This window comes from Mauremys reevesii, linkage group 1 (genome assembly GCF_016161935.1).
Source record: "Mauremys reevesii isolate NIE-2019 linkage group 1, ASM1616193v1, whole genome shotgun sequence".
NCBI classification, from domain to species: Eukaryota; Metazoa; Chordata; order Testudines; family Geoemydidae; genus Mauremys; species Mauremys reevesii.
This window is the reverse complement of record NC_052623.1, coordinates 357416096-357553256: the sequence shown is the minus strand read 5'-3', so window position 1 is coordinate 357553256 and position 137161 is coordinate 357416096. Positions and strand designations below refer to the sequence as shown.

Below are 137161 nucleotides of genomic sequence, written 5' to 3'. Positions count from 1 at the left end.
CGGGTGGGTACTGTATCTGGGTGAGTCCTAGTACAAAGTCAGCACTGCTGCTTCTGAATCATTCCCCACTCCCGTCCTATCTCCCGTGCACCAGCTTCCCAGCCGTATCTGAATGCAGTTCTGTTTGCACTGCTCTACCCAGCAACCTCCCGCACTCCTCCAGCCCTGGCCTGCTCTTGCATCTCCAGGGCTGACAGCTGCTCTGACTCTGGGGCATCCCCTTCTCAGGAGATCTCTCTTCCTTCCTGCTCCAAACCACGGAGTCACTCTACCTGTCGCCTAGTGATAGCGATCCTCACAAAGGTCCCAGTGCTCTGCTGGGCTTGGAGAAGGTCTAGGGTGACCAGATGTCCCAATTTTATAGGGACAGTCCCGATTTTTGGGTCTTTTTCTTATATAGGCTCCTATTACCCCCCACCCCCTGTCCCGATTTTTCACATTTGCTGTCTGGTCACCCCAAGAAGGTCCCCAAAGTCTGAACATTTCCCTGACCTCTAGATTCTGCAAACAGAGTGCAGCCTTACCCTCACGAGGTCTGGTGATTCCTGCTTGGGCAGGGCTGGGTTCTAGGTGACACTTTGGGTCTCTTTTCATTCTGTCTGGAGTGCTCCCAGTAGCTGTCCTTTCCTTTTCTCTTTAGTTGATGGGTCCCACTCTCTTCCTATCACTCTCTGCAGTGTTTTGTGACCCTGGGTGTGAAGGACGCTGTAGAGCAATGAATGGGATCACACTGTGTTGTGTGTGCTAGTTGGTGGCTGGAGTTCTCAGCCCCGGGGGAGGGAGGCGTCTTTTAATATACGTAAATAGGAACAATATTTGCATGAATTGAGCCTCTGTTCACCTAATTTTGTTGGCAGCCTCACTATGAAACTAAAATAGGACGACTCGGTGAGGGTGAACTTTTGTCCTGACCTGATCTTCATGGGATTTAGGTTTTCAATTGTTCTCAAAGGCCAGACGCTGATGTTTAAAAACATTAAACTAAATTAGCTCTGGTACAAGGTTCTGGGACGCACTGGTCTGTTTATACCCACAGCTGGTACAGCGATGCCAGCTACACAAACCCCGCCAGCCCGCCCTCCGACAAACGTGTCAGCCCCGACTGAAAGGGCCGGGAGCTCAGTCGCCCTGGCCCGTTCAGTGAGTGGCATCTCTGCTGAGCCTACCCGGCCCGGGGAAAATTAGTTCATCCGCTCATTTTAAGACACAGTATGTCAGCCACCCAGAGGGGAACAGCTCTCCGCCGTAACAGACCGAGGGCTGAACAAGGACAGGTGACCTACAGGTGAATGGCTCCACAAACCAAGCTCCCTGCCCCCCGCCAGCCCAACCACCTGGATTTAGCTTTTAAAAAACGGGCAAAATAGAGCGCTGAAAGTTGGGGCTGCGGGTGTGACATTCGCCAGCCCTTCCAGCTCCGTTATCATGGGCTCCCCGGGGGCGAGCGCGAGCCCCCCCTTTTGCACTGTCTGACGAGGGCACGCAGGCCGAGGCAGGCAAGAGAGGAGAGTGGGTACCTCTGGGGTGAAGGACAGAGGAGTGCGGGCAGTGAGGAGGAGGATGAGCTGGGATCAGGTATTTGGGGGGAGTGCAGGAAGAACAGGAGACCAGGGAGGAAGGCCAGAGGCAAGAGTCCCAGGGTGGAACTGCCCTCACCTGGACGGTAGAGGTACTGCAAGGCAGGCAGGCCAGTAAGATGAGAGAAGGGTATGAGAATGGAGGAGGAAGAGCAGGAGTGTGGAAGAGAGGAATCTCTCTCTCTTTCTCTCTCTCCACACATCTATCTATCTATCTATCTATCTATCTATCTATCTATCTATCTATCTATCTATCCCCAGCTACCCCCTCTATCTATCTATCCCCACACACCCCATCTATCTATCTACCCCCAGCCACACCCTCTATCTATCCCCACCCACCCCATCATCTATCTATCTATCTACCCCCAGCTACCCTCTCTATCTATCTACCCCCAGCCACCCCCTCTATCTATCTATCTATCTACCCCCAGCTACCCCCTCTATCTATCTATCCCCACACACCCCATCTATCTATCGACCCCCAGCCACCCCCTCTATCTATCCCCACCCACCCCATCATCTATCTATCTATCTATCTATCTATCTATCTATCTATCTATCTATCTATCCCCAAACAACCCATCATCTATCTATCTATCTATCCCCCCCCACCCCCGCATCAATCTATCTATCTACCCCCAGCTACCCTCTCTATCTATCCCCACCCACCCCATCATCTATCTATCTATCTATCTATCTATCCCCACCCACCCCCTCTATCTATCTATCTATCTATCTATCCCCACCCACCCCATCTATCTATCTATCTAATCTCCACACACCCCATCTCTCCCTCTCCCTGTACCCCCCCCCAATGCCCCTGCGGAGGAGCTGTCGGAGGAGGAAGGCTGGGGTCTCTGGGCTGCTCTCGCCGGCCTGTGTCTGGGGCAGGGGATTCCTGGGGGGGCCGGTCCGGTCTGTGGCGGGTCCGGGGCAGGTGTTCTGGGCCGGGGCCAGGCCGGGCCGGGGCAGGGGCTGGGCCGCAGGAATTCCAGGCAGGGGCCGGGCCGGCTGGGCTGCTGTCCCTCCCCCGGCGCAGAGGCTGGGCTGGACCGGGAAGCCCAGCCCAGTTCCTCCCGGCTAACAGGACGCCAAGGGAATATTTAACCTGGGAGCCTGGCCGAGCGACACAGACTCCGACAGACCGAGCCAGATTGAGCCCAGCCACAGGGGTCCTCAGCCGTTCCCGTCCCCAGCGGTTCGGGCCAGAATCCAGGCGCAGAACCTCACCGGGGCCAGGACGAGAAAGCCGGGGCAGATCCGAACCTCACCAGGGCCAGGACGAGAAAGCCGGGGAAGGTCCGAACCACACCCGGGGCAGGACCAGCCAGACCCCGAATACTGGGGCAAACCCGAATCTCTCCAGAAGGAGACCCAGGGCGGAACACAGCCCCTCCCGGAACCGTCCGGACAAGGCATCAGGGACAGGACCAGGCAGGTACCAGAGAGAATCCACCGGTAAAACCGAACCGAGGCCACGCACAGACTTAGGGAGGCGGCTGAACGCTTGCCGCTGACCGGGCACAGAACCGACCCCCCTCGGGCGCCAGCCCCAGGCACCTTGCTGAACCCGGGACCGGGACCAGGACTCCGAGCTCAGGTACAGAACCGCCCGCCCCGGGCATGAAATAAGGACTGGAATTGGGAAAGGCGTCGGGTATCCGCCAGCTGGCGGAGAATCCGGGGCTGGACCGACCGGGGCTCCAGAACGGGGGCATCGGATACTTCTCGGCAGCCCGGTTCTCTGCTGAGTTAGGGAAAGAGGCTCCAGTGCAGAGGAGCCCGGAGCGCTCCAGGAAAACGGGATCTCAGAGCGCTCTTGGGGCAGGGGGGCGCGGGAGCGCGGGGAGCCCGGAGCGGTCCAGGACAGGGGGTTCGGGGAGCCCGGAGCGCTCCAGGGGAAGGGGGCGCGGGGAGCCCGGCGCGCTCCAGGGAAAGGGGGCGCGGGGAGCCCGGAGCGGTCCAGGACAGGGGGTTCGGGGAGCCCGGAGCGCTCCAGGGGCAGGAGGCGCGGGGAGCCCGGCGCGCTCCAGGACAAGGGGCGCGGGGAGCCCGGAGCGCTCCAGGGACAGAGGGGCGCGGAGCGCTCCAGGGGAAGGGGGGCGAGGGAAGCCCGGGCGCTCCAGGACAGGGGGGCGCGGGGAGACCGGCGCGCTCAAGGGGCGGGAGCCCGGCGCGCTCGAGGGACTGGGGGCGCGGGGAGCCGGGAGCGCGGGGAGCCCGGAGCGCTCCAGGACGGGGGGCGCGGGGAGCCCGGTGCGCTCCGGGACAGGGAAGCCCGGAGCGCTCCAGGACAGGGGGCGCGGGGAGCCCGGTGCGCTTCGGGACAGGAGGGCGCGGGGAGACCGGCGCGCTCAAGGGGCGGGAGCCCGGAGCGCTCCGGGACAGGGGAGCTCGGAGCGCTCCAGGAAGGGGGCGCGGGAGCCCGGCGCGCTCCGGGACGGGGAGCCCGGCGCGCTCCGGGACAGGGGAGCTCGGAGCGCTCCAGGACGGGGGGCGCGGGGAGCTCGGAGCGCTCCAGGGGCGGCGGGCAGGCGCGCTCGCGGTCGAACGAAGGGAGGTTTCCGAGAGCCGGGCGCTCTCCCGGGTCTGGCTCCAGGGAGCCGGCTGCCCGGGGGATCCAGCGAACCCCCATGGGACTGGCTCCCCACTGGTGCCCCCCGCCCCGCCCCGGGCCCCTCTGTGCAGCGCGCTGAGTGCTTCTCGCTCTCCTTTTCCAGCCTCCGGAGCCGCGTCACCTGCAGTCCCCGGGCACCCGGGGTTCCCCGCCCGCTCCCAGGATCTCCCTGTCCGGCCCGGCATGAAATCTCTGCCTTCGGTTGCGCTGGGTTGCATCAGCTTGACGCTGTGTCTGCTGCAGCTGCCGGCCTCCCTGCCCCTGCCCGTGGGGCACACCCTGCTGCTGCCTAAACACAGGTGAGCACCGACCGCTGCTGCCCGTCTCCTGCTCCCCCGGCCTCGGCCACGCCTCACACCGCCCCGACCGTCCCCATCCCACCGCCACCTGCTGCAAGGGAGCCGGGGCCAGCCTCCAAATCCAGCGGCCCTGCAGATCAAGGGTCTGTGGGAGCCTCCCGGGGGAGAGAGGCTGAGCTGGGCTGCGCTCCTGGCTGCCATGGGGCTCTGTCTCCCCTTGGAGCTGTGGGTGTGACAGTCTGGGCCAGGGCTCCCAAGCTGGGCCCCCAAAATTGGTGCCTCTTTGTCCGGGAAAGTTCTGGCCGCTGTGCTGGCTGCCTGGTCCCCTGTGGATTTAATCAGGGGAGGTTCAGATCCTTCTCCTTTGGCTCTGACACTAGATTAGCCAAGCCTGTGTTGGGGGAGGCGGGAGAGGAGAGAAGGCGCAGCATAGGTGGGGCCACAAGGCGCTGCTGCCCTGTCTCCCTCTCAGGCGGGCTGCCACACGAAGCTGGGGGCTGTAGCAGGCGGGGCCTTTGCATAGGGCCCTCGGGGTTAGTGAGAAGCCAAGGAGATGTTACCAAGATGCCCACCAACGTCACCAGGCGCATTCTGGGGTCTCTCTCTCTCTCTCCCTTTGGCTGGCTCCTTGGAGACCTCCCTTCGTAAGGCCTGGGCATGGCCCGGGGGGCATCCCGTTTGGAGCAGAGCCCTGGCTAGCTTAGCAAACCCACCGTCACCAGGTGAGCCCAGGACATGCTCTGCAACCTGCAGCCAGCGTGTCCTGATTGCCCTGAGCACTGGTGCATGGGATGGGGTGAGGAGGGATTCCCCTTCGCTGGAACAGAAGGGCCTTTGTGTTCACAGCAGGTTGGCTACATGGTCTCCTGGCCAGGGAGTCTCAGAGACACTGCGGCCTTGTCATGCAGCTCCGCTGCGGAGTCAGTGTTCTGGGGGGGAGGGAGTGTGCTGGCGGGGGCTTGGTGGTGGGGACCGGCGTGTGCCTGTGTCCTGGATGCAGGCTGCCATTACACCATGGCCGTGTGGTTGTAGCTGTGGGAGTCCCAGGAAATTAGAGACAAGATGGGCAGTTCTCATTACCTGGTTGGGTGCAACAGCACTTATGGGGACTGGCAGGTTCTCTGTGTGTGCCCAGCCCTGCTGGGCAGCTAGGGAGGGAGAATGGTCTAGTGGTTAGATCCTGGGACTGGGACTCCTGGGTTCTATTCTGGACTCTGCCACACCTTGGCTGTGTGACCTGAAGCAAGTTGTTATGCCTCCATCCTGCAGTTTTCCCAGGCACGACATAGGACAAAGGTGCTTAGTAAACTCCCCCAGGTGTTGAGCGGTCAAATAAGGAATGTTTATGAAGGAGCTGGGAGCGCTCATGTAAGCACAGCGAGCTCGCAGACCGTGCTGCTCATCAGTGGATCTCAAAGCACTTTCTGAACAGAAGCTGCTAGTGATGATGAGCTGGGCGAACAGCTGGTGTGTGCCAGCCCCTGGGAGATTCACGGTGTGCTGGTCACAGAGGTCAGCAGCCCAGCCTGGGGGGCTGGGGGGCTGGGAGTGGGGGGCGTCTGTGCTGGGCTCACTTGCAATATTTGCCATCTGGGATCTGTGCAGCTCCCGTTACTCTGTGGCTGCACCCCTGTACTAGGGTCATAATGGCTAGTGGGGCTGGGGGAGCCATGGGGAGAGGGTGGGGGCTGCAGTGCAGAGGGGCTTGGCTGGGCTCCTTGGCTTGATTCATCTGCAGTTGGCTCAGCGTGAGTGTCTGTTTCTGATGGGGCGGGACAGAGCACCTGTTGGGGGCGAAGGCTGAGCCAGCCCCGTGTGTCCTGGGGGGGGGTGTCGGGCAGGTGACCCACGGAAGGGGCCAGCAGGGGTGTGACGCTGTCTCGTGTGAGCACAGGGGGTGCTGGGACAGGCGCAGTCTGGGGGCTCCGCGCCAGGAGGAACGGGACAAGGGGCCGTGGCCTAGGGAAGTTTCTCAAGGAGGAGGCGGCCCTGAACATAGTGGGAATGTTTGGAGCATGACGGTGAAACGCTGCCCTGCCCTGCTGCAGTGGAGCAGACAACGCTGTGCATCCTGCACAGGGAGGGAGCGCCAGGCCGTGGCACAGCGTCCTCTGCCCGCCAGCTTCTCCTGCAAGTGTCGCACTGACGCCTCACCCAGAGCCCCTCAGGTGGCCCTGCTGCCAGGTGCTGCCCTGTATCTGCTGCCCCCAGCCCAGCGTAGGAGCAAGGCGGGGCTGCAAGGGGGGATGGACGGTCCAAGCTGCCCTGGAACCCCAGGCAGTGCAGACTTTCAGGGTTACAGGTGGACTGGTAGCTCCAGCTCCCGCGTGTGCCATGATCCAGGAGCGCTGCAGCCTACACACACGAGGCACCACAAGTTCTCAGCCTGCCTGTGGGCAGTGCCCGCTCTGGTGCAGTTGCAGTACAAATCCTTTCTCTGTGGCAAAGCAAGTCAGGCCCTTTGCAGAGGAGTAGGTGGTCTGGGCCAGCAGGCCGGGCCCTGCCCTGGTTGCAGTGAGCGTCACACTGAGGCTTAGGGTGCTGCGTGCATTCAGCCTGCTAAACCATCAGCAATGACAGGCCGCAGTAAACCTGCTTTCCCTAGGCTGGCTGTGGGCGCTGACGCAGCCGGCGCGCACCTAACAGCACTAGGAACGAGAGACTCAGCCACACACAGCGCTGGCTCCCATGCCCTTGAGTCTAATCAAGCTAATCCGCCAGGCGAGACATTCACAAAGTGCCGGGAGAGCCAGGCGTGGGGAGGGCAGAAGAGAAGCCAGCCCAGGGGCAGAAGGGGAACCGCACAGTCAGTACGAATCTTATGGAAATCCAGCCCAGGGCGTTTTTCATTTTTATGTTAATCAGACGGTGGCATATGCAGCCACGGTGCTGCCAGCAGGGGGCGCTGTGCCTGACAGAGCCTGTGGCCTGAGGACATGGTCCAGTGCCCCGAGTTGTCCGTACATCAGCGGGGGCCAGGTGCTGCCGTCTAAGCCCCAGGCAGCATCCGGGAGAAGCCGAAGAGCAATGCTGAGGATCTGGCCCAGGGCGAGAGTTTCTGTCTCCGGGGCTGTAGGAATTTGTCCGGTTGCTCCTTGCCCCCGGGGGCCGTTGGTGGGGGAAGCCTAACAGGGAAGGCCTGTCTGACACTCGTCTGGACGCTGTCAGTGTCCCGCAACTGGCATTCCATAGCCAGGGCTCTGCTCCCCCGCCTGCCCCACCTCATATCACAGCCTCTGCCTCGGGACTGACCCCTCCTACCCTCGGCCAAAGGGCCCTCTGGGCTGCGGCAGTGGCAGGGGGCTCATGGCAGTTCCTGGGCGGGGTCTCTTCCGGGTGGTCCTATCTGCATGTTGTGCACGGCCCCGACCCGACACGCTGTGATGGAGCTGGGGGTGTGCCGTGCCCAACTCCGCACCATGCCCGGAGGGCTGTGCGAGTCAGCATCTCCCCCCTTCCGAAATGCTCCGCCCCAGACGCACAGAGTCAGGCGAGGCGCCAGTGTGCGTACAGAGGAGTTAGAGGGAGCTGCAGAGGCACATATACGAGGGGGCGGGGGTGCACAGGCGGGTGTGTGCATGTTATGGGGTGTGTTGGCACACATGGAGGTGGTGGTGGTGGGGATGAACAGATGAGGCCAGGGCAGGTTGGAGTGTGGGGATGTGAATGTAGGTGTGGGTGTATGTGGGTGGGCAGGTGGGCCCAGGGAGGTTGGCATGAGGGATTGTGCGTGCAGACATGGGTGGGTGGGGGCCTGAGAGGGTGCACGTAGGTGTGTGTATGCAGGTGTGGGTGCACGAGAGGTGCACATGGTGTGTGCATGCAGGTGTGGGTGCACATGGCTGTGTGTGTGCAGGGATGGATGCATGTGGGTGTGTGCATGCAGGCATGGGTGCACATGGGTGTGTGCATGTAGGTGTGGGTGCACATGGGTGTGTGCATGTAGGTGCGAGTGCATGTGGTGTGTGCATGTAGGCGTGGATGCATGTAGGTGTGTGTGGGTGCATGTGGGTGTGTCAATGCAGGCATGTATGTGCATGCAAGCGTGGGTGCACGAGAGGGTGCACAGGGTGTGTGCATGTAGATGTGGGTGCACGTGGGTGTGAGTGCACGTGGGTGTGTGCATGTAGGTGTGAGTGCACATGGGTGTGTGCATGTAGATGTGGATGCACATGGAACCCTACACCCTTGTGGGAAAGGCAGAACTATTGGCACGTCCCCTGAGTCAGCACCCGCTGGGAGGTTCCTCTGGAGAAGTGACCCTGAAACTGGCTGTGGGCCGTGTCCTGGGGGGACGAGGGGGGCCATCAGGGCAGGGCCCAGCCCAGACAGCCTGGCCTTGGGGTTAAGGCCCTGGCCTGGGAGGCAGCTGAGCCAGGCTCTGTTCGCAGATCTGCCACCGTCTCCCCTGTTTGATGTGAGCTTCCCTGAGCCTGTCTCCAGTCCCCCTGGCTTGTGATCATAGGGTTTGGGGTGAGCTCTGCCCCCGAATCCCCAAGTCTGCCCGCTCACGCCCGCACTCGTAGCTTCCCCAAGCTAAGCCAGTGCCGGGGCGAGGGCCTGACCTCGGTGGGCACTGGAGATCCCCAGACCCTTTCCATAAGGCTCAGGACTGGTTCGGCCCAGTACAGCAATCGGGGTTGAGGACCCCCCTAGCTAAGAGCCATCTCCTGCTGCAGCTGTGGTCGCTGGGGCCCCCAGGGCCATACAGGAGGGAGCCCCCCACTTTGGAACACTCTCCCCTGTGGGGCAGGCTGGCGAGGGCTGGGGATTTGGGGTGAGGGGGTGGGTTTTAGGGCTGTTGGGGGGGATTAGGGTTTGGCAGGAGCTGGGGGAGCATTCAGGAGCTCCGTGTGCATCGGGGAAGCTGGAGGGCCCCGTGTTGTGGCCTGTGGTTTTCGGGAGGCCCAGAGCCCGGGAGAGGGGGACGCCTGGGAGAGGTTTTCCGGAGGTAAAGGCTGGGACGAGCCCATCTAGCACTGCACGGCTCCATGCTGCGTGTGGCACGTAGCATGGGGCTCCCAGGGGAGCGGGGGCCCGGCGGGCAGGTACGTGGCAGGGCGGCCCTGGCAGAGGCAGGCAGCACCCTGAGTCGCCAGCTGCGGGCCGGTGTTTGCAGAGGCAGAGAGTGGGCGCCCTTTCCCCTGCGGCTCCCAACCGCCGGTGGGATCGTGACGCTTCGGAGGCGAGGCTCTGGCGTGGCTTGTTTGGAGGAGCCAGAACTGGCATGTCTGTGGGATAAGGGCCTTTGATGCAGTGCGTGCACCTCCCTGCCGGCCCTAAGTGACTCCGGAGAGTACGTGTGCCGCAGCAGGTAGCTGCTCCTCGGCCCGGCTCCCACACTGCTGCGGCCTCACGTGCCTACCCCTCCAGCCCATTCGCTCCGCTCCCTCCTGCTCCGGATTCCTTCCCTCCCCTCCCCTCCTCCTCCTCTCAGCTGCCTTCCTTCCAGCAGTGCCTAGTTCTGGTCCCGGCGCTGGGAGCTTCCCTGCAGCAGTGCCCAGCTAGTTCTGATCCAAGCGCTGCGAGCTTCCCTGCAGCAGTGCCCTGCCACTTCTGTGCCTGTTGCTGGTGCTGTGAGCTTCTTTGCAGCAGTGCCCTGGCAGTTCGCTCTATAATTTCACAGCCTGCATTTTCTCTCCCTTTTGCCTGGAATCCCATCTCCGTCCCCTCCCACCCCCGTGAAGGACGTCCCCGCGTAGGCTGGGGAGCGCTGTAGGCCAGGCTGGCTCATCTGCTCCTTGGAAAGCTGGGGGCTGGTTCCAGCAGCCGCTGTCCACTGCAGGATCTAGCTCAAAGGGCTCGTTGTGCCACTGCCAGACCTCAGTCGGGTTCTGCTGCGGGAGGGAGTATCTGGGCGGCATCTGCGGCCTGGGCAAAGGCAGAACATCTCTCATTGCGGCTGGGCAGGGCATTCGCCCTATGGCCAGGCAGTGCGCCGCTGGCCGTGCCTCCCGGAGCCACTGCGAGACAGGCAGAGCCCTTGGGACACGGGCCGTGCCGCTGGGCCCAGCTGAGAACGAGGTCCCAGCCACGGCCCCTCCTGTCTAGTCTTCAGGGTTCGGTCCCGTCTGATCCAAACTGCACCAAGCAACGGGGCTTCTGGATCAGGGGCTCGGTCCCTGGGCCTCAGCCTATTAACTCCATGCCATGGCTCCGCTCCCGGCTCCCTCGGCCTCTCCACCCTGGCCGGGTTTTCAGGCTGTTATCATCAGCCGGGAACCCGCTCACCCAGGGGTACATTCACAGACTGGCAGCAGGCCTGGGAGGTGGGGAAGGGGGGTTCTCAGGGGCTGCCGCTCAGAGCGTCTGAAGGCCAATGCTGCCAGACCGACTGGCCTGTTTCACACAGACGCTGAGCCCTGAAGGTGCCAGGCGCTGCAGGGAGAGAGGGGCCGGAGCGGGGCCCATGCACCAGCCTTGCTCCGACCCTCTTGCACACGTGAGGGGATATAGGTGGGCCGAGCCAGGCCGTCATCCTGACCTTTGTGCTTTTCTGGCGCAGGGAGCCCCCGGACAGGAGAGCCGCTGCGCTGCTGGGGAATCGGCCCCTGAAGAGGAGGACAGTGGAGCTGCTCTGGGTTGGCACTGCAAGAGCTCAGCTGGACTGGGAGCAGCCCGGGGGGACCCCAGCCTCCCTGGCCGGCCCCAAAGGCAGAGCACGACGCTCACTGACTGGCCCCTGGCGTGCCAAGCGCCACGCGGCCCCACGCCGCCACCACGCCCACCTGATGCGCGTGGGCTGCGTCCTGGGCACCTGCCAGGTACAGAACCTCGGGCACCGCCTCTGGCAGCTGATGGGCCAGTCGGGCCGCCAGGACTCATCACCCATGAACCCCAACAGCCCCCACAGCTACGGATGAAGGAGGGGGCAATCGTGGGGCACGAGCACGTGGGACTGGATTGCTTCGGGCGGAGACCTCGCCCCATGTGCTGCCGGGGGTGGCCACCCCCCCGTACATTGTGTAGGAGCCTTTACTAAAGCGCTTCCAGAGCCAACCCCACATTTGCTGTGTCTTCTGGTCCCATGCAGCGCCGGCTGGGACCTCGGGCTCCCAGCACAAGGGGGCAGCTGCCCCCCAGAGCATTGATTGCAGCCCCCATGGCTGCAGGGGTGGCCTAGCCCAGTGCATAGACGCGGGGAGGGGCAGTGGCTTTCCAGCCCGCCAGACATGCACAGAGGATTCCGGTGGCTGTGCCCTAAGGGAAGGGCATGGGGTTGTGGGGCAGGGCACTGCCGGTCTGGCAGGTGTCAAGAGGGTAGAGATGCCGAGTCCTGAGGGAAGAGGGGAGCAGTGGGGGCCAGTGGGGAGGAGCAGACCCTGCCCCACTGCGGATCAGAAGAAGGGCAATGAGGATGTAGGAGAGGAAGGAGATGTTGGCTGTCTCTGCCCATATGCCCCCCCCCCCAAATCTGGATGGGGGAGGCCATGTGGCTAGCAGGGTATTTGGGGTGGGCTATTTCCCAGGGGCCCAGCAGCCAAACGTTTCCCAAACGGAGCGAGGTGAAGCTGAAGGCCTGACGCCCTGGCGAAGGAAGATTCCCCGACACCCTTTTCATAATGCTCCGGGCGTCCTGGGCATGTGCCGGCTCTGGGAATTACTTTCCACCTCCCCAAATTCCCTTCTGTTGATTGGATCTGTGCTTCCCCCTTCACGGCCGCTCCTAAACTCTGCTGTCGCATTGCTGGACGCTGTCAGGCAGCTGCTGTGCTCCACCTCAGAGGTGGCTGCACGTCAGTGCTGGGTGGAGAGGTCTCTGTGGCGTAACCCAGGGCAGCACTTAGCCTGCAGTGCATGAAATGCTTTGGGATCCCTCGGGTCGGCATGCAGGAGAATGCAGGCTGCAGGGTCCCAGCTGTGCCTTGCCAGATGCCCCCCGCCGTGTGGCCTGCTCCACTGGCCTGCCGGGATCCATCACGAGGCCAGGCTGGCTGCCAGAGCGCAGCCACCTCCCGCTAATGGGTAACTAGCGCCTGCCGCGTCCCGCTCCCAGGCCCCGGGGGAGCCCTGAGCCCAGGTCAGAGCAGAGCAGGGGCTGGGGGCTGGGCCAGTTCCTCCACAGGCCAGAGAGAGAGCGGCCATGGGAAAGGACTGGGGCACAGCTGGCGCCAGGTGCCTAGAGTCACCTCCAGGGGGCAGCACTAGCCAGAGAGGCCCCTGGCCTGCGGTGGGGTGAACTCTGGGGTGCCCCAACCCCTCCTAAGAGTCAGGAGCTTGGGTGGGGCTTGTGGTCCTGGTGCAGCGCCGTGGTGGGTGCCACCGTGGGCACAAGGGGTGCCCGGGGGCAGAGCTGCCATAGGTCCCCCAGGCTCCTGGCATATCTAGGGCTACAGAATAAGCAGCAGCCCCCAGGAGGGAATCACTGCGGTGGGTGGGGGATCCAGGGAGAGGGGTCCCCAAGCCCCAGCCTGACCCCAAGGGGCTGGGGGCTCGGGATGGGTGGAGAGGACGTGCCCCTGGCAGGTCCAGGGCCAGTGCTGGCGGGCAGTGGCACCGGCTGGGGCCTGGTCCCCTGAGCAGAGAGCAGGACGGCGACCCTGGGTCCAAGGGGCACCCGGGCCGTGACTCGTCCTGCTGACTGAAGCAGCAGTGGGGACTTGTGCAAGTGCTCAGCAGAGCAGACAGCGCAGGGCCGAGCCCCTGCCCGTGCTCAGCCTCTGAGTCAGCAGCTTCCCTGCACAACAGGCGAGGGCAAGGACCTGGGGCCGCCCTGCTGGGTCCCCAGTCCCCAGCGCCGCTGCATCAGGGCCCGTGGTACCCCCCGTCCAGGCTTACAATGGCCCTTCCCCGGCTCCCACGGCCAGCAGCACCCCAGGCCCTGCGCCACACACGACAGCCTGCGGCCCAGCACCAGGAGGCGTCTCCCCGAACCCCGCCAGCCCCCAGTGGGCGTGGGGGCCCCGGGGAGCAGGGCAGGCCGCTTGGAGCAGGACGGTGGGTGCTGCTGGCCGGGGCAGGGGCTGAGCGCCACCTCCCCCCCCGTGCCCCGCATTGCGCAGCCTGGCGCAGTCTCCCTCAGCCCGTGGCCATGGGCCGCCGGCGCCGGCCTTGCAGTGGGGGGTGTTTCTGGGGCACGGATGGCGCTGACTTGAGACAGGCGGGTGTCCTGCTAGGACAAAGCTCTGCTGCCTTTCCTGGGAGCCAGGGCTCTCCTTGGGGATTAGCCCTGGACACACCACGGATTACAGGCCAGTGCAGAATTGCTCTGCAAACACGGGGAGCTGGGCCCGGGCAACACGGCCCCTCGTCGCTGCTGCTTCGTTTGCTTTTCCTCTTGCTTTGTCACTCGGCCTGTCACGCCATCGCCCGCCCTGGCCCTGTCTCCCCTGGACTCCCCTTCCACGCTCAGGGTGGGGGATCTGGGTATCGAGGGTGGTGGGGGGTGTCAGGGGCCTCGCGGGTCAGCCCACAGCCAGCACTGGAAGTAGGTGGAGTTTGAAGCACGTTACGGGCGAGGGACTTGTCCTCGTGGGGTCTGGGCCAAGCGCACGCTGTAGGGCTGCCCTGGGAGACGGGTCGCGTATCTCGTGTGCCTAAGTGTCTGCCTGGCTGGCCTCAACCCCAGGCACCGGGCTCGGGCTACGTTGGGGGAGCAGGCCCAGGCCTGCTGGGGGGCTGAGGTGCCTGGCAGTTGTTAATGCACCCCCAAGGCTGCGTTTAGGGGGCACTAGCTGCTCTGGAGCCAGGCCAGACCCCTGCGGAGTTTGCCAAGAACCGCCCAGAGGCAGCGTCACTACCCCGCGTGCGGAGCCCCCCAGAGGGCACAGCCCTGTCTGCTATCGGCTGGCCCCTGCCGGGCGGCTCCCCTGGCCAGCGGCTCCTTGAGAGAACTGTGAGGCTCTGATTATTAAACACGGTGGGAAACACCACTCCCCTGGTCTGAGTTCATAACAAGAGCGCGGTGGTTACAGCCCTGCATGGCCCCCTCTCTCCGACCGTCTGCACCTCACCCTGCCCTGCGACCTCTCTGCTCCCGGCCCCGGGGGAGCGCCCGGCCCACACGGCTCGGCCCCCCCCAGCCCAGGGAATCTGCCTGGCCCTGGTCCCTCTGCGGTGGGCCAGGCGGGGAACGTACTTTGCTTCTCACCCGGCCCCTGGGGGCCCCCCTCCCTCGCAGGACATAGGGCTGGGATCTCCCTCCCAGCAGAGCCAGGTCAGCCAAGCCCATGGCTGCAGGGGGCCCTGGAAAGAGGCCCTGGACCCCAACGGAGGGACTGTGTGTGGGCGCGGGGGCCCTGGCTGGGCCCACCCGTGTGCGCCAAGCCGGAGCTGCCCAGGGCCCATGCCAGGGGAGGAGGGATATTGCTGGACTCCCCTCAGCAGGAGCGAGGCTGCAGGACTCCCCTGGCTGTGAGCACAGAGCCCCACAGGAGGCAAATCTAGGGGGCTCGTGCCGCCCATGAGCGAGTCTCCCCCCGCCCCCGGGAGCTCGGCAGCTGGATGCCCACCCCTGCCAGAGCCCGGCTGCAGCCCATTGAGATGGGACCTCCCGGGAGGGTTGTCAACTTTCTAGTTGCACAAAACCGAACACCCCTTCCCCGAAGCCCCATCTGACCCCGCCCCTTCTCTGAGGCCCCGCCCCCTCCCTCCAGCCCCCTCCCCCGTCGCTCACTCTCCCCCACCCTCATTCACTTTCCCTGGGCTGGGCAAGGGGTTGGGGTGCGGGAGGGGGTGAGGGCTCCAGCTGGGTGTGTGGCCTCCGGGATGGGGCCAGAAATGAGGGGTTCAGGGTGCGGGAGGGGGCTCCATGTGCTGCCCACACCTTCAGGTGCTGCCCTGCAGCTCCCATTGGCCGTGGTTCCCGGCCAATGGGAGCTGCGGAGCTGGTGCTCGGGGCGGGGCCAGCGCGTGAAGCACCCCAGCTCCTGCACGTAGGGGCTGCAGGGACATGTTGCTGCTTCTGGGAGCTGAGCGAAGCCAGGGCAGGCAGGGAACCTGCCTTAGCGCCGCTGTGCCACCGACCGGACTTTCAACGGCCCAGTCGGTGGTGCTGTCCGGAGCCACCAGGGTCCCTTTTCGAGCCGGTGTTCTGGTTGAAAACCGCACTCCTGGCAAGCCTCCCCCCTGGCCCTGCTAGCGGCTCTGCGCAGCGAGAGGGACTTGTGCAATGGGGTGCCTGCACTGGCCCAGAGCTGCTGCTCATACACGGGGCAGCAGCCCACAGGAGGGACCACCCGGGGCAAAGACCAGCCTCTGGTGGCAGGCGCTGAGGGTCGCTTCCCCCTCCGGCATGGGGGTGCAGCCACGCCTGGATTTGCCTTCTGGGGCGGGCGCAACTCACACAGAACAGCCACGGTTTCCGTCTGGGCTGGTGGAAGCGCGGAGGTTGGCAATGGGCAGAGCAGAGGTTACGCCCCAGCTCGCAGGGAGGGAGTTCGGGGGGGGCTCTTCTGAGCTGTTTGTCAGCCCAACATCACTCTATTGACTCAGGTAATCGATACACCACGGTGATCAAGAAACCCGCTCCCGCAGCTGCTCTCAGCTAACAGGGCAGGGCAAGGCCGGGCTAGCTCAGAGCACAGACAGCCCAGTGGAAGCCTTGTCGGGGGCCCGGTGGTTTCGTGATTAAGGCCCAGACCTGGGTGTGAGGGTAGCTGGGTTCTGTTCCTGGAGCTGCCGCTGAGCTGGGGCAGCCCACTTCGCCATGCACTGCCTCAGTTTCCCTCTAGCAGTACTAGGATCGTGATCCTGATCCCAAGGAGTGTAGGGGGGCTGAGCCAGTCACTTGTGCAAAGTGTCTTGGGGGGTCCCTGGGCCTGATTCTGCCGGGCCCGGGGCCTTGGCTTGTCATTTACGCTGGTGCAAGGTAGCGTGTGGCCATTCCAACCAGCTGGTGTTGCACCCTCACTTTGCACAGGTGTTCACGATGAGTCCAGGCGCTGCGCAGGAGAGACTCAGCCCCTGGGCTGTGAACACCGGAGGCCAAGGGATGGTCGCGAGCCTGCCGCGGGGGTTGATGGGGGCACGCGGGGGGGGGGGGGGTGAGTCTAGCAGCAGGCCAACGTCTGTGTTGCTCTTTAGTCCTTTTGCTTTGAGCCACGCTGGAGGGACGAAGGGGCCGGGCCCAAGAGACGCCAACGCTCAGACATCCAAAGTAACAGAGCCGCACACGGGAGCAGCGGGCAGCTAAAGAGCCAACCAGCCCCTGCAAACAGTGGGGAAGCCAGGAGATCTTGCCGTGAAGACTCCCTAGGAAGGAGCGTGTGTGGGGCGCGGAGTCCAGAACGGAGCCGTGCAAGGGGGCCAGGCCTCGGGAAAGCAAACATGGAGGGACTTTAGAAATCTCATGAGTAAGGCGCAGTGGGAGGGAGTATCAAGGTGCCCCAGTGCACGAGAAGGCCGGGGGGCGACAATGGAGACAAATGGTGGCAAAGGGCGAAGAAGGGGCCCTCACTGAGAGGGAAGGGAGCGCCTCCTTTGGTAGCCAAGGTAAGAAATCCAAATCCAGCTAGACCGTTCCCCCCGTCACTGGGCTGTGACTACTTAGACCTCCCAGCAACAGCAGGGCTAGAGCTTGGATCCATCTGCTCCAAGAGCACAGCCTCCCGCTGCTGAATTAAAGGGGAATCACCATGACCTGCTAGCAGTGTAGGGCCAATGACACACAGAGGAGCAGCATGGATTCCAGCCAGGAGAGGGCAGTGGCGTGCAGACACCTGAGGCTGCTCACAGACGCTGGCATGTGAAAGTGCTGGTAGCGAGTTACCGTCCTGCTGGGGCGAGTGGTCAAGCCAAGCGAAGGATCCCGTGTGCCTGCAGCGGTGCGCCTCGGGAGAAGAGCCAGCCAGCACTTCCTTGGGTTTACCCAGCAAGCCTCTTGCTTTGGGATGTGTCAGCTCAGGTGGAGCTGGGTCTCACCTCCACGCTGCCTGGGGAGGAGTCCCTGCTGGAGAAGCCCGGCTGCTCAAGGGGCAGACAAAATGCTGGAGACAGAGCGATAAATAACGAGGAGGGTGGAAATCAAGAGGCCTCTGAAATGGCTGAGGAGCTGGACTTCTTTCCAGTGGGACGTGACAGGTCAAATGAGGAGAAAGGGGTAAAACTGTTAAGACCTTTTGTGACACAGCCCTAGTCTCCCCCCGCGCCCCATCCGCCTTCTCAGTATTTCACCCTGGGGGGGCGTGTGGGGTCTCTGCCCAAGGCTGGGCGTCACGGTTAGTGTGAGCTGTTTGTACAGGAAACAGCCCCCGCGCGATGTCACGAGCAGGGTGGTGGGTTCTAAAACCGCTGGACGTGAGACCCCTCACCTGAGGCGGGGGAGTCTGAGAATTGACACCGAGACCCAGGCCCGTCCGTGGGGCCAGTCCCGTGTTTACTGGCTGGCCCAGGTGCAGGCTGGAGCCTTGACAAAGACGAAAGAGCCCCAAGAAAAGTCTTGGAAGAGGGGACCCGCTTGGGGCTAAGGGCTGATCTACCCTACAACGATAGCACAGTGAAAAACACCAGGCCCTGTGCGGTGTACGTCAGCCCACCAACGCCTGGGGCGAGAATTTATTCCTCGACTTACCACTGCCTCCCAGGGGTGGAGTCCAGTGAGGGAAGCCCCCTTTCGTTGCTCCAGGCTGCAGCGGAGAGGACCTCGTTAAGCCGTGCAGCCTATAGCTGGGCTCTTACGCTTTCCTTTGATTTGTGACCTATTTCCAAACCCTTCTCCTTGCTCGGCTTTGAATCGCTCGCTCAAGCTCTGTTCAAAGCACTGCCGCTGGGTTTTACTGGCGACACATCTAAGGGCCTGGTGCAACGGAGGTGATACTGCTACTCTGGGGGTGGCTTTGGTGGAGGCAGCGGATGGGAGCCCACTGGGGGGTCCAGAAGACAAGGGGCTGGGCACAGGCAGGGCGCTCGTGCTGTAAGCAGGGGGTGATTCGCCCCAGGCATCTCAGGTAACCCCGAAATGTGTGGCACCTTTCAGAGCCAAGTCTCGATAGGGAAACACTGAATACAGGTTGATCGGCACCCTGGAGTGTAAAGGGAATGATGAGTCACGACATTTTCTGACTGTAAAAGGGTTGCTGATTCCTGAACACCCCCTCGTGGCCGGGGGTGGGGGGAGGGGCTCGCAGCAGCCCTGCCTCAGTTTCCCTCCAGGGCTCCCAGAAATAATCCACAAAGGCTTTCTTGTGTCTGATATCCCCCTTCCTGGGGCAGGTTTAATAACCAAATCAGTTCAAAGCACCTCTCAGAGAGCCCAGATAGAGTCTATCCCCCCAGCACAAAAGCTTATACTCAGCTCTGGCATCTTCTTCCGGTCCTGAGGCCCCTCTCAGTCCCAGTCCAATCTTCATCCAGCAGCTGCTTCCAGGTCTACATCCCTGGAGTCTTTCCTTCCCCCCAGGGAAGGAACCGAAACTCTCCCTGGGTTAGAGACGGCCACAGGGAACCCCCGGCTGCTCTCCTGGCCCTGGCCTGGCATCTCAGCGGCTCTGCGGGAACTTTTGCAGCCCCCGGGAGCCTTCCCCAGGCCTTGCGGAAGTTCCTCTCCATCCACTCAGGCCTGTCCCTTATTTGTCTGAGGGGCCTGACTGAATCAGGCGACTGCCCCTCCATTTGCCCCACCGGAGAAGGAGAGTTATTAGTGTCACACGGGAAGCAGAGACCCGTAAAGGGCCAGTGACCCTGTGAGACTGACGCTGACCAAGGAGAAGTCCTGGAAGAAGGCAAACGTTGTGCTAATGTTCATAAAGAGACTTGGGGCAAAGCCTAGCGGTTATTGCTCAATAAATACAGCTCCACTTCCCGGTGAAAAACGTGCCGCCAATAGTAAGAGGAAAAGTTTAACAGCTGGAGGACAAAGGATCCATGAGAAATAAAGAGCAGTAATTTATGTCTTTTGTCACTCACAAGGGTGACACCCTCTTCTGCCGGGCAGCCAAGCAACACATAAATAATAGAAATTAATTAAAGCTTAAAAAGACCCCATCAAGGCCAGGGGCGGCTCTACAAATTTGGCTGCCCCAAGCAGTCATGCCCGGGAGGCGCCCCCGAGCCGCGGGAGCAGCGGACCTGCCGCGGGCATGACTGCAGAGGGTCCGCTGGTCGCGCGGCTCAGCTGGACCTCCCGCAGCTGCGGCCGGTTCGCTGGTCCGGCGGCTCCGGTTGAGCTGCCGCAGTCATGCCTGCGGGAGGTTCAGCCGAGCCGCGGGACCAGCGAACCGTCCGCAGTCATGCCTGCGGCAGGTCCGGTCGTCCCGGGGCTCCGGTGGACCTCCCGCAGGCATGACTGCAGCAGGTCCACTGGGCCAGCCTGCTGCCCCCCTGGGAAAGGGCCACCCCAGGCGGGTGCTTGCCCCGCTGGGCTCTAGAGCCGCCCCTGATCAAGGCCCACTGCAAACAGAGTGAAGCGCAGAGACTTCCCGAAGTCCATTAGGGATTTAGCTGTTGCTATCGATTGTACGTGGCAGGTGCTCAGATAATACGGCAATGGGCTGAGATAAGAAAAAAAACAAGTTCTGCTTGGCCAACGTGACGGGTGCTTCTTTGAAATCAAATTACAAGCTCCGTGCATGGAAAGATGCCAGTAAGTGTAACAGGCCTTCAGCTGGAATGAACTGACACACAACGATTTATACCAGATGGGAATCTGGCCTGAATCTGGAATTTAATGACGTGTTTGGGACAGTTTCTCCTGAGATATTTGTTTGGCCGATGGCAGTGCTGGGATGCCGCAGCTAGCGCTCAAGACCCTGCTGTGTGAGGTGGTGTGAACACACGCAGTATGCACACCGTCTAGGTCAGTGGTTCTCAACCAGGGGTACACAGAGCTCTTCCAGGGGTTACATCAACTCAGCTAGAGATTTGCCTAGTTTTACAGCAGGCTACATAAAAAGCACTAGCGAAGTCAGAACCAACTAAAATTTCATCCAGACAATTACTTGTTTATACTGCTCTGTCTACTATACACTGAAAAGTAAGTACAATATTTACATTCCAACTGATTTATTTTATGATTATATGGTAAAAAGTCAGCAATATTTCCATAGTAGTGTGCCAGGACACTTTTATATTTTTATGTCTGATTTTGTCAGCAAGTAGTTTATAAGTGAGGTGCAGTTTGAGGATACACAAGACAAATCAGCCTCCTGAAAGGGGAACAGTCGTCTGGAAAGGTTGCGAGCCCCTGGTCTAGGTGAATGACAAGTTGCAACCGGCAGATGCGACGCAAAGGAGTGGGAGAATGAATGAGGGACCCACAACCCAGCCTGATTTCACGGAGACGGGCTGGGTGCACAGGATGGCTCACTGCCCGTCTAAAGTTCATGCAAACTGGAGCAGAGTCCTGCCACTTGGGCTGAAAACTAGCATAAGGGCCACAAGGGAGGGGTGATGATCATTGCCATATACTGACATGCCCCAGCAGCCCCTCTGAGCCGTCCTCAGACCTCGCCTCTTCCGGAGTATTCTGGGAGGGGGCCCTTTGGGGTTGCGTAACATGGGTGGGGGCAGGGGATAGCCCAGTGAGATTCAGGCAGGACCCACCTGGGGGGATATAATCCACCCCCCTCCCCAGACTGAGCAGGAATTCACACCACAAACGTACATACACTGGGCTGGACGGTAAGTGCTCCGGCCCAGCAAGCACGGGAATCCCGGCTGTTAAAGGCGCAAGGTGGGGGCACTGTACCATGCAAAATAGGATGAGCGGAGAGCCTGGGGGGTGGGGTCTGCACAGAGCAGCAAAAAGACCTGGCCCAGCTCTGAGCTGGCATTGCAGAGGCTGCCCACCCCGGATCAGGGAGAGGGCAGCCCCTCTCGGCCCAGTTCTGGGGAGAAGCTCCCCACCCTCCCGGGGATCCTGCACTCGGCTCTGCCCCCCGCAGACGTATACTGGCAAACTCTTCAGAGAAGAGCCACACTAAAGCGCCAGGCGATGGCAGGGCTGATTTACGGTGAGAACCGCACGACAGCGTCTGAGCCGAAGACCGGGGTAGTCAACGGCGCGGGCGCTGGGTCACACCCTTGCTCAGGTCAGACCGAGCGGGACAAAACCCTGAAGAACAGAGCGTGGGGAACAATTCCAAACACCCCCCTCCCCGGAAGGGGCTAATGAGTCTTTCTCCGATCCCGTCAGCCCTACCAAGGAGACATGGAGGGTCAGTTCCCCGTCCTAGGGCCCAGCCTGCTGCTGAATCACATGGGCAGGCGCCTGCTCTGGAATCCTCTGGGGGGGTGGGGAATCTGCCCCCCCTTCAGATTCCACTCTTAATCTGGCAGGAGACAAGCTCCCAGAGCTAGGCCGGGGCTGGCTCCGTTCCCCATGCACCCCTGGCAATTCTTTCGCTGTGTTCCCGCCGGCCAGACCGCAGGCTGGAGAGACGGGCCCGTCAATCATGCTCCCGCCGCAGCAAAGCCGTGGAGACATCAAAGATCTCCTGCTTGCGGGGCCCTGAACCCTTCCAGCCGAGGCTGACAGCCTTCGAAACTGCCAGTCCCAGAGAAGGGGGAGGGTGATTGCTCCTCATTGCCTTTATTTCTGCAGGCCCTGTTTTCCAAGTCGCCTGCCTGGATTAATTCATCTTTGCTGAGAGCTTGGAAGAAGAAAAGCACCACGGAGCTACTGAGGGGTCTTATTGTGTTATTCTCTCTCCTGCTCCTGGGTCCACTCAGGGTATGTCTACACTGCACACTAAGCCCAGGGTTTGACTCTGGATTGAGACCCAGCCCCGCTTCCGTCCACACACAAATCGGACTTGGGTCAGCAAGCACTCAGGACCCGGGTCCTAGGCCCCTGCTAGCATAAGCACTGACTCCATGGGTGCTCCAGGTCTCCTCCCCCAGCCCTCCCGCAGGTCTCCTCCCCCAGCCCGCCTGCTCATCGGCGACTCCGCCAATCAGCTCCTCCCCCTGCCCCCCAGCCCTCCTGCTCATCAGTGGTTCCGCCAATCAGCTTCTTCCCCTCCCTCCCAGTGCCTTCTGCTTGTGGCACTCAGCTGTTCAGCGCCATTCGGGGGGTGCTTTGAGGGGGAGGGGCGGAGCGGGGGGCAGGAAGAGGTGGGGGGAGGGGGCAGAACAGGGCACGGGTGGGAAGGGGTGGGGGGGATGGGAGTGGGGCCTGGAGTGGAGCGGGGGTCGAGCACCCCCAGGAACTGGGGAAGTCAGTGCCTCTGGCTGCTAGTCCTGCTGTGACTAGGGTCCAACCCCTGTCATTTGCAGTGTGGACGCAGCTCAAGACACAGCCCCAAGTCAGAAGGGCCGACTAGTACAGCAGGGCGGCATTAGCGAGACCTGGTGCAGCAACTGTGAGCCCAGGTTTACAAGACAGTGTAGACACTGAATCACGGGCCTGGAAACACAGGGTATATCTACACTATAAAAAACCCGCTGCACCCATTGGCAGAGCCCGGGTCAGCTGACTTGGGCTTGGGCTGCTGGGCTAAAAACTGCGGTGTCGACATTTGGGCTCAGGCTGGACCGGGGCTCTGAGACCCCAAGAAGGGGGAGGGGTGCAGAGCCAGGCTCCAGCCCCCAAGCCCCAGTGTCGACACTGCGATGTTATAGCCCCGTGGTGCCGCCCAATGAGCGCAAGTCAGCTGACCCGGGCCAGCCACAGTGGGCGGCGGGTCTTTCATTGCAGTGTAGACGTACCCACAGAGTCTACAAGTCCAGGTCCAGGCTTAGCACACAGTGTAGACGTAGCCTCAGCTGCTGCCAGCCACCCTTGACTATCTGGCTCCTCTGTCCTCAGCACCCATTTTGTTAGACCCTACGCTGCGGCAGCACGCAGAGGGGCCAGCCGAGCTGGGGAATCCATAGCCCTGGCTGTCGATTTTACATGGACGCTGTGACAGGTTTACTTGGGACTGTCACCTGATGTGCTGAGACTACCTCTGAGCCCATTTTCCCTGCCAGCTTGGGACTTCAGAACCCTGCCTTGTTGAGCCAGACACGCCAGCCTGCTGCAACCCAGACCCAGGGTCTGACCCACACCCCCAAAGCTGCAAACTTAACTGAAAACAGCTCAGCAAGTGCTCCTGTCTCCAGCACCCAGACACCCAGCTTCCAATGGGATCCAAACCCCAAATAAATCTGTTTTACCCTGTATAAAGCTTATACAGGGTAAACTCATAAATTGTTCACCCTCTATAACACTGATAGAGAGATATGCACGGCTGTTTGCTCCCCCAGCTATTAATCATTTCCTCTGGGTTAATTAATAAATAAAAGTGATTTTATTAAGTATAAAAAGTAGGATTTAAGTGGTTTCAAGTAATAACAGACAGAACAAAGTAAGTTACCAAGCAAAATAAAACAAAACACGCAAGTCTAAGCCTAATACATTAAGAAACTGAGTACAGGTAAATCTCACCCTTAGAGATGTTCCAATAAGCTTCTTTCACAGACTAGACTCCTCCCTAGTCTGGGTCCAATCCTTTCCCCCAGTACAATCCTTGTTAGTTCCAGCTCAGGTGGTAACTAGGGGATCTCTCATGACTGGCAGCCTCCTCTGCTCTGTTCCACTCCCTTTTATAACTTTGGCACAAGGCGGGAATCCTTTGTCTCTCTCTGGGTTCCAACCCGTCTTCTAAATGGAAAAGCCCCCAGATCGATTCCTGTTCAGGTGACATGATTACACGTCTCTGTAAGACCTCTTAGTAACTGGAAGATCCGTACACAGAAAGGCCTGCAGGTAAACAAACCCATTCACAATTCATTGATTCTGAAGCACCCTGTGACGTTATTGATATAAATGGGAACCATATAGAACATGGGTTGCAACCAAGGTCCTGTAGTGACACCAAATCCTAAGTAAAGGGGGTCATATAAGGTGTCTAAGACCAGGTTCTGGGTTGCTGGTTATGATTATGCTGTCTGTATGTCTGTGTATCATTTTGTAGTTGAAGTTATAAGTATTGGCTCTGTACTGTCTGTATTTTGTATTATGCTCTGCCTCTGGGAAGTGTCCCAGACAAAGCTGATGTTAGCCCTGCCTAGCTGGCTTGATGGCCCATTAAGGGCCATCAGCTACACAATTGACCCATGGAGAGAAGGCAGACATGCCTTGTGACTCAGCAAAGTATGCAGAAACTTGTCCATGTGACTGCAAACTCCATTTTTGCTGTAATTTTCCACCGTGAGGACAAAGGGATTCTTACACCTGGAAAAGTCTATATAAGGCTGATGCATCATCTCCATCTTGTCTTCAATCCTGCTTCTGACCTCTGGAAGGACTTTGCTACAAACTGAAGCTCTGCACGAAGGACTGTTGACCCATCCCAGCGGGGGATGTTCCAGAGACTTAATCTGAACCTGCAGTTTACTCCAGCACTGCTGCAAGCCTGAACTAAGAACTTTGCCATTACTGTATGTAATTGATTCCATTTAACCAATTCTACCTCTCATCTCTACCTTTTTCCCTTTGTAAATAAACCTTTAGATTTTAGATTCTAAAGGATTGGCAACAGCGTGATTTGTGGGTAAGATCTGATGTGTATATTGACCTGGGTCTGGGGCTTGGTCCTTTGGGATTGAGGGAACCTTTTTCTTTTATTGGGGTGTTGGTTTTCATAACCATTCATCCCCAGGACGAGTGCACTGGTGGTGATGCTGGGAGACTGGAGTGTCTAAGGAAATTGCTTGTGTGACTTGTGGTTAGCCAGTGGGGTGAGACCAAAGTCCTTTTGTCTGGCTGGTTTGGTTTGCCTTAGAGGTGGAAAAACCCCAGCCTAGGGCTGTGACTGCCCTGTTTGAGCAATTGGTCCTGATTTGGCACTCTCAGTTGGGTCCCGCCAGAATCGCTCCGTCACAGTGGCGTAGTCGGCAGGATCCACAGAACCAGGTCAATTAAGCTTTGGGTCAGAACCCCACGCTATCCAAATTTTAACTTTGGGATTGAGAGTTTGGTTGGTTAAAGATCAGTGACCATGAGACAGAAAGCATCAGGAAAAGCAAGGAAACTGCAAGCCTTGAGAGACAGCCTGCAGTTTGATTATGAGCAAAAACTGGCAGAAATTCGAATGGAAGAGAAGCAAGTCTTGGCCCAGCTGGAGAAAGAGGCGGCCGAGAGAGAGAAAGAGGCAGCGGAGAGAAAGAGAGAGGCTGCTAAGAGAGAAGAAAAAGATCGTAAGGGACGTCTGGAGCTGCTGGCTGCTGAGGAGGAGACTCACAAGATGCAACAAGAAACTGCTAGACTCCAGCTCCAAGTCAAAAAAGCAATGGAAGAACGGCAGAGACTGTATCCTCTAGAAAATCCAGTTTATAACTGGGTTGATATGTGGTATTACTCTGGGCAGTTCTCTGTGTTTAACCCGTTTTGCTATGGCTATGGAGAGGGGGATTCTAACCTGGTGGGAAATAGCTGTTGGTCTGTGCAAATAAGCAGTGTGTCTGGGAATGAAGTTTCTGAATGTCTGTCTAATGTCTCAGAAGTGAATCTGAAGTTAGATCAAGAGCAGAAAAATCTCATTGGGGAGGAAAATGTTTCTCAGGTTAAATCCCTAACTGAGGAGGGAGAGGGTAAATTTGTAATGGGTAATGGATTGGTGGCTAGTGCAGCTTGGGAAGTGAACCTGAAATGGGTAACTGTGATTTGCTAAAAGTAGCTCAGTGTAGTGAAAAGAGCAGCAGCTTATCTGTTGGGAGAGGCAATGTGCCTGGTAGGGAAAGTTTGGAGGAGCCTAGGCAGCCTTGTGAGCTGATGGCTTTGTCTAATCAGCAGTTTGGGAAGGGAGGGATAGTGAAAGATGAGTGTCCATATCCCTTACCTGTTTCCTGTGTGGAGAAATGTGACAGTGAAGGGAATGTGCCTGTGTCTGTCAGGGGTATTGACTTGCCTATGAAGGGAGCTACCTCGGTCTCCAAGCAGTTGTCTGTGAACAGCCCTGTGTGCTGGGACAAGGGAAATGAGATCCCAAGCTGTGTGTCTGGTGAAGGAGAATGTGTCTCCGGCTCTTCTGTGTCTGTGGAGCAGACAGAAGGGGCCTTTCGGCCTGTGATGGTTGAGGGTGATTCAGTTGTCTCGGAGTTGGTTGTAAATACAGCTAAAGTCCAGGAAGGGAATAGTCCTGAGTTTGTGTCTGCTGGGGAGAATGGCCCTGTGACTAGGTTGCATCCAGTTAGTGTCATAGCAAGGTCCCAAAGACCAGACAGTTCTGGTGCTTGTAGTTTGCCAGTTGCTAATGTGTGGTTGGAAAAGGATGCAGCAACTCTGTCTGATCAGGGTGATATCCTAGCCAGGGCACAAGGAGAGCATGAAGGTGATTTAAGTGTGTTACCTACTGACAGTTTGACAACTTGTAGCAAGAAGGAAAAGATTCCTGAACTTGTTCATGGCCAAGGGAAGGAGACTGCTTCTGACCTGTTATCTAGAAAGTCTGTAGGTGTGCCTAAAAGGGGATGGTGTAGGAATCCGCCTGTTGGGCCTGAAGTGATTCTAAATGTAAGTGAGACCCAGAAAGCGTCTGTGGTTGCTCAGGGAAGTGTTCCTTTAGAGCAAGCCCTAGGTGGAGAGGGGAAGGGCAGAATTTCTGAGAGGGGTGAATTGCTGCTTAGAGAAGCTCCTAGGGAAAGGAATCCTCATGGTAGCCTGTGCAAGCAGTTTACTGCAACTAAAGGGTGTAAAAGTGATTTAATCAAGAAAGTTTCAGTTCCTAACAGCCAGAACTTTTCTGTTGTGAATGGATCCACTGACTTTCCTTTTGAGAGATCCAGTGTGGGCAGCTTTGAAAAGGTCTCAGGTGGAGTAGAAGCTGTTAAGGAAGTTGAGCGGCCCTATAACCACGAGGCTGTGTGTGGCCAGCTTGTTGGGGAGACAATGGTGTTGGGACAGGAATGTCTCCATGCTAATTCTGGAAGTGAGCAGTCTGTGCTTCAGGATCTGAGGACAGATTCGGTTACTGGTGTTTCAAAGCAGAACAGTTTTAGGGCTGAATGCTTGAGGAGGCAGGGGAGAGCAAGCCAGCTCTCTCCCTCAGACCCTTTAAATTGGTGTGGTATCTCTGTAAGACAAAGTCCAGCCTTGGAATCCATAGCAGCTAAGAAGTTAAAAGCTAGTGTCTGTGTTGATGCGAATTACTTGGCTGGCAGGGGGAAGAAAGACTTGCTAATAGCTGTTAGCACAGAGGGCCCACCCCATCCGCCAGTGAATTCTGTTAAGCAAGAGAAATCAGGGTCTCATCCTGCAGGACAAGGAGGAAAGAGAGAACTGATTTTTGCAAAGGGAACCCACAGGTTAACCCTAAAAGGCCCAAACTCCAATGGTATTGAGCCAAGGGTGTGGCATGACAAACATAATTGCAAATGGACACTTGCAATGAATTTGTTGTTATTGCTAATGCTAATTTTTGTAACTAATGTGTTGCTATTGCCAAGAACTGTAACACTGTACAATGGGCCTAATCTTTTGGAAAATCCCTGGAACATGTTGAAAGGAATACATGAAAACACACTTTATGTTAAAGGGCCTTGCTATACTGAAGTTTCACAGTTAATGCCTGTAAACAGTGTTGGAACTTTTCACAGGGGAAAATACATTCCAGACCTGATGGGCTGTATGAAAGGGGAAACTGAGGCACACTACCATATTGCTTTCATGGCTAAATGCCAAGAGTCCTGTACTATGAACAACATCAATATCTACATTGGTTTAATGTTAATTGGGTTCAAAACATTGGCCAAAGCTGGTATGGATAAAGTAGCTGTTTTCTTTAGCTCTTGGCAAGATCACATGAAACATACAGGAACCATGCTGCAAAAGCTAACCCAGTTATACCTTAAGTTTGTAAAAAGATTCATTCATGTTATTGAACATGACTTTGATAAACCATTTCGGTTATACACTGGTACGGCCTCTAGCCCAACACTAGCTGTAGTGAGACAGACCCAAGGAAAGGGGGCTCTTGGGATGCAGTCAGCGATGTTTTGTCATCCCTTCCTGCATCAATTTTGCGTTGGGGTGACGTTATTGATATAAATGGGAACCATATAGAACATGGGTTGCAACCAAGGTCCTGTAGTGGCACCAAATCCTAAGTAAAGGGGGTCATATAAGGTGTCTAAGACCAGGTTCTGGGTTGCTGGTTATGATTATGCTGTCTGTATGTCTGTGTATCATTTTGTAGTTGAAGTTATAAGTATTGGCTCTGTACTGTCTGTATTTTGTATTATGCTCTGCCTCTGGGAAGTGTCCCAGACAAGCTGATGTTAGCCCTGCCTAGCTGGCTTGATGGCCCATTAAGGGCCATCAGCTACACAATTGACCCATGGAGAGAAGGCAGACACGCCTTGTGACTCAGCAAAGTATGCAGAAACTTGTCCATGTGACTGCAAACTCCATTTTTGCTGTAATTTTCCACCGTGAGGACAAAGGGATTCTTACACCTGGAAAAGTCTATATAAGGCTGATGCATCATCTCCATCTTGACTTCAATCCTGCTTCTGACCTCTGGAAGGACTTTGCTACAAACTGAAGCTCTGCACGAAGGACTGTTGACCCATCCCAGCGGGGGATGTTCCAGAGACTTAATCTGAACCTGCAGTTTACTCCAGCACTGCTGCAAGCCTGAACTAAGAACTTTGCCATTACTGTATGTAATTGATTCCATTTAACCAATTCTACCTCTCATCTCTACCTTTTTCCCTTTGTAAATAAACCTTTAGATTTTAGATTCTAAAGGATTGGCAACAGCGTGATTTGTGGGTAAGATCTGATGTGTATATTGACCTGGGTCTGGGGCTTGGTCTTTTGGGATCGAGAGAACCTTTTTCTTTTATTGGGGTGTTGGTTTTCATAACCATTCATCCCCAGGACGAGTGCACTGGTGGTGATGCTGGGAGACTGGAGTGTCTAAGGAAATTGCTTGTGTGACTTGTGGTTAGCCAGTGGGGTGAGACCAGAGTCCTTTTTGTCTGGCTGGTTTGGTTTGCCTTAGAGGTGGAAAAACCCCAGCCTAGGGCTGTAACTGCCCAGTTTAAGCAATTGGTCCTGATTTGGCACTCTCAGTTGGGTCCCGCCAGAATCGCTCTGTCACACACCCTTAATGGCTTTCACTTAACATGTTTACATTAGTAATACAAGTTTATATCTTATTCTCCTAACTTCAGACATGGAAATAAAACATGCAAACATATAGGATGACCACACTCAGTAGATCATAAGCATTGTAATGATACCTTACAAGAGACCTTTTGCATGAAGCATATTCCAGTTACATTATAGTCACACTTATTAACATGTTTCCATAGAGTGCAACATTGCCCAGATAACCCGGTGATGGGCAGCGGGCTAGAGCCCTCTACTAGACAGGTTGTGCTCGATGCTGACCATACACTTGGTTCAGGCTGGGCTTAGTGAACACAAGCTAGCTAAACCCAGCCACTTTTCCTAGGGTAGGATCAAGTTTTAGTCTACAGAAAGGAAGTGTCACTGCACAGCTGGGAAACTGAGGCATAGTGCTATTAAGCGATGGCCCTGGGTCACATGGGCAGGCTGTGGTGGCTGATCAGGGAGGCTCCCTCGCTCCCCTGAGACCCAGTGCGGTGCTTTCACCACCAGGCCAGCCTTCCCTTTCGCAGGCTGTACGCGGACGCAAAGAATTCAGAGCCAGAGCCCTATGTTTTCCACAGGACCCCTGCCTCTTCCCCAGCTCCCTCCCCAAGTCATCCCACCTGCATGCACCCTTGGCTCCTCACCCCAGTCCCTATCCACCCCCCATCACCTCCATGTCCCAGCCTCCCCCTCCCCCCAGCTCAGCATCCCAGTCCCCTACCCAGTCCTCCTAGTCCCTGTCTCCTATGGCTTCTCATCCCAGCGCACGCCCCCATTCCCATGTTCCATTCTGCCCTCCAGAATCTCCCCCGGCCAGGGCCCTCAGCCCTCCGCATTTCACTCCGACTGTTCCCCTGGCCTAGCCCCTAGCAGAGCAGCACATGAGACGTGAGGCTCCCAGTTCTTGGCCCCTGCACCCGCGAGGTGCAATTGCCAGGAAAGTCCTGCTCAGGCTCTGCAGCCCTGAGACGGCACATGCTCAGGGTGGACGCGTGTGAGAGCCGGGGCCGGGCCATGCTCACAGGGCATCGGGCATCTCCAGTGACTCGAACTGCTAGACTCTAGCAAGTCTCTGCTGAGCTTGTGCGAACGGACATTTTTCAGAGGCTCCTGACTTGGCCCCAGTTGGGTGGGTTTTCATGGGAATGGCAAAAGGCACCTTCCTGATGCCAAGGGGACAACCCTGCACATTTCAGGCCCCCATCTCCAGAGCAGGGAGTCACTAAAACTTCTCAGCAAAATGGTTGAGAGAAGGTGGGTTTTTTAAAAAACATGGGCAAAACACGGTATTTTCCCCTGACCTCATTCTCACAATGGCTGAGCCGTTTTAGCTGAACTTTCCCAGAGCACATCAGCCCGAGGCAGACACCCAGCGTGGGCAATTTGTGTTCTCTGCTGTGGAGTTTCACTGCGGAGGAGCAACTGCTGATATGGCTCTGTCCCAAGAGTTTTGCCCTCAGATCAATCAGTTGAATTATTACTTACTGTATTAGCAAGCCAAGGCCTCCGGAGGTTTAAGTTTGGCAAAGTGATAAGCAGCTGTAAAGCGGATCGTAACATCAGAAGTGGCCGGTAACCTTAACTAGAGTAAGTCCCAATCTGTCCCCACAACCCGTTCGCTGGCTGGACTCATGGGCGGCGGGTAAGGGAGGCTGGGGGAGGCGGGGCTCAGAGCTCCACTCTGGGCTGCCAGGCTCAGGACTTGGCCCTGGCTGGCTGTGGGCTGCTCTGGTCACCGTGGGCTGGTGGGCTGGCTGGCTGGAAGGGGTGGGGTAAGGGTGGGGCCTCAGTCAGAAGGGGTGGGGGCGGGGCCTTGGGCGGAAGAGGTGGGGCAGGGGGCTAGCCTCCCCAAACGGGGGTGCATGTGCTGCCCGTGGCCGTTCCTAGCCTTGGTGTCAGGGTAGGGCTGATAACGCCTGAAGCAGGTGAAGGGCATTGCTGGCATATGATGGCGTATATTACATTGGTGGATGTGCAGGTGAATCATTCACCTGCACATCCACCAATGTAATATACGCCATCATATGCCAGCAATGCCCTTCTGCTATGTACATCGGCCAAACTGGACAGTCCCTTTGGAAAAGGATAAATGGACACAAATCAGACATTAGGAATGGCAATATACAAAAACCTGTAGGAGAACACTTCAACCTCCCTGGCCACACAATAGCAGATCTTAAGGTGGCCATCCTGCAGCAAAAAAACTTTAGGACCAGACTTCAAAGAGAAACTGCTGAGCTCCAGTTCATCTGCAAATTTGACACCATCAGCTCAGGATTAAATAAAGACTGTGAATGGCTTGCCAATTACAGAACCAGTTTCTCCTCCCTTGGTTTTCACACCTCGACTGCTAGAACAGGGCCTCATCCTCCCTGATTGATCTAACCTCGTTATCTCTAGCTTGCTTCTTGCTTGCATATATATACCTGCCCCTGGAAATTTCCACTACTTGCATCCGAAGAAGTGGGTATTCACCCACGAAAGCTCATGCTGCAAAACGTCTGTTAGTCTATAAGGTGCCACAGGATTCTTTGCTGCTTTTACAGATCCAGTCTAACATGGCTACCTCTCTGATACAGGGTTTTTTTGATTTTCTAAAGCCAAACTTATTTTTTTTAAACCAAATCCCAGTTTTGGAGAACCCATTTGTTTATTTAACCAAAACAGTTTGCTGGATTTTCTTTTTTAATTCCTACTAGAAAATTCCCATTGCCCAACCAGCTCCAGTAGCAGGATTTCTAGGGTGCCTTTCACTGTCCTAAACAGGCACCTTTATCTCGGGAACAGCCTTCTAGAACCTCCATGTGACGGTTCTCGGGGCAACCAGGATTTTGAGTGTCCTTGTTACCCTCCTGCCACCCACATGAGAGCGTCTTGCCTGGCCGTCAGCTCCTTGACCCCATCTGCATGGACTCTCCTCTGGGTATGCCAGCCCTGTCCTCGCCAGGCAGGCTAAAGATAGGGGCACCCCAGGCCCTGAGCCCCTTTGAATTGTTCCCCTGAGATCTCCAGCCCGACACTGGCTCCTGACAGGAATCCCAGATCCTCTGCCCTAAAAGGAGCCCGGTGCCTCAGTTTACCAGTTTTACCTTAACCTGCCGCTCCCGTAAACAACTCCGCATTCGTGAGCACTGGGCATAAAACGAAAGGAGGAGTATTTAAGGAAGGCTAAAGATTGCAAGATTTTTTAACCTGGGCTCGCTCAGCCTGTGGGGTCCCCACAGATCAAAGCTGCCATGAGCAAGAAGTGAATGGGCTCTGGAGACTGAGCTGCCTTAAGGAGGTGAGGCACGCTGGTGGGGGGCATCGTGTCAGGGAAGCTCTTACTGCCGCTTCCCAGGCTGGGCCTGGTCAGGGGGCGGAGGATCCAGGGCTGTCAACCAGTGCCTGGTGCGTTTCATAAAGTCTAAGACCAAGAGATCATCTCTTCTGACTGTCTGTCTAGCACAGGCCGCGACATTCCACCCGAATCCCCCTCCGCTGAGCCCTGTGACGTCAGCTAAACTAAAGCGTTTCAGTCCCCACGAAACTAAACTGTTGTGTGCTACAGGCAGGGCTGGGATTGTTATTATTCAGGCAGAGTCTCACCGCAACACTAATTTAACCAGAAAGTCTTTGATTAAACCAAAGGCCAAATGGTATTTATACAATTGCTCCACACGCGTCTGACTGTCTAAAACCCAGCAGTCACCACACCCTGCACAGTAACAAAGTGTTCACAAGCATGTGATCAGTGTACTTACAAACGGGCCAGACCTGGGGATGACCGTCTCAGCCTGCTGTGCCCCGGCGTGATCAGGTCGGGTCTGACAAAGCACCTTCACATTCACCGCTCTCTTTAGACACCCCAGCTAACTCGCTAGCTTTAGCAAATCCCAGTTTGAAGCAGTTCAGCCTTGCTCCTTCCCTTCTGCCAAGGCCTTTCCTTTCTTATCTCCTCCCGCCATCCACCTGGCTTACCAGGAGAGCCGTGGGAAGGTTTACGCTTGTTTCTTTTAAGACAGTTTTTTTCCTTTGTCTTATTACTGCAGCTTTTCACTTGAGCAGTTCCTTTTTGGCCCAATCATTTTCCCACACTACAAGCAATATTACTTCTTATTCTCAGGATCTTCTTTTACGTGTTGATTGGGGCCTTTTCCATACTAGCCACAGACCATAAAGCAGATATTATTTTCTTAACCAAACTTAAACTAACCTTAAGTAATTATCCCTACATTTCCCTCCTTAAAACCCTCCATACCATATGGACTTTATTATATTAAGCATTTCAAACATACTTCTGTTTTTGATTTTGCAACATTTTGTACAACCAATAAACTCGACAATACCAAGTCAGAAGAACATTTACCACAATCACCTTGCTAACTGCTGAAGCTTTGATTGAAATCTTCACCGTGGATGTAGTCTCACTTTGTACACTTGTTCCCACCAGGAAGGGCTAGGTAACTACTAAATTCCCTGTTCCTGCCTATTAAGCTTTTACAAACCAAGTTCAAGGGAGGAATAAGAACATAAGAATGGCCAGACTGGGTCAGACCAAAGGTCCATCCAGCCCAGTCTTCTGTCTGCTGACAGTAGCCAATGCCAGGTGCCCCAGAGGGAATGAACAGAACAGGGAATCACCAAGTGATCCAGCCCCTGTCGCCCATTCCCGGCTTCTGGCAAACAGAGGCTGGGGACACCATCCCTGCCCATCCTGGCTAATAGCCATTGATGGACCTGTCCTCCATGAACGTATCTAGATTGAGCCCCCAGATTGATTCCTGTTCAGGTGACATGATTACATGTCTCTGTAAGACCTCCTTCTTCATTACTTAGTAACTGGAAGCTCCGTACACAGGAAGGCCTGCAGGTAAACAAACCCATTCACAATTCATTGATTCTGATGCACCCTTAATGGCTTTCACTTAACATGTTTACATTAGTAATTCAAGTTTATATCTTATTCTCCTAACTTCAGACATGGAAATAAAACATGCAAACATATAGGATGACCACATAAGCATTGTAGATCATAAGCATTGTAATGATCAGTAGATCATAAGCATTGTAATGATACCTTACAAGAGACCTTTTGCATGAAGCATATTTCAGTTACATTATAGTCACACTTATTAACATATTTCCATAGAGTGCAACATTGGAGACGGTGCCCAGATAACCCGGTGATGGGCAGCGGGCTAGAGCCCTCTACTAGACAGGTTGTGCTCGATGCTGACCATACACTCGGGTCAGGCTGGGCTTAGTGAACACAAGCTCGCTAAACCCAGCCACTTTTCCTAGGGTAGGATCAAGTTTTAGTCTACAGAAAGGAAGTGTCACTGCACAGCTGGGAAACTGAGGCACAGCGCTATTAAGGGATGGCCCTGGGTCACATGGGCAGGCTGTGGTGGCGGAGCAGGGAGACTCCCTCGCTCCCCCGAGACCCAGTGCGGTGCTTTCACCACCAGGCCAGCCTTCTCTTTCGCAGGTTGTACGCGGACGCAAAGAATTCAGAGCCAGAGCCCTATGTTTTCCACAGGACCCCTGCCTCTTCCCCAGCTCCCTCCCCAAGTCGTCCCACCTACATGCACCCTTGGCTCCTCACCCCAGTCCCTATCCACCCCCCATCACCTCCATGTCCCAGCCTCCCCCTCCCCCCAGCTCAGCATCCCAGTCCCCTACCCAGTCCTCCTAGTCCCTGTCTCCTCTGGCTTCTCATCCCAGCGCCCGCCCCCCATTCCCATGTTCCATTCTGCCCTCCAGAATCCCCCCCGGCCAGGGCCCTCAGCCCTCCGCATTTCACTCCGACTGTTCCCCCGGCCTAGCCCCTAGCAGAGACGTGAGGCTCCCAGTTCTTGGCCCCTGCACCCGCGAGGTGCAATTGCCAGGAAAGTCCTGCTCAGGCTCTGCAGCCCTGAGACGGCACATGCTCAGGGTGGACGCGTGTGAGATCCGGGGCCGGGCCATGCTCACAGGGCATCGGGCATCTCCAGTGACTCGAACTGCTAGACTCTAGCAAGTCTCTGCTGAGCTTGTGCAAACTGACATTTTTCAGAGGCTCCTGACTTGGCCCCAGTTGGGTGGGTTTTCATGGGAATGGCAAAAGGCACCTTCCTGATGCCAAGGGGACAACCCTGCACATTTCAGGCCCCCGTCTCCAGAGCAGGGAGTCACTAAAACTTCTCAGCAAAATGGTTGAGAGAAGGTGGGTTTTTTAAAAAACATGGGCAAAACACGGTATTTTCCCCTGACCTCGTTCTCACAATGGCTGAGCCGTTTTAGCTGAACTTTCCCAGAGCACATCAGCCCGAGGCAGACACCCAGCGTGGGCAATTTGTGATCTCTGCTGTGGAGTTTCACTGCGGAGGAGCAACTGCTGATATGGCTCTGTCCCAAGAGTTTTGCCCTCAGATCAATCAGTTGAATTATTACTTACTGTATTAGCAAGCCAAGGCCTCCGGAGGTTTAAGTTTGGCAAAGTGATAAGCAGCTGTAAAGCGGATCGTAACATCAGAAGTGGCCGGTAACCTTAACTAGAGTAAGTCCCAATCTGTCCCCACAACCCGTTCGCTGGCTGGACTCATGGGCGGCGGGTAAGGGAGGCTGGGGGAGGCGGGGCTCAGAGCTCCACTCTGGGCTGCCAGGCTCAGGACTTGGCCCTGGCCTGCTCTGGGCTGCTCTGGCCACCGTGGGCTGGTGGGCTGGCTGGCTGGAAGGGGTGGGGTAAGGGTGGGGCCTCAGTCAGAAGGGGTGGGGGCGGGGCCTTGGGCGGAAGAGGTGGGGCAGGGGGCTAGCCTCCCCAAACGGGGGTGCATGTGCTGCCCGTGGCCGTTCCTAGCCTTGGTGTCAGGGTAGGGCTGATAACGCCTGAAGCAAAGAGACATGGACATGGGAAATGGCCTGCTCTCCACCTGGATATTAACAACCCTTTGAAGACCAAGTCTATGGTATCTCCAGCAACGCCTCCCTAGCATTCGGGTTTGGCTGGCAGCCAGGGTCTGCAGGGCTACAAGGAAATATTCCCAATTCCCGTCTGCTTTTTGTTCTGCTGAATAGCTCCCAGTCAGCCGACTGTAGTGCAATTAATTCAGTCTCCCCCAATCACGGGAGCTCCAGGCAGCTCAGAGTGACAGCTCTGGTGGCAGCCGTCCAAGGGAGCTCCCATGCTCGGCACTGGCTCAAGCCCCTCCCAGGTGCTGGGGAGCCACTGGGCCCACACTTACCCGCAGCAGGAGCTGGAGCTAAGGCACTTTCCTTGTCGGATGGAAAATGGGTTTTGGCCAAGGTAACATTTTTGCAGAAAATTTTCACTTTTGTCAAAGTTCTTCCATTTTTCCCAATAAAAAAAATAAATATTTGAGTAAAAATGTTTAGTTTGGGATTAAAATGTTCAGGGTTTTTTTGATTTTCTGAAGCCAAACTTATTTTTTTTTAAACCAAAACCCAGTTTTGGAGAACCCATTTGTTTATTTAACCAAAACAGTTTGCTGGATTTTCTTTTTTAATTCCTACTAGAAAATTCCCATTGCCCAACCAGCTCCAGTAGCAGGATTTCTAGGGTGCCTTTCACTGTCCTAAACAGGCACCTTTACCCCGGGAACAGCCTTCTAGCAGGGAACCCATGTGACGGTTCTCGGGGCAACCAGGATTTTGAGTGTCCTTGTTACCCTCCTGCCACCCACATGAGAGCGTCTTGCCTGGCCGTCAGCTCCTTGACCCCATCTGCATACACTCTCCTCTGGGTATGCCAGCCCTGTCCTCGCCAGGCAGGCTAAAGATAGGGGCACCCCAGACCCTGAGCCCCTTTGAATTGTTCCCCTGAGATCTCCAGCCCGACACTGGCTCCTGACAGGAATCCCAGATCCTCTGCCCTAAAAGGAGCCCTGTGCCTCAGTTTACCAGTTTTACCTTAACTTGCCGCTGCCGTAAACAACGCCGCACTCGTGCGCACTGGGCATAAAACGAAAGGAGGAGTATTTAAGGAAGGCTAAAGATTGCAAATTTTTTTAACCTGGGCTCGCTCAGCCTGTGGGGTCCCCACAGATCAAAGCTGCCATGAGCAAGAAGTGAGTGGGCTCTGGAGACTGAACTGCCTTAAGGAGGTGAGGCACGCTGGTGGGGGGCATCGTGTCAGGGAAGCTCTTACTGCCGCTTCCCAGGCTGGGCCTGGTCAGGGGGCGGAGGATCCAGGGCTGTCAACCAGTGCCTGGTGCGTTTCATAAAGTCTAAGACCAAGAGATCATCTCTTCTGACTGTCTGTCTAGCACAGGCCGCGACATTCCACCCGAATCCCCCTCCGCTGAGCCCTGTGACGTCAGCTAAACTAAAGCGTTTCAGTCCCCACGAAACTAAACTGTTGTGTGCTACAGGCAGGGCTGGGATTGTTATTATTCAGGCAGAGTCTCACCGCAACACTAATTTAACCAGAAAGTCTTTGATTAAACCAAAGGCCAAATGGTATTTATACAATTGCTCCACACGCGTCTGACTGTCTAAAACCCAGCAGCCACCACACCCAGTACAGTAACAAAGTGTTCACAAGCATGTGATCAGTGTACTTACAAACGGGCCAGACCTGGGGATGACCGTCTCAGCCTGCTGTGCCCGGCGTGATCAGGTCGGGTCTGACAAAGCACCTTCACATTCACCGCTCTCTTTAGACACCCCAGCTAACTCGCTAGCTTTAGCAAAACCCGGTTTGAAGCAGTTCAGCCTTGCTCCTTCCCTTCTGCCAAGGCCTTCCCTTCTTATCTCCTCCCGCCATCCACCTGGCTTACCAGGAGAGCCGTGGGAAGGTTTACGCTTGTTTCTTTTAAGACAGTTTTTTTCCTTTGTCTTATTACTGCAGCTTTTCACTTGAGCAGTTCCTTTTTGGCCCAATCATTTTCCCACACTACGAGCAATATTACTTCTTATTCTCAGGATCTTCTTTTACGTGTTGATTGGGGCCTTTTCCATACTAGCCACAAACCATAAAGCAGATATTATTTTCTTAACCAAACTTAAACTAACCTTAAGTAATTATCCCTACATTTCCCTCCTTAAAACCCTCCATACCATATAGACTTTATTACATTAAGCATTTCAAACATACTTCTGTTTTTGATTTTGCAACATTTTGTACAACCAATAAACTCGACAATACCAAGTCAGAAGAACATTTACCACAATCACCTTGCTAACTGCTGAAGCTTTGATTGAAATCTTCACCGTGGATGTAGTCTCACTTTGTACACTTGTTCCCACCAGGAAGGGCTAGTTTACTACCAAATTCCCTGTTCCTGCCTATTAAGCTTTTACAAACCAAGTTCAAGGGAGGAATAAGAACATAAGCATGGCCAGACTGGGTCAGACCAAAGGTCCATCCAGCCCAGTCTTCTGTCTGCTGACAGTGGCCAATGCCAGGTGCCCCAGAGGGAATGAACAGAACAGGGAATCGCCAAGTGATCCATCCCCTGTCACCCACTCCCAGCTTCTGGCAAACAGAGGCTGGGGACACCATCCCTGCCCATCCTGGCTAATAGCCATTGATGGACCTGTCCTCCAGGAACTTCTCTAGTTCTTTTTTGAACCCTGTTATAGTCTTGGCCTTCACAACATCCTCTGGCAAAGAGTTCCACAGGTTGAGGAATAGGATGCCCAGACTTGGGTACTGCTTTTAAAGCATCCTCCTGTAATCTGAATTCAGCCTGTAATTCAGTTCCATTATGAAAAATGTGTCTGGGATGTAAGATCTTTCCACCTATCAGTGCAGTGAATGGCAGTGACATCGGCCAGTCAGAATAACCATCTTTGGCTCTGCACCGAAAGTGGCTACTTCCAGCCACCCCCCTCTATTTACCAGTCCCACAATAGGCGGTTTGCCTTTCCCCACTTCCACAGCCTCTCAGCCACACTGGGCAGTTTGGAGATCGAACCCACATGTCTGCAACTGTCTGCAAGACATTTTACCTGCACCTGTCGGTGTCCCCCAGGTGGCCAACGGGACAAGTCTATAAAATCATGGCTGCTGTGGAGAAAGTAAATAAGGAAAAGTTATTTACTCCTTCTCATAACACAAGAACTAGGGGTCAGCAAAAGAAATGAATAGGCAGCAGGTTTAAAACAAACAAAAGGCAGTATTTCTTCACACAACACACAGTCAACCTGTGGAACTCTTTGCCAGAGGATGTTGTGAAGGCCAAGACTATATAACTGGGTTCAAAAAAGAACTAGATAAGTGCATGGAGGACAGGTCCATCAATGGCTATTAGCCAGGATGGGCAGGGATGGTGTCCCCAGCCTCTGTTTGCCAGAAGCTGGGATTGGGCAACAGGGGATGGATCCCTGTTCTGTTCATTCCCTCTGGGGCACCTGGCACTGGGCATTGTCGGAAGATAGGATATTGGGCAAGATGGACCTTTGGTCTGACCCACTATGGCTGTTCTTATGTTCTTAAGTGAGGGGCTTTCCAGACCTTATCTGGCAACAGTATGGAGGAGAAACTAAATCTTTCCAAGCTTTATGGATTGCAGAGGGTGATTTACTGTGTTCTATATCAGAAAGAGTGGCTTTGATTTTGTCTAGTGCATACCCCCTGAAGGAGTAAAATCCATGTGCATTTTATATAACAACCTGGTGTATGGATTGTGCCAGCTCTTTTCCAGACCCAAAGTCCAGAGTTTGGTCAAGAGACCAGAGGCCTAGCAAATAGTGATCAGCTAAGAGAAAGCTGGGGGGAAACAGATAATCTTGTTTTGCTAAAATAAGACTAGTCAGCAAATTGCCAGGTGTTGGAGCTAAGAACTAAATAATTGTGTCTTATTCAGAGTTGCAGATTGAACAAAGAATCCCTGTTCCTATTGTGTTAGTCTCTTCTGTAGGGAGATGTTCTTCCCACAGATCCAACCTTGATTTTATGAAAAGTTGGCACATGTCAGTATAAGAAATGGCATCATAAGAACGGCTGTACCAGGTCAGACCAAAGGTCCATCTAGCCCAGTATCTGTCTACTGACAGTGGCCAATGCCAGGTGCCCCTGAGGGAGTGAACCTAACAGGCAATGATCAAGTGATCTCTCTCCTGCCATCCATCTCCACCCTCTGACAAACAGAGGCTAGGGACACCATTCCTTACCCATCCTGGCTAATAGCCATTTATGGACTTAGCCACCATGAATTTATCCAGTTCTCTTTTAAACCCTGTTATAGTCCTGGCCTTCACAACCTCCTCAGACAAGGAATTCCACAGGTTGACTGCGCTGTGTGAAGAAGAACTTCCTTTTATTTGTTTTAAACCTGGTTCCCATTAATTTCATTTAGTGACCCCTAGTTCTTGTATTATGGGAATAAGTAAATAACTTTTCTTTATTCACTTTCTCTACATCACTCATGATTTTATAGACCTCTATCAAATCCCCCCTTAGTCTCCTCTTTTCCAAGCTGAAAAGTCCTAGCCTCTTTAATCTCTCCTCATATGGGACCTGTTCCAAACCCCTAATCATTTTAGTTGCCCTTTTCTGAACCTTTTCTAGTGCCAGTATATCTTTTTTGAGATGAGGAGACCACATCTGTACACAGTATTCGAGATGTGGGCGTACCATGGATTTATATAAGGGCAATAATATATTCTCAGTCTTATTCTCTATCCCCTTTTTAATGATTCCTAATGCATCCTCCCACCTCCCTTCCAAGGGACCAATGCCTGCCTTAAGACATAAAGGAGACAATCTTTATTGCCATATACACCTCTACCTCAATATAACGCGACCAGATATAACACGAATTCGGATATAATGCAGTAAAGCAGTGCTCCGGGGTGGGGGCGGGGCTGCGCACTCTGGCGGATCAAAGCAAGTTCGATATAACGCGGTTCCACCTATAACACGGTAAGATTTTTTGGCTCCCGAGGACAGCGTTATATCGAGGTAGAGGTGTACTTTCACTGTTTCTTTGCTTTAACCCCTAGGAATGTATCTGCTGGACAATCAGAGGAGCTACCCATTCCTATGGACCCCATATCAGAATTCAACATATATATTTTATACTAATAACAGTTTATCAAAGTATTAATTAAATGTTAACTTGCTAACTTGAGACCATGGGAGGAGACATTATGTAACCTTTTAACCATTGGCTAACGTGCATATCTTGTCTTGCTGCAAAACCTATCCCGGGGTGTGGAACTGCCTACCCCGTCACTTCCCCCCTCCATGGAAAATTCATATATTCCATTGTAATCAATTAATTGGCAGTGTCTCTGAGCCTAATAAACAAGGTGACACGCCGCCAGCGCTGTGTGTAATAAGCTCCTATGCTTGACCTCTACACGGTGTGGATTTATGTCCTTCACCCCCCACGCACAGAATGTGTCATGGCCCTGGCGATTGCCCTGCTTTGATGATCCTCACTGGTTTGGCTGATTATTTCATTTACTTTAGGCTGTTCTTCTTTACATGAATTAATGACATCATGCACGTTAGATACATGCAGAAGTTCTCGGTTCATGAGTTCCTTGCTTTGCTCATTCTTTGGGCTAGGTAAGCCCCAGACAGCTTGTGTTCGAAAGTTTGATCGTGCTCCCCCAGGGTCTCAGTGCCCTCCTGGTTCCAGATTAATGCTCCGGCTCCAAACCATCCTGTTATATCACTAGTGGATCGGCGCCATTGGCTTCACCTTTGAATTGATTCAGGTGCCTTTACCTATGTGTAACTCTTCTGCCAGGTGGAGCCGGCAGCAACCAGGGCCAGGTTCAATATCTGGGGGTTCCTTTCCATCGATACAACACAGAACTGGCTCGAGCCCCCACCCAGTAACCTGGGAAAATTACACACCACCCCTCGGCGCCTCTGCGAGGCCATACTTCCCTGCTCGCAAGCACAGAGTCTGAGTGTAGAAAAGAAACTTTTAATGAATGGAGGGAAGTCACCTGGCATTAATTAGGGAAAAATGCCACAAACAGGATTCATAAACATAACACTGTGAGCAGGACGCCCACCCCAGAGTGCCTGGGGCAGAGTCTTCTGCCTCATGTTCTTGAGTTCTACAACCAAAAGTTCCTTTTCTGTGCCTCTCTCCGCTTCCTCTCCATACCCCACTCACGGGGGCTGTCCTTGGTCAGAGAGGACCCAGGGTTCAGAGGTGCATCTGTGTGAGTTCACCTCCCACCCGGGGCAGAAGGCACCTTGCTTGCTCTGCATCTGAGCACTTGCTCTGGTTGGCTGCCTTGCCAGCAGCTGCTCCTCGCCGCTTGGCTGACCCACCAGCCGTGGTTCCTCTCTGCTGGCCGTCCCTCCAGCCGCGGTTCCTCACTGCCTCGCCAGCGGCCTGTTCTCCTCACTGCCTCGCCAGCGGCCTGTTCTGCTCACTGCTTCACCAGCCACTCGTCATGTCAGTCACCTTCTGCTGCCACCTGCCTCTCTGCTTTGACCTCTGCACGTCCGTCTCTTAGTGATTTTCAGCTCTTTGCAGGCTGGGCAGAAACACAGTCCCACCACAACTGATTTCAGCTCTGACTGAGCCTTTAAAATAACAAAGAGGCTCATAATGAAGCCTATTTAGCTCTTTCTTTGAGCAGTGGGGAGGAATGGCGTAAACCCGTCTGCGGGTGGAGGGGGCCCCCCAGGAAGAGTTCACACCTCCTGGCTGGGACACCTGTCCCCACCCATTTTACTTTCACAGGTTTCTGGCATTCATGTCTCTGGTTTAACAAGGTCTTTTCAACTGAGGGTGGTCCCCTCATTCGGACAGGTTAAGCACAGTTCTGCTCCCTTTCATTCATACAATAATGCCAACACGTTGGTAACAGCATTTCACGCTCCCTACATTCAGTACTAAAGTGATTTGTAACCCACCACCAGCCCAAGTTGATTACTTGAGCAACACCACTCTAGCTGCTGGGTATCTACATAAGAACATAAGAACGGCCGTACCAGGTCAGACCAAAGGTCCATCTAGCCCAGTATCTGTCTACCGACAGTGGCCAATGCCAGGTACCCCAGAGGGAGTGAACCTAACAGGCAATGATCAAGTGATCTCTCTCCTGCCATCCATCTCCATCCTCTGACGAACAGAGGCTAGGGACACCATTCCTTACCCATCCTGGCTAATAGCCATTTATGGACTTGCCACCATGAATTTATCCAGTCTCCTTTTAAACATTGTTATAGTCCTAGCCTTCACAACCTCCTCAGGTAAGGAGTTCCACAAGTTGACTGTGCGCTGCGTGAAGAAGAACTTCCTTTTATTTGTTTTAAACCTGCTGCCTATTAATTTCATTTGGTGACCCCTAGTTCTTGTATTATGGGAATAAGTAAATAACTTTTCCTTATCCACTTTCTCAACATCACTCATGATTTTATATACCTCTATCATATCCCCCCTTAATCTTCTCTTTTCCAAGCTGAAGAGTCCTAGCCTCTTTAATCTTTCCTCATATGGGACCCTCTCCAAACCCCTAATCATTTTAGTTGCCCTTTTCTGAACCTTTTCTAGTGCTAGAATATCTTTTTTGAGGTGAGGAGATCACATCTGTACACAGTATTCGAGATGTGGGCGTACCATGGATTTATATAAGGGCAATAATATATTCTCAGTCTTATTCTCTATCCCCTTTTTAATGATTCCTAACATCCTGCTTGCTTTTTTGACCGCCTCTGCACACTGTGTGGACATCTTCAGAGAACTATCCATGATGACTCCAAGATCTTTTTCCTGACTCGTTGTAGCTAAATTAGCCCCCATCATATTGTATGTATAGTTGGGGTTATTTTTTCCAATGTGCATTACTTTACATTTATCCACATTAAATGTCATTTGCCATTTTGTTGCCCAATCACTTAGTTTTGTGAGATCTTTCTGAAGTTCTTCACAATCTGCTTTGGTCTTAACTATCTTGAGCAGTTTAGTCTCATCTGCAAACTTTGCCACCTCACTGTTTACCCTTTTCTCCAGATCATTTATGAATAAATTGAATAGGATTGGTCCTAGGACTGACCCTTGGGGAACACCACTAGTTACCCCTCTCCATTCTGAGAATTTACCATTAATTCCTACCCTTTGTTCCCTGTCCTTTAACCAGTTCTCAATCCATGAAAGGACCTTCCCTTTTATCCCATGACAGCTTAATTTACATAAGAGCCTTTGGTGAGGGACCTTGTCAAAGGCTTTCTGGAAATCTAAGTACACTATGTCCACCGGATCCCCCTTGTCCACATGTTTGTTGACCCCTTCAGAGAACTCTAATAGATTAGTAAGACACAATTTCCCTTTACAGAAACCATGTTGATTATTGCTCAAGAGTTTATGTTTTTCTATGTGTCTGACAATTTTATTCTTAACTATTGTTTCGACTAATTTGCCCGGTACCAATGTTAGACTTATCGGTCTGTAATTGCTGGGATCACCTCTAGAGCCCTTTTTAAATATTGGCGTTACTTTAGCTAACTTCCAGTCATTGGGTACCGAAGCCGATTTAAAGGACAGGTTACAAACCTTAGTTAATAGTTCCGCAGCTTCACATTTGAGTTCTTTCAGAACTCTTGGGTGAATGCCATCTGGTCCTGGTGACTTGTTAATGTTGAGTTTATCAATTAATTCCAAAACCTCCTCTAGTGACACTTCAGTCTGTGACAGTTCCTCAGATTTGTCACCTACAAAAGCCAGCTCAGGTTTGGGAATCTCCCTAACATCCTCAGCTGTGAAGACTGAAGCAAAGAATCCATTTAGTTTCTCTGCAATGACTTTATCGTCTTTAAGCGCTCCTTTTGAATTTTGATCATCAAGGGGCCCCACTGGTTGTTTAGCAGGCTTCCTGCTTCTGATGTACTTAAAAAACATTTTGTTATTACCTTTGGAGTTTTGGGCTAGCCATTCTTCAAACTCCTCTTTGGCTTTTCTTATTACACTCTTGCACTTAAGTTGGCAGTGTTTGTGCTCCTTTCTATTTGCCTCACTGGGATTTGACTTCCACTTTTTAAAGGAAGTCTTTTTATCTCTCACTGCTTCTTTTACATGGTTGTTAAGCCCCGGTGGCTCTTTTTTAGTTCTTTTACTGTGTTTCTTAATTTGGGGTATACATTGAAGTTGGGCCTCTATTATGGTGTCTTTAAAAAGGGCCCAGGCAACTTGCAGGGATTTCACTTTAGTCACTGTACCTTTTAACTTTTGTTTAACTAACCCCCTCATTTTTGTATAGTTCCCTCTTTTGAAATTAAATGCCACAGTGTTGGGCAGTTGAGGTGTTCTTCCCACCACAGGGCTGTTGAATGCTAGTGTATTATGGTCACTATTTGCAAGCGGTCCTGCTATAGTTACGTCTTGGACCAGCTCCTGCGCTCCACTCAGGATTAAATCTAGAGTTGCCTCTCCCCTTGTGGGTTCCCGTACCAGCTGCTCCATGAAGCAGTCATTTAAAGTATCGAGAAATTTTATCTCTGCATTTCGTCCTGAAGTGAAATGTTCCCAGTCAATATGGGGATAATTGAAATCCCCCACTATTATTGGGTTCTTAATTTTGATAGCCTCTCTAATTTCCCTTAGCATTTCATCATCACTATTACTGTCCCGGTCAGGTGGTTGATAATAGATCCCTAATGTTATATTTTTATTAGAGCATGAAATTTCTATCCATAGAGATTCTATGGAACATGTGGATTCGCTTAAGATTTTTACTTCATTTGAATCTACACTTTCTTTCACATATAGTGCCACTCCTCCCCCTGCACGGCCTGTTCTGTCCTTCCGATATATTTTGTACCCCGGAATGATTGTGTCCCATTGATTGCTCTCAGTCCACCGGAGAGGGTGTATTCATGTAAATACAGTTTGCTCATGAAGTCTCTCCCCCTTCTAACTAGCTGTCAGGGGAGAATTCATCAGTTCTTTCAGACTCTGCTTATATCTGCATTTCTATCGACAAAGTCTTTCCAAGAGTCCTTTATCATTGTGCATTACCATTGGCCAAACCCTGGCAGACATAATCCCTTTGGCAAATGCAGTGAAGTCAAGTTGAACAACACAGGTACATGTATAAATTGAACAGCTTTTTAAGGGGCCTTAATACCCGTCCATTACTGGGTCCTGCCTCCACCGTGGGGCATTGTGGTTTTTTTTCCAATGTACGGTATTTGTGCCGCCCTTATGGCTACCTTCCCTGACGCTCCGAAGGGTGCACATTGCTAAACGCTTGTTCGATTAAATGTTACAGGAAACACAAAACGTGTAATGCCCCTCATGCCCAGCATGCACATATGGAAAACTCAAATCGTACCATTCCCTAAATAGGGACTGATGCTACAATTGTCAATTCTTATGCAATCACCTTTTTGTTTGCTTGTCTTCAGGACACTTACAGAATTGTGTGCGATATCCGGTGGCATTGTTTATTTCACACCCTGACTGAGCTGGGCTCCGGCTGTCACTTCAAGGACAGCTGCTTCCTCAGATCCCCAAACTCGTATTGTTATTTCTGCGTTTTATTGACGTGCCTTCTCCATGCACAATCACACTGGCCTCTCCGGATGCTACCAACAGCCTGAAGAACAAACTACGATTTCCCGTGCTGCCCTAGGCCACGCCTACACTAGTGCTCATGTCAGCAAAATTGTTATTGCTCAGAGGTGTGAAAAAACAACCCCCAGAGCAACATAATTTTTGCCGGCTTAAGCACTCGTGTGCCCAGCGTTATGTCGGCGGGAGACGCTCTCCTGCTGATGTCGCTAGCGCCGCTCCTTGAGCTGGTTTTATAATGTCGACGGGAGAGCACAATGCGGCGACATGAATGCGCTTGCAGCAACACAGCTGTATCGGTGGCACCGTAAGCTCGTTAGTGTAGACATGGCCTCAGTGGGAACAATTAACCAGATTCAACTGGAGTAGCATGTAGCCATCGATCCTTGCTTGTAGGTCCTGCTTCTGTTCATACCAGAGAACTGCAGAGCTGCCTTCTTTGCATTAGATAGCAGTGGCCTCACCACCTAGGTGCTGGAAATGGGGTTTTTCCGGGGTTAGGACCAGCGCTCTGCCCTCTGGATTTTGGGCTTGTTGGTAAAGCAATGCCCTCGTTTTTGGCATGATCCCATCCCTGCTACTCTGCACTACACACGCACATGACTTGTACCATTTTTTTCCAGCGGTCTGACCCATTGTTCTGTGACCAACCCTTCCTTCATTAAGCTTGGCATGGGACCAGTGAACAAATGCTCTGGGAGTTTCGTTTCTCAGCTTGTCATGGCAGTTAAAGGAGAGATCCCGCTTGGTTTATTTTGGGTTCCCCTTAAAATCATAAGAATCACAGGCAATTTTCCATCCCAGTCTTCGCCTGGTTCACATACCACCTTCTCTCGCATTGTTCTGATCGTTCAGTTTGGCCTTTCCACTGAGCCAGAAGCCTGGGGGAGATAAGGCTGGGATGATTTAGTTGGGGTTGGTCCTGCTTTGAGCAGAGGGTGGGACTAGATACCTCCTGAGCTCCCTTCCAACCCTGAGATTCTCTGATTCTATGACTCTAAGATGTGAAATTTTTACTCTAGTCCCAGCATGATGCAATCATCTTTCATCACCTTCCCTGCGAAGGTTGTTCCCCGGTTACTGTCTATGGTGTGGGGCATCCTCCAGAAAAGACATGTTCCACTCTAAGAGTTTGGCTGTAACAGGAGCCAAGGCTTTTCCAGTAGGCGAGGCATCAACGATTACCCGTAAATATTGGCTGCCTCTTCTTGTGCGGGGGCAACTCCCCTGTGGAGTTAATCTGCAATCTTTCCCATGGCTCTCAGAAGTGCTGTGCCCGGGGAAATCCACAGCCTGCTTTCCCTGGTGGATTGCTATTAGCACAAACCAGGCAATGGCTAACACGGGCCCCCCGGCTGCCTTCATCAGTCACTGCTAAGTGGCATCAGCACTTCGGTGGGCCCCCGACGGTACCTCATGCACCAATCACAACATTTCCCTTTGAAGAGGCTGTGGAGGAATTCAAAGTGGGCAGGGATGCTGGAGTAATTTGTACCGTGGGGGGGCTGAGAGCCATTGAACCAAACTGTCTGATGGAAACCACCTCCTGCTAGGGGGTAGGGCAGCACCCCAAGTTCCAGCACCCATCAGAGCGCGGAAGCTAAACCAAGGAGCGAATTGCGGTTGAACGGGTTCAGCGCCCCGTGCATGACTTTTTGTTTAAGAGCAGATCCCTGTGGAGCAGCCTCTTGGAATGTTATTAAATCAAAGTGCTGGAGTGGGACCAGCAAGGACCGGATGAGCAGGGGGTGGGACCCACACTGGAGCTCCACTGGCAGCAGCTTCATCCACCCCGTGCTGTTTTCTTGCTGCCTTCCCCATGTCTGCAGTGAACTTTTACCTTAACCACAGACTCCGCTGACTCACCCCATTGATTCGTGAGTTCCCAGGCACAGGACAAAAGGGCTCGATAGCATCAAGGATCGTGAGCTGCAGGCAAAATAAATTCGTGCTCCACCAGGGGAGACACTCACTGAGAGTCTGAACGTATCACACCTGCCGGCACTTGTCCTTTGGTACAGTGTGGGAATCCCTCTGTTACAGCAGCCAGTTCCGCGTACTGGGCGGTGTTCGTACTGCCCTGTACTGCACAGATCCTGGGCCTAGGGTGACCTGGTGTCCCGATTTTACCGGCACAGTCCCGATTTTGGAGTCTTTTTCTTATATAGGCTCCTATTACCCCCCACCCCATCCTGATTTTTCACATTTGCTGTCTGGTCACCCTAGCTGTGATAGGCCGACCCATCAACATATGCTCTCAGCCCCTCAGGGTGCAGCCCTTCAGAATTTAACTGCTCACTGCTCATGGGAGAAAAGGCGAGGGCCCCTTTTCCAGGACACTCGCGGGCGCAGACACTGTCCCACCCTTGGTTTTACCAGACCAAGGCTACTTGAAGGGAGTATGAGCAGCGTCCCAACCCCCATCTAAAATGTGTTGAGGCCACCAAACAGGCAAAAAGTGTTTTTAGCTCCATTCAGTATCCTGGATGCATACGCAATAGGTTGTCCTGTGTCCTGCATCCACGCAGCTGAAACGGCTGCGTCCCTGCTTGTTTCAAACAAGCCAAAAAGTTTTCTCTAATCTGAGGTGCCAAGACCTGGCGCTTGTGTTAAAGCCTCTTTTAATGTGAGGGTTTTTTACCCACAAAAGCTTATGCCCAAATAAATCTGTTAGTCTTTAAGGTGCCACCAGACTCCTCGTTGTTCCTGTGGATACAGACTAACACGGCTACGCTCTCCTAATGTCTGGGGGCGGGGCCATTCCTTCTTGAGCTTTTATTGCAGGAGCTGGTAGAGACGTGCAGCAATTGCCTAGGCAGGGATGAAATCCTGACTAAAGCCCGTCACACCCAGCGGCGATCGCAGCACTGGATCTGAACCAGGGAGGGGCAGCTCCACAATCACTTCACCCTTCTGTCTGTCTGCAGCTTGCTGGTTGGGCTGCAGGGGTAGTCCCAGGAAGGAAACCTCCTGCGAACAGGGTTTCCAATGCTTTTAAAGGGCTTCCTGTCAGCAGTGTGCACCAGAATATCATCTCCATATTGCACAACATTTTCTTAACAGGTTTAACCTTAAACCATTAGCTGGATTTGTTTTCAATCTAGGGCATTTCAATCTATTATTCAGTTACTTAGCTGTAATACAATTACTCTTTTTCATTTACACCACACCACCAGGTAGCGTTTCACTCCCTAACAACATTTACTTTACACCACACTTCATCATAACGTTTGGAAAAGATTTACACCGGTTAAGGGCCATTTCTGAAACGCACGGATCTTTTCTGGTGCTGGGTTGGTTTCTGCTTCCGAAGCACACGGCCACCGGAAAAAGAAGAGTTGAATTAAATAGCATGTTTTGTTCACCTTTCTTTTACCCCTTTTCCATATCCATTGCACAGTCCCGGGGGAAATGCACATTCCTCCCAGAGTTTAACTCCCATTTTTCTTCGCTATAACATTATATTAGTTACATCAATCTTCTCATGAGGGGCAACTTTATTTTGTGCTTGCAGAGTTTCCATGGCCCCATAGCAAAGTGACTGTCTGATTGCTCAGGGCCGCCTTACGGCTCTGTGTTCCTAACATTGCTTCTGTTGTGCAGCTCACCCCTGCCCTTGCTCCCGAGGGGCGCTGGCTCTGTCATTTTTCATTCTTCTCCTGCCGCTCTTTCAGCTGCTGCTTTGTTATTGGAAGAGGATCCAAGGTCTCGCCCCACTCTCCCGGTCCTGCCCGACTCTGCCACAGCTACGATCCCGTCCTCTGGTTCTTAGTTAGAAAGACGTTGAACTGTATAAAAGCAAAGGTTTACATGCTAAATAACGAACCCTACAAACACTGGCTACCTGTGCTTGGCAAAAAGTGTCTGTCAGTTCTGCAGCTTTGAATGAAAGATTTGGATAGATTTTAGTGGATTTTTTTTAAAGCCAATTTATTTCACATGGACATTTTACCTTTTCTGTTTAAATAGCTGGGGGGTTCCTAAAATTAAACTCTGCGGCTCCTCGCCGGGCTGTAAACCGTTTATTATAAGACACCAAAGAAATATTTTTAACTTGCTTGGCTTCGCCCCCAGCGGAGGCTCCGAACCTTCCTCTTTCCTAAAAATGGTTTGATGCTCCTGCCGTTTTCCCTTTGTAGATTGTGCGTTAGGAGCCGAGGACACACTGAAGTTGCTCACATTTCTAACCTGCCATTTTATTTTGATACTTAAGCTTCGAATAAGTTTTTCCACTGGCGCGAGAACTGTTCTGGTGCTGGTAACTGCTGTATCCTAGCAATGGTTGGTTTTACTGCTGTTTTTCCTCCCTTCTCTGTCTCAGCTATCGGAGCCGTCCGTGAGCTGATTGTTACACTGAGATTGGTCTTGTTCCCACAGGCAGGATTTGTAACTTACTAGATGGTTTCCCCTTTTTTCTTACAATCTGTTCTTTGGGCTGATCAATGCCCCTCTCATTGTTCTTCATAATTTGGTTCCATGACTGTACCCAGGTTACATCCCCACTGGTACACTGAGAAGCCGTCCAACCTCACAGAAATCCCTCTGTCCTTTTCAGTCATAGTCAAATGCTATTGTCCCTCTGCCGGCAGCAGCCATTTACAATTGATTCTTCACAGGGCATTTCTTTGGGCAAAGAGTCCATGTTCCTTCGGAACGGCTGTAAAGGCTCCTGGGGACAAAGGCAGAGTGGTGGTGATTTTACCACCTAACCTCCTGTTTGCATGATCTGACTGCCAGGGTTCCACCGAGCGTGACTGTCCCCGAGCTGTACTGCTATAACTGGGATTCATTATTAAACCAAGCGTTTAACCCATTAGCACCCCCAGGATGACGCCTTCCAGGTTTTTAACATGTCCACAGCCCCGGACTGGTTAGTTCCCCCTGAACTCTGAGGTGTGAATTTGTGCAAAAGCTACTTTGAACTCCGTGTGCTCGTTCTTTAAATCACTTACCTCCCACAGTGAAACACTCATCAGCTGATTTCTCTCCGCGGCCCTGTGCTGAGTTTTGTGCTTTTTGCACTTATCCATCAAGGTGGCGCACTTTGCCTGCAAAGCCTTAGCCACCACGTGCAACGCCACTGCCTTAGGTGGCTTTCTTTACCCTGGGGGGGTTAAGAAGGCAGTGTTAATATTTGTCTTCAAGGTCACCCACAGGTCTTATTCTTTAAAAGTTCAGTGGCACTCGACAGACCTCTGCCAAGCTTTGCCAAGAAGCTTTCCACACAGGTATCCAAAGCACCTTCCATCTCCCTTTTGCTACTGATTTTCTCGTTAGGAGAGAAATTATCCTGGCCCTGGAGGACACGTCTCTATGCCTTCAGTCTGGGGCTTTAGAGCAACTGAAAGTAATGCCAGTGGGGGACCCTCCCCAGAACACTGGATTTATTATCATTTAGGCAGGATACTCCCAGAACACTAATTTAACCAGAAAGTCCTTGATTAAATCCAATGGCCAAATGGCATTTATACAATTGCTCCACACACGTCTACAGTCTAAAAACCAGCCGTCACTATGCCCAGCACAGTAACAAAGTGTTCACAAGCATGTGATCAGTGTACTTACAAACGGGCCAGCCTTGGGGATGACCGTCTCAGCCTGCTGTGCCCCTGCGTGATCAGGTCGGGTCTGACAAAGCACCTTCACATTCACCGCTCTCTTTAGACACCCCAGCTAACTCGCTAGCTTTAGCAAATCCCAGTTTGAAGAAGTTCAGCCTTGCTCCTTCCCTTCTGCCAAGGCCTTTCCTTCTGATCTCCTCCCCCCGCCCCCCGTGCTTACCAGGAGAGCAGTGGGAAGGGTTTCGCTTGTTTCTTTTAAGACAGTTTCCCTTTGTCTTATTGCTGCAGCTTTTCACTTGAGCAGTTCAAACGTCTTTCCCACACTACAAGCAATATTACTTCTTATTCTCATGACCTTCTTTTATGTGTTGATTGGGGCCTTTCCCGTACTAGTCACAAACCATAGAGCGGATATTATTTTCTTAACCAAACTTAAGCTGACTTTAATTAACTGTCCCGACAGGCAGAGACCAGGAGAGTCTGAGATGCCAGAAATGTCCGAGGTGTTTGTGGTGGCAGGAACTGAGACCTGCCCGGGTATCCTGACAGGTGACCCACGCTGCAGAGGAAGGCGAAACCCCCCCAAAGTCCCTGCCACACTGACGGGAGAAATTCCTTCCTGACCCCAAATCTGGGGCTCAGTTAGAGCCTCCGCATGGAAGCAAGACCCACTAGCCAGGTATGTGAGACAGAGGCTGCTCTGCACCACCTCACAACACTGGTCCATCCCCGCCAGTACCCATTGCTCACCGGGGCCAACCTTTGATGCTTCACAGGAAGGCAACCTGCCACGCCCCACCCCACAATTATAACGGTGTATCAAGGGGGCAATTCCTTCCTGACCCCTGGAGGTAACCAGCTGAAGCCTAAAGAATGCGATTTAGACATTGTCATCGTACACAGCCGCGAGTGTTATGAGCACGCTGAGGGCTAGGGTGGCCACCCATCTAATGGTTGGTAGCTGGCCCCCCAAGGCCCTGCCCCCTGCTCTGCCTCTTCCTCCCCAGATCAGGGCTTGTCAAATGGTGCTGGGATGCACAAGCCAGAACCCGAACGGTCTGGGTGAAAACTGGACGAGTGGCAACCCTATCGGGAGGGCAATCCTGGCAACCCCATTCTCCCCATGGCCTGTGAAGGCAGGGGATGAACGGGGCATTCACAGAGTCACAGATTCCCAGGCTGGATGGGACGTCCACGTCCATCCAGGCTTACTCATAACACGCACAAGCAGCTGAATTTCTGCCAATTTCTGGATTAAAGCCTCTCTCTCCAGAAGGTCTCTAAGCTCCTTGTAAAGGCCATCACTGCCCCAGTGAACGGTTCCAACGTCTAACCACCCCCACTGCCAAGAAACGGCTGCACCTTACTGCACCGCTGAGTTGGTCTAATTCCAGCTGCCAGCCGTTGGATCTTGTTCCGTCTTTGTCAGCAAGATTGAAAAGCCGCCCAGTAGCTGTTCTCCTGTCCGTGTGTCAGACACAGCACTCAAGTCACCGCGCGACGCTTCCCTTTGATCAGCTGAATCCGTTGAGCTCCTCTACCCTCACCTGGTACAGCTTGTTTTCCAGCCCCTGGATCATTTTTGTGTCCCCCCCTTCGAATTCTCTGCATTTTTTCCTTGCAGTGAGAACCGTGGAACACTGAAATAGAGAAGGAAATAGTCCTGTCTTTGGCATCTCCTCCCACCTGAATTCCACCTTTCAGCGAGCGTCAATTTGATCACGCTGAATTTCACTCTGCCACTTTAAACGTGTATACAGAGAGAATGAATGGATTGTTCAACACTAAGGAAGCACAGGGCCAGGGTCACCCCGAGGTGTGTGTGTGTGTGTGGGGCGGGGGGGGGGCGGGGGGGTTCAGGCCTGACACCAGGGCCCTGCACGTTTGGCTGGCTGGTTATCTGGCTGGTGTTTGCGTCTGCGATCCGTGGTTCAGGTTGTTTGCAATCGACGCTGCATTTCACAACTCACATTCCTGCTACCTGCTCCGTTCCTCTCTCAGCCAGCGCTGGACAGGGAGATTGGACGGGGAGCAGGTCTGAATTGTGCACTGCGGAGGAGGGGTATCAGTCGTGGGGTGTGGTGCCCAGCTTCCTTTAGACAAAGGAATATTTATGCAAGAGCCCGGGGCAGGAGTCCTGCCAGGATGACCCACGCGCTGTCAGCAGGAGAGGCGAGCAGAATCCAGCATGGCCTGGGGAACTCTCATCCACAGCAAAACACTGTCATTTCCCATGGGGAGAATGGAGCCCTGTCACCAAAGGGTTTGACTGTATAAAGGCAGAGGAAATAAATCTCCCCGCCTCCTGGATAGACATGCCTGCCCCAGCACATACTGCTAGCACCGTGACCGAGGGCTTTCCCTGGCGTGTTCATAGGCTGCTACGGCCTCATAGGTGCTAACACAATGCCCATAAATACCGGGGCGGAGGAACCGGGTGGGGGAGGGGGACTAGCACCCCACTATGGAAATATTGTGGGGGATCCATCCCCATGTAAACTCACACATGTGGTGGTGAGTGGGGGGCAGATGCAAGAGTGGGACCTGGCAGGGCTGGAGTAGCGGCAGCAGCACCTGGGATTGGGCCATGGAACTGGCAGGAACTACCAGGACAGGAAACCCCCTTTCCAGCCTGGGGCCACCCCCCACCCCCGACTGCTCCCACTCCTATCCCTTCACCCCACCTCTCCCTTCACAGCCACCTTCCGTCCCCCAATAATAATACTAATCTCATTGGAGTCATGCCAGGCCTGCAGTGGCCTGCTTGAGGAAGAAGATCGCAGCCTTTTCTGGTCCTGTAGCTTTGTACTTAGGTAGCTTATGACTGGGAGTGGTCTCCCTTGAGACAGCTGGAGAATGGGATCGTTCCCCAGCGCTGAGTCTGCTTTGGTAGTTCAGAGCGAGAACCCAGCCGGAGCCATAGGGCAGGAGGAGCCAGGCACTAAGCTTAGCCGTAGGGCAGGGCAGCACAACCGTGCTAGCGCATGCAGAAGGCCGCCGAGAGCGTCGTCCCCTCTGCCAGCTCAGAGCATCTCAGCTGTGGTGCCACGTTCCAGCATTTGTGCACAACCAGGGCTTTTTTCGCATAGTCCAGGCCGGCTCTGTGAATCCACGTGTCAGATCTCAATTAGCCTCTGGGGATTAGCTAAACCCTTAAGCCAGACTGGAGTGGTTGGTTCTTTGTGAAAAGGCCACTAAGCAGTAAAACAAAACACACGCCTCTTTTCATGCCAATTTCAGCCCTGACTGGCTCCTCCTGCCTGCAGACACACACGGAGACCTCTAGCTAATCTAATCTGCAGTCAGTGTTTATATCGCCTGCTCAGTGCCATGGTGTCTTGAGCACCTCACAGAAATGACAGGAAGGCAATAAACAGACTTAGATAGAGCTAAGAAGATACTGCAAAAAAGTATTTGCAAACATTTGCCTGAATTAAAACAACCCATCAGGTTCTGTGGTGTCTGTTGCCTGCTTTGATTCCCTATGTACATTTGAAAGGGCTCTGTGGGTTTGGGAAACATCCAGCCTAGGAGCAAAAACAATAACGTGATCTAGCTGACCCATCACATAGCGTGAGATGTTCCACTCATTTTGCAATAGCAAATAGTTTGATGAAATACTTTCGCACTAACCATTCACTGGGCAAGTGCATATAATGAGCCCATCTGTTAGAATCAAAGTCTTCGCTGTAGATTATCCATGAGCAAAGTGCTGCAATCATCTACTAAATTGTTCCCCGCGAATAATCCAAACGCAGCTGATGTTTGCCTTTCTCACTGTTTTCACATGCAAATCTATGTAATTGCATTGTAAACAGTAACGTGTTTGCTCATGAGGGTATCCTGTAGGCAACAACTCTACACCTAAAAAATTATTTCAGCTAGAGAGTCTAAGGCAGCAAACACTTTTAACTGTGTTAAGAGTGCTTAACACTCAGTTTCCAAGAACTACACCACAACTAACCCCACAGCATTTCTCCAAGATCTAACTGCCTACACAATCATTTTAAAAGAATGTGTAACCCTACCAGCTACAGCACCATCTGGTGGCTCCCAATAATATGACAAGAATGTCTTTTCTCTCTTTTTGAATGCTGAGGAATATTCAGGTACCTGCGGCTCCCCAGGGAAGGGAAGTTTCTTCCTCGCTGTATGATGTGTAACATCATCAGTCAACCTTAGTGATTCCCTGGTGAGCTCCTCTGAGGCCAGCCTCCTTGTGAATCGTCAGCTGTGTCACGGTGGTGCCCCCGCCGAGGGCCCATGTGCTCTCGCAGCAGCAGCACAATATGGGCCTGTTCTCCTCTCTCCGACAGTGAGTCCAGACGGATTCCTCCTGGTTCACGGCAGTGAGATCGCAGGCAGGCCCAGCTGGGATGGAGAATATGTGCTGCATGGTGGTTTAGCAGATAAGAGCTCTGGCAGGATCAGAGCTGCACAGGATGCCCTGACCTGGGAGCTGCAGAAATAAACAGGCCATTTACAAAGGCCTTTCAGAGCCTGCCACTGTCTTGCTGGTAATAGCATTAGTGGCTGGGCCTGGGTGGGCAGCCCCAGGGTTGGAGCCCATAGGGGACCGGCTGGGGAAAAGAAGGTTATTCTCCTTTCTCCCCACACTGACCCTAGGCCCCCGGCAGGGCTGCTTCCTCCCTAGGGTGACCAGACTGCAAGGGTGAAAAATCGGGACGTGGGGTGGGGGGTAATAGGCACCTATATAAGACACAGGCCCAAATATCGGGACTGTCCCTATAAAATCGGGACATCTGGTCACCCTAGTGCTCCCCCTGTGGCTGCCTCGCTCCCTTCCCCCTCAGCACGGCTTTGCTGCGCTCGGTGGCGCCACGGGCCCTGCCGGATGCAGCGTGGAACCCGCCCATAAGCCAAGCAGAGCCCCAGCTCGGGGCCATCCAGCACTGGCTGCGGCGTGTGGTGCCCAGGGCAACCTGACCCGACACAAAAGACCAGAAGGAGAGAGAGGGCCAGGGTAGAAGGAGGTGGACAGAGCGAGAGAGGTGGCGCCCTGTCCATACTGGGCCCATGTTCTCTCCTTCCAGGACCCCAGTAACTTCTGCTGGCTCCTGGAGGGCGCGAGAGAGGGCTCAAGGGCTTTGAAACCTGCTTTGGGACCAGCCGGGGCTAAGGCCATTTAACCAGTGACCGGCGGCAGCACAGGGGGTGGGCGGTGACACCAGGGAAAAACTGGGCTGATTCGGATCCAGGGCCAGCAGAGGGTGGGTGGGGAAGAGACGAACAGAGCGGGGAGGTTCCCCTGCTTCGCTCCCAGCTTTCACCAGCCCAGACGTTGCTTGAGGAGTGTGTGAGTGACTCGGAGGCTGGGGAGCAAAAGGCAAAACTGCAGGGGCCGCAGGGCTATAATTAGCGCCTGTCCCATGGCTAAACGCTCCTCCAGTTGCCGTTCTGCAGCCCTTTCCCCTGAGGTCACAGTGCCCCCTGCTGACAAGTTCTTTCCTTCCCACCCGTTCCCTGTGCACAGTCATGTTTCCTGTCTGGTCGCTGGCTGCTTCAGCCCCTGTACAGAGCTGTCTGTCTGCACTGCACCGTCCGCACGTACGTTGACCTTCACCCCACCTCACCCACAGGCAGCGACTAAACATTAGCTCAGTTTTACAAGCGGGGAAACTGAGGCACGGATGGATTACGTCACTTGCTCAAGGGCACCATGTGTTGGTGTCCAAGCTGGAATTCAGGGCTCCCAGGCCTCTGCTCACACCACTGAACCTCGCTGCCTTCCTGTGCGAAGGCAAAGCAAACTGGACGCGCTGACAGCAGGAGTCTGTACTGGCCTTTAGCCTGGTGAGTCTAGGTTCAAACCCTGCTAGGCCATAAGTAAACTACATAGCAGGGGCTCACCCAGGCGTTCCAGGTGGGCACAAGCCCTCCACGCAGTTTGACACACGTCAAGGCCTGGAATAGCAGAGGGCTGTGGGCTGGGATTGAGGAGTATTAGCAGAGCTGAGCATCTGGGAAGCCCAGAACTGGAGTAGCGGAGAGTTGAAGGGGGGCAGCTGCAGTCGACAGGACGCAGAGGCCTTGGCACAGCGGTGTGTGTGGAGAACCCAGAGCTGGACTAGCAGAAGTGGCTGTGGGTTAGGAATGTGGGGCGCAGCAGATCTGGGAGGGACGGGCCTGGCATAGCAAGGGAGGCCAGAGATCAGGACTGGAGTGGCAGGAGGGGGGATCTAGGCTGGAGTAATCAATGGGGCTACGGCTCAAGATCTAGACCATTGGCAGAACAGCTCGCCTGTGCAGGGGACAGCGCTTGCGTGGGGGCCAGGCTGCGACTGGGGAACAGCCCCCCACTGGATCTGAGGAAAGGCCAGCATTAAGTTGCCTGTGCAACCTTATTTCAGCCCCCTCGTGTGTATCCCTTACGAGCCAGCCTTTAATTACGTGATCTTATGGGGTGTTTGCCCCAGGACCCGTCTCAGTCAGTTATTCGATATCGCTTTGTATCCTCCACACTCAGCATGGAGCCCCAGGCCTTATTTAACCCACACCAGCCAAGCCCTACCCTGAACACCACATTAGCGTGTATCTATGGGGCTCGCATGTATTTATCTTCACAATACCCCTGCGAGACGAGGGGCTAATTTAAGGATGTCCTGGGCGAACTTCCTTCTGGCATTGCCTAACTTTTGAGTGCTGGACTTTGCAACCTTAATCTTCGGTAACAGTTTTTTTGGACGTACGTTGCTATAGTTAAAAAAAATTAGAATTTGAAACAGGAGAAATTCCGTCATGTGGAACCATATTGACCCCCATCTTGGGTCACTGGCAGGGTGGGATAGTTAGCACAGGAGAGCAGTGTAACTAGTTGCAATAACCTTCCCCTCTACGTCGCCTGGGCCCAGCCGTAGGGGCACTGAGAGCACAGGAGAGACAGTTGCCCTGTTCTCAGTTCTGGTACCTGGTCCCCCACAGTGTCCCGTGGCAATTGCAAGGTCAAGTTTTGCTCAGCCCCTGTAGCCCTGGGATGGCGCATGGTCAGTTGCTCTGGGAGATGCCAGAGACGCGCCATCCAGCCACATGTAGGAGCTGTGCGGAGATGGACCAAGCTCACTGGAGATGGAACCTTCCGAGGATTTAGCTACCGAACGCTAACAAGTCTCTAAGGAGCACGTGCACGTCGAAATGTACACCTCGGTGACACCAGAGCAATATACCTGGCAAACTTCAAGTCCCTGCTCCAAAGCATGGGAGGTGCTAAGGCTTTGCAACTAAATGGGTGTAAAAAAAAAAAAGTAACATGGGAAAAACGACGTCTTTCCCCGTAATCCCAGTCTCAGAAATGACCGAACTGATTCAGATGAAACTTTAACAAAACACCCTTTATGCAGACACCTGGCATGGGAAACCAGCCCAACCCGTTACAGTTTGGCGAAGTTACAAGCAACTGAAAAGAGTGTTCTAATGGGAAATTCTCAGGCACCCTTATCTAGCTAGGCAGCGCTGCCACCTCTGCATAGAATAGAATAGAATGGGATGGGATGGGATGGGAGAGCAGGTCAAGATTATGCTACTCTCGGGCTCAGACCCGTAAAGCATTTTCTTTAATAAAGGACGATATATAACCAAGGTTAGGAATAACCATTGGAGACAAAAACTGGGTCAGGAAGCCAGCTGGGCAGCTGTGATCACCCACCTCCTCGGTGTATACACGCCTCTCACTGATCCAGACAGGGCTTCACTTTCTCTCCTGGGCCTATCCATCAGCTGGGGGTTGTAGCTGTAACCGCTGGGTTTTCTAGCCTCACAAGCAGTCTGTGTTGGCTCCATATCAGTTTCATCCCTGCCCCACTGCCCTTTGTCTCAGCTGGGCTGGCTGCCATTTGGAAGGGAAAGTTTATAGTGTCAAACATCCCAAGCATCCCAGCTATCCCTCGTCCGGGAAGGCAGGAAGCCTGGGACACAGAAACCCACCGGCAGCAGCTTGTGCTTCCAAAGGAATGTTTCCAACGCTGCATAAAGGCAGATCAACAACAACAGCCCCGGCGCAACCCCCAGGAGCGCTGGTACCTGCTCACACCAGGCTTCCCTTGTCCTGGGCCAAGGAACAAACTAACCTGGGGAGTGAAAGCTCACAACAAACAGTTCCCAGCCAGCTCCAGTTTCAAAAACAAAACGAAGGCTGTTCCCCGCTCACAGAAAAGGGATCAAACTCCCAGCAGTGCTCAGGGCCATGGGCAGTGGGTGAACCAGGTGCTGGGGGGTGGGGGTGGGGCTAGCCCCTGGCCTGGCCCACCCCTTCCACCTGAGGCCCTGCCCCCTCCCCCTCCAAGCTCAGAACCCCCCCCCCCAGCCGCCAGCCCTCTCTGTCCCCCCGCAGCTCCGGGTCACCCGAGTGCCTCCAGTTCCAGAGTGCCCGGCGGGCAGCATGCATCCCCCCCCCCAGCCCTGGAGCACTAGGTGGTGTGGCCCCAGTGCCGGGGGACCCCCCAGTGCTGGGCGGCCCCAGCCACCCCAATTCCCAGCTGCCCGAGCCTCAGCCCCAGCAGGCTTCCCTTCCCGGAAGAGGAGCAGCCTGCTTGGCCTGGAGCCAACCAGCAGCAGGCGGGGGCCTTGGGATGGAGGGTGGGCAGGGCCCCGCGGGGCTGTTTGGGGTGGCACCGCCCATGCTTAAGGCTAGGCCATTAAAAACCCGGACACCAGCATCTATCCGTGGAGTGTTCCTAGTCAGACAGCCAGGCAGAGAGCTAGTCGGGATGGGTGGGTCTGGGGGGAGGGGGGCGATTGGCTGGATGCAGAAGCAGAGGGAGGGGAGCATAGATGGATTAGGTAGAAGTTTTGTTTCATGTTGGGCTTTGGAAAGGGAATTTACCCCGGACGCTTCTGCGCCTTAGCCGAGGGCCAGAGTTTCAGGGTTGAACGTAGAGCTGGATTGGAAGCCCTGGGGGCAGACCTCTCACCCCATGACCACTCGCTCTCCGGAGCAGCCTCTTGAGAGGGCCCTTGTCCAAGGCTTTGTGACAATGCAGTCAGCATGGTATTGTTTAGCGCGACCAGACAGCAAGTGTGAAAAATCGGGACTGTGGGTGGCAGGGTAATAGGAGCCTACACAAGAAAAAGACCCAAATATCAGGACTGTCCCTATAAAATCAGGACCTCTGGTCACCCTAGTATGGTTATTGTTATTGTTTGTATTGTCTCTTTCTGACCCGAGCAGCTAGTCCAAAAGTCCTGGGGTCCCGGGGCCGTTCCAGCTGGCAGAGGATGGAATCGGGTATTTTCTTTGATGCGTTTTTGCTGGTCTCCAAAGAACGTACCGCGTGCTGCGGCTCCAAGTCTAGAAGGAAACCGAAAGCAGGAAACAGCATCCTTCGCGCACAGCACCAAGCGTGCTCGTCTCATTCCAGGTTTCTTCCAGCGTCAGCCACTGTGCTTGCACCTGCTCCTTCACATTCGCTCTCTCGGTCTTTCCCAGTTGGCTCCGTTCTGCCTTCCCACACGCAGCCCTACCCAGAACAATACGCAGCCAGAAGCGCCTGGGCATGGTCACACGCTCGTTTCCCCAGAGCAACGTTCCAGCCAGCTCCTAACAGTGCGATTGTAGTGCCCGGCAGGTTGCTCCAAGGACCGGGACCCCACTGTGCTAGGTGCTGTACGTACAGAGGACGAAATGATGGGCCGTGCCCCAAAGAGCTGACACTCTAATAAGACAGAGGTTCTCAACCAGGAGAGCGCGCCCCTGTCCGCATGGCAGGCAGGGGTCTCAGTGCACCGGCGGCCTCACCATCATCATGTTTCGTGTGGGCGTCATGGCAGAGGAGAGCTTTAACGAGGGCTCTGAAGGCGGCTGCTCAGGTGGCTTTGTGGATGCTTCCAGGGAGCTCCTCCCACCCATGAAGGGCAGCGTGGGAGAAAGCGCAAAGGGGCTTGTTGGCAAAGTTGACAAGGGGGCGATGGAGGCTGATGCCAGGGGCTGATTGGAGGCAGGCGTCAGATAGTGAATGAGGCCTGAGCTGCACTTGAAAGTCAGTCTGGCGGAACTATATTGCTAACCACTATAGTGATACCAGTAGTGCGGACACATTTATACCAGTATAAAGATGCCTTGTACGGGTACTGTATCACCCTTCCCAAGCAGGACTAGCTATAGAGACACTCCCTGGGTTACGCAAACCCAACTTACGCAAATCTGCACTTATGGAAAAAGTTCCGTAAGCTTTTTTTTTTGGCGTAATTGTCGGGTATTCGTTCCCAACTTATGCAGAATTCGACTTACGCAGGCATTCCGGAACAAAACCCTGTGTAAGTCGGGGAGCGTCTGTACTGGTATCAAATACCCGGCTAGCAGCATAAATGCTTCTCCCCTAAGGAGCTTCTACTGGTTTAATTACAGCAGTAGCGTTAAAGCCGAGCGCAGACAAGGCCTGAGCGATGATAAGGGGGATGAGGCTGGGCCAGGAAGAGGCTCAGAGAAGAGGGAGCCAAAAGGCAAAGGGTCTTTGCAGAGGTGCTCAGCCTGGCTGGGACGGGGCAGGGAGCGAGCCGGGGAGAGGTTTGGCCGGGTGGATGGATGGGAAAGGCTGGATCTCAGAGCTATTCCGCAGAAAGCAATGGCAGGATTCAGAGGTCCCGGGCTGGGCGAAGTGCAAGATGACCCCCAGGCTATGGGTCTGTGTGCCGGGCAGGCGGGTGGTGCTGTCCAGAGAGAATGAGAAAGGAGGCGGGGGAGGGCTTGAGGTGAAAGATTAAGTGCTCTGGGTTAGCCAGGTGGAGCTTTTACTTCCTGATCTCCCCCCAAATGCCTGGGCCTCTGACAAGGCCTCTAGCTCCGCAGGGCCCGCTCTGCTGGGTTGGCCTCTCCCCTGCCCCGGCGCAACCCCCTGCCTGGGGCATGAGACAGGCCACTGGCTTGTGCCTCTCAGGGACACAGAGCGAGTCCTCAGGATCAGCAACAAGATCCTTCTCCCCCGCCCACCCCCCCTGCAGCTGTCACCTCCCGCCCCCAGCTCTCAAAGGCTCACGCATTAATTACTTTCCCAGAAGCTACTTCCAAGCAATGAGAGTTTGGCCCAGGGCTAGTTAACTCGTGACTCATTTCGCCCTGGGGTCAGCACTTCTTCGGGCAGGTTCTGGCCAGTCCTGGGCCCTCCTTGCATAACTCACGGGGGTTTATAAACCCAGAGAGACACCTGCCCCAGCCCCAGAGACTGCAGCGCTCCCCTCCTCACACACTCTCCTCCTCCGGGGCTGCCGGGCTGAAGGTCGTACGCATGGTGAGTAGGGAGAGGCAGACTGGCCTGGGATCTGAATCCTAGAGGTGCAGAGGAAAAGCCATCGGGTCACTCCCGTCCCATCCTGCCCAGCCATCGTCCCCCCACCTCCCACCCTCCTGGTCCGGATTGTGCCCAGCGTCTATTCGCCAGGGCTAGACCCTGGCTAGTTTTCAGTGGCCCAAGAGACACTGATTCCACCGGGGACATGACTCACCAGCTGCTGGCAGGAAGGTTCCCCTGAGATTTTCCTTTGCTGGGTTTGGTCCTAGGGCTCCCCTGAGTACACACGCCGCTGTACCCCTCCCCCCCACCATGCAGAGCTTGCATCTTCCACTCAATCCCCCATATGCAGAGAGACCATTGGATCCTCTGTGTTCAGACCCTACTGGGTCCCACACACAGAGATCCTGCTGCTTCTCGTCTGATCCCCTATGCACAGACCCAACTGTCCGTGCAAAGACCCCGTCACGCCCCATCAGGTATCCTGCACGCACACACCCTGCAGGTTCCCCAGTGTGTGTGGAAGCTCCTAGTCGATCCTGTGCATATAGATCCTGCCTTCCCGCACTGGCTCCCACATGTACAGATCTGCTGGATCTGCGGTGCCCAGTTGCTAGGGGACGCACTGGGCTCAGGGTCCAGCCACTTCTCCTTGATCTCATAGCAGTGCCAGGCACACTTGCCCACCTCTCACCCTTATGCTTGGGCCCTAGAACTGTTTGCTAGAGGATAGGGGGATACATGTCCCCTCCCCTCAATAGGTCAGGGCCTAAATAAAACAGTAAACCCCATAACCATCAGTAGAACATAGACACACAGGCCGACAGATTGTTAGGGACCACCAGGAAAGGGATAGGTAGTAAGACAGAAAATATCAGAGTGGCACTAGATAAATCCATGGTCCGCCCACACCTTGAATAGTGCGTGCAGGTGTGGTCGCCTCATCTCAGAAACGACACATTGGAATTGGAAAAGCTGCAGAGAAGGGCAACAAGCTTCCATATGAGGAGAGATGAAAAAGACTGGGCCTGTTGATCTTTGAAAAGAGATGACGAAAGCGGGATATGATAAAGGGCTGTAAAATCATGACTGGTGCATGAATAAGGAAGTGTTATTTACCTGTACACAAGAACCAGGACTCACCTGATGAAATTAATAGGCAGCAGGTTTAAAACAAAAGGAAGTACTTCTTCTTACGGCACACAGTTAACCTGTGGAACTCACTGCCATGGGATGTTGTGAAGGCTAAAAGTATAACTGGGTTCAAAAAAGAATTAAATAAGTTCCTGGAGAACAGGCCCATTAATGGCTTCTAGCCAAGATATTCAGGGACACAACCCCATGCTATGGGTGTCTCTAAACCTCTGACTGCCAGAATCTGGGACTGGACAACAGGGGATGGATCACTCAGTAATTGCCCATTTCTGTTCATTCCTGCTGAAGCATCTAGCACTGATCACTGTTGGAAGACAGGATACTGGGCTAGATGGACCATTGTTCTGACCCATGGCAGTGAGTTCCACAGGTTAACTGTGTGCCGTAAGAAGTACTTCCTTTTGTTTTAAACCTGCTGCCTATTAATTTCATCAGGTGACCCCTGGTTCTTGTGTACAGGTAAATAACACTTCCTTATTCACACACCAGTCATGATTTTACAGCCCTTTATCATATCCCGTTCTTCTGTTCTTATGACATAAGTAGTGACATCTCTGTACCTTTCCTCAGCATATATTTTTGGCAGGTTTCCAACTCCCCTTCCCCCATGATATTGTCCCAATTAGATTCCAGCATTAGATTGCACGTCCCTCTTTTTGGTCCAATGAGTTGACTGTATGGTTCTGGAAGTCCCTCCTATCATGTCCTCCCTTTCCAGGACCCTATTGGGAGAAAAAACAAGATTTAAAAAAATGTTCATTAATTCATCCTTCTGGAATCATTAAAAATAAATGACTAAATATAGATTTCATGCCTTTCACTCATTTTAGAAAAAAATGTGCTTTTTATGCCAGTACTACAATGCTAAATAAAGCAGATTCAATAATTGTATGAAAGTGCTGGCAAAATTCTCAATACATATGTGCAAGAGGTTTAATAACAAAGGAATAAATGTATCTATCCCCAGACACCCCCCCACCTATTATCTATCAATCCCCAGACACCCCCTCTATCTATCTATCTATCTATCTATCTATCTATCTATCCCCAAACACCCATCTATCTATCTATCTATCTATCGCATTTTCCTTTATTTTAGAGAAAAATATGCATTTATATAATTAGTTCAATTCTAAACAAATTAAGCGCTTGCAAAAAGGGTTAGTAACAGAGGAACAAAGAAGTGTTTATATATATATATATATATATAATGCCTCATGCATCTTCCTCATTTTTAGAGAAAATATTCTTTTAAGCAGTTAGTACAATTCTAAATAAATTAAACACCTGCACAAACACACAACTGCAGAGTGCCCTGGTTTAAACTCTCCCAAAACTCTTGAGAAAAGCACCACGAGGAAAAAGTTATTTTCTTTGAAATCTTCCCGGCCGTTTTGTCATTGTGTCGCTAGGTAACCCAAAGCCCAGTAACAAGGCTATGCAGGTCCTGTGGGTTAATGTCTGATATACAGACACTCTTTGTGAAGGATCTGAGTCCTCGCCCCACTTCCTTTATCCAGAGGCTGCCTGACCTTTCCACTCTCCTGTCTGGCAGAGTCCTGCACTGGGCACCTCCCTGACCCACTGATCATTACACACAGTTCAAAGCAAATACAATTTATTAAACAGCCACCAATTAAAAACAGGGCAGTTCAGTCTGTTCCTCACACGTCCCAGGCCCCTGCCCAGTCCCTGGCTGTGCTGAGGTAGCAGGTCTCTTCTTCCCAGCGTCGCCCCAGCCCTGTCTGGCCTACAGGGCATCTTGGCCAGGGGCATCTCCCTGCGCTAGGCCCTCTGCCCAGGGTCCCCCTCGCTCTCCCCAGCTGCTCCCCGCACCTGGCTCCGGACTGCTCCCAGCTCCAGCCCCACATCCAGCCCTGGATCCAGCTCCAGCCCCAGCCTCACTCTGCCTCAGCACGGCTGCTGCTGCTGAGCCTCCGGCTCCCTGGGCTGCTTCTCTGTCCCCCCTGGTTCTGTGGCTGCAGCTCTGCTCCCAGCACTGGATCTGCTCTCCCTGGGCCGTGTCTCTGGCTGGCCCAGCCCTGCTCCCAGCACAGGGTCTGCTCTCCCTGGACCGTGTCTCTGGCTCTGTGGCTGCAGCTCTGCTCCCAGCACAGCTCTGCTCTGTGGGCTGCTTCTGTGACTCTGTTCTCAGCTCTGACCTGCTCCCTGGGCTGCGTCTCTGGCCCCTCTGGCTGGCCCAGCTCCGCTCCCCAGCTCAGCTCCAGCCCCTGCTTTCTCCTTAGCTCCGCCCCCCCAAATCTGTCTGCCCCAGGCAATTCCAGCTCACAGGGAGGACGGGACCCCCGTGGCCTCCTGACTCCCTGACTAGCCTGCCTGCCCTGTCAATCAGGCTGGCCTGGAGCATTGGCCTCTCCCCATTGGTCCTGGGGACCGTCAGTCTCAGGGTCCTGGTTTCCCATCAACCCTTCCCCTTTCTTTCGGTAGAGGGAGCCAGCCAATCAAAACACCCCCGCTGAGTTTGAGTGAGGGGCCAACAGTCCCCTTACATTTAGAAAACGATACACTCCGGGCACATGTGGACAGCCAGTGCATGGATCACAAGTGCATGTAAATAGAAACTGGACATATGCAGAGCACCATACAAAGCCTTGTTTAGCAACCAGTGTGTGCTGCCTGCATCTATCTATCTATCCCCATACACCCCCTCTATCTATCTATCTATCTATCTATCTATCTATCTATCTATCTATCTATCTATCTATCTATCTATCTATCCATCCATCCATCCATCCCCATACACCCCTCTATCTGTAAGGGTCTATAACAGTTATTTCAGAGGAATCAAGAATAAAAACCAGGCAATCCCACTGCACATCCCCCAAAGCGTACACACTCATACTTGTTTTTCAGCCCTATTTTATACAGCACGTACACAGCCCAGCTTAAAGGAACTCTGTGTAAAATTGGTCAGTACACCGAGGCAGGAGACAAAATGCAGGCCTAGATGAAACTATTCCTGCTCTATGTAAAAGAATGTGTATTTATAAAACTTGGATCTAATAAATGAAAAAACCACAATGGAGTGTTCGAGAAACCCACATTTTAATAATGGGGGGGGCAATGGATACAAACAAAATGTTCAACGTATCTGAAGCAGTTTAATAGTCAGTATTTTTGCATTATTCACTTATTTGGCCCATTTAGGAAAATACAAAAAAAGAAATGAAAAATCCTGAATCAGCCACAAACACCTACGTTTTATCTAGCTTAGAGGCAGGAATTTGGCAGCCCAATAAAACCCAGCTGCAGAATTATCACACTCTGCTCTCCCAGCACCCTGTTGAGCATCTGGTTTTGGGGCTGGCAAAAGCAGGCCGGGCCGAACCCACTCGTGCCTTCAGAGACGGTGGTGTACTGGTACTCCAAGGCATCTGAGGAAACAGTGCTCAGCTGCTGAGGGATTTAAATACGAAACACAAGCCAGGTTTGATTTTGGTTTTTACGCCACACTTTAAAACCTTAAAGTTTGTGCCAGGAAGCCTCTTTGGCCTTTACAAAAAATTCGCCTCAGGCTGGTCTTGCTCCACAGACCTTTTGGCAGGTGTGGTGGAACCAACTGCTCTAGCAAGTTCAGCAACCGTAGCCTTCTCCTCTCACCGCTACCGCGCCTTTTGCGCCAGCGCCTTAAACATTCGTACGTGCAGCTTCCTAGATTCGTAGATACCAAGGCCAGAAGGGACCGTTGTAATCATCTCATCTGGTCTGCATAACACAGGCCAGAAAACATCCCCAAATAACTTACGTGTGCCTCATCTCTTCCACCCCACTGTTTGAATGACTTGGGGTCTCCTCATTGAGTTTCAGCACCTCAAACAGCAGCGGGGCTCAGGAGCCGTCTTCTGGTTCTCCTCCTCTGCCCCATCCTTGTGATTACTTTCATTGTCAGATACCATGGCCGCCTGGCTTGGCGCCGGTGTGCCAATAATATAGCGGTTTCTTCTGTTCCCACAACTTCACCCGTATGCCATCTCTTCATGAGCCACTTCTCTCTGGGTGGCGGCGAGGCTGGATTCAAGACCTTTGGCTGTATCTCCATCTTTAGTCCACAAGCCTTTTCAGACAGCGCGTCCTCTTTCATCCAATGGTTGGACAGCGCTTTCTTAGCTAACAGGTATGGGGCCGCCCTTCCGAAGGAAGGCCTTTCAGCTGGGTCATCGGAGGGTGGGGACTGGTGACAAAAGGGGTGGCGAGAGGGTGAAGATCTTGGCATACAGGGGTGATTCTAGGGGTGTGCGAACAGGGTGGTTGTCCTGGGCACCCAATTCCAGGGGGTGGGCCATACAGCTGTGCCACTCAGCTATTTCTTTTCTCTGCACGCTGACTGGCTGGCCGTTTGTGCTCCACTGATTGGCTAGTTTTCCCCCCGCCCCTTGGCCTCTCGTGGGGTAGGGGTGGCATGTGGAAGGTTTTCCCCCTGGCTGGCAAAATGTCTAGGGCTGCTTCTGTTTGCACACTTTGTATTGCACTGTTTTTTTATTTTATACTTTGTCGGTAGGTTCCAGTTTATCAAAAACGAAGGTATGTGAGCTGTTCCTCTGTCAAGGGTCCCATGTGCTTGTACATATGGACAGGTATATGGGTGATGGGAGAACATAAGAACATAAAAATAGCCCAGTATCTTATCTCTGACATTGACCAGTGCCAGATGCATCTGGCAATCAGAGGCTAGAGACACCCAGAGCACGGGGTTGTGTCCTTGACCATCTTGGCTAGTAGCCATTGATGGACCTGTCCTCTTGGAAATTAGCTAATTCTTTTTGAACCCAGTTATACTATTGGCCTTCACAACGTCCCCTGGCAAGGAGTTCCACAGGTTGACTGCGTGTTGTGTGAAGAAGTGCTTCTGTCTCTTTGTTTTAAACCTGCTGCCTATTAATTTCACTGGGGGACTCCTGGCTCTTGCGTTATGGGAAGGGGCAAATAACACTTTCGTGTTCACTTTCTCCACAGCAGTCATGATTTTATAGACCTCTATTGTATCCCTCCTTAGCTGTCCTTTTTTCAAGCTTAACAGTCCCAGTCTTTTTAATCTCTCCTCACCTGGGAGCTGTTCCAGACCCCAATCACATTTGTTGCCCTTCTCTGCACCTTTTCCAGTTCTAATATATCTTTTGTGAGACAGGGCAATCAGAACTGCACGCACTATTCAAGGTGTGGGCGTACTATGGCTTTATATAGTGGCATAATGATATTTTCTGTTTTATTATCTGTTTCCTAATAGTTCCTAACACTCTGTTAGCCTTTTTTACCTCTGCTGCACATTGAATGGATGTTTTCAGAGAACTATCCATGGTGACTCCAAGATCTCTTTCTTGAGCGGTAACATCTAATTTAGATCCCATCATTTTGTATATATAGTTGGGATTATTTTTTCCAATGTGCATTACTTTGCACTTATCAATATTAAATTTCATCTGCTCACTTTGCCTAAGAACCTTTGGCATGGGAACTTGTCAAAGGCTTTCTGAAAGTGCAAGTACACTATATCCACTGGATCACTCTTGTCCACATGCCTGTTGGCCCCCTCAAAGAATTCTACTAGACTGGTGAGGTATGATTTCCTTTTCCAAAAGCCCTGTTTCCTCTTTCCCAACATATTGTGTTCATCTATGCATCTGATCATTTTGTTCTTTACTATAGTTTCAACCTATTTGCCTGTTCTGAAGTTTGGCTCACCAGCCTGTAATTGTGAGGATCGCCTCTGGAGCCTTTTTTAAAAACAGGTGTTACATTAGCTATCCTCGAGCCATCTGGGACTGATTTAAGCAATAGGTTACATTTAACAATTTGCAGTTCTGCAATTTCATATTTGAGTTTCATATTTGGTGCAAAATACCTCTGAGCTTTCCCGTTTTCTTCAAATCCACTCTTACATCATATCCTCTTTCACTTCAACAAAGCCTTTAATCCCTCCCAAACCCCTCTGCATTAGGGCTTTAGTCACCATGACGCCTCTGTTTTCAATGATTTCTCAGGTCTATCAAACGCTGTCTTGTGTATTTATCGCTATCAAGTACCTAGGGTCACAGTTTGTGTACAATGTGAAGTTTGATACAAGAACGGGGGAATTATTTCTTGGGACCCCTTCAATGTGAGGACAAATATGTAATTTTTTAAATGTAATTGTTGCTTTGCAGATACTGCTACAATATATCACTGAGCATTTTTCTTGCCAGTTAGAAATGACCAAGCATGGCGTTTTGGCCTGTTATATATGCCCAATGTGTCCGATGCCCTTGTTAATGTAATTTATTTATTTCTCACTGCTGATCCCCTTGGGAAAATGATTAGAAAGCCTGGCAAAAGAAAGGTGGGGAGATAACACCTCAAGAGGCAGGGGAGAGCGTTTATGTTACAAGTGTTCACTTGGGCTAAAGTATGACAACTGACAAACAATGCACATAACATTGCTTCACTAAATAAAGGCTCCGGACAGTTGTCAAAGTTTCCCATAAAAGCCAGGTCTGATGTCTTATCCTCGGGCCCTATTTCTGAATTATACTTTTCAAAGCCTGGGTTACTCTCTCTCTTTCTCTTGCTGTACGTAGCATGTAAGAAATACTTTCTAAAACATTAATTGGAGTTAATTTTTATTTCATTAGACCTTTGACTAAAAATAGTACTTTTAGCAGAAGGAGATGGAGAGGATACAATATTAGTTACCAGCTATTAGCGCGAGAAAAATGGGGAATGTGAGGTTGTGGGCACATGCTTCTTCAGATAACCACTAAAAACTCAGAAAAATGGAAGGGGCGAGGGAAGGTGTCAGACAGGGAAACCTTTATCTCTGTCCTTCAGGCAGTTAGAAAGCCATGACTTAAAATTAGGGCTGTCAAGCGATTCAAAAATTAATTGTGATTAAAAAATTAATTGTGATTAATTGTGGTGTTAATAATATAATATCATTTATGTAAATAATTATTATTAAATAATAATTTTGGATGTTTTCTACATTTTCAAATATATTGATTTTAATTACAACACAGAATATAAAGTGTACAGTTCTCACTTTATATTGATTTTTGTTTACAAATATTTGCACTGTAAAAAACAAAATAAATAGTATTTTTCAATTTAACTCATACAAGTATTGTAGTGCAATCATGAAAGCTAAACTTACAACTGTAGAATTATGTACAAAAAATAACTGCATTCAAAAATAAAACAATGAAAAACTTTAGAGCCTACGAGTCCACTCAGTCCTACTGCTTGTTCAGCCAATCGCTCAGACAAACAAGTTTGTTTACATTTGCAGGAGATAATGCTGCCCGCTTCTTGTTTACAAAGTCACCTGAAAGTGATAACATGCGTTTGCATGGCACTGTTCTAGCCAGCGTCACAAGATATTTATGTGCCGGATGCGCTAAAGAGTCATGTGTCCCTTCATGCTTCAACCACCATTCTAGGGGACATGCATCCATGCTGATGACGGGTTTTGCTTGATAACAATCCAAAGCAGTGCGGTCCAACGCATGTTCATTTTTATCATCCGAGTCAGATGCCACCAGCAGAAAGTTGATTTTCTCTTTTTGGTGGTTCGGGTTCTGTAGTTTCTGCATTGGAGTGTTGCTCTTTTAAGACTTCTGAAAGCATGTTCCACACCTCGCCCCTCTCAGATTTTGGAAGGCACTTCAGGTTCTTAAACCTTGGGTCGAGTGCTGTAGCTATCTTTAGAAGTCTCACATTGGTACCTTCTTTGCGTTGTGTCAAATCTGCAGTGAAAGGGTTCTTAAAATGAACAACATGTGCTGGGTCATCATCTGAGATTGCTATAACATGGAATATATGGCAGAATGTGGGTAAAACAGAGCAAGGGACATACAATTCTCCCCCCAAGGAATTCAGTCACAAATTTAATGAACACTTTTTTTTTTTAATGAGCGTCATCAGCATGGAAGCATGTCCTCTGGAATAGTGGCTGAAGCATGAAGGGGCATACGAATGTTTAGCATATCTGGCACAGAACGACCTAGCAGTGTCGGCTACAAAATTGCCATGTGAACACCTGTTCTCACTTTCAGCTGACATTGTAAATAAAAAGCAGGCAGCATTATCTCCTGTAAATGTAAACCAACGTGTTTGTCTGAGCGATTGGCTGAACAAGAAGTAGGACTGAGTGGACCTGTAGGCTCTAAAGTTTTACATTGTTTTGTTTTGGAGTGCAGTTATGTAACAAAAAAAAAATCTACATTTGTAAGTTGCACTTTCATGATAAAGAGACTGCACTACAGTACTTGTATGAGGTGAATTGAAAAATACTATTTCTTTTATCATTTTTAAAGTGCAAATATTTGTAATAAATAATAATAATATCAAGTGAGCACTGTACACTCTGTATCCTGTGTTGTAATTGCAATCAATATATTTGAAAACGTAGAAAAACGTCCAAAAATATTTAATAATTTCAATTGGCATTCTATTGTTTAACAGTGCGATTAAAACTGCGATTAATCTGGAACCCACATAGGGTAGCATCAAACACTTACAGTCCATACTCGATGGGGACCTCATCCTGAAATAAATCTTTCCTGAACGCCCCTTTGGCCTTCAAACAACCCCCCAACCTTGCCAAGTCATCATCAGAAACAAGCTCCCCATAGACTAGGACCCACCAACCCAAGTAGCACCAGACTCTGCCAGAACAACAGATGCAAAATGTGTAGGCAAATCTCACTGTCATGATAATCAACATCCCCCATAACACACCTTTCAAAATCCATTGGTTCTGCACATGGCTATCACAACCTGTGGGGTACCTCATCCAGGAGCGGCGGCAGCCCCCTAAAAATGGCGGGGCCCACTGTCGCCCGAACTGTGGTCCTGCCCCACCCATTCCCTCTGAGGCCCCGCCCCTCCCCAGGGTTGGGTTGAGGTTTTCATGCTGTGCAATTCATGTAGGCAAAATTTCACTAAAATAATGAGATTTCTTTATGGTGGAAGCCAGTAGGGGCTGATTGCCATTTGGGAGAAAAGGATAACGAAATACGTTACCTTGAATAGGGAAATTTGAGGGAAATGCCTGGTACAGTACCATAAAAGGCTATGCGGATCAGAAAAACTTTCTGATTGGCTCAGAAAAATGTGATGCATCCTTATATTTTATGATGTATGATTCTGCAAAAGGCCGTGTGGTTAAAGACGACTTGCTAATTGGCTCAGGCAGTGGGGTGTGGTTTGTCGCACGCTCCCAGAGCCAGGAATTTTCGGTGAGGTAAATTCATAGGTTCATAGAGTTTAAGATCAGAAGGGACCGTTGGACAGGGCGGGCCATAGGGAAATGGCATCCTGGGTGAACTTGGATTTTGGTGCTCCGGCCTCCACTGCCTCCCTGAGCTCCCCACCCATCCCCCTAGGCCTCCATTGCCCCCCACCAATCCCCCCATCACCCTGGCCCCCGCTGTCTCCTCAGGTTTCCCACCCCCTCCATCGCCCTTGACCTCCGCTGCCTCCCTCCCATTGGCCCGAGCTCCCTTCCATGGCCTCGCACCCTAGGCCCAGCAGGCTCCTTCCCTCTTGACCATGGCATCCTGGATGATTGCCCACATTGCCCACCCGTAAGGCCAGCCCTGCCATTAGATCATCTAGCCTGGCCTCCTGCATATATCACAGCCCATTCAAATTCACCCAGTTCCCCTGTATGTAGCCCAATAGCGGGTGTTTCACTACAGCATAACCTGTGGTGTGGCTAAAGTGGCTCTTCCAGAAAGACAGATAGTCCTGATCTGAAGACCTCCGAGATGGACAAACCACCCCACCCCCCCTTGGCAGAATGTGCCAATGGTTAATCACTCTCACTCACTGCGACAAAATGCGCCTTATTTCTAATCTGATGTGGTCAGTCTTCAGCTTCCAGCTGCTGGTTCGTGGGCTGCCTTCTTCAGCTAGACTACAGACCCCGTTAGTGCCCAGTCTTTTCTCTTGCCGAAGGTCCCTGTACACGGGAACCAAGAGTCACCTTTCAACATCTTGTTGGTGAGCTAAACAGGCGGCTCTTTATGTCTCTTGCTTCAAGGCATTTTCTCCCCCTCACCCCCCTTTTTGTGGCTCATTTCTGCATCTTCTTCAATTTTTAAACATCCTTCTAAAGTGTGGACCCCGGAAATGAGGATTGTGGAATCAAACATTTTATGTCATGATCACCGGGGTCTTCTAGTCCAGCGATTAATTCATCTTTGTCCATCACAATGAGGTTCAAAATATTCACTTTCTGTTGCGTAAGTGGCTTTTCTCATCTTTCTCCTGGCTCTTTCTTGGCCATCTCAGAAAGGCAGCAGTCAAACAGCTAGACCCTGTACACACATCATTAACCCTAAAGTTATATTTACACTTTCTATCAGGAATCCCTTGCAGCCTTCATGCATGTTTTTAATTTATTTAGAAATGTTCTAACTGCCCACAAAATCAGAAAAATGCATGCTATATATCATAGAAATATATATAAACATTTCTCATTTATTTCTGCGTTGTCTTTTTTTGCATACTGGTATATTTAATTTATTTAGAATTGAGCTAACTGCATAAGAGAATACATAATAAGAATACTTTAAAAATGAGGAAAAGTTATATATGTAAAACATAACACTTCTCTTTTATTCCTTTGTTATTAAGACTTTTTACATGTATTTATTACATGTATTTTACATGTATTTATACAATTATGTAATTTGACTACACTTAAATTGTACTAACAGTAAAATTGAGGATAATGCATGACTATATATAAAAATGTATTGTTCTCATATATATATTATTGCTCTGTTACTCAACTTTTGTTGCATGTTTTTAATTTATTTAGACTTGTACTACTGTAGTGGTTTCGTACAATTATTTAATCAACTTGATTTTTGCACACAAAGTATATTTTACACTAAAAAGGAAGGAACATGAGATTTATATATTTTTTTTTGTTTTGAATGATTCCAGTAAGGAAAAAACTAAAAACTAAAAAAACTTCAAAAAAAAATCTCGTTTTTTCCCCAAAATGGCTGAATGGTGCCTATGTGACCAAACCTGAAACCTAGGGGTCCTGGAAAAAGTAGGCAGGACTTCCAGAGCCATACGGCCATTTCATTGGACAGGAAGGAGGGGCATGCAGTCTAAGGCTGGAGTCTGATTGGTGGATTATAATAGCGGTGGGGGATTGGGCGGGGCATGGAAACCTGTCAGAACTATAAGAACAGGAAAGGTGTAGCTATCACTAGTGACACACAGCTGGGCATTGGAGCTGGTTGGGAATTTGCTGCTGGATCGTGATTCCATCAGAAAATGCCGATTTGTTGAAGTCGAACTGTTCTGTGGGAATGTGTCAGTTGCAACAAAACCTTTGCGGAAAGCAGGTGGGTCCCTTGCCTGCGCATGCACTCCCTGGCTCTGCGGCAGCCGGCCTGGCAGTCGGCTGGGGAGTCCGAGCTTCCAGGGTTCCCAGCGCCGGCCAGCCCGGCAGGTGGGCTGCTGGGGAACCAGGTCTCTGAGAGCTTCCAGGCTCCCTGACGTCTTCGGTGGAACTGGGAGTCCACTGTGGAACATGGACAGACAGAGTGATGGACTAAGGGACAGTTGGACATTCTGACACAGCAGACAGACAGACATACTGCCTGGACATACCGTTTAATCTACTGAGGCAATAACCTCTGTATGGGTGGCATGGCTGGGGTCGGGTGGGAGGGGGTGGCAGGGAGGGGAGCAGGAGGGCGCTACCCTCGCTGGTCCCTCATGCGAAGCTTCCCTCACCCCAGGACGCAGACCCCTCTGAAGTTTACCGGCCGGAGGCAGGGGCTGAGCATGGCAAGCTGAAAACAGACTACAGGAATTACACGGTGAGCTCCCGCCGCCCTGTCGCCTGCCACCGGCTGTCTGGGGCCTATCCCCTGGGCATGGGTGTCAGCCCCCCACGTCTAGGCAGAGATGGGTCCCGGGGCTAGGGGACTAGGTGCTCAGGCTGGAGTCACTCTGCTCTGACCAACGGGCTGGCAGTCCGGTGACCCCAGCAACTGCACTCCCTGCTGGGGCTAGCAGGGCCAAGGGAGAGGCCAGGGCTGGAATAGCCGGGAGCTCCTCCCACAGCCAGCGCTCCGGCCCCGCTCCCCACAGCGCCCCCTGCTGGGAGTGACCAGGACTGGAATAGCCGGGAGCTCCTCCCACAGCCAGCGCTCCTGCCCCGCTCCCCACAGTGCCCCCTGCTGGGAGTGACTAGGACTGGAATAGCCAGGAGCTCCTCCCACAGCCAGCGCTCCTGCCCCGCTCCCCACAGCGCCCCCTGCTGGGAGTGACCAGGACTGGAATAGCCGGGAGTCCCCCACGGCTAGCGTTCCCGCCCAACTCCCCACAGCGCCCCCTGCTGGGAGTGACCAGGACTGGAATAGCCGGGAGCTCCTCCCACAGCCAGTGCTCCTGTCCTGCTGCCCATGGCCAGAGCTCCATAGCTACCTCCTGCTGGAGAAGCTGGTGCTGGAGCAGGAGGCCTGGGCTCTCGTCTGAGTCACGGGTGTGTTGTTCCAGGCCGGGCCACTGCTAGATCGTGTGTATAACACCTACCTGCTGATGCACACGCACCAGACCGTAGACTTTGTCCAGAAGAAGGTACGTCCCCTGTGCCCCTCCAGCGCTGCTGACCCAGCCCCCCGAGATGCTCACACAGCCCCTTCCTGAGAGGGGGCTATGACTCTCCAGCGGCTGTGTCTAGGAAAGGGTTAGCCACAGCCCGGCTCCCCCGGAGCCCCCTCCCCACCCCAGAGCCCCTTAGGAAACGCTGCCCCCCCCAACAGCCCCTGGGAACCCCCGCCCACGGGATCCCCCTCCCCAGAGCCCCTTAGGGAACGCTGCCCCCTCCCGACAGCCCCTGGGGACCCCCACCCACGGGATCCCCTCCCCAGAGCCCCTTAGGGAACGCTGCCCCCGACAGCCCCTGGGGACCCCCGCCCATGGGATCCCCCACCCCACAGCCCCGTAGGGAACGCGGCCCCCCCCACAGCCCCGGGGGGCCCCCCCCCATGGGCGCCCCCTCCTCCCTCCCTCCCCAGAGCCCCTTAGGGAACGCTGCCCCCCCAACAGCCCCTGGGGACCCCCACTCACGGGAGCCCCCTCCTCCCTCCCCAGAGCCCCTTAGGGAACGCTGCCCCCCCGACAGCCCCTGGGGACCCCCGCCAAGGGAGTGGGGCTGGTGCAGACATTCTCCCGCCCCATTTCCTGCCCCAGGAGCTGGCAGTGACCCCTGTGCTCAGAGCTGGGCCTCACCAGCTCCCGTCTCCCCAGGCCGCAGAGTACGGGGCCTGTGCCCAGCGCCGAATGAGCATCATGGAGGCCTTGGATTTACTGGACAACGTGGTGGATGAATCGGACCCGGACGTGGACTTTCCCAACTCCTACCACGCGTACCAGACCGCCGAGGGCATCCGCCGGGCCCACCCGGACAAAGGTGGGGCCAGTCGGGACTGGGGAGGTTGGGGGCAGGGTCCCAGTTGGGGTCTCCGCAGAGCCGGGTAGGTAGGGACCGAGCGAGAGGCTGCTGCCTTTGCAGCTCCTTGTGGGTGCAGCCAAGAAAGCAGCGTGGGCTCAGGCTGCCCCCACCCCAGCCCCAGGCTGACCCCTCTCCGCTCGCTCTCTCACAGACTGGTTCCAGCTGGTCGGGCTGCTGCATGACATGGGCAAAATCCTGGCCCTGGCCGGGGAGCCGCAGGTGAGCAGCCACGGAGGCAGCGTGTGCTCCAGGCAGGGGAGTGGGTCGAATGCACCCAGCACGACTGGTCGCCCCCGTGTGACCCCTGGGGATCAGCCCGGGGGTGGGCAGGGAGGGGGGCAATGCCCTAGGCTAGTTGCGTGCAGGCCACCTGCCAGAGAGCACGTCAGACACAGAGCCCTTTGCAAGGGGAGCCGGGGCGGGTCGTCCCCCAGCCCCTGGCCAGCTCCTCAGCTGTGTGTTTCCAGGACAGCAGGGGCCTAGCTCAGAGCCCGACCAGCGGGACGGGCCAAGCACCCAGCAAGATTCAGGGACGGGCCGGTCCAGGGGTCCCATGGAGATCTGGAGCTACTGCAGTTAATGCTCACAAATGCAAGGCGAGGGGTGGGCTCAGGCTGACCTCTGGCTACGAGAGCCCAGGAGGGGGCTGGTGCGGGGCAGATTACCCTCCCCCACCAGCTGCCCACTGACGGGACCATGGATGGAGCCAGGACAAAACAGCTCAGCCATGGCTGGCGAGCCCTTTCCTCCCGTGCTCTCTCTGCAGTGGGCCGTGGTGGGCGACACGTTCCCCGTGGGCTGCAGGGTCCAGGAGTCTGTCGTCTTCAGCGACTCCACCTTCCACGACAACCCCGACACAAAAAACCCCCTGTACAAGTGAGTCCTACCCCTCCCCCCCGCCAGAGCGCCTGAGCCCTGGGGGTCCCGTGCCACTAGAAAGTGACCCCTAGGCACACTGCACCCTACAAGGCAGCCTCTGCTCCCCCCCGCCCCAGGGCCGCCCCTCATGGTCTGTGGGCTGCAGAAGCAGAGAGCCTGGGGTGATGAGAGCAGCTGGGCATTGGGGCGGCTGGTGGGTGAGGTGTAATCCCCCTCCAAAGGCACAGCTGCAGTCCAGAGTCCCCGCTGCACCCCTCACGGGCGGGTCTGGGTCCTGCCCTCCTTCCCCCCCAGATGGGGGGGCACGAGACTCAGTTTCCCCAACAATTAACACGCCAAGTCGGCCGATTGTTACCACGGCCCATGTTCTGCACCCGCCTGCAGGCACCTGCCCTGCCGGCTCCGAGCCAGCGCTCGTGCCCTGTAGCCCTGCGGGGCGCTCCCCCAAGAGGGGCCGAGGCGGGAGGGCTGGGGCCCAGCTGGGAGCTCCGTTGACCGGCTCTCTCTCTTGCTCAGCACGCAGTACGGGATCTACCAGCCTCACTGCGGCCTGGCCAACGTGCTGATGTCCTGGGGCCATGACGGTAAGGGCGTGCCCGGCGGAGGCTCCTGGCTGCGGCCGAGGGCTGGGCCTGGCGGAGGCGCCCGGCGGAGGCGCCCGGCAGGGGCTCCTGGCTTTGGCCGAGGGCTGGGCCCAGCGGAGGCGCCCGGCGGAGGCTCCTGGCTGCGGCCGAGGGCTGGGCCCGGCGGAGGCGCCCGGCGGAGGCTCCTGGCTGCGGCCGAGGGCTGGGCCCGGCGGAGGCTCCTGGCTGCGGCCGAGGGCTGGGCCTGGCTCTGGAAGCCCTTTGGAGAACGGAGCCGGGGAGGGGGATTTGCTTCTAGTGCCCCTTCAGGGTGAGAGTCAGTGCACCAGTGGGAGCAGATCCCTGCTCCTGGAGCTCTCGGCTGCCCTCTCCTCCCGGCTCTCCCTCGTCACGCTCCTTGGGGGCTTCCGCTGCCCCTTGCCGTCCGTGTCCCATAGGGCTCCCTTTGCACTATCCCCCTCGTCCCAGGGGCCACAGCTGCACCCCCCTTCCTACCTGCCAAACCCACCGCCCTCTCCTCCCCCGTTGTCCCCCTCCCCACTTCCTGCACATCCGGCCCTGCCTCCCTGGCCCTCGTCTCACCTTGCTGCTCCCTCAGCCCTGTGCGCCCCCCACCCCCCTCGCCACCAGCCTCCGCCAAAGAGCAGCCGGGTATCAGAGGAACAAACTGCGGTCCGGGGGCAGCTCTCCAGACACATGATGCTCGCCCCCTGCCCCGGACAACCGGGATCTCCCCCCCAGCGGCCCATCCCCGTCCACAGGGGCTTAGGGCACTATGATGGAATACCCTTGCAAAGCATCTCTCCTGTCGCTGGCTAGCGGCTGGGCCACAGCGGATAGCAGCCTACTGCCAGCTAACAGAGGTGCTTCCGTGGTCGTGCATGACCTGCGTATCCCCTGTTCGTTCACAGCTGGGGAAACAGAGGCACAGACTCGCCCAAGGTCGCATTGCAAACCACTGTCAGAGCCAGAAGCAGAACCCAGGAGTTCTGCCCTCGGGCGGCACGCCTACCCTGCTTTGCTGTCGCTTTGGCATTGTCAGCTCCTGCGATGGGTGCTGCATCCCCTGACCGATCTGCGCTGCGCCTGGCACTGGGGCTAATATTGTCAGATGTGGGCAGTGACCTTGGGTGCCCAGCCAGAGGCCCTGGGGCCTGGTTTTCTGCTAGGCGCCCATAGCTGTAGAGCTGCATGCAGTCCTGACTGCAGGTTCATTTCTGGCTGGCAGAGCCGCCAAGCTCCGAGGGGGGTAGCAGAGAGGCTGGGACTGGGCGTTGGAGCTCGTCTGGGTGCCCGAGCTCGCAGGGCTAACACTGCTCTCTCCCCAGAGTACATGTACCAAGTCATGAAATTCAACAACTTTGCTCTCCCTCAAGAGGTAAGTGGTTGGTGATTTTTGGAGGTGTTTTTTTTTGGGGTGTGTGTGCGCGAAACAGGAGTAGGTGGCTGTGAGAACTGATTCACGCCTGTCCCCTGGCTCAGACTGTCTCCTGCTGCCCCCAGGGACAGCATGCTGGGCATTTGCCCCATGGGTATTCCCCTGCTGTCCAGCTGGGTTATGCAACCCCCTGCAGCAGCAGGAAGTCTTCACAGTCCGGTTCCTCTGCCTCCAGCTGCTCCTTAATGCCTGTTGGCACAGCGCTGACACCCCCTCCTGCCGGGTCTGAGGATGAGGCACCAAAAGCCTTGGGGACACCAATGGGAGATTTGGCTCCAGGGATTGGAGAGGAGCCCCCTGGGCTGGGCTCTCTCAGAGTTGGTGGGATGGGTGGGTCCGGGCCAATGCTGCCCCTCTCACCCCTTTCTCCTCTGGCAGGCTTTCTACATGATCCGCTTCCACTCGTTCTACCCCTGGCACACAGGTGGGGATTACATGCACCTGTGCAGCAATGAGGACCTGCGCATGCTGGCCTGGGTCAAGGAGTTCAAGTGCGTGCCCCAGCCCTGGGGCGGGGGGAAGGGGGCAGGGGGCTGCTGAGCTAGGCACTGAGGTTGGGCATTGTGGCCATGCAAGCAAAGGCAGCAAATTTGAAAGTGATAAAAGGAAAGACCTCCCCCTGCACCCAAACACAGAGTACCAGGGAGCTGTGGAACTCTCTGCCACATGAAGTCAGAGGCCAAAAATTTGAGATTCACGCAGGCCTTGGACATTTTATGTGGTGAATAGGAACACACAGTTATTGATGCTAACATGTTTTCACATCGATATTAAGCTTCTGGGCTTGAGCAGCTGGTTCCTTCCCTGGGTGGAGACAGGATCCGGGGCTGGGAGGAACCTCAGGGCTGATCCAGTCTGGCAATCACAGTGTTTGAGATCAATGGAACAGAGAGGTTGGAGGCAGCAGGGAATAGGAGCAGGGCTGCAGCTGGGGGAGGCTCCCTGGCTGAGGCTGTTCTCTGAGGGTCAGTATTTGGGGACTGGCTTTGGCTAGGAGGCGTATAGAGAACAAGGTGCTGTGCTTGCCTGTGCCTACAGGGAGCTCTGGAGACCTACCCAGTTATAGACATGGGAGAGAATTGATCCCTCCCCTGCTCCATGGGCTGGGGGGCAGAGAGCAGCACGGGGGTGGATTAGTGCTGCCTGCCTGAGATGCTTGCCCCATTGCCAGAGGGTGCTAGCCTCTGGCTGCTGTAGGGGAGCAGCTGAGCTGGCCCCCCCACTGCCAGGTTCCTGGGAGGGGAGGGGGGGCAGGGACAGCAGAAGGTGAGCAGCCTAGTTCAGCCTTTGCTTTCTGCTCCCTGCAGCAAGTTTGATCTGTACACCAAGTGCGAGGACCTGCCCGACGTGACCCAGCTGAAGCCCTATTACCAGTCCCTGATTGACAAGTACTGCCCAGGCCAGCTGTGCTGGTAACCAGCCGAGCAAGCACCTGCCTGCCCCTGCTGCTGCATCCCCACCCAGTCCCCTACCCTCACCCAGCTGGATGAGCTCAATGCGTGAGCACAACAGGAGCCAGCCTCCAGGCCCCGGGGAACAGCCCCCCTCAGGCCTGGCCCTGCATTCCCCACCAGTCAGCCTGCACGGAGGTCCCCTGAGCCAGTGCAGCTGGGCTGGGCTGCGCTGCTAGGGGAGCCAGTAGCCCCACGCCAGCAAAGGCACATGCAGGTGGAAGCGGTGAGATGAGATGGTTCTGCTCGCTGCCACATTTCTCATTCTGTTCCCCACTCCGGCTCGCTGAGGCCCGGGTACTGCAGAATGGCACATGGGCAAAGAGCATGCTGCAGCCACCCCCTCCCATCTCTGGGCCAGCCAAGCTGCCCCACCCCACGCAACCACTCCCCCCACACAGCACCACTCCAGTTCGCCCCTTACTCTGCCCTTGCACAAGCCCGCATCGGCATCAGCAGGAGCAGAAAGGCCCCAGCCCAGCTCAGAGCATTAGCCCTCTGCAGCCGGGAGAGGGGGTATGGCAGATGGTGTGTGATCACCCTCTCAAGGGGAGTGCCGCTGTGCTGGGGGTCGTTCTCCGAACTCAATAAAGGGGTTGTTAGCGTATACGGTGCTGGGTCTGTTACACGCCTGCTGCAGAGCCCCACAGAACTAGCCTCACAGCAAAGGGGGTGGGGGTACTGAGGTGATGCTGGGCCTCAGCCTCTCCCCACACACATGCTGCAAGCTGGGTAACAGGCTGCAGCAGACCCCAACCTCCCCCTGCCAACTACTTTCCGCTACCCCACTAACGAGTGGCGCCTCTTCTTGCCGAGCCATTGCCTGGGCTCGACTCCTCCCTCTCCCCCTTCTGACTCTGGGGAGCAGCACTCTCACTTTTACCATCCACTCCAGCCCCAGCCCCCCTAGGCTCAGCCCAAGGCCCTCATGCAGCTCACCTCAGCACCTGCTCTCCAGGCCTGCACATGCAGCATCTCCTCCTGCACCAGCACCCCTTTGTTCTCCTCCAGGGGTGGTGCATGGGGACAGCCTGGCTTTCTAAGGGGGCAGTGAAGGGTTCCTGGCCCCAGGACACAAGCTGGGCTGCTGGAAGCCATGCAAGAGGCTAGAGCTGCCACGAAAGGCAGCTGGCACTGCCGTGGCACACGCAGCAGCCCGCAGGAGGTGGTACAGGGGAGGATGTAGGCCTGACAGAAGAGAAGCAGGTCTGAAGGCCAAAGAACATGGGGGCTCAGCCCTGAGGCCCTGGGCTGGCAGGGGAGGGGGAGAAGGAAGGATTTTTTTAAACAGCTGCTGCAGCAGCTGCCTCCAGTGAACTCTGCTCAGAGCCCAGAAGGGGTAAAACATGAGCTGGCTTCAGCACCTCCCGTTACACTAGGGCTCAGGAAGCTCTCTGGCTAGGAGGGGTAGGGGAGGGGTGGTAGCACTGTGGTGCCATGGAGACAGCTACAGCAGAAATCCTAGTCCCACAGCTGCGCGCCCAGCACTGCTAGAGGGGGCAGAGCACCCAGCTGCTAGTCCAGAGCAGCCTGAGCCAGGCAACCCCCGTGCGGCCTCCGCAGCTACATTTCCAGGGCCCAGCGGTCCAAGGATCCCAGCCTCAACAATCAGAGGGGGGAGGGAGTGTGCACACCCCCCCCCCCCCGCCCACATGGCCCTGGGGAATTCGTATTACAGCCGGGGCTGCCTGGCAGGAACCACCCGTCCATGCCCTATGCTCCCCTCCCCCCGGCTAAGGGGCTAACCACTCCCCCCACCAGGAAGGGAGGCAGGGCTGGAATGTCAAAGGCTTTATTTAGAAAGTTACAGGAAACATCTCCACTCTGTTAACAGCTGCCAGGAAGCACGTTCCAGCCACGCCCTGTGCCCAAGGGAGAGCGAGTCAGAGTGCCCGTGCCCCTGGATGTGCTGTACATGGTCATGGGACCCCAGCAACCCTGGGCAAGCACAACAGCCCCTGCACCCGCAGGTGGATACAGGAGGGGGCAGCATAAGGCAGCACTGGAAGGGGAGACGATGGAAAGGTTTCCATACAGGTGGCAGAAGGCCCAATGAGCATGTCACTGCTGGCCCTCAGCACAAGGGAAAGGGCTGGGCATAGCCGGAGCCTGCAGCTCATCCAAGCTGGGCCATGGCTCCTGGCCTGCGCGCCAGGATTCCCAGCCTGCCCCTGTTCCAGTGGCCCTAGGAGCTGGAGATCTGGCAGGTTGGGGCAATTCAGTCCTAAGAGCCACTGGGGAGATTGTGTGGCTCCTGGCCCTGGGTCTGCTGCAGGGATCGCTGTTCCCAGCAGCCCACGCCCAGCGCTCTTTGCAGCAGTAAGGGCCAGCTCGGTGGGCGGAGTAAGGCCATTGTCCAGCAGCAATAACCGGATGTACTGGCCATGGCCCTCAGGGGCAGCGAGCTCCCCGGCAGGGCCAGGAGCTGGCAGCGGGGAGGGAAGGGAGGGGACTGACCACACCGGTGTCCAGAGACCGCAGCCCTAAGGGAAGGGGGCGACAGCTGTTTCTCCTCAGCCCCTTGCCCCACCCAGAGCAGGGTGGGGGAGGGGTAGGTCAGGGCATGGCCTCTCCTTGGGCAGACTGGGGTGTAAGCGACATTCCACCCCCGTCCTGAGGGGAGGCAGAGCAGCCCCCCCCCGATCCACGGGGCTGTGGGGGGAGGAAGCCCAGGCCAACATGGAGCCGAAGGGGGTGGAGACTGATAACCAATGGGCCCCCACGCGAGGCCTGTGGGGCCATCAGAGCGGAGCCGGGCAAGGCGAGAGCGGCGAGCCCAGAGACAGGAGTTCAGAGCAGAGGTGATATCAGTCATTGCCTGGAAGAAAGGGGGGGGGGGGGTGTCCTAGGGCTGGCACCTTCGGGGCTATTTCTTCTTCCTGGTGCTCCGGAGGCTATCGGAAGGGGCGTCTCCAGCCCCTCGGGCTCTGCCCTCGGCCTTCTCCTCTGCCTCCTTCTTCCTCACCTGCCCGTTCTTCTCGGTGCCCGCTTGGTCCTTGTCTCCCTCTGCTGCATCAGGCCGCTTGGAGCCTTTGTGCCGGCCGCTGGGGGCGCTGCCCAGCGTCCTGCTGCCCAGCGCTCGCAGGAGGCAGATGGTGGCAGCAGTGAGGTAGAGCGTCCACACCACGGCAGGGCCTGTGTAGGGGCGGCTCAGCTCCCGGATGAGCTGCAGGGTTGTGGGCAGGAGGGCGTCTGTAGGGCGCTTCAGGGGTGCCTTGTCCTGCACCGAGAGGAAGAGATGTGAGTCACATAGCTGGGCTGCCAGAGCCCCTGCTGCCCCACCAAGCCTACGGGCGGTCCCTTCCTGGGCACCCCCCACCACTGGGGCTCAATTCTTCCACCACCACTTCGCTGAGGTGCACTGCTGAGCGCCTGGTCTTAGCACAGGGCCATGAAATACCCCTGTCCCCACGGCAAAGGGGCATGTGGGGCTCTGCTGCTCAGAGGCGATTCCAAGGCAGACGTACAAGGTGTGTGCGCACAAGGGGACACGCTGCAATCCAACCCCATAGCAGGCAGCCCTCCCTGCTCCAAGAACGCTGCTGTAGGGCTCCCGCTGGAAGTGCCCAGGTGTGGTATGGCTCTCAGCCCAGAGGTGGTGTTCTGACAATCCTACCTTCAGCCCGTACTGATTGAGCATGGCCTCCAGATTGGGGTCTCCCAGGAACACCATGGGGTAGAACTCCTGCACACGCTGCCGCCGCCACCACTGGCGGGGGAAGCCCCTGCAGAGAAGGGAGAAGAGGCAGGAGTTGCTCAGATCAGCCATGGTGAGCAGAAGGTCCGGTCCCAACCCCCCTCCTTGACAGCTGCCCTGCCCATACAGCAGGCCCTGCCCTGAAGGGTTATTGCATAAGGACCAGAATATTCCACCTGCAGAAGCCAGGCTGGGAGGCAGTGACCTCCGACTGACTAGGCCCTCTGCAGCCAAGAGTCTCCCCACCCCATACACAGGACAGGGGTCAGTATTTTCCCAGCTCTAGTTCCATTATTCACCAACCCAGGCCTCACCCATCCTAAGAGCTTCCGACTGCAGTTGCACTGCGTAGACAGCTGTCACCCAGTTCCATCTCAGGGGCTGACAGCTCATTTAATCACTTCACCAGACAGGGCTCTAAATGTTTCCCTCCAGCAGGCACAACTTCACATTTACCACTGAATTGCATTGGCTCTTGCCCATTCCCCCAGCTTGGCCGGGTCTCTGGAGTTCCTCACCAGTCCTGACTAATCTACAGAACAGCACCCTCCTTTTGCGTCCTCGTTACCACCCCCTTTCCAGATCGTTAGCATGTTACCCACCAAGGAATGCTGGCGGCAAAGGGCGCTGGCATCACTCACCCGTCCTTGGTGCTCTCCGTGAACCAGTACTTGTAGAGCTGGGCTCGGATGTAGGCAGGCGGCCGTGAGCTGAATGGGTATTTAGTTTCGTCAACCTGTACCAGGTGGATCACTGCCAGGAACAGAGGAGTTAGCACAGGGCCCCAGCACCCCTTTACCCAGGCTGCCCAGCTGCACTAACGCCAGGTATCAAGGCCATGCTGAGGGCCCCAGCCTGTGGGGCCTGGTGATCCCACCGGAGTCTCAGCTCTCACATTAGGGTTTCTAGCCCTCAGTGTTGCAGAGAGAAGCTTGAAGGGCAAAACTCCAGAGCAGCCCATGCAGCTGCATCTATCGGAGCCTGGGCCAAGTGCTCCAGCAGGAGTGAACTCCCACGACGATGCATGGAGCAGCTAACTCCCCACCCCGTCGCTGCGGGGACCCCAGCAGGAGGAAGAGCAGAGCATGCCTTACCACCACACCCCAGCGGCTGGCCTCACACGGGGTCGGGAGGCCCCTTGCTGACCTCCAAGAGAGCACGGCTTCCCAGGTCTGGGCAGGCCTAGGGCCAGGACTGCCTTAGCACAGGCATGCCCAGGCTGCACGGCACTGGGGAGGCGGGGCAGGAAAGCAGCAAGGGACTCAGAGTGCTGGCCAATTTGAGAAGAGGCAAGCAGGGAGTGGTATGAAAGACAGCTCTGCTCATGTCAATCCTGACCCAGAGTCCCCCCCCGCACTCCCAGCCCCAGACTTCTCACCCACACAGCTCTGCCGGTGCCCCTCAACCCCAACCCACTGAAGTGACTAGCTGTCAACCGAGCAGAGTAACACCCTCTGCCCAGGGCACCACGTGAGTTTACTGGGTGGGCAGGGTGAGGGCTCAGCTTGGGACAGAGTGCCTGGGCATGCATGGCCTCCTCACCTTCTTTCTTGCCCTGTAGCAGGCGATAGACGAAGCTCGTGAACCAGGGGCTGTGGGTGTGATCCCCCAAGGCTGCAAACCACATCTGCCAGTCGAGGCGGGGCTGGTGCGGGGCCACCACAGGAAGCCCTGCGCTGACGTTCCCTGGCTTGTACATGAACTCAATCTCCTGCAGGGACAGAGGAGAATGGGGCAAAAGGTGCCTCTGACCTGCTCTCACCCCACACACAGTGGGGCTTGAACATTCTGGACCAACATGGCTGGAATGAGGATGTCAACAGCAGTGCCCCAAAGCACTTCACAGCATCATTGCCCCACCCCTAAACGCAGCCCCCTCTGGGGTGGGACACGATGCTGTTAAACAGCTGCTAACACAATAGTTCAGGACAGGAAGTGAAGGATGCCATGTCTAGATGCATGGGGCCTTAGACCAGAAGGCCAAGCTGCAAATGGGGCTGACAGCCAGCTCTTGCTAGGAGGGATCATTGATGGCTGCATCGCACAAGCAGTCAGAGACTCAGTTTTACATCTCACTCAGCACAGCATTCCTAGCAATGCACTGGATCAGCGCTTACCCAGCGCACCACAGCACCCTGCTCTGCCTGTAGCAGGAGCACTTGTCTCGGGGCCCCAGGAAGCAGCCATACTGCCAGTCCTTCAGGATTTGTGGGGCCAGGACTGGGGGCACCAGCTGGTCCATCCCTCCCAGCAGCACCTCCAGAGCATGTCATTCCAGTCAAGCCCCAGGCTCTGGGATCCCAGGGGCGGTTTCCCTGGAGAGGAAGTGACAAGGCCAACTGGCTCTGCAAGGCATCAATGGGGCTAGCTAGTGTTGATTTCACAGCTGATGTCCATCAGAGACTGGGTCTCAAGGGTTAACCTAGGCTTCCACCCCCTTCTTCCTGCACCTCCCAGATGTATCACCTCCCTGGGGAGAAGCTACAGCAGCTGCATGACATCACCAGCAGGGTGTGGCAGCGAGTTACCGTCCATTTCTCCTTGTCATAGCTTCCTTCCACCACCACCTCTGGCCGGCCCCCGACCCCCGTCATCCTGCGGAAGAGCCCGTATGAGTTCACCAGCTGGTAGCGGTCAACAGCACCAAACATCTGGTGGATGCTGGGCCACAGCTTCCCGTTCGACTCGTACTCTATGTAGGTGAAGGGCACCTGAGAGGCAGCAGAGAACAGGCCGGCTCAGTCACCCCATGCAATAGGCACTGGGGAGGGGTGACGCAGCAGCAGGGATACAGCCAGTTCAACTGCTGGCCCTGCCCAACTCAGACCAGGAAGCAGCCCTGGCTGGTGTCTGCAGCAGTCAATAGCCAATACTGTCCACCCAAGCCATGAGGAGAGTGCCAGCCAATGCCCAGAAGATGGACTTTGACCTCAGGGCATCACTAAATTGCTCCTGCAGCTACCCAGCCAGAGTATCAGACTCCGTTACCCATGGTGGGGATTCTGTGGGCTGGCCAGATGGCCTTTCCCTAGACCCAAGCCAACCTTCCAGCACCAGTGGCCGTTAGACCAGCCTCATCAGCAGGGAGTGCCACCAGGATGCAGCCTTGGCAGCATTCACAGCTTTGCTCCCCAGCACAGGTCATTCTGCCCTGCTGCACTGCCAACGCACTCCCCCATGAGCTGGCACTGCCCTCTACTGCACCTCAGGGGGTGGGCCTGGGTCCAGTAGTCAGAACCCGAGACTGCAATGAAGCTAGAGCTGCAAGAGCTAGGTAGTATGATCCTATCACCCGGGGCTTTAACCACCCTTCTGTCCCTCCTGCACCCCGCAGGCCCACTGACCCAGAAGGCTCTAATGCCTTGAGGCAGAGCTTCAATCTGCATTGTAGCAGATGATGCTCAGTCTCCACCTGCCTTCTCTTTTCCTGAAGTGCCCACAGCAACCTGAATCCTGCCTGCCCTCTACCAGCCTGGGCTCCCTAGAGCAGGGGTTCTCAAACTGGGGGGTCAGGACCCCTCAGGGGGTCATGAGGTTATTACATGGGGGGGTCGCGAGCTGTCAGCCTCCACCCCAAACCCCGCTTTGCCTTCAGCATGTATAATGGTGTTAAATATATAACAAAAAGTGTTTTAATGCAGAAGGGGGGGTCGCAATCAGAGGTTTGCTGTGTGAAAGGGGTCACCGGTACAAAAAAAAAGTCTGAGAACCCCTGCCCTAGAGGGTGACTGCAGGAACCAGGCACCAGCCCATGCAGTGACCCTACCTGGCCTGTATTAGGTATGGAAGGGGAGTAACTAGCCAACCCTCAATCCCCAGACCACACAAGACATGATAGGCCGCTGCCCCACACCATCCCGCCCACTCACCAGGCTGATGGCAAACATCCCTGCTGCTGCGACAGCAAAAACAGCCCACTGGAGAGTAGCCCAGAGCTTCCAGGGAAAGCCCCGGACACAGGCACACCTGTGGGGGAGACAGGAGAGGGACAGGTCAGCAGACAGGGCCAAAGTCCCCTATTAGCAGAGCTGGGGGAGGGGCTGCAGACTTTGCCCCACTTTGAGCGGGCCAGGCTGCCAGACACTGCTGTACGAAGGGTTTGCCAGCAGCAGCCCGTAGCTCTGCGCCAGACTAGAGACTCTGCAGCCAAGACAACTGGAGTTTAACTTCAGTCCCATCCCCAACCCCAAAGCCCTTAACCCACAGGAGTGGGGTTTTTCACATGAGTTGCTGGCCTGGCAGGGGGTACAGGTTAAAATTCCAGTTAGCGCAACTCATCCGCTGTCAGCAAAGCCATTCTGTAGCATGCTGGAGGCTAGCTCTCCTTGAGTGCAGGTAGCCCATCAGTGCCTCTCCCCTGCCCCCCAGCATGCCCAAGGGGGCAGACAGGCTCCCCCACAATATCCTGTAAAAGAACTCAGAGCAGGGCAGCTTACTGCAGCACTAGGAACCCTGGGAAGTACCCCAAAGATCTGCACTCATGTGCTGCGCAGCGCCACGCCAGTGCCGACAGCAGCGAGCGCTCTCAGCAATGTGGCTGCTCTCACTCGAGCCAGGCTACCTGGAGAGGGGTGAGGAGAACGTAGACAACTCCAGCTAGCTCTGCAGGGAAGACTGACCCTATGGGCCCAGCCTGACAAGACTCTCCCAGGGCAGCCAGTGGCTACAGCATTAAACTCTTGATCTGAATGCAGTGATGCTGCAGACCACGCTAACAACCAGGAGCTGTGGGGATCCTGGGATCCCCCAGGCAGACAGCCTGCCCCAGTGATCTGAGGGGTGCCAATCCCCTCAGACCCCCTCTACTCTAGCTCCAAGTCATGTGCTATCCGAGCTGTGCATGGACTGGCTGCATCGTTCTACCCCTCCATACCCCATGGCTGCACCTCCAGGGCAGGTCCCCCCAGCTTCAGGAGGGGATAATCAGCGGAGAACTGATGCTTGCCGCAAAACCCCTTGTGACATTATTGATATAATCTGGGACCATGTAGAACATGGTGGCACCAAATCTTATGCAAAGGGGGTCATATAAGATGACTAAGACCTGGTTAGGGGTGGCTGGTTAAAGTTACAGTGTCTATATGTATGTATCACTTTGTAATTGCTCTATACTGTCTGTATTTTAAATTTTAAACTTGCTTCTGGGAAACATCCCAGACAAGTTGGTGTTAGCCCTGCCTAGCCTGCTTGATGGCCCATTAAGGACCATCAGCTACACAATTAACCATGGAGAGAAGGCAGATACGCCTTGTAACTCAGCAAAGTATGTAGGGACTGGCCCATGTGACTCCAGACTCCATTTTGCTGTAACTTTCCACAGTAAGGACAAAGAGGTTTTACACCTGGAAAAGACTATAAAAAGGCTAATGCCTCATCTCCATCTGGTCTTCAATCCTGCTTCTTACCTCTGGAGGGACTTTGCTACAAACTGAAGCTCTGCACAAAGGACTGATGACCCATCCCAGCGGGGGATGTTCCAGAGACTTGATTTGAACCTGCAGTTTACTCCATCACTGCTACAAGCCTGAACCAAGAGCTTTACCATCACTGTGTGTAATTGATTCCATTTAACCAATTCTAGCTCTCATCTCTACCTTTTTCCCTTTGTAAATAAACCTTTAGATTTTAGATTCTAAAGGATTGGCAACAGCCTGATTTGTGGGTAAGATCTGATGTGTATATTGACCTGGGTCTGGGGCTTGGTCCTTTGGGATCGAGAGAACCTTTTTCTTTTATTGGGGGTTGGTTTTCATAACCATTCATCCCCAGGACGAGTGGCACTGGTGGTGATACTGGGAGACTGGAGTGTCTAAGGGAATTGCTTGTGTGACTTGCGGTCAGCCAGTGGGGTGAAACCAAAGTCCTCTCTGTCTGGCTGGTTTGGTTTGCTTTAGAGGTGGAAAACCCCCCAGCCTAGGGCTGTAACTGCCCTGTTTAAGCGATTTGTCCTGAACTGGCACTCTCAGTTGGGTCCCGCCAGAACCGCATTGTCACACCCCTCCAGTTCAGAGGCACAGCAAGCAGCAGAGCCTGCCCCCGCCAGTGACCTGGCTGTCCTGGGAACAGTGGCTCACCTGTACATGGCAGAGAGGATTTCCCAGGCCAGGGAGAGGAGGCCCAACCCCACTAAAGGGAGAGTCACCGTCTTCAGCCACTGGATGAAGTCATGGTAAGTGAAAGCTAGAGAGGAGGAGTAAAACCATAGGAGTCAGTGCCTGGGCAGGGAAGGGGGGACCCACACATGACCCCCTTCCTCCAGGAAGGAGTGCAGGTCATGTGACACAGAGGCACCAAGGGGCATCACTGTTGGCAACAAGGTGGCTCGTTCTGAGTCACTCAGCCAAAGTCAACAGGCTCACCAGGACAGGGACCAACCTCTGCCATTGGGCAGAGTAAGAGGGTCGGGCAGCCAAGTTGCACCTGACCTGAGCGGGGCCTTGCTAGGATGCTGCCTGGATGGTGGCTGGGTCAGGAGCTGCTCAAGGTTGTGTCCTGCTAGTGTCACTCTCCTGGCTGAGCTGCAGGGCCCAGAGGGGATCACAGAAGAGATGGGATACCAGCCAGAGGGCACAGCAGCGCCTGGCTGTGGGCTGTGCATGCTGTCCCACCTGCAGTGAGGGGAGGAAGCACCACACCTGTTTTGGATTCAATGAGCTGCTTCTCCCAGTTGAAATGCAGGCCAAAGTCCTGGATGCTCCAGTAGATGAATAACCCATAGACAGTCAGCTCCAGCAGCGTGGAGAGGACAGACAGCAGGCTTGGAGGCCAGGCTGCAGGGTAGAGGAGGAAACAAGTGATGTTACAAGGACTGAGTGGAACTGATGCACAATGCTGTCTGCCAGAGTCTGATGAGAGCCTGAAACAGCTCCAAGGGAAGCATAATTGTGCCATGGGGGCCCGCTTAACTATTAACTCTGAAACCCAACAATGGCAGTTTGAGTGGCACTGTTAATGCTCCTCATCCTTCAAACAGCCACCTCCACTGATCCAGCAGCTACCCCAGACATAGCAAGGAACCAGTTACTTACAGCCAGGCACTCAGGTACCACAGAACATGCTCCAAGGAGGAGTAAGTCTGGGATGCACAACACACTTAAAACCACCTTCACCAAGCAAGGACTGCCCAGAGAAGTATATCGCATCATGGAACAAGCTACACTAATAACCTGAGAGAAAACTTGCTTCAATCCAGAAAAAACCCACTGACCACACCCCTCTAGTTGTCACCTACCACTCCACACTGGAACTCATACTGGCATCAAATAATTACTGCCTTGACTCGATTGGGACCCCATCCTATAAGAAACCTTTCCCAACCCTACTCTTTTAGCCTTCAGGCATGAACCCAACATCAGAAGAATCAAGTCCCCCGCAGCCAAAAATACGCCAACTCAAAGCGGCACCAGACCCTGACAGAACAGCTGCAAAACCTGCAGCGATATAGCCACTGCTACGATGATCAAGACCTTATGCAGGCCTATCACAACACATGGTGTACCGCATCCAGTGCGTCAAACGCCACAACAGCTATCACTATGCTCCTGAATGAACTCATGAAGACAAAAACATCCTATCACCTGAAGTGAACCTTTTTCACAAAGTGATCACTCCATACTTGGGCTCTCAGTCCTTGTCCTAAAAGGAAGCCTGCAAAGCACCTTCCGAAGATGAGCCTGGGAGTTTAAATTCAGAACTTTGCTGGACACCAAAAATCATGAACTCAATAGACACACTAATTTTAAGTCTCATTACAACAATCTGTGACCTACTAACTTTTGTCCTAGGACTGAAGAGGTGTTAACGGCCCACTGCACTCATCTATTACAATGTGTGTTAACTCCTTATGCTAACATTTAGCACAGACACTGGGCATGGCTACATTTTGGGTACGGCTACACATAAAACACTGCTGCAGCTGAGCTGCTGTAGTAGCTTTAGTGTAGACACCACCTACGCCGACAGGAGGGCTTCTCCTATCAGCGTAGGTAATCCACCTCCTGGAGAGCCAGTAGCTAGCTGAGTGGAAGAATTCTTCTGTTGACGAAGCGCTGTCTACCCTGGGGGTTAGGTCAGCATTGCTGTTTCTCAAGGTAGGACTTTTCTAGAGATGTAGCTATGCCAATTGAAGTTCCCGCTGTGGACCAGGCCCGAGTACCTTTCCAGACCTGAGCAGCTCGGGGCGCTCAAAAGCTTATCTTGTATTGAACCAGCTTCTGTTGTTGACAGAGCCATTACCTCACCCACCATCCTTTTAGCAGATGCACACAGCCAATGTGCTTCTCCCACAATTCCTGCCCACCCCACAGCACCACTGATTGTTTCAATGCAGCTGTGTTTATTAGACCTATCACCCCCAGAAAACTTAATTATGGGGCAGTTTAAAATAGCCCAGGTGAGTCTGCTGCAGGATCTGCTGTCTGCACCAGGGCTCAGGACAAGCTCCTTGCACAGCACATGGGATTGATCACCGAGAATTCTGCCAAGGGCTCCCCCTCTGCTACTTCTGGATCAGCCTCAGGACCTGCCCACCCCTAGAGCAGGACCCACCTCACCCTGTGCTCTGTGGAGCAGCTTGAGCCCAGGTGAGCCGAGACCACAGCAGAGCCCTAACCCATACAGACTCACCGCTGGCGGGTCTCCTCTTGCCACGCCCCAGCCACAGCCCCACATGCTCGTCATCCAGCAGCGAGAAGCACAAGACGATGGTGAGCAGGTTGAAGAAGTTGTAGTTGCCTGTGACGATGATCAGCAGCTGGAGCAGGACCTGCAGGGGAGGGCAGGAAGTCAGAGCCATGGCTAGGGTCCCATCACAGCATGAAGCACCGGCCTGGCATCCCCAGCACCTCTCTTCCTGAGACCGGGGACAAAGTGCCAAGAGAAACACCCAACATCCCTTCCCCTGCATCCCCTGCCCGAGAGGCCTCCACTCTCAACAGTCTCCCACAGAGGGGTCCTGCTCCGTGCAGGGGAGCAGCCCCACACTGGCACTGCCTGCCACTCAGCCTAGGAGGCAGCTTGTAGACTCCAGAGGGTTAACAGAGATCCACACAGCAGAATGACCATCCCTCTGGCTGGCACCAGCAGCCAAAGGGCCAGGATCATGGCACGAGAGGCAGGTGTCCAGGACAGAGGCGATGGGGACCCTCCCTGTCTGGCCTTGCAAGGGGAGGGAACCCATCTTGCTTGTAAGCTGCCCCCTTCAGTCGGAGGCTCTGCTGCCCTTTGCCTCCAGTGAGCAAGGCAGGAACACCCCCTTCTGGGCCCAGAACTTGACGGGTCCAAAGTCACTGGCATTTGACCATTGTGAGCCTGCAATGCATGATGGGAAGAGACTGCAGGGATGCCCATTTCCATTGTATCCCCCTTGGTCTCCTGTCCCCTAAGTCTTATACCCAAGCACGAGATCTGAACTCATTGCTCCCACTGGACAACATGTGAGACAAGCACCAGGCCCCAAATGCTCTTTCCAGCTCCTATTCCCAGGGATGCATCCGGAGCCTTCCAGCCCTCGCTGCTGTGGACGTACCTGACAGTAGAAGGCAAAGAGGCGGAGGCGGCGGATGGGGGAGAAGAACAGCAGGGGCACAGCGATCTCAATGATATACGTGGCCACCACGCTGAACTTCTGGAACCACACAGGGAGCTGGTGGGCGAACCAGGCGGCCGGCGTAGGGATGCACTGGGTCTCGTAGTGATAGGTCAGGGCTGGGGGGAAGAAGAGAGCAGAGTGAGGGACATGAGGGGATGCATTAGACACAGGCAGGGAAGGAGGAGCCAGTGCAGGGTAATAACTGAGTGTGGCTCAGAGCGGGTAAGGCCAGGACCACGTGGAGATAGAGGCCACTCAGGGATATGCAGAGATGCTGGAGCAAGCTGCGCACAATATTAAGTGCTGCCCTGCACAAATCACTTGGGTTGCACAGCGGTTCATTTGCCATGAGGCCTGGGGCAGGAAACCCTGCCAGTGTCTGGAAAAGGCAGCATGGCCTTGTGGACTGAGCACAGGGCTGGGAGCCAGGAACCCCTCTCTCATCCGGGCTCTATGGCCCTCCCAACCTGTAGAAAAGGGTCAGTGACACTGACCCGCCCCCATGGGTGCTGGGGAGGAGTGCTTGCAAGGGCTGACCGCAGCGATGCCATCCCCGCACTGTGGCCATGCCAGGCCCCTCACCTGTGAGCCCCCACCACGTTGGGCAGCGGCTTGTCAGCTTCACCACTCCCGAGGCAAACATGAGGCGGAAGAGCAGCCAGCGCATCAGCCAGAAGGTGATGCTGTCGTGTGGCCGCCAGGCTGTGGAGCGCCACTTCAGCAGGTGCAGGGGGGCCACCAGCACGGCCAGGAAGCCCGTCTCCAGCAGGAGGCTGTCCCTGCAGGGAGCACACCACACAAGGCATCAGAGGGGCCACAGGCTCCCTTGTTTGCTGGAGCCAGCCTGCCCTCGACTGCCCTGGCCCCATGGGTGCTGCATACAGAGGCCCCCTCCACCTGCCTCTTGGCCTGGCCTCTTGGCCTGGCAGTTTCCAAGACTGAAAGGTCACGGTCAGGCTGCTTCACTTGGCTGCAAATCGTTTCTAGCCACCTGCATGAAGATAACACACATGGCTGCATGAGAGCGCTGACCGCCCAGACTGCTCCTACAGAGCGCCCATGTCCAGGGTTCGGCAAGGCACGAGCCAGGGCTGCACTGCAACCAAGCCTCCAGAGGCAGCAATGCGGGACATGATACAGCTGAACTGCAACCTCTGCCCACATACAGCCAGGGGATCACCAGTGGCTAACTGTCACCGCGATGAGGCACCAATCCTACTCGCCGGCCACTTGTATACAACCCCCTAGGCAATCCAGAGCTCGGGCCCTGCTGGAGGATGCAGCAGTGGCCGTCGCTAGGCTAGACGCTCCAGGCTTAGCTGGTGATCCCCCTTCCCCAGAGGGGAGGTGATCTTCACCAAGCTGATGGCCTCTGGTATCACTGCAGAGGCAGTGTCTTTCCCCTGCCTTTAGCATGATACTGGCGCCGTTTCTGAAAATAGGACAAACGGTGGCCCACTCCAGACAATGCCTGTTTAAATGGCCCCAGCGAACATTCACAGGGAAATAGGAGTCCCACACACCTAGACATACAGCAGCCACCCTGAAAGAGAACGGCCACCTCCCTGTACCCCAGGAGCATATGCCAGGCGGTAACAGTTAGAACCAGTTCCTGGCACACCTGACCAAGTATGATTTACATGTTGGATAGTTCCCAGGAATGCCCAGAACAAGAGGCCCCCTGATTACAGAGTCAGGATAGCAGTGTCCAGGCAGCACGGAGCAGGATCTGTGCTTCAGCATCGCTTCCCTGGACTGATTCAGCACAGCACAAGACCTGCCACTCCGAACCCCTACAGAGCTATGGTGCAGCCATACAAGAGGTCATGTGAACACCTGCAGGATACAGCTGGGGCTTCCACAGCCCACCCCCCCGGCCAAGGAACCGAAGCTGTACTTGGAAAGGACTGAATGACCCAACAGGAGTGGCCACGTGCAGATCTGGGGAGACAGTCACTTACCACTGGAAGTACAGGAACACCTGCCCCACCTGTGGAGAGAGGGAGCACAAGGGTGTCAACAATGACCCAGGCTGCATTACGGAGACACAGGCACAAATAGGTTCTGATCACAGGATCGCCCCATTCTGGTCTTCTCCCTTCCAGACTGGGGCAGACTGGAAGGGAGAAGAGTGCAAAGGCTCATGGGAAAACAAAGTCTTCTCCTGGGCACATTTCAGGTAGCAATGCCAGCTCCCTTGTGGCAACAGGCCCTGATCCAACCCCTGGGAACTGAGACTAGGCACTGTCCCACAGCCAAGAGTTGTGGGGCCATGGTAAGGCCACAGCACAATGCCTGGACGTGGGGAGCAAAGACAGACAGGGTGGGGAGGTGGGACACACCTATGTCATGTGCACCAACAAGGCTGGGTGATGCTGGGAGCTACTGAACCAGCCTCCTCAGGAGAGTCTGCTTCAGGTCTGGCTTGTTCCAGTGGGATGGGCTGTCTGGGTCGAGCCTGGCACCCAGATGATTTTCCAAGGGAGACTCAAAGGACAAGGGGACTGTGGGTTGGGATTGAGGGGTGGTGCAGAACTGGGGGAGCCCAGGGCTGGGATAGCAGGGGGCTGCGAGTCAGGATTGATGGGCATTTGCAGGTGAATTTTGCTCCATACCAGCCTGCACTATGGCTGCCTCTAGCCCTGGTGTTATTAGCCGCTCCTGCCCACTAATGCTTTAGGCGTGCTCAGAGATAGGGCAGGAAGATCAATACTGACACTGTAACAGGCTGACGCCAGAGGCCAGCTCCTCGCTCGCCCACAGCTGTGGACATGCCAACACTATACTAGAAACGCAGGGGATTTGATTACTGCCAGATTCTGAGTCAGTGCTGTTCCAGGGGGAGGAGCCCTGGAGGCTCCAATAAGAGGAATGATGTTTCTCTCCAATGTCACCTTAAAAGGGAAGAGGCAGCAAGTGGAACATCCCCAAAGCCAAGAAGGGAGAGCTGTGGATTGTGCTACACTCCAGAGAGCAGCACAACACACAAGGTGCTGGCTTGGCTCTGGGGCCTGCGTGAGAAGGAGGCAAGACTCCCAGCAGAGGCAGAGTAAGGTCCTCCTAAGCCTCAGCCCAGAGGTCACTGTCCTGGGGACAGAGAGGGCCTCTGAGATGCTGCACCTAGCAGACCCCAAACTCCATCAGTTTGGAAGACAGAGAGCACCGCCCCTAGGCCCTGTTTCAAGGGAGCATTCACTGGCCCAGTGAAGACGACAGCCCATTTACCTTTGCTTTTCCTGGCTACACAAAGCTGCAGCCAGGGTACTTCACTCCCTCTGCACAGCTGGGGGCAGCACTCACAGCCACAGTACAAGCTCCCCACCCTGCCCCCTTTCCACACCTACCACCACAACTGGCAGGGCTGTATGAGCTGTGGGTGGTTTGGAAAAGGCACCCGCTGGTATTAGAGTACTTAGGTCAGACTGAGCCGAACTGGAGTGGAGCTCCTTGGAGAGACAGAACCACCCATCAGGCTCTCAGTGGGGAGCTGGCTGGCACGGGGCCAGAGCCCTATGTGGGAGCAAGTGTAACATCAGCACACTCTTAGTGCTGGAGCAGGCTGTCAGCACTCACTGCTTGGCGCACACAGGGATACCGGACAGGTGTATGGATTTGGAGAGAGCACCTGGGATGCAGTGATCCCAGATGGCTGGGCTGCTTAGTGTCCCGAACTGATCGAGCCAGCTCCACTCTCCTGCACCCAACCCTGCAGGAATCCCTTCTGATTGAGATCTGCCAGGAAACCACTGCTGTCTCAGCAGCTGGGAGAAGCTCTGTTCTGATCAGAGATCAGAGCCAGCAATTAAACACAACACACTAGTATTAATGCAGTGTTAAGGCCAAAATATCAAACACTCAATAGCCAGGATATTCTTGAAAGCTTAGGTAGCACTGACAGGGTTAACTCAGCCACGCTGCCTACACAAGGGAATTCAGGATATACAACACAACAAGTGCCACCTTTTGCATTTAATTCCCCTGGTGTGAGAAGGAAGAGAAACCATGCTTACAAACTGCCAGGATACCTGACTCTCACCGCAAGTTCCTCAATAAGGAGCTATTGGGCCCAGGCAGCCTGCAAGCACCACCAGCAGATTAAGATCCCTTAAGTGTGCTAAAAATGTCAGGCACCACTATGCTTGTGTGCAACATCCTGACCTTAGTGGTGGTGCGCTTAGCAAACTGATTCTCTGCAAACCTGGCTTGCTTTGGGGAGCTAAGAGATTGAGTTTATTTTTTTTTAAAGCCAGGTATAGTATGGTATCAGAGGGGTAGCCGTGTTAGTCTGGATCTGTAAAAGCAATAAAGAATCCTGTGGCACCTTATAGACTAACAGACGTTCTGCAGCATGAGCTTTCGTGGGTGAATTGCATCTGAAGAAGTGGGTATTCACCCACGAAAGCTCATGCTGCAGAACGTCTGTTAGTCTATAAGGTGCCACAGGATTCTTTATTGCTTTTACAGGTATAGTATGATGTTTCTAGTCCAAGTCATTTGAGTAAAATTCCTGCTCTGAGCAGGTGAGATGTGACATGCTCACTTCCCAAGAGGCCACTCCAAAGCCCAATCAGTAGTCACAGACCAAATATGGAGAATTTCAACCCCAGAAGGAACTGGGGGACATTGTGGAGCCACCAGGAACAGGGGCAGGGATGGAGACTTGAATTCAACCTGAGATGGCAAGACCAACACCTGCTATGGAGAGAAAAATCACCCACCCCATCCCCCTGTGCACAGGTGCGGGGAGAGGACTGACAGGAGGAGAGCTGGGCTGCTTTAAGAGCAAGAAGCTAAATAAGAACAGCAGGGAAGAGGACCAGGTGAGCAAACCCTGGCCCAAGCAGGGACTCTGATAACCCCCTGCTCTGTGAGGGGTGGGTGCAGAGCAGCAAGGAGGGCACTCCCACCATGCACCTGTCACAGATGAGAAGTCTGCCCCTCTCGCACACTTCAAGGGACTGCCTCTACCCCCCAACAATGCACTGCTCCATACACACCCCAGTGCCCACATACCTGGTAGAGCGAGAGGTAGAGCACCCAGAGTAGCAGGAAGACGAGGCTGTCCCGCAGGGGCTCAAGCACCAGGGCGCCGAAGGAGGTCAGCATGCCCAGCAGGCACAGCAGCTCCATGCCCTGTTCCGTGTCCAGCCCCAGGCGTGGGCCAAGCCACAGCAGCGTCGGGGAGTCCCGCAGCTGCTCCCAGAAGCCCTTCCCAGAGAGACGCAGCATCTTGCGGGCTGGCAGGATGCCATCTTTCCCATAGAGCCCTGTGGGGGTGGGGTGGGGGGGAAGAGACAGGAAAGGAAGTTGCAACACCCAGCAACCTCTCCCCCCAGGTAACTATCCATCTGCTAGAAAATTGCAGTCCTCCCTTCCCAAGGGACACCCAGCCTTTCTGGTGAGCAAGTTTGCCCTGGGAGAAGGACCCGCTGAGCACACTCCCACCCCCTAGGAGCCAGGATCAGAGGAATATAGCTAGGTCTAGAAGCCCAGCAGCAACATTCAACCCTCCATTGCTGGCACTGAGCCTGGGAGAGGGAATGAACATACCATGGGAAACATCCATCTGGAGCTCCCGGGGTGAACAGCTGCCTAACGATCCTGGCCATAGCTGGCAGGGCTGCCAGATTAAGCCTGCCCACGTGGAATGGTTACAAGGACTACGCTCACCAAGCAAACTAGGCATCTGCCCAGCCAACTGGGGGAGCAGAGTGATGCACAGTCCATCCAGGTGGGCCCAGCAGCATGCAGAGGTATAGCAGCCAGGACCACTTACACCTGTTGTAAGGGTCCAAGCACACTGTACTCAGCATGGCCTGGACCCAAATGTGCTCAAGGCCTTAAACACACTTGAAGCCTTTTAGTCTTTGCAGAGCAAGGGCTCTCTCTCCTTCCCCAGCCTGCAGGGGACTCTCCTTTGCAGGACATGGCTGTTTCAAGGGCGAGGGCCTAAACTGTGCCACAGCCATCGTCTTTCACTCTCTAGAGAAGCTCTGGACTCACAGGGGGCGGGAGGGGGGGGGGAAATTATCCTCCCCCTGTAGATTTTAAGGGCCACTAAGCCCCCCTGCTATGCTCCAGCACAGCCTCGAGTTAGGGAGATTAAAAGCCCTGCTTGGAGCGGCTGAGTGCTTGGCCGTGCGCTTGGCCGCTTGCCCAGCTCAGGGCCAGCAACTGGCAGGAAACAGAAAACAGGAGGAAACAGAGGAAAGACTCTCAAATAAAGTGGTTAAGCAGAGGCTGGAGGTACTGGGCAAAGGGAGGGACCAGCTGGGCAGAGCAGCAGCTACTTCCTCTGAGTCCCCAGGAAGAAGGCAGCCGCTGGAAGGCCTCAAGGAACCGCTACCTTGGTACAGAACTCCGCACCTGGGGTCAAGCACCGCCTGTGTTCGCAGGCGCAGCTCCCAGGGAGAGAGGCAGCAGCAGCAATGGTGGGATAAGGAGTAGGGGAGTGCAACTGGCAGCAGGGCAGCATTGTGGGCAGGGGTAACGTCTACAGAAAAGAAGGGCAACGGGAACAGCTATCAGGAGGAGGGCACAAGGTAAAGGCAGCACTGGGAGGGCACTAGCCTAGGACTCGGGATCCCGGTCCATGCTCAGCTCAGCCAGACTCCCTGCGCAGCGCAGGCGGTGTCTTGGAGGAGATAACGCTGTCCTACTTCAGGGTTAAATAGTAGGGTTTGAGGGGTACTGACTAGCAGAGTCGTGCAATGGGGGCCCTACGCACACCCAGATACAACCCAACCCCCTCACCCTCCACTTCCAGGCACCAGCCAGCTCCGGCCCCGGCGGAGCCCGCCCCCCCTGACTGCAGGGGAGCGACCCCTGCTCAGGCGGGGCAGGACCGAGTCCCCGCAGAGCGCCAGGCGGAGGCCCCGCGGCCGGGACCCGCTCTGCTCCCCTCACTCCGAGCGGCGGGAGTCGGGGCAGCGCGGCAGAGGTTCCCCCTCCCCCTCCGGGGCCTTCACCGCCCAGCCTCCGCCTTGGTCCGGGGGCCTCACTGCGCTGCGCCGGGGAGCCGCTGCCTCGTTCCCCACCCCCCGCCGCCCCGGGGGGCGGCAGCGTCTGACCCCGCTGCGGGCGGGGCGGCCTCTGCGTCCGCCCCCCGCCCCACGGAGCAGCCCCCCCCCTTTGCCCCACGCCCGCACAGGGGCTGGCCGGAGCCGAGGGGTGTCGCAGCTCGTCCCTTGCGCCCCAGGCAGCGCAGCCCCTTGCTCGGTACCTCCCCGCCCCGGGCACCGCCCCGGCCGCGCCCCGTACCCGGGACCTGCAGATACAGCGAGGCGAAGGCGGCGGCGTAGACGGCGGCCAGGCCGCCCAGGAGCAGCTGCCGGGCCAGGCGCGGCGGCTCCCCCATGGCGCGCGGCGGTGGCGGGAACGGGACTCAGCCTCCGAGCGCCCGACACGTCCCCGGCCCGCGCGCTCCCAAGTACCCGCCCCGCGCCCGGGGAGACCCGCCCCCTCCGCGGCGTCACCGCGCCCGCCTCGCGCGCTGACGCGCGTCACCGCTCTGAGCGGGAAAAACAAAATGGTGGCCGGGCGCCGGGGCTGAGGCGGAGCGGAGCTGTTCCCTCCTGTGCTGCGGGGTGAGTGTGGTACGGTCCTGGTGCCCCCCGCCGCGATCCCCCCCCGCCCAGCCCCGTGCCGTGGTACGGTCCGGACACCCCAATGCCTCGCCCCCCCCTCCCGGTATGGTACTAACCGGGAAGCGGGGCGGGGGGTTCTGTCAGGGTGGGACGTGTTCCGGGAGGTCCCGTCACGTGACCGAACTTTTCCCTGCTGAACTCCGGGCCGGTCCTGGAGGGTCGGTAACCCCGCGGGGTCCTGTGGGGACGGAGGGGCGCTGGGGGGCGGGGCTACAGCTGCGGGGGCAGAGCTGGGGGGTGCTGTGGGAATGGGCGGCAGGGCTGTGGGGCTGGGGATGGGGGCAGTGCTGAGATGGGGGCACAGAGCTGTGGGGATTGGGGCAGAACTGGGGGTGCTGTGGGAATGGGTGGAGGCAGAACTGGGGGTGCTGTGGGAATGGGGGCACAGAGCTGTGGAGGGCAGAGCTGTGGGGGCTGGGGTGGGGATTGGGGCAGAGCTGAGATGGGGGCACAGAGCTGTGGGGATTGGGGCAGAACTGGGGGTGCTGTGGGAATGGCGCAGAGCTGTGGGAATGGGGGCTGGGGTTTGGGAGGCAGAACTGGGGTGCTGTGGGAATGGGGGCACAGAGCTGTGGAGGGCAGAGCTGTGGGGGCTGGGGTGGGGATTGGGGCAGAGCTGAGATGGGGGCACAGAGCTGTGGGGGGATTGGGGCAGAACTGGGGGGTGCTGTGGGAATGGCGCAGAGCTGTGGGAATGGGGGGCTGGGGTTTGGGGCAGAGCTGGTGGGTGCTGTGGGAATGGGCGGAGGCAGAACTCGGGGGTGTTGAGGGGATGGGGGCAGGGCTGTGGTAGCTGGGGATTGGGGCAGAGCTGAGATGGGTGCTGTGGGGATGGGAGGCCAGAGCTTGGGGGGGGGGCGTTTGGGGGCCAGGGGGCCAGTGTGTGTGGGGGGGTGATGCTGTGGAGAAGATCCCAGTCTGGTATCAGGGTTTTCCCCAGATACACAAACCATCTTGAGTCTCATGTATCCCTGGGAAGACCCTGGTTCCTTTATCCTTGTCCCCTTTTGCACCTGCGTATCATGATCGGACTGCATCCTAGGACAGTGGTTCTCAACCGTTCCAGACGACTGTACCCCTTTCAGGAGTCTGTTCTGCTTTGCATACCCCAAGCTTTACTTCACTTCAAAACTTACAAAATCAGACTCAAAATACAGACGTGTCACAGCGCACTATTACTGAAAAATTGCTGACTTTCTCATTTGTACCATATAATTATAAAATAAATTGGAATATATGTATATTATTCTTGCATTTCAATGTAGAGTATATAGAGCCGTATAAACAAGTCATAGTGTGAAATTTTTGTTGGTACTGACTTCGCCAGTGCTTTTTATGTAGCCCGTTGTAAAACTAGGCAACTCTCTAGATGAGTAGATGTACTCCCTGGAAGACCTCTGTGTACCTCCAGAGGTTCACGTACCCCTGGCTGAGAACCACTGATCTAGAGTCTGACCCCTCCCTGAGCCCTTATCACTCCCACTTGTCACATTCCTTCCCCCCCCCCCCCCCCCGCTTCCATCTTCGCTCCTGGGTCTGACCCCTCCATTGCTCTCTGACAGCCAGATGGATACTGCAGTCCTGTATGAGGCATCAAGGCCCACAGTCTGACACCGGCTAAAAAACAGGAAGGTGAGGCGAGGCACTATCCACAGCCAGGAGGGCAGGATGGGGAGCAGGAGAGGCACATGGGGATGGGCTGGCTTTGAGGAGAACATTCAGGTGTGCAGTGAATGGCAGCTTTTTCTTCCTGTAACATTAGAAGTTCCTGTGTGATGCCCAAATTCAGAGTAGTCGGGCCATGAGTGAGCCTGCACCTGTGAAAAAACAACGAGGAGTCGTGGCACCTAGAGACTAACACATTTATTTGAGCATAAGGTTTTGTGGGCTATAACCCACTTCATCAGATGCATGGAATGAAAAATACAGTAGGCAGGTGTACATACACAGCACATGAAAAGATGGGAGTTGCCTTACCATTTGGGAGGGTCAGTGCTAACGAGGCCAGTTCAATCAGTGTGGATGTGGCCCATTCTTGACAAGAAGGTGTGAGTATCAACAGAGGGAAAATTACTTTTTGTACCAGAATGGGTCCTTAGACCCAGGAGTCGGGTCACATGTGTGCTTAACTGTTTGCAGAATTGGAGCTCAGGTTTGCAGATTAACCAGCCCAACAAGGCCATAATTCTGACCAGGTGCTGCTAATGTATAAATAATAAAATCAGTAATTTATGCTATGTGAAAGTAGAATGAATTATATTGTAAAAATAAGAATGGATTAAAGAAATGTTGTATGTACCTTTAAGCAGAAATAAGAAATGTTGAAATACAGGTGCCAGGAAAAGAAACATTAGGCATAAACAATGGTGCTAATGGCGAAACATTAACAGAAGATCGGTAATAGTTAGTAAGGAAATAAGATATGCATGCCTAGCCCAGGTAAACTTATCTGATTCTGCTTCCTTTGTTATTTTGTTAAGTTCTCACCCTTTTATCTGTATAAATAAGATAGTTTGTGTCTTGCATGGTGCTCACATTATAAGGGTGTTATTAGCAGAGCATTGTGCTAATAAAACAGAGTGGTCTGACAAACTGAGTCCTGAGTCTAACTTTGACAGCTACATGCTTCACTTTTTTTCACTGGGATTTCTAGTCAGTTTCATGGTCGGGTTTGTTTATTTACAGGCATCTGTGTAGGTCTAAAATATAAATATTTGTATTTGTAGGTTCTCAGAACTTACTGTTACCCTGTGTTGTGACCACACAGGGGAATGTTTATGTCAAAGCAAAGCCCTGTTTTTTGTTTGAATTACATCATTTTGATTGGCCTCAGGTTTTACAAAAGCTGACATTTTATAAAAACAAAATTGGAGCCAGCTTTGAGCTGACTGCATCCCATTAAATGACTACAGGCCACAAATGACATCGTTGTCAGAAAACAGATGGACCTGTGTCCTTCTTCTGTCCCCTACTGACTGTAGGCTTGTCTGCCTGGCTCCTGGATGAAATGTAACTTCTTGCACTTCTAGGGATCTGTTACAATGGAGGATGTGGAGTCACGCTTCCTGCACCTTCTGCAGCCCATCCGAGATCTCACAAAGAACTGGGAGGTGGATGTGGCAGCCCAGCTGGGGGAGTATCTGGAGGAGGTAAGGTAATCTTTCCATCCACGAAGACCAGGGTAGCGGGGAGGAATGTGCCACAGTGTGTCCATGCAGCTGGAATTCCTAGCATGTGGCGCTCGTTTCGATCCCTAATGTTCCTGTCCCTTAGGCCAGCCCTGCTACGTTGTCACTGGCCTTAAACTCTAAATATCAAGTTCTGGACCTCAGACCTTTTCCTTTTGCTCCCTGCCCTCCCTGTGAAGTGCTCCTGGATCCACAGGAGCTTTAGAAAAGATGCTCTGCACAGCACAGACCTGTTCCTTGGAGAACCATTGCCACCTGTGGAAGAGCACTAGCCCCAAAGATTATAAGAGAATATGATGGGAAAAGTCTTGCATTCTCCAGTCACCCCTCTTATGGCGCCCCCCAGGTGCCACTGCAGGTTTGCTGTGGGGCCAGGGCTTTGTCCCCTCCAAAGTCTCTCTTCCTGCTGTGTTGCCTCTCCAACCCAGTCTGTAAAATCAGCTTGTGTCTTCCCATGTGCGTGTTCTGCAGCTGGACCAGATCTGCATTTCCTTCGACGGCGGCAAAACCACCATGAATTTCATAGAGGCGGCTCTGCTGATCCAGGGTTCTGCCTGCATCTACAGCAAGAAGGTGGGGAAGCCGAGGGGAACTGCTGTACTCCTGCTGCCCCTGCAAGGCCGGGAGGAGAGCTTCTGTGGGGTTTGCCAGCTGGAGGCTTGGGCAGTGGGTGCTTTGGGGAGTTTTGTTTGACTCTGAAAGGGTTAAGCCAGCTGCACAGGTGCTGATGTATTAAATGTAGCCCTGAAATGGTAGACATCACCCAGCCCCCACTGTGGCTGCTCCCGTCTCTGTTTGTATATAGACATGCAGCCTGCAGAAGCTACCAGTCTCGCCACATAGTACTTTGTTCCTCAGGCAAAACGCTCCCCTGTGCTGGAGTTCAGGCTGAAAGTGCCAAGACCTGGTGAGAACACTGAAGTGATCAAGGGGCCTCTTCAGGGACCCCCGTTTACCCTAGACCCTAACAGAGGCAGCCTCCCTGAGATCCTTGCATCCCAGCCTCTAACCTTCTGGCCTTGTTTTGGCAGGTGGAATATCTCTACTCTCTTGTTTACCAGGCCCTCGACTTCATTTCCAACAAAAAGTAAGTCAAGATTTTCCTTCTCTGTGAGGTTGCCTCTTGCAAAGTCTGTCTGGGCTTAGTACGGGGGGCTCCCACCATGACTTCCCCCAGCCCAGCTCAGCAGGCTCATGCATCTCGCCTTTTTATCACTGTCACGCTTCTTTGCCCCTCCCTAGTCTCTTCCAAGCAAGGGTCTTGTAGCACTTTGCAAACACTAACTAATCCTTCCAACATCCCTTCCCTTAGATCAAGGGTAGGCAACCTATGGCACAGGTGCCGAAGGCGGAACACAAGCTGATTTTCAGTGGCACTCACGCTGCCCGGGTCCTGGCCCCCGGACCAGGGGGCTCTGCATTTTAATTTAATTTTAAATGAAGCTTCTTAAACATTTTGAAAACTTTATTTACTTTACATACAACAATAGTTTAGTTATATATTTATAAGCTTATAGAGAGTCCTAAAAAGCATTAAAATGTATTACAGGCACGCAAAACCTTAAATTAGAGTGAATAAATGAAGACTCAGCACACCACTTCTGAAAGGTTGCCGACCCCTGCCTTAGATATAGGTAAATTACCCCCCTTTTGCAGGTGGGAAGTGAAGTGACGTACCCAAGTCTACAGAGGAAGTCCCCCATAGAGCGGAGAATAGCTCCACGCGTCCTGACTCCCTACTCAGATCATAAGGCTCGCTCTTTATCTGGTTTTAAACTGTTGTCATCCAGGACAATCTCGGTGGTTATTTTTTGCTGGTTTTAATGCTAGGCTCCAGTCCTGCAAAAGGATCCTCCTGGGATAATGTTGAAGTCAGTGGGTGTCTGTGCAGGCACGAGGGGTCTCTGGTGGGGATCCAGCTGTAGGACTGGGGCTGAGCTGGTGTGATCACAATGCAGGCCGGTGAGTGGAGGTATTAAATAGAAGAGGATCTAGGCAGTGTGGCTGAATAGGCCTGGGACGTGGGGGGTTTTGGCACCTTGCTAGCAGGGTGATCCCATTTAGTAGCAGTTTTCAAATGTAGCATGTCGCCTCTTCAGTAACTTTTCCATCCCCATATATCCCCATTCTGACGGGCCCATGCTCAGTCCAGGTCTTCGGTTAAGAGAGGAGAGATCTGTTTAGGGTGGACAGCAGTAGCTGTTCTGAAACAGAAATCTCCCTGGACGGGTGAAGCTCTGCCAATGGGTCTGACTTTGAACAGGCACTTGGCTCCAGCCACACAAACTGACCTCTGAAATGGAATTCCCTTTGGGCTCCTCTGCTCCTCTCAGCCAGAGGCCTGGCTCAGCAAGGGCGCTTGCTAGGACAGACGTGGGCAAACTACGGCCTGCGGGCCACATCCGGCCTGTGGGACCATGCTGCCCGGCCCCTGAGATGCTGGCAGGGGAGCCTAGTCCCCGGCCCCTCCCCTGCTCTCCCCCCTCCCCCACAGCCACACCACCGTGCTGACCGCGCTCTGGCCTGCCTCTCCCACTGGGCAGCGTGAGGGGCGCAGCTGGCTCTGGCTCAGTGTTGTGGCTGCGAGCTCCTGCTGCTGGTAAGGGGGCAGGGAGTGGGGGGGTTGGGTAAGGGAGCGGGAGGTCCCGTGGGGGGAGGAGGGGGTGGTTGGATGGGGCGGAGGTTCTGGGGGGGTGGTCAGGGGATGGGGAACAGGGAGGGTTGGGAGTGGGAGTCCCGAGGGGCCTTCAGGGGGCGGGGATGTGGATAGGGGTCGGGAGGGCAGTCGGGACAGGGAGCAGGGGGGATTGGATGGGTTGGAGGTTCTGAGGGGGGCAGTCGGAGGTAGGGAGTGGGAGGGGGGCGGATGGGGGAGGGGGCCAGGCTGTTTGGGGGGGCAGAGCCTTCCCTACCCGGCCCGCCATACCGTTGTGCAACCCCGATGTGGCCCTCGGGCCAAAAAGTTTGCCCACCCGTGCTAGGGCCTTGCTGATGTGGGATGGGACAGAGCCAACAGGGCAGGGTGCTGCTGGTGTTGCAGGGAGCTGGAGCTGCTAGAAATGGAGGATGTTAAAGGTTCTCTCCAAGCTGCGGGCTGGCTGCCTCGAAGTGAAACGTGCCCTCCGCTTCCCTTCCCCGTTCCCTGACGGAAACGGAATCGACTCAACAAGCAGGGGATTTGCTGGCCAGGCCTAAGCCCCCCCTCCCCACTGCAGCCAGATCCCATTTCCTCTGAGCCACTTGCGCCCCTGCACAGGAGTGGTGGGCTCCAGCCCTGAGCCAGGCCTGCATATAGGAACCAAGTGCACGTTAGCTGGCTCCCATCAGAAGAATAACATATTGACGTGGCTGTCTCCCCACTGGGCTATTCAACGCTGGGTCCTTCTATAGCACTTCACAAGGACCAAAGAGGCCCCGGTAGCTTTATCTGCCGCCCACTCCTGGGCTGGAGGGGACCTGTTACATCCCTGTGTCTTTTGTCAGAGTAGCTGTTGCCCCAGCACACCCACCAGTGACTCGGACATCCCCGGCTGTGCCCCAGGAAACTGCCCAGCTGACAATAATGGTTTTAGAAAACTCCAGTGCCCTCTTGTGTTTTTTCCCTCCCTGACCCAGGCGGGACAAACAGCCTACGTCCGTGGGGGAGGACGGCACCGACGCTGACGTGAGCGCTGGGCCCAGGACGGAGGAGGAAGAGGTAAGACAGCAGGTGTGGTGTGCGTCCTCCTGTGTGCAGTCCCTCTGTGTGCCAGCAGGGGGAGTGCGGGCAGTATCCCAGCAGCCTCTGCCTGGCAGGTGCTAGGTACCGGGCTGGTAGGTTAAATGGTGGTGGTGACCTTAGGCTGCAGGCTCAGGCACCAAGTCTAATTGTGCCCTGCCTGATTAGCTGCTATGATCACTTGCCAGCAGGCCAGTCCCAAACTGCTCTTCTCTGGCTACGGGGTATTTAGCTTCCACAGCACTTGCCCCTGCCCCTGGCCCAAACACCCTGCGCCTGAGTGCACTTATGATGGTGAGTCGAGTACAGACACACCTGTAGCTACACACCAGCGGGAAAGGCTCCTGCAGTGGGGAGGCAGCAGGCCCCTGCCGGGGCTTTTCCCCGCTGGCAGAACCTGTCACCGCAGTGGGGAAAGGCTCCTGCAGTGGGGAGGCAGCAGGCCCCTGCCGGGGCTTTTCCCCGCTGGCAGAACCTGTCACCGCGGCGGGGAAAGGCTCCTGCAGTGGGGAGGCAGTGGGGACCTGCCGGGGCTTTTCCCTGCTGGCAGAACCGTTCACCGCGGTGGGGAAAGGCTCCTGCAGTGGGGAGGCAGCGGGGACCTGCCGGGGCTTTTCCCTGCTGGCAGAACCTGTCACCGCGGCGGGGAAAGGCTCCTGCAGTGGGGAGGCAGTGGGACACTGCTCTGCTAAAAGTAGCATTGTGGACGTGGGAGGCCCTGCTTGGGCGTGTTTATACTCAGGGCTCAGGCCTGTGGGGGACTGTATTCTACTTGCCTAAGACGTGCTACGCTGCTAGCTGGGCGTGCAGTATCTGTACTCTACACGCCACCGTAAGTGTAGCCTCATAGCATTCCCGCCTTCACCTCGTGGGACAGAGCCCTCAGCCTCTGCAGTCCTCCAGCTCCACCCCAGAGACTGAACGCTTGACCTCCACGGCTCTCTCCCTCCCAGGAGGTGGAGGGCTGCCAGCTGAAGGGGGTGTGAATGCTTGCCTGGCTGGGAGAGCCTTTAGCAGGTGCCCCATACAGCTGTAATGGCTAACCAGCAGCGCTGCTTGGGGGAGCCTGGCGTGCCGCCCTCGGCGGAGCAGTGGCTGCCCTGTGGTGTCTGTGGAGATGAAAGGTTCCCAGCTCCAAGGCCCCTGGGAGCGAGGGACATTTCTCAGGGCCTGTTGAGGCTCCCAGGCTCAGTGCACTGTGTGTGTGTCACACTGCCTCTATACAGATCCCAGTGTATCAGTGAATTCTGCGGCTATCCCCAAACTCACTGGCCACCATGTTCTAAGGCATTTCTGCTAAGAGGCCAGCTTGCATTGGAAGGAGTTTGCCACCAAGTATCTGGGAGCCCACAGTCCCTGTGCACCGCTTGGAGAGCTCCCACTGGCTCTCTGCCTCCTCTCAGTCCCGGGTTCAGGTGCAGATCTGCAGAACTGTTCTCGTTTGGATCAGGGTAGACTGGGCCTGGGGCAAGGAGTCAGGAGTCACTCCATGACCTTGGACGTGTCACGTCCCTGCCCCGTGGCCCAGAGACCCCGACCTGCCTTCGGGGGCGCTGTGGGGATCAGCAGAGTGTCTGTACGGCATGTCAGAGAGAGACAGCTCTCTGTGCGAAGTGCTCCATCTTACTGCTCTCGCTCTGCAGTTCCTCTCGTTGGATGACATCAAGGACACCAACGTGGCGAGCGTGGACATGAAGAAAGATCACCAGCCTAATGTAAGTGACGTGGTCCCCGTCCTTCATGCCCCTCTCATGTCCCTTCTGCCTCCTGATCTGGGGGTTTCCGAGACTAGAGTCTGCCGTGTCCAATGTGCCAGCTTGCGCAGCCCAGCACCCCCTCTAACTGAGCAGTGCTGTTAGGGGAGACCTCTGCCAGCGAGGGAGTAGTTCCAGGCATTCCTGCAGCCAGAACCCTCCTCGGCAGCAAGTGGTGACACATGGTGGGTACCAATGGCTCCATCTGGCTGTTTGTACCCTGGCAGGAGGGTGCTCCCCAGCACCCAGCCTGCCCTGATAGCCCTGAGAAGCAGATGAAAACACTCTCTGTATGTGTGAACGCTTCTTCCCGGCTGCAAGGGCCCTGTCTGTGGAGTGCAGCCGGGCCCCTCTCTTCCCGCGATGGGCAGCTGGGATCATGCTGTCCTGTCTTTGCAGACTGTGAACATTGTCCCCTTGACTCCGATGGCCCTGGTACCCCCAGAGGAGACAGAAAAGAAGGACAACCCCCTGTTCAGGTAACGGCTTCCCTCGTAACGCCTTTCAGTCACTCCTCTCCTGCCATCTGCTTTCTGTCTCGCTTGGATTTTCTCACCACTGGTGGTAGGGGCCGGCCCTGCTCAACATCTTCATTAACGAGCTAGAGGAGGGAGAACAGCACGGGGAGGGAAATAATCCAGAGGGCTCCAGCGAGTTCAGAGATGTGGGCAGGACATCGCATGAGATTCCTCATGGGAGACGCAACTGGGGGAAGAACAATCATGGAAGGACAAGCCTGGGGATCAGCCAGGGACCGTCAGGAACGGAGGCGGGAGAGTGAGAAGCCAATCCGACGTGAGATTGCCAGGCGAGATGGGCCACCATGAGCCTGGGCTGATAGAGGCCTTGTGTCCTGGAGCAGGGAGGGGATAGCTCCCTTCTGCCTGGCTCCGGGGAGATCCTAGCTGGGATTCTGGCCCCATTGTATTGGAAACGGGGGGGGGGGGGGTCTATGCAGGGGTGGGGGCAGTTCAGAGAGTAACAAAGCGTTTGGGGTGCAGAGGGAGAGATGAGCGGAGCTAAACCTGTCCTGTCTGGCTAAACAACAGGAGGATGTGACACCAGCCTGTGCTGCTTAGAAGAGCGTGGGCAGCCTGGAGACAAGGAGATCTTGGTCTCCCTTGTGTAGCCCCCCCGCTAGGATCTGAGCCAACAAGAAGTCCCGTTCTATGCTGGCTTGGGGATGTGACTGGGCTCAATGGGACCCAGCGGGTCTCTTCCAGGTCTGTCTCTTTCCCTTCTTCCTGGCACCCCATGCGACCTTTTACGAACCCATGCTCTGGCTGCACCCTGGAAACCAGCGATGGTGCTGGGTCAGAGCCGTTCTAACGCCCTCATTCTCCTCTCAGCCGGAAGGGGGAGATCCTGGCCAGCCGGAAGGATTTCCGCATGAACACGTGCACCCCTCACGCCAGCGGAGCCTTCATGCTGGAGCTGGCTGGCCTCTCACCCACGCAGTGCTTCCAAGCAAGACACCAGGCTGGGGACCTTGGCAGTGCTACAGGTGCAGGATTGGGCTGGGGATCTCCCCTTACCCTCCCATAGCCACTCCAAAGACCTCCTGGGAGGGGATGTGGGAGGTGCAGAGTCCATGGGAGAGGCCGACCTGAGGGGTATGGGGGAAGCTGGCTAAACAAGCCAGCCTTGGTCACCAACCCAGCAGCTATTCAAGGGGGGTCCTCAGGGATCCAAGGGCTGAGACCCCAGTGGGGTGATGCTTGGGGGACATCATTAACAAGTCTCTCCCTCGCCCCCGATTCTGCCTCATCCCTGCCAGGAGGGCAGACTGCCGCCCCGGGATCTGGAAACGCGCCTATGGAGGTCAGTGCCTGTGAGACTCCTATCGCAGTCTTGAACTTCTCTGAAAATGAAGGTGAGAGATGCAGCCAGTTTGCTGTGTGAGATCCGGGGTGCTGGCGGGCTTTGGGTGGGGTGGCACCCCCATAGCATGGGCCTGGCAGGCTGGTTCCTAACCACAGGGGTCACTGGGGCTGCTCGAGTTCTGCCTGGCCTATGTTATGAACGAAACCAAGTCTTGTTCTCTCAAGAGCTGCAGCCTTCAAAGGGGGCTGGTTTTCAGAATGGAAGGAGAGGTTCCCTCTCGGGAGCAGGGAGGGTGGAAGATGGGTGGCTTTCCAGGGGCTGTTCCTACGCTGGTTGTGGCCCCATGGATGGAAAGGGAACCAGGAGTGACTGTGCTCCTCTCTGGTAGGCGCTGTGGCACCAGACGGGGGTGGTGGTGGTGACGACGATGATGATGCAGGAGGAGGAGGTGATTTCTTGCCTGATGCCCCAGAAGGGGGCGTGGAGACCAGTCCTGCTGCTGTCGAGCAAATTCAGCAGCAGAAGGTAGGAGAAGGGCCGTCGTCGTGGGGGCGGCATGGGGAGGTGGGGCTGCCGCACTCACTCCTGTCCGGCAGCCTGGGGTCCCCACAGGCCCAGCTGATCACTCTCGCCTCTGTACAATGCTTCAGGAAACTAACTGCCTTGTTCTCTGCCTGCTAGAGTGCGCCCGAGGGCAAGGGGTACATGCTGCGGGAACGGGCCCCGGCCGTGGAGCCCAGTGTCCACATCAAGGTGAGAGAGGTCCGTAGGGACACATCCGGAGGGGCAGCAGAGTCCCTTTGGCAGTGAGAGCAGTTCCCAGATAGTAACTCAGGTGGAGGCTGGTGATCTGGGAGCTTCCCTACGGCACCGTGTTTGCCAGGGAGCAGCTCCCAATGGGCACAGGCCCTAGAGCTCATCGCTGTGGGTCCTGAACTGGCTGCCTAAGCCATGCTTTGGTGAGACAGGGTGCTCCCTGCCTGCTCAGGGAGGGGGACTGCCGTGGGGAATCGAGTGGGAACTGGCAGCCCGGCCACCGAGCTGTCCCATTCACCGTTCACTCACGTTCTGTGCCAGGAGATGCTGGATCCGTGGCGAAGCCTTGACCCCTTTGATGACTCTGAGGATAAGCCCTTTAAGAAAGGTAACGAGGGGCCAGCTGACGGGCGGCTTGGCCTGGCTGCTCTCCGGGTTTAGCAGCTGCTTGACCATAGCAGGGCCTGGGATGATATCCTAGCCTGGGTGTTTAGCCCCAGGAAGCAGGAACCACTGGAAGGGCGCCTGTGCTGTGAGCAGGGGCGCCTCCTGCTGTCCATGGAGCAAACTTCCTTCCCCCTAGATGGGGGTGGCTGGTGGAGTGAATGTGGCTGCCCCCATCCTGAGCTGAGCCGTGTGACCCGGAGAGTGTGTCCCTGGCTGCCTGGACCGGAGCACCCAGCCAGAGAGCGGCTGCAGCCCAGGCTGTCAGATATCGTGGGCTGCACTTTGACACCCTGATGCTGTAAAGCAAAGGGGCCTTCCTCCTTCCTGGCCAGCCCCAAACCCGCCTCCCCAGGCGCTTGCAGGATTGCTCCCTGCTGGGAAGAGGGGTGGTGTCAGGCCCCAGCAGCGCGTCTTCCAGTGCAACAGAGCCACAGAGCGTGCGGAGCTGCCTCTGAAGTGGAAGGCAGATCCAGCGGGGACTACGCTTACAGACCTTGTCCTGAGTCCTGCGGCATGTGACTGCACGGCTGGGTGTCAGTGGCTGCTAACGCCCACCCAGCCACCCAGGGGTCTCCCTGGAACCTGCGCCCGGTGCTGGTGGCTGCTGGTGCAGAGACTGGCAGAGCCCCCCTTGCTTCCTTCCTTTCCGCATCCACTGTGACTGCAGCTCACTCCCTTCTCTGCACCTGGCTCCAGGCAGACCCTTCACGGTGCCGCGTGACCTGGACGATGTGCCCGGCAGCAAGCGGAAGAGGCGGACACCTAGGAAGCTGCAGGACTTCATGAAGTGGTTCTCTGCAAGCCGTGAGTATCTTCGCTCCAGCTCTGCTCCCCTACCCTGCAGCCTGCTCCCTGGCAGGGCCCTTCTCTGCCGAGAGACATGGCCTCTCGACGCCCCCAGCCTCAGCATCACAGAATCTCAGGCTTGGAAGGGCTCTCAGGAGGTATCGAGTCCCACCCCCTGCTCAAAGCAGGACCAATCCCCAGACAGATTTTTACCCCAGTTCCCTAAATGGCCCCCTCAAGGATTGAACTCACAACCCTGGGTTTAGCAGGCCAGTGCTCATGGCGGCTGGTGTCTGGACTCTGTCCTGGGGACTCCCCTTGTTCTAGTCACATGGGACCACAGCGCCCGCCCGCACCCCCCAGGTTCGGTGGCCCTTGTACTCAGCCTGTCTCCTGCCTGCCGTTTGGTGTGGATCACAGGACTCCCATCCAGCTCAGTAACCCGCACCAGCTGCATCAGGAAGGGACAGGAAACCCCAGAACAGAATATGCTGCCTGGGAATTCCCCAGCTGGATAATGGATGTTGAAAGGCAGAGTGGCCCCATCAGCCTATTGTGATAACAAATTCCATTTAGTTCAGGCCGTTCCCCCTCCTCAGGTCCACACACACCAGAGACTCTTGCATTGCCCAGCATAGAACTGCAGTGTGGAGACTGTCAGGAGAAAAGGTGGGGGCTTGCAAGCCTGGGGAGGGGGTTTGAAATCATGGGAGAGGCCATTCTAGTTGGGCGTTCTCGCCAAAATGATCGGCAGTGAAACACTTAATGGTGCTGACATTTAAAGTGGTGTCATCGTGATTCAGAATCGGTCTAATAGGAGGAATGGTACAGAGCTATTGGTTCAGACTGTCTGCAGACTCAGGCAGATATAGTGGCATCAGTTAGGCGTGGTTCACATTGTCTAGGTTTTCTCTAAAGCTGAGGGCCCACAAGCATCCTAAAAATGAAAACTCATTCTCTGGAGCCCTGTTCCACTGCCAGGGGCGCAGAGCTCATGGGCCCTGCCTGTAGGGGACGGTTCTTCCCAACATCTCTCTGTTACTCTGGTTTCTATTCCTTATACGTTGTTCCCTGCCTAATAGAATTGTGGGTGTTCTCATCTACAGATACTTGTCTGGTCCTTTCTGAGCTCAGTAAGGTCACTGCTACGAGAGGACTGAGCACGGCACGTGGCGTTTCCTCTCATCAGTGGCTGCCCTTTGCTCGGGTATCATGAGAGAGCAGAGAGCTGTGTCTGATGTGACCGTCCCTAACCCACTGGTTTGCATCCCTCTATCAGGTCCTCTTGCCGCTTTTCCCCCAGTGGCACAGGCCTCCTTAGGCTGCCCTGCCTCTTCAGAGCAGGTTCCGGTAACCCCGTAACCGTGTTGTGGGACCAGGGCTGGTAAAGTAGCGTGCATGGCCACAGGGCTCTTTGAGAGGAGGTGGCATCATCATCTGGCATCCGTGTGTTTGTCCATCTTATCCGGGCCCTATGGCTACAGTAGCGGAGCCTTGTCATCTGTAATATATCGCTCCGCCCCACCCCCGAGAGGCCTGGCAGGGTATCCTCCCTGCTGGACACCTGGGGACTGAGACCCAGGGACATCGTGACTCACCCTAGGAGACACAGGGAGTCAGGAAGAGCAGGGACTTGAACCCAGGTCACCTCAATCCTCGGCGGGTGCCCAAAACACTGGGTCAGCCACGCATCTGTCCTTAATCCCACCCTTGCTCCCAGTAATCTGCTGGCTGGTGTCCGACCGACAGGGCTATCCCCGCAGAACCCAGCTGGCTAATGTCACCCGTTTCTGGTCTCTCCGCAGAGAATGACGGAGCTGACAGCAGAAGAACCAAGAAGAAAGGGCCAACGTTCGCTGGTGAGAGGGATGTGGCTGGTGATGTGTGCGAGAGGCGACATCCCTTTGCTGCCCACTCTGCTTGCACTAAACGCCCCTCCCCTCCCCTCCCACACCCAAACACCTCTGGAGCCTGCTTTTCACGGAGCCCGCAGAGCGAAACCAAAGAGTGCGTCAGCGCTGTCCCAGCCCCAGGGCGTTCCTCTGGGCTTGTCTACACTGGAAACGCTCCAGCGGGACACTGCAGTGTAGACACTAGCTGTGCTGACGGGAGGGGTTCTCCCATTGACAGGGCCAATCCGCCTTCTTGAAAGGTGGGAGCTAGATCGACGGAAGAGCCTGTCTACACGGGGACTTAGGTCGGCTTCACTGCGTCGATCTGGCATGTGGATTTTCACACCCCCTAGTGATGTCACTCGGTCGACACACTTTTCTAGCATATACCAGCCCTCGGCTCCCATGTGGCGGGAGATCCAGGCGGTGAGGTGGAGGGTCGGGGGGAGAATGTGCTTTGAGCCCTCTGCCCACCTGGAGACACACATCCCCACCCCAGGGAGCGCTGGGTCAAACTGGTTGGGGCGGGATGCCCAGCCAGTTGTCTCACTGCAGGGGGATGGGAACTGCATGCCCCGTTGGTTAGCAGCAGCTCCCGCCCCAGGGCTTGGGCTGCGTCTGCCTGTCCTGGAGCTTGGGGGCGAGGGTGGAACCCAGCCGGTTTGTGACTGCAGCCAAGCCAGGGCTGTGCCTAGAGCCCGCGGCAGGAGCCGTGCCGGGCGTCCATGCCACGCAGCCCGGCTCCGTCCGACTCTGCCTGGCAGGGCAGTTCCCATGCTCCCACTGTGTCTTGGCAGATCTGGAGGTTCTGTACTGGAAGCAGCTGAAGGAGCGGATGGCCGCGCAGAGGAAGCTGCAGAGGAGAATGGTGAGGCAGCAGCGACGCTGGGGCACGAGTGTGAATGGGAGGTGCCCTCGGTCTGCCTGCAGAAGGGGGCAGGGTCCTGTGAGCGCCCTGGGTAGCACTTGGGCAGCCACAGGGATTGGCCAGTGGCTAGGGCACCTGTCCTAGGGCAGAGACCACGTGGGCAGCCCCACCCAGCACGTGCTGCTCAGGGGCCCGGGGTGCCATGGTGATGTAAATCCCGAGGACGACCGCCGGGTGGGGGCAGGCAGGCACTTGCACAGAGACCAACGGTGACAGCCAGGCCTGTTCCCTCTCCCAGGGGCTGCTGCTGGGGAAGCATCTGCAGGAGGAGGAGCAGCTGGAGGAGGCCGAGGAGGAGCTGAATGCCGTGGAGGAGGAGCGAATGGACGACTACCTGGACCACGACGAGGGGGCAGGTACTCCCGAAAGCCTCGGAGCTGGGGCACGGGATCCTGGCCACTGTGCCTCACTCCTGCCCTAGGAGATCTGGGCCAGTTTGTGCCCATCAGAGGGGTGGCATTGGCTACGTTGGGCCAACCCTGCTAGAAACTGGAGTGAGAATTGGGGCTGGGGCTGTTGCAGCTGCCGGACAGTGTCTGCTCTGAGTTGCTGAGCTGGGCCATACCTGAGCTAGACAGGCAGGCTCTGTGCCCCTCTCTGCCCCTTGGAAGCCAGCGCAGGATTTCCTGGCCCAGGGCAGCTGCTGTGTGACGGTTTTGTGCTCTCTTGGGTGGGTCAAGGACCGAGCAGGCTGCAGGGACTCCCCACAATCCCTGCTCCCCTTGGCTCGGCGGCTCCGCGCTCAGCACATGGGAGCTAAGCAGGGCTCCACGTCCGGGCAGGAACTTTCCCACGAACCTTTGCCCAGAGTCCTTTCTCCTTCTGCAGATGACTTCCTGGAGCAGGAGGATGTCCACCCGGCGGCCCTGGAGCAGCTGGCCGAGGGCGACCTGGGTAATGTAGTCCCAGCAGATCCCCTTTCTTGTCACAGACTGGTGGAGCCTCATTTACCCTGAGGGGCCTGTGCTGGCAATGTGCCTGAGCCTGGGAGCTCAGCAAAAGGATGCGCAACATAGAGTGGTCGTTACCATAGCTGGGCATCTGTGGACTGTGTCCCAGCATGCAGTGCTCCAACTTACCATGGAGCACTGCATGCTGGGACCTGTAGTCTCCATGGGTGCAGCTATGTTAGAGATGAGTAGAGCCCTACCACAATCCACAGTCCGTTTTAATCAGTTTCATGGTCAGAGGGTTTTAAAATTGGTCAATTTAATGTTTTCAGATGTTTACATCTGAAACTTCAGGGTGTTGTAACCGTGGGGGTCCTGATCCAAAAAGGGGTCTTGGGGGATGGGGTGTCGCAAAACCCATCTGGCCTGTGGGTTCATCAAAACCTGCCTATGTTAGGAGAGTGGTGTGTGTCCCCACCCCTGAACATGAGCAAGCATACACGTTTGCACATACCCAGCTGCTCAAGTAGCAAGCCCCATGTGCTTCCCGGGGACAGCGAGCCCCATGGCGCTGGGGAAGTCAGGTCCCCGTTAGTGGGTTGGCAGGGCATCTGTGATGGCTGGCGCTGGCTCGGAGCGGCAGCGCCATGCTGCTCTCAGCTCAACATTCCTCTTCCCTTTCAGGCCCCTGCACGATCCCTGACTCCCTGAGCTATGAGGAGCTGGTGAGGAGAAATGTGGTACGTACCCATCCCTCGGGGGGTTGGCGCAGAGCGCAGGGCCTCTCTGCCTGAGCCTGGCTCTGCAGTGCCGCCTGCCCATTGGCCCTTCTTGCTGCCTGGGAAGCCGGGCCCTTCCTGATGCTGCAGCTACGGGCCGTGGCTTTCCAGAGATGCCTGTAAATGTTCATTCCCTCCCAGCCCAGGAACAAAAGGGATGGTGGGGGGCAGGCTGGACTTGTTAGCAGGTTGGAAAGCCTCCACCCAGCTGGGCCAGGGACAGCACTGGATTCTCTCAGCCTTTTAGCTGTCTGACCCTCCATTTCTAGCCTGTGCTGTTAGAGGGCCAGGCCTGAGCTCTCCAGCGGAGAGAGGGAGCTGCCCCGCTGCTCCGTGGGGTGGACGCTCAGCGCTGGAGGGGTGAGCACCACCACTCCCATTGCAGCTGGGGGACCGCGCCTCTGCCAGCGCTGCCCCAGGTGTGGGGAGCGGCCACGTCTGGAAACGCTGGCATGAGTGACCCCTGCCCACGACTATTTCAATGTTCCCCTGAGCCTGGCGGGGAGCTGGGAATGAGGCAGAGCTGGGGCGGGGGCTGGAATCTGCCCCCCTCCTCCTTTTCCCTGATTTCCCCCCCCCCCCCCCATCTCTCCGGCCCCAGGAGCTGTTCATTGCCAACTCCCAGAAGTACGCCCGCGAGACGGTGCTGTCCCAGCGTATCCGTGACTGGGAGGACAAGATGGAACCCAAGCTGCAGGAGCAGGTGAGGCTGGAGCATGGGAGCCTGTGCCCAGCTGTGGGGGAGCTGTTCTGGGCAGAGCCGGGCCGGGCTCTCTGCAGGGATGAGCCCCAGGGGTGGGTGGAGTGCGCAGCAGAGGGCTGGGAGCGAGGGTGTCTGGGCCCCTGGCAGTGGGGCACGCCGGGTGTTGCTGAAGGGAGGCTTGAGAGCACGTCCCCGTCCCCGTGCAGCTTTGGCCAGAGCTCTCAGCCTGGCACTCTGCTCCCTGCAGGGAAGCCCATGCCTGGGTCCCACTCCCTGGCGGGCATCTCTCACCCTGCTGACTTAAAGGCGCTGCCACCTCCCCGTTGCACTACAGGCCGAGCGCGTCTGATTGGCTGCTGCCGGGGGAACGAACAGCGGCATAACCTAGATAAGAGCCCAGGGCTGGGTGGCTCCTGGCACTGTTGCTGCCCACCTAACCCTGGCCCATAGCCCCCTCTGCCAGTCTGAGGGCACCTCTGGCATCTGCTGGTGCCCCCCAGCCTGGGCTCCCCCCACAGCTCTGCCGGTGCCCCCCAGCCTGGGCTCCCCCCACAGCTCTGCCGGTGCCCCTCAACCCAACCTGCAGCCCCCCTGCTCTCCCGCCCTTGGCTCCCCCTACAGCTCTGCCGGTGCCCCCCAGCCTGGGCTCCCCCCACAGCTCTGCCGGCGCTCCTCAACCCCAACCTGCAGCCCCCCTGCTCTCCCGCCCTTGGCTCCCCCTACAGCTCTGCCGGTGCCCCCCAGCCTGGGCGCCCCCCACCGCGCTGCCGGCGCTCCTCAACCCCAACCTGCAGCCCCCCTGCTCTCCCGCCCGTGGCTCCCCCTACAGCTCTGCCGGTGCCCCCCAGCCTGGGCTCCCCCCACAGCTCTGCCGGTGCCCCTCAACCCCAACCTGCAGCCCCCCTGCTGTCCCGCCCTTGGCTCCCCCCACAGCTCTGCTGGTGCCCCCCAGCCGTGGGGACACAGTGACAGTTGTAACGCGGCTTAGGGCAGGGCTGCCTGGGTCCTCCCCTGCTCCCCCAGGAGTTGGCCGGCGTTTGCTAGTGGCCATGGGTGAGGGGGGGCTTGGCCTGGCCCCTCAGCGCTGGGCGCAGTGTCTAACTCCCCCTCTCCCGCGCAGGAGGAGCGAGCCGCCTTCGACATCCACAGCTACGGGGACCAGCTGGCGGCGAGCTGTGGGCGGCTGGGCGAGTGGCACTCCTTCGCCAGCCTGGTGGCGGGGAAGCCGGCCTTCGAGGTGTGTCGCTCCATGCTGGCCTCGCTACAGCTGGTGAGTGTCTGGGCGCAGGCTGCCTCAGGGGGGTACCCTGCTCCTCAGGGACAGCAGTCGGCCCCTCCACCCTGCCGTGGGGCGAACTCCCCCAGAGCTCCCTGCAGTTGGAAATCCCACGCAGGCTGCTGCCTTCTACCCTTGGCTGAGCACCACTACCCAGGGTCTCTGCATTGCTGCCCCCCTGTACCCCCAGTCCTAGCCGGCCCCCTAACCCTGCTCTTGCCCCCCGCCAGGCCAATGACTACACGGTGGAAATCAGCCAGCAGGCAGGCCTGGAGGAGGCGGTGGACACCATGCGGCTGCGCCTCCTGACCCAAGAGCGAGCGCACGAGCGATTCCGCACCTACATGGCCCCCTCTGTGTCCAAGTGACAGCGCCCCCGGCTTGCCGGGCTGCAGGGCACCCCCAGGGGCTGCTGCGGTCCTAGAGCCCTGCCGATTCCTTGTGTATATACTGCGTGCCGGCGGCACGTCCTGTACAGCCTCTGTCCCCGCACAGCCTGGGCAGTAATAAACCACAGGTGTGGGTCTAGGAAGCGCTGTCCCTGTGAGGGGGGGGCGGGAGGACTGGGCCATGGGCTGCCAGGCGAGCAGGCCAGGCTCCGGCTCCAGCTCCAGGGGCTATAACCAAACTACGCCCTCCCCATCCCAAGCTGGGCCCAGCGTCTGACCCCAAATGCTCCCAGGCCAGGCGGGGCGGATCCTGTCTCGTCCTTTCTATTCCCCCCTCCCTCCAAGTGTGCACCCGTTACAGAGAAACATGGCTCAGCCTGGGGTAGCCCCAAGGGATTCCTTCCTCAGCTGCCAGCATGGGCCGCGCCTGGGCCAGAGGCTCCTGCCCTCACCCTGGTGGCAGGCGTAAGACGGGGTTAGACCAGCCAGCTGCCTGGGCCAGAGGCTCCTGCCCTCACCCTGGTGGCAGGCGTAAGACGGGGTTAGACCAGCCAGCTGCCTGGGCCAGAGGCTCCTGCCCCCACCCCGGTGGCAGGCGTAAGACGGGGTTAGACCAGCCAGCCCCCCCGTGCTGTCTTCTGCTAGTGCCAGAGGCTGCGGAGGGGATGAACAGAACAGGGCAATTTATGGTGTGCTCCAGCCCGTCAGTCAGAGGTTAGGGCCACCCAGAGCGTGGGCTCATCCCTGCCCACCCTGGCTAATCAGCACGGCTGGCCCTGTCCTCCGGGAACGGGCCGAGTTCTGGTTGGGCCTTCACAGCAGCCCCTGGCGCTGAGCTCCGCAGGCTCACTGGGCAAGTTCTTCCTTGTGTTGGTTTTGAACCTGCTGCCTGTTAACGTCCTTGGGTGACACCTGCTTCAGGTGTTGTGTGAAGGAGTAAATAACACTTCCTGGATCATTTTCTCCTCACCCTTCACGATTTCACAGGCCACTCTTGTATCCCCCTGAGTCGTCTCTTTTCCAAGGTGAACAGTCCCCATCTTTCTACTCTCCCCTCACATGGGAGCTGTTCAGCCCCCCAACCATTTCTGTTGCCCTTTTCTGTACCGCTTCCTGTTCCGCTAGAGCTTTGTTGAACTGGGTCAACCAGTGTTCCTAGTACGGGCGGGCGCACCATGGACTGAGTGTGAGGCGCAGGCTGCTCTGCCCCTCTTCTCCCCCCAGCCCAACTGCTCAGGCTCCACAATGTGCTGCCTGAGCCTGCCGGGGGGTGGGGGTGGGGGGAGAGCCGCTGGACAGGCCTGGCCAGGAACCTGCCCCAAACTGGCCTTGTGTCTTTGAGCCTTTTGCTGGGGGAAGGAGCTGAATCCTTTAATCAGCAGCATCAGAGGCCCCAGGGTGTGGACTTGACAGCAGGAGACCTGGCTCCCCAGGCTGGCTGAGCCCCACAGACCAGCCAGCTCCTCCCAGGAGACTTGGTGGGAAACACCCCCCACCCCTTAAATAGCCACCCAGGCTGGCTTTGAATAATCCTTAGGTTCAGTACAGCTTCCAGCACATGGTGCTACATCCAGCCAACACCCCCCACCCACATCCAGCACAGCTGCTCTGCTGCTGCCAGCGCTCTAGCAGCCACACCTGCACAGGTGCCCCACACGCCGCTCTCTCCTTTCTAGGAGATGCGAGGACTGTGGCAGCACCGCACCCTGGGAGCTGCAGAGCAGCAGCTGGGTCTGATGGTGACAGGCCTGGGTCCAGCCAGCTTAGAGAACAGCACTTGGCAGCTTGGGGGGGATCCTGCCCCGCTGGCCCAGGAGGGACCAAGCCCCTGCAACTGTGGAGTGTTTGTGTGTGTCCTGCCCACCTGGTGCAGGCGGAGCTGAGCCCCTGTGGCTGTAGGAGAAGGGGCCTGGGCCGCTGGGCTGGGGGAGGAGTGGGGAGACGAGCCCCTGGGAGTACAGGGGAAGAGGCCCCGGCCACAGGAAGAACTGAGCCCCTGTGGCTGTAGGGGAAGGGGCCCTGCCTACCAGGCCCAGGCGGAGCCGAGCCCCCGCAGCTGTAGGGGAAGGGGCCCAGGCCGCTGGGCCTGGGGGGAGGGGGAGAAATGAGCCCCTGGGGTCATAGGGGAAGAGGCCCTGGCTGCGGGGCCCAGGGGGAGCCAAGCCCCCGCGGCTGTTGGGGAAGAGGCCCTGCCCACCAGGCCCAGGGGGAGCCGAGCCCCCGCAGTTGCAGAAGGCCCCTCCCCGCTGCCTGTTTCACCACGCTCGGCACGGAGCAGCAGCGCTGGGCCACAGAAAGGAGCCAGGCCCCGTGGTTCTGCCCAGCTGCAAGCAGGGCGTTTATTGCCGCGTGGCTCAGCTGAAGAGCCTCCGGTAGGTCTCCATGTGCCCCCTGACGCTCTGGACGATCTGCGCCTCGCTCTTGCTCCGGTTGTAGTAGTCCAGGAAGAGCCCGTCGGGGCTGAGCAGGTAGATGATCACCGTGTGGTCGACGATGTAGTCGTCGTCCTCGTCCCTGGGCCCGGCGCTGTAGTACACGCGATAGGCCCTGCCGGCCTCCCGCACGTGCTCCGGGCTGCCCGTCAGCCCCAGCAGGCGCGGGTGGAACTCCCTCACATACTTGGCCACAGCAGCCACGTCGTCCCGCTCGGGGTCCACGGTGATGAAGACGGGCTGCACCCGGGGCAGCTGCGGCTCCTGGTCCAGCAGCTGCACCACCTGGCTCATCTTCTCCAGCTCCTCGGGGCAGATGTCCGGGCAGTGGGTGAAGCCAAAGTAGAGCAGCACCCACTGCCCCAAGAAATCGGCCTTGGAGCGGGGCTGCCCGGTGTGGTCCACCAGGTGGAAGTCCCCCTGGCCGATGGCCAGCTTCTTCAGCTCCTGGATGCGCTGCAGCTTCTGCTGCCGTCCCTTTTCAGAGCGCAGGTAGAGCCACGCGCCCAGGGCTGCCCCCCCAAAGAGGCAGGTGATGAGCAGCCGAGTCCTCAGCTGTATCCGTGGGGCGGAGCCGCCAGTCGACGGGGCCCCCTGGGAGAACTGTCTCCTGGTGACCCTGTTCCAGGAAAGGGTCTGTGCTGCCCACCTCTGCTGGTGGGTCCCTGCTGCTGCATCTGGGAACCACCCTGCAGGCTTGGTGTATCCGCTCCTGCCAACTTCCCAGGCTTTGAAGCAGGGTGACGGCCAGACTGTTTTATTGGCTGTCGACACGAGCCACCTGGCACAGCCGGCTGGAGGGCGTCTCTGGGCACGTTCCTGGAAAGCCCAGGATCTCCCCTGGAGGCTGAGCTGCTGGGCAGCGCATGGAGCCAGGGGCCAGCGGCTCCGGAGCGGGAGGGTCTGGAACATCCTGGGAAAAGCTGAAAGGATGAAAAAAGCCTCTAGTAACGAGTGTTTTTGGGCTGGGCTCCTCCATAACGCTCTGCACTGCGGGAACTGTGGGTGCCCTGCTGGCCAGGCCAGGCCCTGGGAGATTGGGGGAAGCCAGAACATAGAACAGAGGTGGGAGAAACAACTGAGTTTAGACCCTCATGGCAGGAGGAGGCTGGTAACGCTGGAGCTCAGGTGAAAGGCTCCTGGCCCATGGGTGGATCCTCACCTCCCAGCTCTGCAGATAGACCAGGCTCCTGCCTTCCAGCCACGCCCCTCCCATTGCAGCCCTGGGCTCCCCACAGTGCTGCTGATGTCCCGCAGCCCCCTGGTATCCTAGCCCCATGCTCCCCCAGGTCCACCGGTGCCCCTCACTCCTGACCTGCAGCCCCATGCCAGCCCAGTCCTGAACTCCCCCCACCCCAGCCCTGCTGGTGCCCCTCACTCCCGACCTGCAACCTCCTGCTAGCCCAGCCCTGGGCTCCCTGCCCCCCAGCCCTGCTGGTGCTCCTCACTCCCGACCTGCAGCCCCCTGCTATCCCAGCCCCAGGCTCCCCCCACCCCAGCCCTGCTGGTGCTCCTCACTCCCGACCTGCAGCCCCCTGCTATCCCAGCCCCAGGCTCCCCCCGCCCACCTGGAGTCAGCGCCGCGGTGTCTCCCCATCAGCAGATTCGCTCCGGTGTGGGATGCGCCCAAACGAGGAAGTGCCGTGACGAATCCCCCAACGCCAACGCGCACACACCGGGCCCCGCCCAACGCATGCGCAGTTGTACAGCCCCCGCCTTCTCGGAGCGCGGGTACTCGGTTCCGCCCCTGGCGCTGGGTCTGCGCCTGCGCTCTGGGCTCCGCGGCTGCTGTGTGATTCCCATCTGCCGGCAGCAGGGGGCGCTGCCCGCACAGCGCTGGGCGCGCGTGGCTGCCACCTGCCGGCGGGACGCGGCGCTGCTGCCGCGGTACAGCAGGCGGTGGGGGGGGGGGGGGGGCGGCGGGGGCCAGGCCGCTGGCCCTGAAAACGGGCAAGCCCCTCGTCTGCAGGGAGCCCCCCCACTGGGGGTGTCCCCCCTCCCCCCACAGAGACCCCCAATTGGGGGTGTCCCCCTCCCCCCTCAGAACCCCCATCTGGGGGTGTCCCCTCTGCCCCCACAGAACCCCCATCTAGGGGTGTCCCCCTCCCCACTGGGGATGTTCCCCTCCCCCTCAGCACCCCCATCTGGGGTGTCCCCCCTCCTGCAGAGCCCTCTACTGGGGGTGTCTCCTGTGCCCCTGCAGAGCCCCCCCCACTAGGGATGCCCCCCAGTACCCCTCATAGCCCCCCCGCTGGGGATGCCCAGCTCCTGGATCCCCCCGATTTGGGGGTGCCCGTCACCCAAGGCCGCTGTGTCCCGCAGGCAGGCCAGGAGGGCCGTGAGCTGTGCTGGAAGACAAGGGTTGCAATCACGGCGGGACCTCCCTCCGCCAGCAGGGATCCAGCCCCGGCCTGTGACCCATAGTCGAGAGACCCAAGGTGGGCCCTTGCCATGCTGGCGCCGCCCGTCCGGCCCGGTGAACACCCCAGGGCAGGCCGCACACGGCGGAGGAAGGTGTTGAACAGAGCTGCCGCCGGCGGAAGCTGCTTTGTCCCCGTGGGCAGACTGGCAGCGAGCGGCAGCCTGACATGAGCGGCCTGCCTGAGTCGTGGTGCCAAGGCGGACGCCCGAGGGTGCCCGCGACAGAGGACAGGTGGGCTGGGTCATTCTAGGGGGCAGCACCCCTAGAGCCAAGCGCCTGGCCCAGCCTGAACCTCCTAGCTACAGTGCAGCAGAGGGCGAGGGACTGGCTGTTACCCCAAATCATCACTGGGGGTAGCAGAGTGGCACGGAGTCCCCGGGCCGGGCGATGCTCTGGAACTGCTCCCCACCAAGCCAGTCAGGACTTTGGGGAGCCTCCTCTCCCTCGGAGCAGCCTGTCTGCAGGGCAAGAAGCTCCCACGGCTTCACCTCCTGGGTCTCTCCTTGGAGCATTCAGCATCCCCTGCCCCTCCGTGCGCTTCCCACAGCGAGCCCACCCCAGCGGGGTCCTGGGGAAGCCACAGGGTCCTGCACCCCCACTGCGCAATCAGACGTGACTCTCAGTCAGCCAGTAACACAGAGGTTTATTTGATGACAGGAACAGGGTCTAACACAGAGCTTGTAGGTACAGAGAACGGGACCCCTCAGCCGGGTCCATTCTGGGGGGCAGTGAGCCAGACCCTCACATCTGCCCTCAGTTCCAGTCCCCCGCCAGCTCCAAACTGAAACCCCCTCCGGCCCCTCCTCTCTGCTGAGTTCCTTTCCCGGGCCAGGAGGTCACCTGACCTCTTTGTTCTCCCCCATCTTTAGCATCCCCTTGCAGGAGGGAAGGGCCTGGCCATTAGTTGCCAGGCGACAGAGGATCGGCCAGAAACTGAGGCCCCCCCACAGTATTCAGAGGAAACATTAAGAACAGCCCCACTTCGTCACACAGAGCAAGACACGTTATTGCCCAGTTGTTAGCACTGGCAGGGGCTGGCAGTGGGGTTGAAGGCTGATGGCAAGTTGCACTGTCCAGGCGGCAGAGGGTCCCTGGGGGCAGCGTCTGCATGGGGCTGTGGGGAGCCAGCTGGCAGGGGACCCCTCCCTTCAGGCAGAGCAGAGCAGTGCCTGGCTGCTCCCCAAGCCCTGCTCCTCTGTCAGCTCCTCCAGTGACCGGCTGCCCTGGGGCAGGATGATCTCTGCGACCTTGCAGCTGGGCGCGAAGGGCTCCGAGCCTGCCAGGACCAGCGCCCCCTGCAAGGTGCGTCTCTGATCGTTGCTCAGCTCCGGGGTGTCGTAGTGAATCCGGATCCAGGATGAACCTATGGAGACGGGGGCCGGGGCTGAGACACTTGTCAACCCCTGCGGGGCGTGGGGAAGGACAGCACTGGGAGGGAGCGGGGCTCTTGGGGGGCACCTGCCGGGGCTGGGATGGGCAGCAAGGGCCTCGTTTCCTGGGCAGAGATGGGATCAAAACAGGAACGTAAGTAGAACCAGCTGGTTCCTAACCCAAGGGACGGGAGTCAGGAGCTTCCCAGGTCATCTTGGGGTGTCAGGAATAATGGGCTGGCCTGGCCGGGGCTCCCCAAGTGCGCACCCCTCCTCACGAGTCCCTACCACTCCCTCCACTTGCTCTAATCCCATTGTTACCCCACTTGCAATTTGGTGGGCGGGGGTATGCCAGGCGTCTCCCCCCTCCCCAAGCCAGTGCCAGGCCCCATCCCAGGGGCCCTCAGTCCAGAAGTGCCAGGCAAAGGGAACCCACGTGAGGCCCCAGGCTCTGTGCCACTGAACGGGCAGTGCCAGCTGCAGAACAACGGCAAAGGGGATGGGTGCCCCAGAGCAGGTCAGATACTACGGGAATGGGCAGCGGACTAAAACCCTCAGATAGACAGAAGGTCTAAGGGTCCTGGCCGGAGTCTGGCCCCAGGAGCAGACCCCAGGGCAGGCAGCGCAGAGCAGGTGGGCGGGTGGAGAGCCCTGCAAGCAGACGCCCTGCACGGGGGAGGGGGGGGGTGCGCTTGGCTCTTACCTCTGGCCACGCGCTGCCCCACCGTCACCAGCAGCTCGGCCCCCACATGGTGGTTGATTGGCTGCCCCTTCTGGGTGCGGCCGGCTCCCAGCTCATGCAGCACCTGGGCGATGGGCAGGGCCTCGACCCTCTGCACGGTGCCTGGGGAGGAGGGCGGAGACAGGCCAGCAGTTACGGAGGCACCAGACCAGCCTGCGAGCTGGGGCTGGGGTCACAGGCGTGGGGATGGGGTGGGGGAGCTTGGAGACATTGAGGTGCAGGAGGCAGCACAACCTGCCCCCCCCCACTGTCCCTTGGGGCCAGGGCCCCTCTCCCCAGCACCAGCTCTCTGGTTCCTATTGCCCCCCCTCGTTTCTCCCCCCCCACTTACCATCCTGGGCCGCGGGCAGCTCCTCCTGGGCCCGAGCCCGGCCCAGTACCTGGTAGCGCTGCTCCTCCGTTCCTGTGCACAGGGCCTGGGCCAGGCCGGCCTCCACCCCCTGGGCCTGCAGCATGGCCTGGAACTTCCCCAGGGCCGAGCCATCGGCCAGCGTGGCCGCGATGCGGGCGGCGCCCTGCCTCACCGAGCCGGCCTCGCTGCACTGCCACAGCACAGAGCCCCCTGCGCAGGGAGAGACGGGCTGGGGGTCTCACGCCTGCACACGGAGACCCCCTCCCACCCCTCTGCCTCAAGGCGCTGCTCTCATCCCATCGCCCCCGGCACAGCCCCCCAGCAGGCCTGGTATGTGGCAGCCCCAGGCTTGCCCCTGGGCCCTGTTCCACTCAGTCACCTGCTGTGACGGGGAGCCCAATTTCCCAGAGCCGCTCTCAGCGACTGGCCTCCGCCCCCCACTTCTCCTCATGCTCCCAGTCCTGTGTGTGTGTGTGTGGGGGGGGGGGGGGCGGGATATGACTGTAGCAGGCCCGGGGCAGGAGGGGACAAAGGGCTGGCGCTAGGAGGGGGCAGCTCTGTGTGGACGATCATTCGTGGGAGTCCACGTCACTCCTCACGCTGCCCGCGTGGCTCTCCCCAACCCCCCACCTGCCCTGGGTGTGAGACACGGGCTGGGGGCTGCTTGGGCCCCCCGCACCGCGGGCAGGTGGAGAGTCTGCCGTGGCTCCCCACAGCTGCCCGCCCCCCTCAGATCATGGCTGGGCTGCAGCTCCGAGCTGCCCCCTCCCCCCCAGTTGGAGCCCGGTCAGGGAGAGCGGCACCGCGGGACAGCAGTGCAGGCTGCTGGGGGTGGGCAGGGGGCTGCTTTCGTCTCCACCTTTCGGGAGGGTTCTGGCACCCAGTCTGCAGCCAGGGACTCTGGGCGGCTGGAGCCAGGGCTCGCGCTGCCTGCCTGACCTTCGGGGGCTGGGGCCGCGCTCAGCTGCCTGCCTGGCAATTCGGGGCTGAGGGGAGCGCTCGGGTGGCCCGGGGCTGGTGGGGAGGGGGGGCCCACTGGGCTCTGGCGGGGGAAGGGGGTGGGAGGTGCGGGGCCCTGGGCAGAGGGGGCAGTCCAGCTGGGGGCTGGCCTCCCCAAGCCCCCGGTTCACCCGCCGCCCATGGATGGCATTAACCCTTGGGCAGCTCTTGTCCCCCCAGCGCTGCCGTTCTGGAGCTCCCCACACCTAGTGTGGTGACCAGGTGATGCAGATCCGCCGGCCCCCGGCCCTCCAGGCACTGCAGGGCTTCCAGCACCTCCAGGGAGTGGCCCACGCGCTGCCCCAGGGGCCCGTCCATCCTGCTGAGCATGGCCACGGTGCAGATCCCCAGCCGGTTGCCCACCGACACCTGCGGGGACGGGAGGGAGGGGCAGTGAGTGTTTGCGACAGCTGGGCCTGGGGACAGGAGCCCAGTGTCCCCCCAGGGGACGGGGGGCAGCTCCCACCTGCGTCAGCATCTCACGGGGCTGCAGACCGTGCTGCTGGCTCATGGTCCCAGCACCCGTCCTGGCCTGGCCTCACCCTCTGGGGGCGGGGTGCCGTCCTGCTGCGCATGGCAGACTTGGGACGAACACAGACCTTCCTCTGGGGGTTGTCGTGGAGTGACAGGCACGTCCCAGCTCCCGTGTGCCAGGGCACAGGCTGCCCACCCCTGTGGCACAAGCATGGGAACCGGGCACTGCCCCAGTGTCAGGGACCTGCGGGAGGCCTCTGGCCCCATAGGGAGAGGGCAGGGGAGGCCAGTCAGCACAGGGATGGTGGGGGGACAGGAGGCTCCTGCAGGCAGAGTAGGGAGGGGCCAGGCCACTCGGGGCTCCTGGGGTGGGTGGGGATGGCTGTGCCCCCTCCTCCAGGGTTGGCAGGTCTGGGCCGCTCACCAGGCTCTGGGCCAGGGTTCGGGCGCTGTCCAGGCTGGTGTAGAGGGCAGCGCTGCCGAACTTCACATCCAGCACCAGGGCGGAGACCTTCTCTGCTGCCTTCTTGCTCAGAATGGAAGCTGCGGCGCCAGGGGGAGCCGGCTCAGAGATGGGGAGTCCTGGGCACCTCCCTTGCTGGGCCGGGGCGCTGCTGGCACAGCCGCCTCGGCTCAGCTCCTGTCGGAGGGATCCCGCGGGCAAGGCTGGGCCCTGTGCCAGGAGCCCACTGCACCGGGGACTGCTGCAACGCCCTGCCTTGATTTCCGCTAGCTGGCTCCCACCCACAGTCTCCCCACCACCCCGAGTCCCTGGCACCCTCCGCTGGCTGACCCGCTGCTGGGCAGCGACGCCACGCACGGCACAAGGAGTGAGCTCTTCGCTCTGAGCCAGCCCAAGGGGAGGAGGCTGGACTTTGGGGTGCGAGGTCAGCTCTCTTCTCTCCGAATATGGCAGCCTCCTGGGTCCCCCAGGGTCCTCACCATTCCCAGCCCCCCCGGATCTCAGACATCGCTGACCGGGCGCGGAGCGCTGGCTCCCACTGCGCCTTGTGGGCTCTGCCACCGCAAGGGGGCAGCCTCAATGTGGATTCCAGGGACGCCTGCCCCATCGGTTCCACCCCACTTTCCTCCGCCCCCTGCCACAGCCCCGGGGGAGGCAGCCAGGTGGCAGCGCGGGAGCAGCTGCCGTGGTACCTGTGATGAGGGGCAGGCTGTCGACGGTGGCCGTGACGTCCCGCAGGCCGTAGAGAACCTTGTCCGCCGGGACCAGGTCCTTGCTTTGCCCCACGATGCAGCACCCGACCTGTTCCAGGATGCACCTCATCTGCAGGAGCGGGGAGGAGCTGTCAGTGTGTGACCCCATGCGCCCGCCCCCAGAGCCAGGTGCGGCCAGTTACCCCAGCAGGGCCCTTTCTGGGCAAAAGCCAAGTGCAGAGCAGCTGGCCTGTGCCAGGAGGTGGGCAGGGCCCGGCTGCCCGCCCCCGTGATGGGCAGAGGCACTGGGTGCAGGATGCCCAGCTGTCTGAGAGGCTCAGTGAGGAGCCTGGACCAGGGGAGCGCCAAGGCACTGACTGGCTCTCCCCCGGCTCAGGTCTCCCCCTGCCTCCGTCACGCGCTGAGCCCCTATGGATGCTTGCTCTGTGCCCCCTCCCGTTGTCCCAGAGGCAGGGGGCACCGGCACTGGATTGGGGGCAGCACACCAGGCAGGCCCTCGGGTCTCCCTCCCCAGGCACCGACCCATCCCCTGCGGCGGTCCCCTCACCTGCTCCGGGCTCTGAGAGACATTGAACCCCGGCACGGACTCCAGCTTGTCCAGCGTGCCCCCGGTATGGCCCAGTCCCCGGCCACTGATCATGGGCACCTGGTGGGGGAGGAGAAGGCCACAGGCCCTGGTGAGAGGCAGCCGGGCAGGACAGATGTGGCGGGATGATCCCCTTGGTGCTGAAGGGAACCCGCACCAGGCAGAGACTCTGCCAGGGCACCCATCTCTGCTGGCAGCCGTGCAATGGCAGAACCCACTATCATGCTGCCAGCCTCGCCCGCTGGGAGACACAGGCCTCTCCTGGTTCCCAGCACACCCGCCTTCATCTCCGCCCTTCCAGGCATGGCCATGGGCTACAGGGACCCGGGCAGGCGCTTGGGGTCTCCATGAACACCCAGGCCCCACTCAGACCTCTGCCCAGGGAGCAGAGGCTGCCGGGCCCTGGCACTCACCTTGCAGCCGCAGGCAGCCAGGGCTGGGGCCAGGGGCAGGCTGACCTTGTCTCCCACGCCCCCCGTGGAATGTTTGTCAACCAGGCGCCTCTGCCAGCTGTCGGGCCACTCCAGGACCCTTCCCGACACGGCCATCTCCCGGGTCAGAGTCAGCGTCTCGTCCGGATCCATGCCCCGCAGCCGGATGGCCATCAGCATGGCCCCTGGGGGGCAGAGCCAGGCCTGAGTACCAGGGGACGGAGGCAGAGCTCCGGGGGATGGGCAGCACTGGTGGGGGCTGGGCAGGGTGGGATGGTCCAGGGTCCCACAGCTCTGGGAATGGGCAGGCTGGGGTGTGTTGCGGGGAGGGGATGGGAGGGAGCCGCAGCCCCTGGGGTGGGCTCTCCCCACCCTGCCCCCACCCAGGGGAGCACTTAACTCCAGGCACTTTGAGGCCTCCTGCCCTGGACAGAACCGGCCAATCGCTGGGCCGGGGCCAAAGCAGAGGGGGCTCCCCTAGGATCCAGGCCCAGCTCATTTCTCAGCTCAGAGCAGAGATCCTCAGAGGTCCTCACCCCCCAGGGAAATGGCACAGGTAAGGTCACCACCAGGTGTGCTGCCCCCTGGCTCCCCCAGGACCTAGCCCCTGTTCCCCATCCCACCGGGGACCCTCCTGCCCCCTGGGTCCCCCATCCCCCCAGAACCTAGCCCCTGTTCCCCATCCCACCGGGGACCCTCCTGCCCTCTGGGTCCCCCATCCCCCCAGAACCTAGCCCTTGTTCCCCATCCCACCGGGGACCCTCCTGCCCCCTGGGTCCCCCATCCCCCCAGAACCTATCCCCTGTTCCCCATCCCGCCAGGGATCCGCCTGCCCCCTGGGTCCCCCATCCCCCCAGGACCTAACCCCTGTTCCCCATCCCACCGGGGACCCTCCTGCCCTCTGGGTCCCCCATCCCCCCAGAACCTAACCCCTGTTCCCCATCCCACCGGGGACCCTCCTGCCCTCTGGGTCCCCCATCCCCCCAGAACCTAGCCCCTGTTCCCCATCCCACCGGGGACCCTCCTGCCCCCTGGGTCCCCCATCCCCCCAGGACCTGACCCCTGTTCCCCATCCCGCCAGGGACCCGCCTGCCCCCTGGGTCCCCCATCCCCCCAGAACCTGACCCCTGTTCCCCATCCCACCGGGACCCTCCTGCCCCTGGGTCCCCATCCCCAGAACCTGACCCCTGTTTCCCATCGCGCCAATGAGCCGCCTGCCCCTCGTCTCCCATCCCCCAGAACCTGACCCCAGTTCCCCAAACCGCCAAAGAGCCGCCTGCCCCTGCGTCTCCCATCCCCAGGACCTGACCCCTGTTCCCCATCCCGCCAGGGACCCGCCTGCCCCCTGGGTCCCCCATCCCCCCAGGACCTAACCCCTGTCCCCCATCCCCCCCGGGACCCGCCGGCCCCTGGGTCCCCATCCCCAGGACCTAACCCCTGTCCCCATCCTGCCGGGACCCGCCTGCCCCTGGGTCCCCATCCCCCAGCACCTGACCCCTGTGCCCCCTCCCGCCCGGGACCCGCCTGCCCCCTGGGTCCCCCATCCCCCCAGAACCTGACCCCTGTTCCCCATCCCGCCAATGAGCCGCCTGCCCCCTGGGTCCCCCATCCTCCCAGAACCTGACCCCTGTTCCCCATCCTGCCGGGGACCCGCCTGCCCCCTGGGTCCCCCATCCCCCCAGGACCTAACCCTGTCCCCATCCCGCCGGGACCCGCCTGCCCCTGGGTCCCCCATCCCCCCAGGACCTAACCCCTGTCCTCCATCCCGCCGGGGACCCTCCTGCCCCCTGGGTCCCCCATCCCCCCAGGACCTAACCCCTGTTCCTCATCCCGCCAATGAGCCGCCTGCCCCCTGGGTCCCCCATCTCCCCAGGGTCTAACCCCTGTTCCCCATCCTGCCAGGGACCCGCCTGCCCCCTGGGTCCCCCATCCCCCCAGGACCTAACCCTTGTCCCCAGTCCCGCCAGGGACCCGCCTGCTCAGTGTCCCCGCAGGACCTAACCCCCATCTCTCCAGGATCCACCTGCCCCCTGCATCCCCACCCCCCAGGACCTAACCCCCATCCCTACCCCCCCCCGGGGTGCCATCCCTCCTGGGACCCGCCCCCGCCGAGGTCCCCCGGGTGGGCTCTGGGGTGCCCGGCCCATCTCACCCATCTGCCCCTCCTGGAGCCCCCCGCGGGTCACGGCCTGGACGAAGCGGCGAATCTCCTCATCCAGCAGCTTCTCCCCGTCCCGCTTCTTGCGGATCAGCGCTGGGAAGCTGCTGCCGGGGCCGGGGCCGGGGTCGGGGCCGGTCTGGTCCATGGGGCCGGGCGCTGCGGGGACAGAGCCGGGGCGTGGGCAGCAGGCAGGGGCTGTGGAGGGTGCTGCCCGGCCCCGCGGGACGCTCAGCAGAGAGACCCTGGGCAGGGACCTGGAGCCCCCTCGCTGGGACATGGGGCGGACACGGCCTGGGGCTGGTCTCTGGGCGCAGCCCCCGGGGAACCTGCCTGCGCCTCCTGCAGGACCAGCCCTGGCTGAACGGCCCTGCGGCCCCGGGCTGGCTGGGAGAGGTGTGTTGGGAAACTCCCCTGAGCCTCAGCCAATCGGGGCTGAGAGTCATCCTGGGGCACCGGGGGGGGGGTTGGACCTGCTGCTCCGGAGATCAGTCCTTCGGGAGGGTTTAGGGACCACCAGGGCGCCCAGGAGACCAAGGCCCCTCTCCCGCAGAGGTGGGTTTGCCCCGATGCCCTGGGCCAGCGTTCCCCGGCAGTGCCACGCGCTGGGCCCTCTCCCCTCGCAGCTGGGGTGTGGGTACTGTTTGCGGGGGAAGGGTGCCTGTGAAATCCCCATTCATCCAGTCCAGGCTCCTGGCTCCCTTCCCACAGGATGCCTGCCAGCCAGGGCATTGTCCTTGTTTGCTGCGCGGTGTCTGAAGTCCAAGGGTATGTTACAAGTTCATTTTTTCTCTCCCTCTGGGCTCCAGGCTGGTCAGTTAACCTACACCTGGCCTTGTGGCTTCTGCCCTCAATGCAGCCCAGGTCACAGCTCCCTTGAGGGCATGCAAGGACACTACCAGCTTAATGCCATCAGCCAGTGCTGACTGGGCCAGAAACCCACCAGCCTGGGCTCTCTAATCAGCTGCGGACCGTCCATCTCTCTCCAGGTACTTGTATGACCCAGCCACCCTAGCTCTGAGC

General features: G+C 56.4%; 6 protein-coding genes and 1 long non-coding RNA gene across 12 annotated transcripts in view; 3 read left to right on the top strand and 4 right to left on the bottom strand.

Moving 5' to 3' along the window:
- Window positions 1–2652: 2652 nt before the first annotated feature.
- On the top strand, window positions 2653–11767 carry ADM2 (adrenomedullin 2). The gene is made up of 3 exons (XM_039500189.1): window positions 2653–3180; window positions 4301–4496; window positions 11002–11767. The coding sequence occupies exons 2-3, from the start codon at window positions 4381–4383 to the stop codon at window positions 11357–11359; spliced, it is 474 nt and encodes a 157-aa protein (XP_039356123.1). The 5' UTR covers window positions 2653–3180; window positions 4301–4380; the 3' UTR covers window positions 11360–11767.
- Window positions 11768–50036: 38269 nt separating this feature from the next.
- Window positions 50037–56869, bottom strand: LOC120395328. The gene is made up of 3 exons (XR_005592595.1): window positions 56621–56869; window positions 51899–52050; window positions 50037–50734 (listed from the first exon to the last, which is right to left on the bottom strand). It is a non-coding gene; the product is annotated as an uncharacterized LOC120395328 (long non-coding RNA).
- A 6778-nt stretch (window positions 56870–63647) lies between these two features.
- On the top strand, window positions 63648–83307 carry MIOX (myo-inositol oxygenase). Its single transcript, XM_039520164.1, has 10 exons — window positions 63648–63747; window positions 76662–76742; window positions 77425–77505; window positions 78178–78340; window positions 78534–78601; window positions 79149–79258; window positions 79778–79845; window positions 81174–81223; window positions 81662–81774; window positions 82591–83307. Exons 1-10 carry the CDS (start codon window positions 63745–63747, stop codon window positions 82697–82699), a joined length of 846 nt encoding a protein of 281 aa, XP_039376098.1. The 5' UTR covers window positions 63648–63744; the 3' UTR covers window positions 82700–83307.
- Window positions 83308–84020: 713 nt separating this feature from the next.
- Window positions 84021–103435, bottom strand: LMF2 (lipase maturation factor 2). Its single transcript, XM_039520155.1, has 14 exons — window positions 103281–103435; window positions 101034–101287; window positions 97982–98010; window positions 96603–96799; window positions 95958–96136; window positions 95057–95195; window positions 93067–93201; window positions 92506–92611; window positions 90301–90397; window positions 88960–89142; window positions 87974–88142; window positions 87073–87184; window positions 86351–86459; window positions 84021–85954 (listed from the first exon to the last, which is right to left on the bottom strand). The coding sequence occupies exons 1-14, from the start codon at window positions 103375–103377 to the stop codon at window positions 85601–85603; spliced, it is 2160 nt and encodes a 719-aa protein (XP_039376089.1). The 5' UTR covers window positions 103378–103435; the 3' UTR covers window positions 84021–85600.
- A 22-nt stretch (window positions 103436–103457) lies between these two features.
- NCAPH2 (non-SMC condensin II complex subunit H2) lies at window positions 103458–123133 on the top strand. Of its 4 annotated transcripts, none has more exons than XM_039520158.1 (22): window positions 103546–103606; window positions 105229–105298; window positions 106696–106815; window positions 107326–107427; window positions 107886–107941; window positions 110470–110551; window positions 112216–112287; window positions 112726–112805; window positions 113676–113830; window positions 114104–114199; window positions 114539–114675; window positions 114832–114903; window positions 115228–115294; window positions 116050–116157; window positions 117945–117998; window positions 118829–118899; window positions 119198–119315; window positions 119788–119853; window positions 120534–120589; window positions 121230–121331; window positions 122452–122601; window positions 122838–123133. In XM_039520158.1, exons 3-22 carry the CDS (start codon window positions 106708–106710, stop codon window positions 122973–122975), a joined length of 1890 nt encoding a protein of 629 aa, XP_039376092.1. In that variant the 5' UTR covers window positions 103546–103606; window positions 105229–105298; window positions 106696–106707; the 3' UTR covers window positions 122976–123133. The 4 variants fall into 4 exon arrangements, with proteins under 4 accessions (XP_039376091.1, XP_039376092.1, XP_039376094.1 ...); XM_039520159.1 differs by lacking the exon at window positions 103546–103606 and adding an exon at window positions 103810–103824; XM_039520157.1 differs by lacking the exon at window positions 105229–105298 and having other exon boundaries at window positions 103458–103606.
- Window positions 123134–125306: 2173 nt separating this feature from the next.
- LOC120395617 (protein SCO2 homolog, mitochondrial) lies at window positions 125307–127122 on the bottom strand. Of its 3 annotated transcripts, none has more exons than XM_039520161.1 (2): window positions 126997–127122; window positions 125307–126351 (listed from the first exon to the last, which is right to left on the bottom strand). In XM_039520161.1, the coding sequence occupies exon 2, from the start codon at window positions 126338–126340 to the stop codon at window positions 125351–125353; it is 990 nt and encodes a 329-aa protein (XP_039376095.1). In that variant the 5' UTR covers window positions 126341–126351; window positions 126997–127122; the 3' UTR covers window positions 125307–125350. The 3 variants fall into 3 exon arrangements, with proteins under 3 accessions (XP_039376095.1, XP_039376097.1, XP_039376096.1); XM_039520163.1 differs by lacking the exon at window positions 126997–127122 and adding an exon at window positions 126783–126806; XM_039520162.1 differs by lacking the exon at window positions 126997–127122 and adding an exon at window positions 126591–126737.
- Window positions 127123–128743: 1621 nt separating this feature from the next.
- The window catches only part of LOC120395642 (thymidine phosphorylase), a 17555-nt gene continuing 9137 nt past the window's right edge, over window positions 128744–137161 (bottom strand). Inside the window, exons 3-11 of the mRNA XM_039520225.1 lie at window positions 136133–136297; window positions 133963–134165; window positions 133511–133609; window positions 132943–133072; window positions 132212–132330; window positions 131520–131682; window positions 130294–130524; window positions 129924–130064; window positions 128744–129213 (exon numbers count right to left, since the gene is read on the bottom strand). Of these exons, the coding sequence (XP_039376159.1) occupies window positions 128999–129213; window positions 129924–130064; window positions 130294–130524; window positions 131520–131682; window positions 132212–132330; window positions 132943–133072; window positions 133511–133609; window positions 133963–134165; window positions 136133–136297 (1466 nt within the window). The 3' untranslated portion in view covers window positions 128744–128998. The remainder of the gene's footprint in view (window positions 129214–129923; window positions 130065–130293; window positions 130525–131519; window positions 131683–132211; window positions 132331–132942; window positions 133073–133510; window positions 133610–133962; window positions 134166–136132; window positions 136298–137161) is intronic.

What these genes read in the sequence shown, in the direction of transcription:
- NCAPH2 (XM_039520157.1), top strand. Translation starts at nt 106,708, where the DNA reads ATGGAGGATGTGGAGTCACGCTTCCTGCACCTTCTGCAGCCCATCCGA. An exon ending in GGATAAGCCCTTTAAGAAAG is followed by an intron (nt 115,295 to 116,049) that starts GTAACGAGGGGC and finishes ACCTGGCTCCAG; the next exon opens with GCAGACCCTTCACGGTGCCG. An exon ending in TGCTGGCCTCGCTACAGCTG is followed by an intron (nt 122,602 to 122,837) that starts GTGAGTGTCTGG and finishes GCCCCCCGCCAG; the next exon opens with GCCAATGACTACACGGTGGA.
- ADM2 (XM_039500189.1), top strand. Translation starts at nt 4,381, where the DNA reads ATGAAATCTCTGCCTTCGGTTGCGCTGGGTTGCATCAGCTTGACGCTG. An exon ending in CTGCTGCTGCCTAAACACAG is followed by an intron (nt 4,497 to 11,001) that starts GTGAGCACCGAC and finishes TTTCTGGCGCAG; the next exon opens with GGAGCCCCCGGACAGGAGAG.
- MIOX (XM_039520164.1), top strand. An exon ending in CCGGGCCCACCCGGACAAAG is followed by an intron (nt 78,341 to 78,533) that starts GTGGGGCCAGTC and finishes GCTCTCTCACAG; the next exon opens with ACTGGTTCCAGCTGGTCGGG. An exon ending in GATGTCCTGGGGCCATGACG is followed by an intron (nt 79,846 to 81,173) that starts GTAAGGGCGTGC and finishes CTCTCTCCCCAG; the next exon opens with AGTACATGTACCAAGTCATG.
- LMF2 (XM_039520155.1), bottom strand. Translation starts at nt 103,377, where the DNA reads ATGGGGGAGCCGCCGCGCCTGGCCCGGCAGCTGCTCCTGGGCGGCCTG. An exon ending in AACGTGGTGGGGGCTCACAG is followed by an intron (nt 96,137 to 96,602) that starts GTGAGGGGCCTG and finishes TCTTCCCCCCAG; the next exon opens with CCCTGACCTATCACTACGAG. An exon ending in CAAGAGGAGACCCGCCAGCG is followed by an intron (nt 93,202 to 95,056) that starts GTGAGTCTGTAT and finishes TCTACCCTGCAG; the next exon opens with CCTGGCCTCCAAGCCTGCTG.
- LOC120395617 (XM_039520161.1), bottom strand. Translation starts at nt 126,340, where the DNA reads ATGTTCCAGACCCTCCCGCTCCGGAGCCGCTGGCCCCTGGCTCCATGC.